General features: G+C 36.3%; 2 protein-coding genes across 8 annotated transcripts; one reads left to right on the top strand and one right to left on the bottom strand.

Moving 5' to 3' along the window:
• Positions 1-36213: 36213 nt before the first annotated feature.
• On the top strand, positions 36214-94855 carry FXR1 (FMR1 autosomal homolog 1). 5 transcript variants are annotated; one of them, XM_037152048.2, is made up of 18 exons: positions 36214-36292; positions 52482-52534; positions 53972-54065; positions 62334-62405; positions 62838-62986; positions 63210-63303; positions 63738-63854; positions 66962-67132; positions 68579-68657; positions 72199-72308; positions 81919-82005; positions 83311-83368; positions 83456-83518; positions 86707-86910; positions 88982-89182; positions 89844-89924; positions 93611-93702; positions 94424-94855. In XM_037152048.2, the coding sequence occupies exons 1-18, from the start codon at positions 36242-36244 to the stop codon at positions 94592-94594; spliced, it is 1947 nt and encodes a 648-aa protein (XP_037007943.1). In that variant the 5' UTR covers positions 36214-36241; the 3' UTR covers positions 94595-94855. The 5 variants fall into 5 exon arrangements, with proteins under 5 accessions (XP_037007943.1, XP_037007940.1, XP_053513960.1 ...); XM_037152045.2 differs by lacking the exon at positions 89844-89924; XM_053657985.1 differs by having other exon boundaries at positions 83311-83518.
• DNAJC19 (DnaJ heat shock protein family (Hsp40) member C19) lies at positions 86645-108210 on the bottom strand. Of its 3 annotated transcripts, none has more exons than XR_005083464.2 (8): positions 107909-108210; positions 107095-107146; positions 106946-107019; positions 105864-105943; positions 105248-105318; positions 103879-103956; positions 91379-91429; positions 86645-87021 (listed from the first exon to the last, which is right to left on the bottom strand). XR_005083464.2 is itself a non-coding variant. In XM_037152049.2 (6 exons), the coding sequence occupies exons 1-6, from the start codon at positions 107909-107911 to the stop codon at positions 103886-103888; spliced, it is 351 nt and encodes a 116-aa protein (XP_037007944.1). In that variant the 5' UTR covers positions 107912-108210; the 3' UTR covers positions 102193-103885. The 3 variants fall into 3 exon arrangements, 1 of the variants encoding a protein (XP_037007944.1); XR_005083465.2 differs by lacking the exon at positions 86645-87021 and adding an exon at positions 87620-89939; XM_037152049.2 differs by lacking the exons at positions 86645-87021; positions 91379-91429 and having other exon boundaries at positions 102193-103956.
• Between the last annotated feature and the right edge of the window lie 35969 nt (positions 108211-144179).

Raw genomic sequence — 144179 nt, 5'->3', positions numbered from 1 at the left:
CTATTTTCCCCCAAGAATCAACACATAATGTTGACTGGAGTTTTGTTTAACATGTTTATCTAAACATAACATTTATAAGAAGTCCAAACATAGATACCAGCACATTTTCAAACATATTTTCTTGACCTAATTTGAGTAAACAGAGTAAATATACTTTTTCCTCTTCCATAACCATAACCAGTATTTCTTCTATGTTTACCTTTCTACCAACAAGTGAAATTTAAATGATATCTACCTTTCACAAAATGATTATCTTTGAATCTATTGGCACCCCCAAAAGATGAGCATTATTATGGTCAAGGAGAACAGGGAGGATATTTACAACCAGAGCTTGTTTGATGTGGGAAAACTTTTAGGAATAGCCTACCTATTTCCTAAAGGTCAAATATCAATGCATATATTATTTAAGTAGAAGCAACATGACCTCTAGAATCACACTCCATTAGGTGGAATGGAACTGATGAAAGACAAATGACAGATGAAAGAGCATGGTATTCCACTGTGTGCCTTGCTTCCCAAGTAGTGTCTTGCATTGAGAAACAACCAGAACCAATATTTAATGGAGGTTACGAGATAGGCATGGAACAACTTGCCAAATGCTTTCTTTATAAGGAATAACTCTGGTCATCACTGGTTTCATGAATTATAGCAGTAACAATTCAATGTGGCTATCACTGAAAAAAGATCAACAGGACATTAAATAAGTCATTTTTGTACCAAGTCATTATGTTGTCCATAATACTTTCTCCCACAACTCTCTACTAAAATCGATGTAGCCATAATATTCTGGGAAGGCTGTGAGCAAGCACTATTCAAAACACAACAGTAAGTACAAGAGCTGTAATAAAAATCTCTTCCTAGATTGTCTACTTTCATAAATGTATATCACCTAGTATTATCCGAACAATTTATCTGTATGCACAATGGGTAATCAAAGTTGAGAAGTTTCATTCTCAGTCAGAGTACAAAGGTTTTCAAACAATCATGGTGTTATTGAATTCTTTTTCATAGTGACTGACAAATCGTGACCATTTTACCTGCCTAAGATACATACCAGAGAGATTTGAGGAACATTTGATGGTCCATTGAACTAAAAATCAATCACTGACAATATAACATAATAGGTTTAGAATCAGACAAATCTAATTTGAATTCAGACTACAATACATATCAATTCTGCAACTTAGATCAGGTTATATAAGTTCTCTAATCCTCATATTTTTAATTTTTAAAATGAAAATTATAGTACTTTCAATATAGGGTTGCTATGATTAAATGTGATAACACAGTTAAAACCTTTAACACAGTGTCAGACACATAGTAATTACAGAGATAAATGGTAGCTATCAGGACCACCACCAGACTTCCTAGTTCATCTGAATTAGAAAAAGCCCTGTGGGTATCAAGTCTGAAAGCAGAGCATGAACTGTATTTTAGCCTTTTCTGGCCACCTCAGCCAGGTGCTTCTGTTCAGGGTACAGACTGTGCAACTGTACTCAGAGGCCTTGGGAGCTAGTATCAATTACAGTACCTGAAATATCCATTGATTAAATAATTCTTGTTTATAAGGTTTTTTCCCTCTCTCTAGGAAGCACTTGTTATTTTGTCATTCAATGAAAATAAGAAGGCAATGAGATCAATAATTTCATACACACTATTTCAAGTATCAATAACAGAAAGCTATCTGAAAATCCTCCAAAATTTGGAAACTGAGAAACATGCTTCTAAATAACCAATGGGTCAAAGAAATCAATAGGGAAATTAGTCTTTACACTTTCCCTATTGTAATAGGGAAACAATATACATATAATATTTCAAAATTCATGAAATACATCTTAAGCAGTATTTAGAAGCGAATTTATAGCATTAAACACCTTAAGGAAAAAAGAAAGGTCTTATATCAATGACCTTAGCTTCAATCATAAAAAACAAAACAAAACCAGAAACATGCCCTGATTGGCAAGGCTCAGTGGGTTGGGTGTGGTCCTGTGAAATGAAAGGTCAGGGGGGTTCCATTCCTGGTCAGGTCACATGCCTGGGTTGCGGGCCAGGTCCCCAGCTGGGGTGTGCGAGAGGCAACTGATCAATATTTCTCCCACACATCAATGCTTCTCTCCCTCTCATTCTCCCTCCCTTCCCCCACTCTAAAAAATAAATAAATAAAATCTTAAAAAAAAAAAACCAAACCTAGTAAAAACAAGATCAAATGAAGCCGAAAGTAAGCAGAATACAGGAAATAACACCGCAGCAGAAATCAATGAAATAGGAAACAGAAAAACAGAGGGATCAATAAAAAGAAAAGCTTTTTTTGTGAGAAGAGCAACAAAATTGACAAACCTATATAGTCAGACACACTGATCAGGAAACATGAGAGAAGACACAGGTGACCAAGATCAGAAATGAGAGAGGTGAACTACCTCAGATTCTACAGATAGTAATAATAGCTCTTGTAAATAGTTAGAGCATATTGTAAATAGTAAGAGCATATTACGAACAACTTTGTGCCATTAAAATCAGCAACTTAGGTGAATTAAAATTCTTTGAAAGATATATATTCATTAGCATTTCTTCTGAAAATGCCATTTCTGATCAGTAGGCAAAAGCTGGTTAGCATATAATGAAAAAGAACAGAAGCAACATGAACAATTATAGGACATAGTCAAAATGATAGCTTTTAATATTTTATTGATTATGCTATTACAGTGTTCCCAAATGTTCCCCCTTTGCCTCCCTCCACCCAGCACCCCTGATACCATCTGGTGATCTACCCTCATTGTTCCTGCCTGTGAGTCATGCATTTAAGTTCTTTGGCTACTCCATTTCTTATATTTGCTCTCAACATCCCCCTGCCTATTCTTTAATTTCCAATTTGTGCTTCGTAATCCTTTCATCTTTCCCCCCATTTCCTCAGAAACCCCTCCCCACTGGACACCATCCCAATGTCCTCCAACTCTGTGATTCTGTTTCTGTCCTGCTTGTTTGCTTAGTTTGCTTTTTAGACCCAATTCTCAATAGTTATGTCTTTATTGCCATTTTAATATTCATAGTTTTGATCATCTTTTTCTTAATTAAGTCTCTTAAACATTTCATATAATAATGGTTTGGTGATGATGAACTCATTTAGCTTTACCTTGTCTAGGAAACACTTTATCTGCCCTTTAAGTTTAAATAATAGCTTCGCTGGATAGAGTAATCTTGATTGTAGGTTCTTGCTTTTCACCACTTTGAATACATCTTGCCAGTCCCTTTTAGCCTGCAAAGTTTCTTTTGAGAAATCAGCTGACAGATTTATGGGTACTCTCATGTAGGTAATTATCTGCTTTTCTTTTGCTGCTTTTAAGATTCTTACTTTATCTTTAATCTTTGTCATTTTAATTATGCTGTGTCTTGGTGCGGTCCTCTTTGTGTCCATCTTTTTTGGTATTTTCTTGCTTCCTTGACTTGTATGTCTATTTCCTTAACCAAGTTAGGAAAGTTTTCTTTAATTATTTTTTTCATATAAGTTTCCAGTTTCTTGTTCTTTCCCTTCTTCTTCTGGCGCCACTGTGATGTGAATATTCATGGGCTTGATATTTTCCCAAAGGATCCTTACACTATCCTTGCTTTTGTGTGTGTGTGTGTTCTTCTTTCTTCTTGCCATTCTGAATGAATGTCTTTTGGTTCCCTATGTTCCAAATCATTGATTTGATTCTTGGCTTTCTCCACTCTGCTGTTTATTCCCTATAACTTGTTCTTTATTTTAATTAGTGTATTCTTCATTTCTGTTTGGATCATTTTTATGCTGTTGAAGTACCCACCAAGTTCCTTGAGCATCCTTATAACCAGTGTTTTGAAATCTTCATGTGAATGTTGATGTATTCTTGCATTTGGTTTGCTAATATTTTGTTGAGTATTCTAGCCATCTATGTTCATATGAGATATTGGCTCATAATTTTTGTTTTTTGTAGTGTCTTTATTTGGTTTGGGGATTAGAGCGATACTGTAAGAAAGAGTAAAAAGAGTTTGGGAATCCTCCTTCTTCTTGAATATTTTAGAATAGTTTAAGAAGGATAGGTGTTAGGTCTCCTTTTAATGTGTTCTAAAATTTGTTTGTTAAGCCATCTGGTCCAGGACTTTTGTGTGTTGGTAGTTTTTTTATTATTATTATTATATTTTGTTTTTATTTATTTTTTAAATTTTTATTTAGTTATTTTTCAAGTACAGTTTTCTGTTTATTTCTCCCATCCCAGCCCACCCCTCCTCCATGCACCCCGCCCCCCTCCCATTTTCACCCCCCTAGGTTGGACGCAACCTAGGTGCCTGTCAGTAAATGAATGGATCAAAAAATTGTGGTACATATACACAATGGAATTCTATGCAGCCAAGAGAAAGAAGGAGCTACTACCCTTTGCAACAACATGGATGGAACTGGAAAGCATTATGCTGAGTGAAATAGACCAGGTGTTGAAAGACAAATACCATATAATCTCACCTTTAACTGGAAGCTAAACAACAAAACAGACAAGCAAGCAAAATAAAAACAAATACACTGAAATAGAGAACAGGGGTAGAGAGACCAGAGGGATTTAGAGGAACAGGTAGTTTTTTTATTACTACTTCAATTTCACTCATTATTGCTTTATTCAGGTTTTCTGCATCTTCCTGATTCTGCTTTGGAAGATTGTATGTTTCTATGAAATTATCCATTTTTTTCAGGTTGTCCAATTTCTTGGCATATAGTTGTTCACGGTAATTTGTTACAATCCTTCGTATTTCTGTGGTATCAGTATATGTTACTTTTCCTCTTTCAGTATATGTTACTTCTCCTCTTTCATTTCTAATTTTATTTATTTGGGTCTTCTCTCTTTTTTCTTGATGAGTCTGGTTAATGGTTTGTCAATTTTATTTATTTTCAAAGAGTGAGCTCCTAGAATCATTGATCCTTTGAATTGTTTTTTTAGTCTCTCTGTCAGTTAATTCTGCTCTGATCTTATTTCCTTCCTTCTACTTGCTCTGGGTTTTCTGTGTTCTGGTGGTTCCACTAGTGCTTTTAGATGTAGGGTTACTTTGTTTATTTGAGATTTTTTTATCTTCATTAGGCAGGCCTATATCGCTACAAACTTCCCTCTCAGGACAGCCTTCGCTGTGTCCCATAGGTTTGGGGTTGTACTGTGTTCATTTATTTCCAGGTAGTTCTTTATTTCTTCTTTGATCTTATTGTTAACCCATTCATTACTAAATAATAGGTTATTCAGCTTCCATGTAAATGAATGTTTTTGAGTTTTTTTCTAGAGGTTGGTTTCTAGTTTCAAGCAATTGTGATCTGAGAAGATGCTTGATGTGATTTCAACTTTCTTGAATTTGTTAAGGCCTATTTATGTCCTACCATGTGATCCATCTTTGAGAATGATCCATGTGCATTTAAGAAGAATGTGTATTTTCCTTCTTTGGGTGAAATTTTCTATGAATATCAATTATGTCCATTTGATCTAGTGTTTTTCAATTTTGCAATATTTTTGTTTTTTTTGTTTGGAAGATATATCCATTATTGACAGTGGGGTTTTAAAATGCCCCACAATGACTGTATTGCTCTTTATCTCTTTCTGAAAGTCCTCCAATATTTTGTTTATATATTTAGGTGCACATATATTGGGTACATATGTGTTTATAAGAGTTATATCTTACTGGACTACTCCCTTAAGCATTATGTAGTGACCTTCTTTGTCTCTTGTTATGGCTTTTGTTTTAAAGTCTATTTTGTCTGATATAAGTATTGCTGCCCAAGCTTTTTCTTATGTCTGTTTGCATAGAATATTTTTTCATCCCTTCACTTTCAGCCTGTGTAGATCTTTTGTTCTGAGGTAGGGCTCTTGTAGACAGCATATATGTGGGTTTTGTTTTCTTATCCCTTCAGCTATCCTATGTCTTTTGATTGGAGCATTTAATTTATTTACATTTAGGGTCATTATTGCTAGGCACTTATTCATTGACATTTTTCCCTCTGTACCCGTGTATTCTCTTCTCTCTCTCTCTCTCTCTCTCTCTCTGTGTCTCTCTTTCTTCTTCTTCTTAAAGCATTTCCTTTAGCATCTCCTTTACTGCTGGCTTGGTGGAGACATGCTCTTTTAGACTTCTTTTGTCTGGGAAGCTCTTTACTTCATCTTTCATTTTAAATAAGAGCCTTGCTGGATAGAGTAGTCTTGGTTGCAGGTCCTTGCTTTTCATTACTTGGAATATTTTATGCCAATCCCTTCTGGCTTGTAGTGTTTCTGTTGAGAAATAGCCTTAGCTGGCTAATAGCCTTATCTGGCTCCTATGTGTGTTACTAGCTGTTTCTCCTTTGATGCCTTTAGGATTCTCTCTTTGTGTTTATGTCTTTTGTCTCTTTTGCCATTTTGATTATAATGTGTCTTGGACTGGTTCTCTTTGGGTTCATCTTGATTAGACCCTCTGTGGTTCCTGGACTTAGGTGACTTTTTTCCTCACCAGGTTAGAGAATTTTTCTGTCACTATTATTGTAAACAGGTTTCTTACCCCTTGTCCCTTTCTTCTCCTTCTGGTAAACATTTTTTATGATGCAAATATTGTTATGTTTTGTGTTTTTTAAAGCTTCCTTAAACATCTTTGCTTTTTTGGGGGGGTCCTTTTTATTTTTGTTGTTCTGACTAGGCGTTTTTTCTACCTGTCTTCCAGCTTATTGATTTGACCCTTTGTTTTCTCTAGCCTTCTTTTAAGGACAGGAACAGAACCAGAAAAATGGAGAACACATGGAGGGTTTTCAGTGGGGAGTGGGGAGGAGAGAAAGAAGGGGAAAGGTACAGGGAATAAAAAGTATAATTGGTAGGCATAAAATAGATGGGGAGAGGTTAAGAAAAGTATAGGAAACTGAGAAGCCAAAGAACTTATATGTACAACCCATGGACTTGAACTAAGGGGGGGAAGATAGAGGGCAGGGGGGGACAAGGGGGAGAAAAAATGGGAAAACTGTAATAGCATAATCAATAAAGTGTACTTTAAAAAAGGATTTTTTTCCTGGATTCTTGAAAAATAATCTAGGCTCTCCCTTAACTATCCTGTTTATGTGTAGGTAACACAAAGTTAAACCATCAATTTAAATCACATTTTACCATCTATACAATTATGCCAGAGCATAATTGCAGGTAGAGCACCATCTTTTGCCAAAAGCAAGATGGCAAACTTGTTCACTTCCTTTCACATTTTCAGCTGCTGTTGAAATACTATGAGGCAGGTGAGAAAAGAGATGTAGAAATTTTTTCCTGTCATTGGTGCTATTAACAGGAAACTGCTAAATATCTAAATAACAGATATTTAAAGCTGAGTCATTCTTAAAGATGGCTTTATGGGTTCTTTAAAGACTATCCTGCTAACTACAACTCCCATAACCTAAGTTACTCTTTCTGTACATATAGCTATACCTTTAGCTGCTGCTGGGTACAACAGCCCACCTCCCAGATTCTCTATTGGAGATCCCATCACTTTCCCAGGCAATCTTCTTGGAAAATATCTAGCTATGTGAAATTATACATTGTCCTTGTTGGTTAAGTCAATAGAGTCATAGTTTTAGATTATCTGCAACTTAAGCACTTGTACTGATAATAGTGAGTTAAATTTTATTCTTTTCCTTGTAGGCTGCTTATTTTATGGGAGGGGAGTTTCCAATTGTTTGATTTCTCTTTAGGAAGCTTCAGTGGTCCTGGTTTGCATGTTCTTAAGTTTAGTGCCTTCAGAGTCTCAGAGAATATCAACAATTAGTGAATTATGATCATGAATAAAAAGTATAATAAAGAACTGTTTTAAAAGTCTTCAGAACATTGCCCCAACTAGCATGGCCCAGTGGGTTGAAGATATTCCTATAAAGCCAAAGGTCACCACCGGTTCCTTGTCCTTGGTTGAGGTGTGTGAGACAGGAAACTGATCAATATTTCTCTAACACATTGATATTTCTCTTCCTCTCTTTCTCTCTATCTTCCCCTCTCTAAAAAATAAAAAGTCTTGAGTGCCTTATCCCAAAACAAAAGGCAAGATTCCCATACTTTTCTCCTTAAACCTACCTAAGTGATTTTTTTAATTGACAGATTTCCACTGTGTTTTGGAGATTAGAATGCCCATATGTTTGAAGCAGTAACTGTAATATATTTGCCTTGAATACTAACAAGAAACCAAAAGAATTAGAACAAAAAGCACAAATTTTGTACCCAGCTACATGCTAAACACACAATGAATCAATTTGAACATAAATATAACTGCTATTTTCAAATGTCTGCTTAATTTCCCAAGTAACACATAAATATATTATGAAAGATTCAAACAGTCTTGAAGTACCTTTCCTTTTTGTAAGTACTTGAATACATACATACATATAGTTAAATATTCTACATGAATGGGGACATCATAAATATACTGTTGTTCTGTGGCTTGCATTTTTAGTTAATAGTTTGTTTTGAAAAATTTTCCAAGTCAGTATACAGAGCTCATTTTTTTAAACATTTTATTTATTTATTTTTAGAAAGAGGGGAAAAGAGGGAGAAAGAGAGGGAGAGAAACATCAGTGTATGGTTGCCTTTCACATGGCCCCCACTGAGAGGCAACCCAGGCATGTGCCCTGACTGGGAATCAAACTGGTGATCCTTTGGTTCACAGCCCGTGCTCAATTCACTGAGCTGTACCAGCCAGGGCCTACAGAGCTCATTTTAATAACTGCATAATATTCATAATAGTGAAATGCATAGTATTTATTTAACCTCATCTATTAATGGACATTTAGGTTCATTCTAATTTTTACTTATCACAAACCATGCTGCAACTATAAACATTCTTTTATTCATATTTTCCTATAGAATTTTTTAAAATCTATTGATATATATATATATATGAAACAGCAAAATATTCTCTGAATTACTTCCATGTGCTTGCTGAAATTTCTTTCTTCAGTTATATATAGACAATTGTCTAACAGGTTGTAATAATATACCACTTGAACAAACACATCACTGCTTGTGTGGATATTACCTAAAATAGTATGCTTAATAAATGTCTCATGTCTCAAAATGGAACTGCAACAGGCAAGCTGACTAATCTAACTGGGAATGAAAGCTGACTTTAGTCATTGTTAATTACACCAAATTTCCTCCCTTCCTTTCTCCCTTCCTTCCTTCCTTCCTCCTTTTCTTTTTTCTTCCTGTTTTCTTTCTTCCCTCCCTCCCCCTCCCTTCATTCTTTCCTTTTCCTCACATTTCTGGGTCTTAATTATTTATGAAACATTTTATGTTATATCTCTCAAGTCTTGGTACTTCCATTACCCGTGAGGTATATCTGTGTAATAATGATTATGTATGGAAAACTATTAAGAAGTGTTTCTGACTGGTGGGGCTCAATTGGTTGGGTGTTGTCCCACAAAGTGAAAAGTCACCAGTTAGATTCTGGGTCAGGGCACATGCCTGGGTTGCAGGTTCAGTCCCGGTCAGGGCACATAGGAGAAGAAACCGATCGATGTTTCTTTCTCACGTCGATGTTTCTCCCCTGATTCCCTTCTCTAAAAATAAATAAATGAATAAAAATATTTTTAAGAGTGTTTCTGATTTTCACATTAGAAGACTGAAAGATCAATTCTGAAAAGTAGTCCTCTTTGAAGCAGCCACAGAATTATACTTGTCGAGCTGTTTGTGTTTCATTATGAGGGAAGATTTGCATTACACTTCTATGGCCTGAAAGAAAACCCTGCCGTGCTTTTCACGTTGCCATGTAGTCTATATATAGATTTGCTCGTTCAGCAGACAGAAACCAGAAATTTGATAAGTTTTACATAAGGTGTGAAATATTCCCGTGTTCGTGGGTCAACAAACCAAACAATGACACCAAATCTTCCTCACATATTACTGTCTGCATTAGCAGTAATTCTTAGTCTAGCAACCTAAGAATATTGTAACAGAATCAAGGTCTGAAGGCATCATAGGGTATTTTTAGACTTCTGTGGGGTCATGATCTGCTCTTGTTTAGGTGTAGATTTCATGTATTAAAATTCAAGAACTAGTTTTCCCAGCTTTAGAAAGCCTTTAAGTCAAATACATAATGAAAAATTCTATGGGGTCTCAAACAGTAACAAAAGATACATTTTAATTTTAATTCCAATGTTGTTTTCAGTAGTTATTCAACTTGTTTACTGTTGTGCCCTAGGTCTTCCCAGGCAGCTAGTGGTAAAGGCTTCTGTGATTTGGCAGTAGAGGAGCCCATAAAGTAATGGGCACTAACTTATTCCAACTAGCACACATGCCAAGTCAGATATCAGTCAAGCACAGCAATAGATAACATTCCTTTTATGTGTAAGGGATTTTGTTAAACAAAACATCCTGCCAAGTTAAATTCAATTTAACTGTACTAAATAAAGAAGACTTTCAGACTCTTTGAAAACAGAGTTCTTAGAAGGCAATAAATTTGACTTAAGTATAATTAAAAATCTTATACTCTCTCAGCATTTTTATACTAACATCCAGACCATTCTCCCTTTACTTTGACCAAAGATTGTTTTCTTAAGGTAATGAGTGAGAATTGACTTTGCATTGGTATCTCCAAAGGCACTTATAAAATTAGAGAAAAACATTAAATGCATTAGTAAATAAATCACAGGACATCTTCATTCTAATTGCGATTCACTCTAAATAATCCTAGGTAACCGCATAAGTATTTCATACAATTTGTGATTTATAAATCATAAATGCTTTCTCAAATTTTGATCGTATGATAATATAGTGATTATTTTTCAAATTTTTAAGTCCGTACTTTAAATGATTTTATTAATTACATAGAAAAATAAGTGCCTATTATACTCTCTTAATTTGCAACATATGCTATTTGTTGATTCCTGCTCAGTGGTGGCATGGGGTTAGGTCATGAGAAGTGGAAATTCCACTCACTGTTCATTTTGATGACCAAGGCTTGCTAAATATTCACCACTAACCCCTTAGCTGTTTTCATTTTATAGACAAGAAATTTGAGGCATGGAGACACTGAACAAATTTCCAAAGCTCACATAATATTTTAGTAACAAATCAGAATTAGCTTTCTGGAAATTTCAGGATGTGACAATTTACCAAAAGATCTTAAAATAAAGCATCAGTGCAGTGACTGAAGAGAGGAGTGAATTGTAACTGATCACATAGAGCAGTAGTGCAGAAGCTTGTTACATTTCACATGCCCTAACAAGAAAAAAAAAGGGCAAAGTGTACAAACAGTAAAAGCAATATAAATGCTCAAATAACATATAAAACTATGTACTCTCACGAAGAACTAAAGAAAAGTAGATATACATAGAAAAGTCTACAAGGACACACATGACCCTAAGAATAGTTACTTTGGGGAATCAGGGTTGTAGAAAGAAAGGAAAGACTTTCATTTTCAAATAAAAATGTTTTGTATTGTTTATATTTGTCACAACCATAAAGTATGATAGTCAACAAATATTTCCTAAACTTCCACAGTGTATGGGCACTGTATTTGGAATGTATCAGTGAATACAACAAAAATTCCTATTGCTGTGGAGTTAACATTCAACTTCTGTTACACTGGAGTTCAAAAAATAGCTGAGGCACCTTCGATTTAAGTTTAATTCAAAGAACTATAGTAGAAAAATTCAACAGAGAAAACTGCTGTGATTTCAAGCAATACAAGTTACATTCAGATGGATTTATTTGTTGTTGTTGTTTATTTTTTTAAATATTTTATTTATTTTTAGAGAGAGGAAGGGAGAGAAACATTAATATATGGTTGCCTCTCAAGTGCCCCCTACTGGGGACCTGGCCTGCAACCCAGGCATGTGCCCAGACCGAGAATTGAACCATAGACCATTTGGTTCACAGGCTGGCACTCAATCCAGAGCCACGCCAGCCAAGGCTTTTTGTTTTTAATGGCTAGGAGAGAAAAGGTGGCAACAAGACAAAACAAACAAGAACAGAATTTAGTGATAGATAATATTGCAATATGCAAACTATTTTTATCTCTAATACTAACCATGTTTTATGGTTGAATCATTAAACTTAAAGTAAACCAAGATTAACAGTTAGAATTTACATTTGTAATAGGATATGATTTCTGTAGTGCATTTGAGAAACTGTTTAACTTTTTGTAAATTGGGTTTCAGATGACAAGAGGAAGAAATCTATTGGAGAAATAAGAGTACATCAAAATACAATCTGAATTGGGGCTTTGATTCTTAGCCCAATTGGTTCAGCTAATTTGCTGAACAAGATATTGTTAATATTCCAGAGCAGAGGCATTTACTGCTTTGCAGCTGAATAAAGAAAGGGCAAAGTGATTGCTTCAAAATCTCCCTTTAATTAAAAACTGATTCTCTTCTTACAAGAGTGACTCATATTTCTGACTTAGTATTTTCCATTATCAAAAAGGTGACTTATGGTGTTCCACAATAGAAGGCACTAATTTTTATTTATAAGTCCATACATATTTTCAAATGTCTTTCAGACATGTACATGAATACTGTATCATTCAGAATGCAGTTTTCATCAGCTTTAATTTTTAAAACAATTTATTTATTTATTTACTTTTAGAGAGGGGAAGGAAGGGAGAAAGAGAGGAAGGGAAACCTCAGTGTGTGGTTGCCTCTTGCATGTCCCCAACTTGTGGACATGGCCTGCAACCCAGGCACGTGCCCTCGACTGGGAATCAAACCAGCGACTCTCGGTTCACAGGCCAGCACTCAATCTACTGAGCCACACCAGCCAGGGAAGCTTTAATTTTTAAATGTCCTTAAATTTATACTTAAAGGTTTTTTTTTCTGCTACAGGATATATTTCATCTGAATTTGATTTTGGATGCTACAACAAAGTTTTCAAAATGCTGTGTATCCCTGTACTTTATCAGTTATACTGAAGAAAACACAAATTTCCACATACTCACCCATAACAATCATAGCTATCTTCCTACTGGATACAATAAATTATGATATAGAGAGATGTTGTACATATGAAGATAAATTCTATCATATTTTCATCCAGCATTCATTTTGTTAATCTTGAATTCTGAAATATATTTTATATTATATTTATCTATTTATATAATATATACTAAAATTATATGATGTGTGTCCAAAAAGTATCCAGACACATGATACGGAAAAATAGGGACATTTATTGAAGAAGATACAAGAAGCATTGTACATAGGATAATGATGCCTCAGTCCCCTTCAAAGTAGGCACCTTGAGTCCTCATGTAAGTCCTCTGATCTTTGTTGATTTTAGCCAAATGTACATTTTTAGAATATACATTTTACAATGTGTATTCGAAAAAACAAATTCTTTGTTTTTTAGAATTTTCTATGATATTTATTGTTGACTTTTATTTTTACTTTCTCAAACCAAATGTTCTCTTTCATGAATTATGAATTAAATTGATATGGAAAATCTTGAATTTATTTCTAAAACTGAGTTTATGAATTTGGTGCAATAGGGTAGGTTAAAATAATTAATTTTGCTGTGGCGTTAGAAATCAGAACAAGGAGGTTTTGATCCTCTTTCAAGTTCTAAATGAATCCAATACCAGTGGAAATACACAAAATAGTTACGAATTGTTTAAGTAGTTTTTAATAAAAGCTCAGCGACCTTGCTGGTATGGCTCAATGGATTGAATACCAGCCTGCCAATGAAGGGGACACCAGTTTGATTTCCAGTCAGGTCACATGCCTGGGTTGAGGGCCAGGTCCCCAGTTGCCTCTGGCACACCAGAGGCAATGACACATTGATGCTTCTCTCCCTCTCTTTCTCTCTCCCTTCCCTTCTCTCTAAAAAAATAAATAAATGTAATCTTCTTTAAAAAGAGATTCAAAAGAAATCATTTTTTTAAAGCTAGGAGAAAGGAAATAAGTAACAATTATTGAGAACGTAAATTTGCCAGGAGTTGAGACAAATGCTATTAGCTTAATCCTTATAACAGTATTGTGATGTAGGAAACTCTATTTACAATGATTTAGTGATGAGGGAAAGCAACCTTCTCAGTGTCACATAATTAGGAAGTGTGGTTCAGCCCCGAATTGATGACATCAGAGTCTGTCTTGAACAACTATACTCTACTGCCCATTTTTTTTACATGTATAAACTACTTTTATTTATTTTTTAATTGATTATGCTGTTACAGTTGTTCTATTCCCCCCTTCATTCCCCTCCACCCTACCCCCCCATTCCCACCATTACCCCCCTTTAGTTTATGACCATGTGTCTCAAGTCCTTTAGATTCTATATTTCCCATGCTATTCTTGCCCCCCCATCTATTTTCTATCTACTGTCTATGCTACTTATTTTCTGTACCTTCTCCCCCCATCTCCTCCTCCCACTCCCCTGTTGCTAACCCTCCTTGAGATCTTCATTTCTATGTTTCCACTCCTGATCTAGCTGTCCGTTTAGTTTGCTTTCGTTTTAGGTGTGGTTGTTAATAACTGTGAGTTTGTTGTCCTTTCACTGTTCATGGTTCTTTAACTTCTTTTTCTTAGATAAGTCCCTTTAACATTTCATATAATAAGGGCTTGGTGATGATGAACTCCTTGAATTTGATCTTATCTGAGAAGCACCTTATCTGTCCTTCCATTCTAAATGAAAGTTTTGCTGGATAGAGCAATCTTGGTTGTAGGTCTTTGGATTTCATGACTTGGAATACCTCTTTCCAGCCCCTTCTTGCCTGTAAGGTCTCTTTTGAGAAATCTGCTGACAGTCTGATGGGGACTCCTTTGTAGGTGATTGTCCCCTTAGCTCTTGCTGCTTCTAGGATTCTCTCCTTCATTTTAATTTTGGCTAATGTAATGATGATGTGCCTTGGTGTGTTCCTTCTTGGGTCCAACTTCTTTGGTACTCTCTGAGCTTCCTGGATTTCCTGGAAGTCTATTTCCTTTGCCAGATTGGGGAAATTTTCCTTTATTATTTGTGCAAATAAGTTTTCCACTGGTGGCTGTGCCTTTCCCCCTTCTGGTACCCCTATAATTCGGATGTTGGAGCGTTTAAAGATGTCCTGGAGGTTCCTAAGCTTCTCCTCATTTCTTTGAATTCTTGCTTCCTGACTCTTTTCTGTTTGGCCATTATTTGCTTTCTTCTGGTCCACTCCATTGATTTGAGTCCCAGTTTCCTTTTCATCGCTATTGGTTCCCTGTGCAATTCCATTCATTTCAATTAGTTTCAACTTCATATGTTTCTCTAATTTGTGGCTATAATCAACCAGTTCTGTGAGGATCCTGATGACCAGTGTTTTAAACTGTGCGTCTGAGAGTTTTGCTATTTCTTCATCGCTTAGATCTATGGGCTCTGAGACTTTGAGAACTTGCAACATTTTGGTCTGTTCTGGCCCTTTAAGTGTGAGAAGCGGTACCTTGGACTCCCAGGTCGCTGGGTTGTGATGCTGCATGTGGGGGCGTGGTCAGAGCGGGGAAATGGCGGCGCCCTCTACTGCCGTTGTCGCGGGGACGCAGGGCCCGGTCCAACCGCCCACTCCCTCGCCTGTCCGCTCACTCGACCTCAGTCAACACGCAGCACCGCCTCCCTGCTGTCTCCTCTGCTGTCGCTCACCTGGTGGCTTGCTCGGTCGCTCACTAGGTCCAACCCTGCGCCTGGATTCGCGTGTCTGGATTCTGCGCCTGAGTCCATCTGACTGAGTCCTCCTGTGCAACCCCTCACCAGCCGCTGGTTTCGCCCCTTACCGGTCAGGCTGAAGAATTTGTTGTTAACGGACTTCTGAAAAGTTCAATTTTCCGTGTTCTGGCTATGTTTTCTGTTGCTAATATTTAGTTGTCCCTAAACTTGGCTGTGTGAGAAGGCACGGCACATCCACCTATACCTCCATCTTGGCGGAAGTCTATCTCTACTGCCCATTTGATTGGTCTTATTTTTCTTTGTTTCCTGGTTTACTGCTAATTTCCTGTTTTCACCCTCTTCTTCTCCTCCTTCCCCAACCTTTCTTTTTGTCCTTTTCCAATACAAATGGAGAAATGCAAGAAAACAGCAAATATTGTTTCATTGTATTGGGAAAACTACATTATGCTTATCTATAAAATATATATTTTACTTTATTTCTTCTTTTTCTTTTTTTTTTTAGGGTCAGAAATAGCAAACAGCAGAGACCTAAAGGGTTTTTTTACTTAGGGACTAGCATCCTTAAATCATATAATTTGAAGAGAGTTTTCAAAAGATACTGTTAATAAAAGTGCAATCAGAACACAAGGAAAATGCAAGAGATAGCTCAGTAGCAGTTGGACTCCCTCCCACGGCTAGCCAAGCCTGCAACAAGGGGAATTTGTGTCTTCCTGAACTTGGAGACTCAGAAAGGTCTGTGAAGAGGGTCAGCTGACAGGTAACTCTGATCTTCAGTGAATGCATGCAAACAGATATGATGGTGGAACCGGCTCCCATGGCTCTATGGCCTTCTACCATCTCCTGCTAGGGGCTCCCTATTAGCAGTGTCCACCCTAGGCTACAAGGTGAAAAAGCTTGCTGAGGTGGTCTGCACAGTCAGTGTCCCAGGGCATGGAGAAGGCTGAAGGATGGGGAGAGGGCACAGAGGGCCAAATGGAAAGTATCCTCCACGAGTTGAAGACTGGAGTGAAAAGAGCAGTGCAGCTACTTTAGCTACAGGTATTTCCTTGTCTTCCAACAGCTTTCATTTTTGCTAATATCAAAAACAGCTTTTCCTGATTAATCCCATTGGAATTCATGTAATTTCTTTGTACAAATTGCAATAACAGGAAATATTTTATCTGTGCCTGATTATCATTTCTTCCATACATCTTACTGTTCCTAAGTTTTTGCAACATGCTATGTATGCTACTACCGAATCACAGAATCGGTCAGGCCTGGGGCCTCTGGGGTCAGATGGGCAGGCCGTGATACTAGGAAACACAAAGTTCAGAGTTGCTGTTGAGTTTTCATTTTTTTGCAATCATATTCTTAATTTGCAGAAGCCCTTTCTAATTTTCCAAAATAAATAAATATATAATTGTCTTAGTACATTTGGACTGCTCTAACAAAATGCAGACCAGGTGGTTTATAAAAAAACAAAAATTTATTGCTCATAGTTCTAAAGGCTAAGAATATGGTCCTGGCAAACTTGGTATTGGGTGAAAGTCCACTTCCTCATAAAGGTGATAAGGTTTGAAGAGAGTTTTCACCTTATGTTATCTATTACCTTAAGGTGATAAGGTCGTCTTCTCACCTTAACTTCAGGTTAGAAGAAGCCAGGTATCTCTCTGGGGTTTCTTTTATAAAAGCAATAATCCCATTCAGGAGGGCTCCACCTGCAGTGCATAATCACTTCCCAGTACCATCTTGAGGGTTAGAATTTCAACATATGAATTTAAGGGACATTAACAGTCAGTCCATTGCATGTATGCAGTGTATGCAATAAAGTGTACATATTTTTATACTTCAGAGACATACGTATTTTCCTATTATACTTTGTCAATATTAATGATATTATTGAGTAATGATCTTTCTAAGTTTGTCTTCCTTGCATTGTCTCTGTCTTCTCTAAGTTGGGCCACCTTACTGGCCTGATTGCTATTCTGCCTATTCACTTATGGCCCTGCTCACTAGCTTCTTTAAAAAGGGCTCATTCAAACTCTCAGGGAAGCTGAAACAATAACATACAAATTTTGTTCACCTTCTATTCTCCTTAGAAGGTATATACAGGGTCCGGCAGAAGTAAGGCCTGCTTGAGTGTGGTCGGTAAGGTAATAATATGGGTGTAATAGTTTATAGTTTTAATTTGAACGTCTCACCTAAGATGCCATACAGTGTGCTTGAGTGTGGTAGTGTTGTGTTACAGAATTCCATGCTTATGATTTTTTAATAAAGGATTTTGTAATTTAAAAAAAGTTTGTTTGTAATTTTAAAAAAGGTTGTTTGTGCCGGCCCCCTGTATATGTAACATTGGCAATGTAGCCCTTTCTGCATACAGCTAGGTTTGAATTTGTCATTTAGGTTTTTAAAACTAAACAGTGAGCATGAAACTGCCTAGAGACAGTAAAAATTATAAAGAAAAGCAAGGAAATAATTAACAGAGAAGTCAGGAAAGCAGTTACTTCTTAGAATGGGAAAGACAGAGATCTTTCAGCTTGGAGCATCCTTAAAACAGTTTCTAAAACACTGATAATGTTTTATATGTTAGGCTCATAAATAATCAGTACTTTTAATTTTAGTACAAAATTCTTTATATTTTGGACTTACCTGTTTTCCTGATTTTGGCTAATTATTTCTAGGAGGCATTTTGAAAGATAACTGCAGATAATGTATACTTTTAGTACATTTAAAGTATACTTGGAGTAAGTAAAACTACTTTAAAACACAGGGAAATTTTAATAATGTTTTCTCCAATTTCCAATATGAAGGAAATTACAAAGCCAAAAAGATGGAAATAAATAACTTTCACAAATTTTATTGTCCAATACTTTTCAAGGTTCTTAAACAGGAGAGAGAATTGGCTTTATAAAACATACTCTTAAGCAGGCCATATAATTTCATAATGATATGAAATATGCATCAAAAAAATTATTCTAAAACTTTATAAGGCATGGCAGTACCACAGTTCTGGTCAATTGTGATAAGAGGAAGTGGCTGGGGGACTCTATAATCTGCATGTGAATTTGATTTAAATTGTTTTGCTTTGAATCTATACTTGGTAATGTTGAGGAAAAGATAATTCTATATAAAGAACATCAAATCAGGTAGGTGCAGTTGGGCAAAAATGGGAAAGAAGACAGCTGCTCTAACTGAGGGCAGATAGATTTTATTTCTTAGATTTGATGAACCATTTGGCCAGTTTAACTGTTTGTCCTGTTTGTTTTTCTTTTGTGGGTTTTTCATGAGGAAGCTAATGATTTTTAGAAAGGAATTTTAGTAATACTAATAACACACTACTATTAAGAACCCATAAGAACAGGGGATGACAAGGGTGCGTTGGATTCAATGCACTGGAAACAGCCAGGATCCTATGGTGTTTTTCCTCTGCTAGGTGTTATTAAGTATATTGGTTAACATCATCAATGTTACCAAACACACATTTGTAAGGAGATTAAGGTAGGATATTTTAAAATTTGAGTGTGATTTTAAGAATAACTGATACTTATAAAAACAGTTTTTTATTCATTCATCAATTAAACATTTATGGAATATACAGAATATGTTAAGTATTTGCTAAATGCAAAGTACATAAAGAGCACAAAAAGTCATGGTCAAGTTTTCTAACCCTCATATTCCTTTGATAGTTATATGCTGAGTAAAATTTTTATGATTATATGAATTCCCCATCTTCTCCCAGGGAGTAAAGCATAGGAGAAAGGGGGAGAAAAGGAGATAATACTTGGATCCTCAATTTCCTTTGAATTCTCCAATTTATTAATTAAATTGTGCACAAGCTTTAGTATCAAGATAGTAGTCATAAAACTTACTAATATATTATAGTGATTGTTTAAATGAAAATTGGCTTGGCATCAATCATGAAAAAGACAAAATAATGTGACTTCACCTAGGAAAGCTTAAGAACTTAAAACTGTTAATGCCCCCAAGCATTCTTCATATTGTACTACAATTTTGGTTATAAATTTATTTTACTCAGTTCTCAGATCTGCTTTGTAAATTCTTTTTCTACCATGACCAGAAAGTAGTAACATTTTTTTCTTCTTCACTAAAAATTATTTTCTTAGGGAAAAGGGTGTCTTTGGTAAGATGCCATTTTTTGGAGAATAGTACGTAGTCATCTCACAACAACTCAGCATGTGCAGTATAACTCCGTAGTTTACCTTCTTTGATATTCCTCATTAAAAGACGCCAGTTTTCTAGGAAAATATATTGTGAAGGCATTTTAATGATATTCTTTTGTTATCATTATTATTGCATTTTTCTATGCAAAATGCTCATATTAATGGGTTAGCCAAACAGCAGAGTGACCGGAACTTTAAGGGATTACATTACTAATAAGACTATTTTTTAAGTACTACATTCAATACTGAAAGTAAACTTTAGTCAAATGGAGAAAAAGCTTTAGCTTTGATTTTTCATTCATTCTACAAGGATTCGTTAGACTTCTACTATGTCATATATTTTCCTAGGCATATGTGGGCTATAATGGTAAGAAAGAGTCCTTTCCCTAAGAGCTTTCATTCTATCAGGGTATGAAGATGCTGAACAAGCAAGTACGACAAAATGGGACAAGTTCTAGATGGGGTAAAGGACTGGGTTCTATTAGAGCCCAGAGCAGGGTATCGTAGCATAGTCCTGTGGGAAGGCAATGCGCCATTTCCTGGAAGGAAGTGAGGTTTGTGCTGATTACAATACGCATCTATAGTAGGAATATATGGGCATCATAATGATAATACTTTAAAGGCACAGCCATATTCCTTCATAAACTTGACATTTGACAGGTAATGTCAAATGATGACAGGTAATTACAAACAGATAATCATTAGGCAGGCAACTCCATCCGCACTTTAAAAGAGGAAAGATGTTTAAGAGGTTAAGGTATAATTGGGATATTAATTATATCATAATCAATGTATGTGGAGTTTAGGCATGCTCAAAAAGGGGGTACATATGTATTAGTTGACATAAAAAGTTTAAGCCTTTCTTGCACATCAATTGAAAGTCAAGAGAATGAAGAATGTAAAATGTTCAGTTATTCAGGAAATCTCAAAGCATACTGAATAATACAATGAAAAAGTATAGATTCATTTCACCACAACCAAGCAACTATATTACTATTTTTAATATTAAAAAATAAGTGATTTTGACATTACCAAAGAATCCTGTATTTCCAAATATTTTCATGACTTCAACATTATTATTTTTTTAATTTTTTAAGATTTTATTTACTTATCTTTAGAGGGGAAGGGAAGGAGAGAGGGAGAGAAATATCAATGTGTGGTTGCCTCTCATGCATCCCCTGCCGGGAACTGGCCTGCAACCTAGGCATGTGTCCTGACTGGGAATCGAACCGCGATGGTCTGGTTTGCAGGCCTGAGCTCAGTCCGCTGAGCTACACCAGCCAGGTCAACATTATTTTAAAAATATATTTGTAAAGACACTTGTTTGAGTACCCCTGAAGGAAAACCAATTAAAAAGACAGGTTGAAACTTACAATTCTGGCAATGTTGCCTAAAACCTCTGCTGGCACCCACCACATAGGACTGTTGGTGAGAAAATGAAATGCAACAATGTGCTTTGTAAACTCCTAAAGACTGTTTAAGTTTACTCTCCTCCAACTTTATTATTGAATAAATAATTCTTTTATTATTGAAAAGTTGAACACGAAGTTGAAGATATCTTCCAGAAACTAGAGCAAGATTAAAAATGGACACTAAGAAAAGATAAGAACATAAGAATATTGGTTTAGTAGACACTACATCCAAATAGAAGCCATTCTGAAAATCAAGAATAGAGAAAAAGGTGGGGGAGAAATTATCAATGAAATAATTCAGGAACATGGCCCAAAAAGAGAGGCATGGCGCCAGACTGAAAGACCCTACCTTGTGCCCAACACACAGATATAAATAGACCCACACTAAAGCAGATCATTAAAATATTCAGTAATATTTGAGACAAAAATAAGATATTAAAAGCTTCCCTGAATTTAAAAGAATGATCCCATAGAAAAGACTGGGGATAAGGATTGCTTTAGACGTTTCAGTAATGACATTGCAAACAAGAAGATACGTGAACAATGCATTTTTAAATGCCTGAAGAAATTGATTTCCAACTTAGAATTCTATAGCCAGCCAAACTATTATAAGCTATGAAGTAGAATAAAAATACTTTAAGAAATAGAAAAGTGTAGGAAGCAACTGAAGATTGTAAGCCTTCAAAGAGAAAAATGGCAGTAAACAAAGAGCTCTAACACAGGAGAGAGGGGAGGTGGATATCCGGGATGCTGGTGAAGGGAGATCTTAGGATGATAGTCGTGTATCTGGTGAAGAGTACAACCAGTTCAGAGGAGGTAAAAACTCTCAGGTGGTGAGGGGACATTTAAGATGAACCTGTTGGAATGCTTGTCGTAAATGAACTTCTTGAAAGAGCGTTAGACAACTAATGGGAAGTTGGGGATTGAATTGTTAATAAGTAGTTAGAACATTGAGAAAATTAAAAAAATTAAAACTCTAGGAAAAGGATAAAGTAATTCCACAAAAATAATCCTCATTTATCCTATGGCTCAGCTCTGAATATATATGAATCCTGAGCCATAGGATTGAAATTTGATCCAACCTAAATTTTGGTAAGACTAAATTGGAAGAAGAGAAATAGAAAGTATGTATGTTATAATGGAAGCATTAAAAAGAGCTAAAGCCTCTTTCATCATGGGAAGTAAACAGTTAATGCCAACATATTATTTGGAGATACAGAAGTTAGCAAAATAGCAAGCTAAAAAATTACAAGTGGTTATCTCTGGGAAAGGAGGACGTGATTATAGGTGGATGTGGTGCATGGCAGTTTCTGAAATTTCTTGAAAACTAATTGATTTTTTCTCTCTCTCTTGCCTCACCAGAGGACACTTTTTCTTTGCTTTCGGAGAGAAAGGAAGGGCGACAGGAGAGAGAAATGTCGGTATGAGTGAGAGAAGCATTGATTGGGTGCCTCTAGACCATGCCCGGACCAGGGATCTTTCGTGCCCAAACTAGGATGGAACCCACAACCCAGGTAAGCATCCTGATTGGAATTAAACCCACAACATTTCAGACACAGGATGATGCCCAACAAACTGAGCCACACTGGCCGGGGCTCAAGGGCATAAATTTTAAAATCATAAAGACTGAGTTTAAATTCTGACTTTATGCTTTGTTATATGGTGTTTGGTAAGTTAATAAACATCTCTGAGCTTTAGTTTTCTTTTCTGAAATGAAGAATAATAATATCTGCCTCTAAAGGCTAATAAAAGGATTAAGTGAACAATATATGTAAACATAGTGACTATACCATCTGGCATGAGATAAGTGCTCAGTTATTATTATTAAACTTTAGAAGCATATTACTGTTAGAAACAGTATTTTCTTTTTAAAAAGATTTTATTTATTTATATTTAGGCAGAGGGGAAGGGAAGGAGAAAGAGAGGAAGAGAAACATCAATGTGTGGTTCCTCTCATGTGGGCCCTACTGGGGACCTGGCCCGCAACATCCTGCAACCCAGGCATGTACCCTGACTGGGAATCAAACCAGTGACCCTTTGTTTCACAGGCCTGCACCCAATCCACTGAGCTACACTAGCCAGGGCAGAAACAGTATTTTCATTTCAGTGATAAGACTTTATTTCAAATCATTATGGGTATTTGGTGCTTTTTTAAACTACTAGTCATGATTCATTGTTGCATCATGAAATTAATTCAGTGGGCCATTATCGATATTTTAAAAACTAAAACAAGTTAGTAATATCTAGACTAGTAATGACTAGTACTTCACACTAATAATTTATTTAAAGGTTTGAGAAACAATGACCTAACTGTTGATGGGATGGAGAAAGCTATTGGAAGGTGGTGATGGTTCTCTCCTTTTAAATAAAACCACAACCACAGTTATAAAAAAATTGTCCATGTTCACAATAAGATAACTCTTGGTTCTCAGGACAATAACAAGGCAAAAAAGTACTTTTGTGAGCCCAATGCATCCTAGCTCGTCTTTCATGTTTGACAATAAAACTCTGAAATATTTTAAGTTTAGTTTATAAAAATGTCTTTGATAAACTCTCATATTTTATTTTTTAATTTGAATTATTTTATTATTGTTTGATTATAGTTGTCTGTATTTTCTCCCCATCCCTTCCCCCATAAACTCATATTTTAAAAGAAGCAGATACACATTTATCACCCAGACCTTGCTTTCTCAATATAACTCCTCAATAAAAGAAACCAGGTCTCCTTGGAAAAACGGCTGATTCCACAATAGGGTAGGAAAAATATAAGATGAACCTGAAATATGTTACTGTGCATAAAAGTTTATATTGTTGAGATATTAATGAGCCATGTTAAAAGAAGTAACAATCCAGCATGAAGAGGTTCCCATTGGTTAAATCTGGGACAAATTCTGAATCAAAAGAAATATTTGGGGAAATAAGTTATTCTTGGGCTGGGGAAGGGAAAATACAAAATGAAGCTAGAGCATCTTACAGAAATAGAAAGGAAGTAAGTGCTCAAAAAATAAAGGGATGGACCTGTAGAAGGAGCCAACCTGAAAGAGCTTCTAATGGACAAAGCGGAAATGATTTAAACAACAATATAAAGCAGTATTGGATTAGACTCAAAACATAAAATAAAAAACATAAGTCTATGTTTATATAAGTAAACCATTAAGCAAACAAGAATGAAAGGACACTTTAGTTTTATTACTAAAGAATTTCAAATAAAATATGAAGATATTCTTTCTTCCTGGAAGTGGAGCTTAATCCTGCCCCCCTCAACTCTCCACTCTCACTCCATCCTGCCCTTGAATGTGAACTGGGTTTATTAATTTCCAAAGCACACAGTATGGATAAAGAGTAAGTGCAGTGGAGAAATCCAAAAACAACATTACCTTAACCAAGTGATTAAGGCTAATATCACTACTAGTAAGTCGTGTTGGTGGCATTTTACCTCTGTGATGTGATGTGATGAGGACACCTCACCTTTTGTGGTATTCTTCCCCCATGTCCTTAACTCCAGTCTGATCATGAGAAAAACCATCAAACTGAGGGACATTCTAAAACAAATCTGACAAGAACTTCTCAACTGTCAAGGTCTTGAAAAACAAAGACTGAGAAACTGTCATTGAGGAGACAGTAGAGACATGACAGCTATATGCAATTTGGCACACTTGATTGGGTCACAGAAGAGTACAAGAGTATTAGTGGAAAAATAGTGAAATTTGAGTAAAGTCTGGAGTTTGGTTAATAGCAATATACCAATGTCAGTTTTTTGGTTTTAACGAATGTACAATGGTAATGTAAGATGTTAACTTTAGGGGAAACTAAGTGAAGAATATATGGGAACTCTCTGTATTAACTTTGTAACTTTTCTATGAATTTAAAATTATTCCAAAATAAAGCTTATTAAAAAGAGTAAATATAACTTAATAACAAATCATTAATAATGAAGTATAAGCAATGAGCTCTAGAATAAGGATGCCCATACTTTTCTATGCAAATTCTGAAAAATTTTCTGAGCAGTGTGGAGATGAGCAAGTTTCTAGGAAAGTTGATTACAGCTCCCAGATCATAAGAATTCAAGATGCTCTATTTTCAGTCCTTTATACCTAGAGAGGTCGAGAATTTTTCTAAATTTACTTGGCTGGGCAAATCATGAGAACAGCTATCTTTTGATAGTCTAAACTCCAAAGTCCAGGTTTTGATAAAACCTGGGTAGAATTTGAACTCCGGCATGAGTTTCTGGTCCTGTGAGAGCCACATCTTTGCTTTATTTCACTCTTAATGGGTTCCCATTGTCCTTGGTATAAAAATTTTAAACCCTTAATTTGCCAGGGTTCTCAAGCTCCCGGCAGTCTACTCTTTGGGGGCCATCACACAATCTTTTTTTCTCCAGCTAGAATACTGTCCCTTTTAACTACTGTCGCCATTCCACCTGGTCAAATCTGGAATCATTTTTTCAGGTTTCAGAATAATGGCACTTCCTCAATACGTCAAGTTATCACAATAGAATCTGCCAGCCACAGACAGCAGCTCTCTTGCCTTCTGCTCAAATATACTTGAACAATTTTCTTTATTATTAAATTATATTACTAATGGAACTCCAGATAAATGTGAGGAGGAAAAAACAGCATTTTAATTCCCTAATTTTGTTTAAACTCTTTCTTTGCATATATACATTTCACATAGTTATAATTGTTATGCAGATCAACTTTTATATTGTGCTCTATTTTTAATTCACACAATGTTAAGCACTGCTCATGTTGTTACACAGATTAGGCATTTATTTTTATTATTCCTATCATAAATATTTCATTCATATTTAGAACCTAAAATATATTAAGTGCTAGGCAAGATAGTGTTGTGCAAAAGCAGAAATAAACCTTTACTCTAGGGGAATTTATGTCTCGTTTACATTAGTCAGACACTTTGCTTTTATTAAATTTATTAATATTATGGCATTAAATACTATAGTCTATATTAATATGTTACTTTTGTATCTTTTATGAATATCATTATTAAATACTATAGTCTACATTAATATATTATTTTGTATTCTGTGAAAGCATAGTGCTTTGTAGCCTCTTTCCCCAAATAGTCCCATCTATAAATTGCATTTACTCTTATTCTACTTTCTCCTCTTGTGCAGTTTCCCCAGGAAATGTCATTGGCTATCCTGATCTTAAATGCAAATACTTACCATAGACTCTCAAAATTTAATCTTTACCCTACACCTGTACTAAAATCTTCACTGAATGTTTTATAGACAGTTGAAATGTAGTATTTCCCAAAAGAGCTCATCTTTCTCCACAAATCTTCCCCCATATTCTACATCAGTAGTATCTTATGTACCCAATTGTCCAAGTAAAACCTTAAATTTATCCTCGAGTCTCCTAATTTCCCATCATATCTCTAGCCACTATGTACCATTGCTTCAACATTTTAAATATATCATTTTTTTCTTTTTCTCCACTCTCATTGTTTTCATTCAGGCTTCTTTACACTTGCAATAGCCTTTTAACTGGCTTCTACCTTCTCTATTTTGATTTTTAAGTCATTCTTTCTCTTTTTAAGCCCAAATGTGCTAAAGCAATTTTCCTGCTTCTAAACTTGTGATGGCTTGTTCATTGTCTGGCACAATTACTATCATTTACTGAACACCTAAAATATACCAGTCATTCTAAAGTACTTTATATATATTACTTAATTCTCACAGCAGCCCTTTTGGAGTAACCACTATTTTCAACACAGTTTTACACATGAGCAAACCAGGACACAGCGAGGTTAAATAATTTACCCAAGGTTACAGCTAATAAGTGGCAGAGCCAGCAGTTGGACTCTGGAGTTGCTGTCCTTAACATTATATTAAAACTGCCTTTCAGAAATACACTAATTCCAACCTCTTAACATGGTTTGTAGTATTCTTCCCAGTTGGATCCACAATTCATCCATACGTTCATTAAATATTTGTTAAATACCAAGTATAGATAGGTTTTTAAAAAACAACTTCCTTCATAGAGCTTATGGGTTGGTGAAAAATGAGAAAAATGCTAAATAAGTTTTTGTATTAACATGAAAATAATGAGTGCAAAATGTTATTGTACAACTAAGTGGACAATACAATAAAATAAAAATGTTTTTAATTCTATATGAATAGAGTGAAAAGCTTCAAATGGGCCAAACTTTCCTTTTTCATACTTTGGGTCATTTCTCATGTTGTTCTTGGGTTTGGAGTGTCTCCTTCGTTGGCTACTTGACAAATTGCAGTTTCTTCTAGATGCCATGAAATTGTCTTCTGCCTTGTGGAAGCACACTGCCTTTTCAGCACAGAACTGACATTACTCTTTTGAATGCCCATCTTACATGGGACAGAGTTGCAATACTACGTGGTCTGTTGAATTATCATTGCTTATTTCCCCAGATTATAAACAGAAAAATGTTTATTTTAAAATGTTTATTATAAAAATCAGTCTGATTTTTCTTTGTATTTCCTTAAACCATACCTAATACTGGGCATATATTATCAATGATTGTTTAAAACCAAAAATTAAAATGATGACAGCCAACACTGTACTGTTTATTATATGCCTGATTTTCTTCTAAGTGTTTTACATAAGTCAGATGAATAAGTGGGTAGGTGAATGTCTAACTGTGTCTAACTGTGGCTTGTATGGCTTGGTGGATTGAGTAGACATCCTGTGAAGCAAAAAGTCACTGGTTTGATTTCCAGTCATGGCACATGCCTGGTTTGCAAGCCAGGTCCACAGTTGGGTATCTGTGAGAGGCAACCGATTCATGTGTTTCTCCCACATCGATGTTCTCTCCCTCTCTTTCTCCCTCCCTTTCCCCTCTCTCTTAAATAAAACCTTAAAAATAAAAAAAGAAACCCACAGAGTCTCAAAGTCACCATTAGCTTCTACTCTGTTTACATTGCAGTAGGCAGAATTCTAAGATGGCCCGTGTGATTCTTGCTCCATGGTTATACATGTTTTTGTGTGGGCAGAACTTATAACTTGCTTCTGACCAATAGAATAGAGTAGTCCCTTCTTATCTGTGGTTTTTGCTTTCCTTAGTTTGCCAGAGATCAAAATACTAAATAGAAAATTCCAGAAACAAATCAATTTTAAATCATGCACCTAAGTAGTGTGATGAGCTCTTGTGCTGTCCAGCATCATCGCACCAAAAACTTCAATCATTCCTTAATTTTGTCCAGCGTATTCACACTGTATATACTACCTGTCCACTAGTTTACCTTGGTTATCAGATCCACTGTCGTGGTATTACAGTGTTTGTGTTCTCATAACACTCATTTTACATAATAATTACCATGAAGTGCCAAGAGTGGTGATGCATGCAATTTGGATATGCCAAAGGGAAACTGTACAGCGCTTCCTTTAAGTGAAAAGATATGTACGTATAGGGAAAAAAAAATATATATATATATATATGGATTCAGGCATCCACTGGGGTCTTGGAACATATTCCCTGTGAATAAGATGAGACTACTATATTTCAAAGGTGGAGTTTTTCAGATTCAATTAAGGTTCCTAATAAATTGACTTCAGGTTAATCAAAAATGAAATTATTCTGGGTGGAGCTAAGCTAATGAGGTAAGCCTTTTAAAAGAAAGTCTACAGGTCAGAGACTGTGAAGGTTAATTTTGTCAACTTGGCTAGGCTATGGTACTCAGTTGTTTAGTCAAAGCCCAGTCTAAATGTTGATATGAAGGTTATTTAACACATGATTAATATTTAAATCAGTAGATTTTGAGTAAAGCAGGTTATCCTTGCTCATGTGTTTTTTCCAACACCACCAAACAATTCTTCAATTCTTGGTACAGACAAGTGGGTGTCCTCAATTATGACATTATCTACCTGGAGATAGCATTAGATCCCACGGGCTAAGAGCTCAGTCTCACAAGACTGCCCACACTTCAGAGACAGTCTCCAAGTCCAGGTTGTCACCTGTGCTTCTGGTAGACCTATAAATTGGAGGATCCCATGACCCTCTTCTCAGGCTCCATTAATTTGCTAGAGTGCCTATCAAAAACATTTACTATGTTTACCAGTCATTATGAAGAATATTATAAAGGGTACAAATGAGGGGGCATGTGAACAGGTTCAAAGGTGGAGGTCCAGAAAGGTCTGGAGTGCAGGAGAGTCTGTCCTATGGAACTAGGGTGCCCCACCCTCCCAGCATGTGGATGTGTTAATCAAACTGAAAGCTCATCAGATCGTATTGTCCAAGAGTGTTTATAGAGATTTAATCTCCTGCCTCCTCCTATCCCCTTTTTCCTTCCCAGAGATTGGGGGGTATGGCTGAAAGTTCCAACCCTGTAATCCCTTAGCTTTTCTGGAAACTAGGCCACCTTGAGTGTACCTAGGGGCTCCATCCTAAGTCACCTCATGAACATGGACTTGGGTGTGCTTTAAAGCTCCTATGACTAACAAAAGATACTCTTATTACTGACAAAATTCCACTTTAGGGGTTATGAGGAAGAGACTGATTGATTAATTGATTTTAAGAAATTTTCTCACACAATCCTTAGGGCTGGCCAGTCTGAAATCTACAGAATAGGCCAGCAGTCTGTAAATTCTGGCAATATTTGATGTTACATTCTTGAGACTGAAGGCAGTCTGGAGGTAAAATTCCTCTGTGGAAGACCTCAGTCTTTTTTCTTAAGGCCTGATTGGATGAGATCCACCTGCATTAAGGAGGATGTGGTATAATACATACTTGAATAGATAATATATGTTGTTTAAAGCCTCTAAATGTGTTAATTGTTTTTTATGAAACAATAGAAAAATAATAGAAATTTTCAATAATTTACCATAGCCAAGTGAAAATCTTGGGAATTGATGTTGTTGGTTTTTTTTTTTTGATTATTGCTTTTTGGGGAGATATGTCATTTCATTTAAAAATTTGCACTTTTGAAAAAATTATAAAAGGTAATAAATGCACTTAAAAGAATAAAATAACAAAATATATGTGAAAGAAATAAATCCTCCAACCCCCATAAATACATAAACTGTTTTGCAGCTTATTTTTCCTAATAATATATGTGGAAGAGCTTTATATTATTTTTTCAAGTATATTTTATTGATTATGCTGTTACGATTGTCCCAATTTTTCCCCCTTTGTCCCCCTTCACCCGGTGCCCCCTCCCCTTCAACAATTTCTCCTCTCTTAGTTCAGTTCATGTCCATGGATCATGCCTATAGTTCTTTGGCTTCTCCCTTTCCTATACTGTTCTTAATATTCTCCTGTCTATTTTGTTCCTACCAATTATGCTTCTTGATACGTACATGATTTCCACCCATTCTCTCCCTTCCCCTCCCAGCTGATAACCCTCCAAATGATTCCCATAGTGTACTTCTGTTCCTGTGCTGGTTGTTTGCTTAGTTTTTGTTTTTATTTCTTTAGATTCAGTTGTTGGTAGTTGTGAGTTTGTTGTCATTTTAATGTTAATAGTTTTTATCTTTTTCTTTTTTTTTAATATTTTATTTATTTATCTTTAGAAGGGAAGGGAAGGAGAGGGGGAGAGAAACATCAATGTATGGTTGCCTTTCATGTGTCCCCTGCTGGGAACTGGCCTGCAGGGAACTGGTCTGCAACCCAGGCATGTGCCCCGACTGGGAATCGAACCACGATTTGTCTGGTTCACAGGCCCGCGCTCAATCCACTGAGCCACACCAGCCAGGGCTATCTTTTTCTTAAATAAGTCCATTTAACATTTCATATAACAAGGGCTCAATGACAATGAATTCCCTTAGCTTTACCTTGTCTGGGAAGTATTTTATCCACCCTTCTATTCTAAATGATAGCTTTGCTGGATAGAGTACTCTTGGTTGTACATCCTTGATTTTCATCATTTTGAATACTTCTGGCCAGCCAATTCTTGCCTATAGTTTTTTTTGTTTTGTTTTGTTTTATGAGAAATTAGCTGACAGTCTATGGCCACTCCTTTGTGGGTAACTCTCTGCTTTTCTCTTGCTGCTTGTAAGGTTCTTTCTTTATCTTTAATAACTTTTAGCATTTTAATTATGATATGTCTTGGTGTGGTCCTCTTTGGGTCCAATTTGATTGGGACTCTCTGTGCTTTCAATCAAAGACTTGCATGTCTATTTCCTTTGCCAAATTAGGGCTCTTTTCTTTATTTTTTTAAAATAGATTTCCAATCTCTTGCTCTTTCTCTTCTCCTTCTGGCACCCCTACAATACAAATGTTGGACCTCTTGATGTTGTCCCACAGGTTGCTTATACTCCTCTTATTTTTTTGGTTCTTTTTTCTTCTTGTTCTGATTGTTTGTTTGCTTCCTTATGTTCCAAATTATTTATTTGATTCTCAACTTCATCCGCTCTACTGTTGCTTCCCTGTAAATTGTTCTTTATTTCAATTAGTGAATCCTTTGTTTCTCACTGGATCTTTTTTATGCTGCTGAGGTCTGAGGTCCTTAGTAAGTTCCTTGAGCATCCTCACAGTGTTTTGAACTCTGCGTCTGATAGATTGCTTATTTCCATTTTGTTTAGCTCTTTTTCTGGAGTTGATCTGTTCTTCCCTTTAGGCCGTGCTTCTTTGTCTCATTTTGGCAGCCTGTCTGTGTATATTTCTACATATTAGGTAGAGCTGCTTTGACTCCATGTCTTTACAGTATGCTCTAATGTAGTATGTGTCCTGTAGGGCCCAGTGGCACAACCTCCCCATCACCTAAGCTAGGTATTTGAGGTGCACCCTTCATGTGGGTTAAGTACACCCTCCTCTCGTATTTGACTCTTGGTTGCTATTGGCAGGTCAATGGGAGGGATTTACCAAGGCCAGTCAGCTGCAAAGATTGGCTATGACCACCTACCACCAACCTCCACCCTCCTTGGAGCATCAGCTGTGCAGGGGGGTAAAGTGGTGGTGCTCCAAAGTGGTCTGTAGTTGTCCACTGGGCAGGCTGGCCCTGGGGTTTCCTGGGTGATACAGGACAAGGTCAGCCCCCACCTGTGTTTTGTCCGGGGCTGCCCTTCTTGAGCTATAAAGCAATCTGAGAAGGCTGCTACTTGCACTGGGCTTGGAGATTCCCTGGCAAAGCCAAGCTGAAACTAATCTGGCTGCTGCTAGTGCCCAGCCTGGAGCTCACTGAGGCCAGCTGTTGTGTTGCCTGTTTGATAGGATTCAGGAAGCTGTGAACCATGGGCCAAGACCAGTTATTCATATTGGAAAAGCAGCTTGGGTGGGCCTGTGAGTTGGGTAGGTCAGAGTCTCTGGGGATCACTAAGGTGGGTCAAACAGTTTTCCAGGTTGATGGAGTCTCAAATATGGCACCAGTCTGACAGCTCTGTGGCTTTGCAGGGGGAGAGCTCAGAAAAGGGACAATGGCCTCTGCTTGCCCTGATGCCATACACTTCAGCCTCTCCCAATATGCCACTTGTGCCCTTCAAGCTGCCACTTGGTGTTGGAGTTATGTGTGAGTCCGAGTGAGTGAGTCCGTGTGTGTGGTTTTTTTAATTTGGTTTTTTTTATTGATTATGGCATTACAGTTGTTCTATTCCCCCCTTCATTCCCCTCCACCCAACTCCCCCGTCCCCACCATTACCCCCCCTTTAGTTTATGACCATGTGTCTCAAGTTCTTTAGATTTTATATTTCCTATACTATTCTTGCCCCCCCATCTATTTTCTATCTACTGTCTATGCTACTTATTTTCTATACCTTCTCCCCCTTCTCCTCCTCCCACTCCCCTGTTGGTAACCCTCCACGTGATCTTCATTTCTATGGTTCACTCCTGATCTAGCTGTCTTCTTAATTTGCTTTTGTTTTAGGTGTGGTTGTTGATAACTGTGAGTTTGCTGTCCTTTCACTGTTCATGTTTTTTTATCTTTTTCTTAGATAAGTCCCTTTAACATTTCATATAATAAGGGCTTGGTGATGATGAACTCCTTGAATTTGATCTTATCTGAGAAGCACTTTATCTGTCCTTCCATTCTAAATGAAAGTTTTGTTGGATAGAGCAATCTTGGTTGTAGGTCTTTGGATTTCATGACTTGGAATACCTCTTTCCAGCCCCTTCTTGCCTGTAAGGTCTATTTTGAGAAATCAGCTGACAGTCTGATGGGAACTCCTTTGTAGGTGACTGTCCCCTTATCTCTTCCTGCTTCTAGGATTCCCTCCTTCATTTTAATCTTGGCTAATGTAATGATGATGTGCCTTGGTGTGTTTCTTCTTGGGTCCAACTTCTTTGGGACTCTGTGAGCATGTGTGTGTTTTTTAAGAGGAACTGCTTGGAGCTCCAGAAGTTTCTTCCACTGACTCAATTCCTCCTGGTGGCAGCCAGAAGCTGTGGGGACTTATCTTCCTGGCATTGGAAACCTGGTCTGGGGGGCCTGGTGTGGGGCTGGGTGTTCTTGCTCCTGAGATACCCCTCCTGAATATTTATTCACTACATGTGGGTGAGAGACCACCCTGTTCCGTATCTGCACCCCTCCTACCGTCTTAATAGATGTGGTTTAATTCCATAGTTGTCAGACTTTCATTCAACTTGATTTTTGAATTTCTGAGTGATGGTTGTTCTATATTTTAGCTATAATTTTGATGTGGTTGTGCGAAGAGGTGAGCCATGTCTGCCTATGCTGCCATTTTCTGTATTTTTACATATAGATCTACTTCTACTCCAGAGGTTTCCAAACTTTCTTGATTTATAGCATCCTTAGTATCTCAATACTCAGTACATTGCCCAAACAAATACCTAATGATTCCATTTATTAAGTTAGGACATTTATGTCCTAACATTTTAATAGACATGTGAAAAATTAATAAATGTAAATTATCAGAAAAATATTTTAATTTCATTCTTAAGTAATCCAATTCCTTACTAATGGGATGTGCATACTCATTGGTCACTACATAACTCTCCTGGAATCACACATTGATTTTTGCTTTTATTACATCAATTGCTGAAAATCAATGCTTGCAAAGATATGGAATCATCAGATATAATGTAGCATAATCTAATATTAAAACTATGAACTAACTTGAGACAGCAGTGTGCAAAATGTGTGACAGATATCAACTATCACTGTGTTAATCTCAAAAATGTAAAATATCCTGAGGCATTTCTGTGAATTCATTGCCATGTCCATAACTTGTACAGGATTCTTCATAGCAGCATTATTCCTAACAGCCAAAAAAGTGGAAATGACCCAACTGTCTATCAAACAAAATGATGTGGCATATTCATACAATGGTATATTTAACAATGAAAAAAGAATGAGTAGAAAGAAGTGAAGGGATTAGCCAAAGAAATAAATACATAACTCACAGAAATAGACGACAGTGTGGTGATGGCCAGAGGGAAGGGGGAGTGGGAGCTGAGGGGTGGTGGGCAAAGGGGGCAGGAAATGGGCACATTTGTAATAATGTTAACAATAAAAATCAAGCAAAAAAGAATTAGTGACAATACAGGCTGAACCTTGTCAGCAAATGAATGAACCTTGAAAACATTATGTTAACTGAAAGAAGCTAGTCATAAAAGACGACATATTGTATCATTCCATTTGTATGAAAGGTCTGGATTAGGCAAATCTACAGTCAGAACATAAATTAGTGGTTGTTTAGGGCCTGGATTTGGAGTGAAAAGGGGGGTGACTGCCAACAGGTACAGGGTTTTTTTTGGGAGTGATGAAAATGTTCTAAAGTTGTTTGAGGTGATGATCGCACCACTCTGTAAATGTACTAAAAAACCAATGAACTGTACAGCTTAAACAGATCAATTGTATGGTAATAAGGCTGTTGAGGAAAAAAAGCAAAGTAGGACATTAAAATTCTGAAAGTTCATAAGAGGATTGTACATAATGTGTTGCATATATGAAGCCCTTACTAAATACTGGCTTGCAATAGATCATCGAAGGGTGTTTAGTCTATGTTTTCTAAACATGATGAACATTTAAAAACATTCTGTACATGGCTATACAATACTGAGCACCTTTGCAGCCGCCATTTTCTGTCCGAGCCTTTGGCGATGTGGAAGCGCGGAGCAAATGCTATATACATTTTTTGAGGAACCCCCGAAAAGACTGGGCCTGTGGGCGTTTCCTTGAGAGAATACAGTGCCAGCAAAGCATCCTTCTTTAAAGTTTTTTTTCAAAATGATAATACAGCCCATACGGAAAAGAGCCCCAGCATTATTTCTAAAGGTCTTGTTTTGGGAAAGTTTTAGTATTGTTAAAATATTCAAAGTATCTTCTTCATAGTGTTTACAGTTTTTAAGTAGATTCTGATAGTCAAGCCAAACAAGTTGATTCAGTTTTGATTCTACTTGTGGAAATCCTCAAGCATTGCATCAGGCAGAAAACGTGGTCCCTCCTCTATTAAAAGTTTCCCTACTTGCAACAATGGGTATTAACTTAAATTCAGCTACAGGCTGTGAACGCATCTAAGTTGAACCGAAAATAAGTTTAAAACAGCTAAAACTCTTAACAGGTGGGGAGAAGGCTCAGTCTAACTGTATGAGGTGTGGAACTGTGGCATTTGACTCGAGAAGGCCACGTATTTTTTTTTTTTAAAGATCCAGGCTAAAGAATTGGAAACACACAGTATGCACATTTTTAGGCTCCTTTTTTCCCTCAAAAGTTTGTGTCAATGCACACTTGGAGACCCCAGATACTCTTCCCTAGGTGAGGAAGCTACTTCAGGACTACCAGCACTTCCAAAAGTTTTAAGGCAAGTTGCGGAAGAGCAGTGGAATAAAGATGAAAAGGGTAGGGGCCGTCTGGGTAGTTCACTCCCGGGCGGCTGGAGTAATTTACCAGCTACAGCGGGCACCCTGCGGGAGTAGGGGGGCGGGGACGTAGGAGCGAGTCAACAAAGGTTGGGCGATTGTTTCGAGGAGAGAACCGGCGAGCGGCGGCGGGCGGAACTCAGGGTACGTGAGGTAAGGAGCCGAGGGAGCCTACCAAGTGACACCGTGCAGCGCGGTGAGACCCCCGGGGTGTGGGGCGGGGCGTTCCAGTCCCCGCCCTGCTTCCCTGCCCCTCCCCCGCCTCCTTCACGCCCCTCCCCCCTCCTCCCCGCTGGTTGGAAAGTTTCTAGAATCTCTTCCCAGCGGCCTTTGCGGTTCCAACATGGCGGAGCTGACGGTGGAGGTTCGCGGCTCCAACGGGGCTTTCTACAAGGTACCTTTTTGCCGCTTTGTCGGGTCTTCTGGCGCACGGGGCAGGTTGGGGGGAGGGTTTCTGGCCCCGGAGAGTGAAGTTTGGAGTCGAAAAGGGAAGCCAGACCAAAGCTCAAGGCCGCTGGGTTCCTTGCTTCTCCCCCCTCCACCCGCGGTTTAACGGTCCCGGGGGCCCGGGCCCCGTTATGTTTTGAAACAACACGTCGGACACCTCTTGTATTTTCATACTTATGAACATTTTTCTTCGGTGGTAGTGCGGTCCTTGGTCGGCCGGTGAGGAGAAGCCGAGTCGCTGCTGGGCGGCGGAGAGCTAGTTCCCTGGGAGCAGGCCTGAGCGCCGCGAGGTGGGGTAGTCTTTCAGGAGGTGGTGGGATTGTGTGGTCACAGCTCTCCCGCCCCTTAGACGGGCCGAGCGGGAGCGCCGCGGCCGGCTGCTCCGACCCCTCCCCACTCCCTTGGGGGGCGCGTCGCGGAATCTTAGGAATTCACCCTCGTACTAGAGTTTTTGGCAAATAAACTTCAGTGTCTGAAGGGTACCTATTTGAGGGTTAGGCTCGAAGAGAGAAAACTAGAAAATCTTGAAATGTGGCGGGTTGATAATCTTTTTGCGGCCTGGGAAATTGGGCGGCGCCTGACCTCCTCTATTAAGGAAGAAAATGCGCGAGTTCCAGTCTTTAAGTACGATTTAAAATGCGAAATGGATTAGGGAGACAGGTAGGGAGGTGACCAGTTTTTTTTATATCAGTTGCCCAGTGTTTTTTGGAAGGTGTCGAGTTTTATACATCCCCCGTCCCCACGAGGTTTTTTGTTTCCATCGGGAGAAAGGAGATTCATTACGGTGGGATCTGTAACACAGAAGAGGAATTCGACAGTAAAGGAATTAAGCAGGGGCTTCCAGTATAGGGGTCACATAACTGAAAAAGAAATCCTTATAGTTATGCCATTGTAACGGCTCTTCTCCCGATTCTCTCTCCCAAAGTATGTCAAGATGTTAACAAGATCAATACAGAATCTCCCCAGCTGTTGTCTGTCAGTCAATCTTACTAAGCCAGCATCTCAAATGTTTGAGAGTCCTGGCTATTTTTATGAAGGGGCCTTCTCCTGATGCAGGAGTATTGTGCATACGCTGAGTGTATTCTCACTACGTTCATTTCAGCGTACCTTTTGTCCCACGATTTTATTTTAGTTGGTGGTCGAAATTTACTATTTTCAGCTTTTTTTTTCTTTCCTAGTGTACTGCTTAGCTATATGTGGATTTGGTTAGCTGTCGCATGGTAATAGCATAGTGGGAAATCACCGTTGGCATCTAAAGAGTCTCCTGAAGTTTTTTACAACTAAATATCCTTAGGTAGTCAGCATAAGGTAAAAATACCTGACTGATGGGAAGAAGTCTTCATGCGTGAGGTGGTTATATTAGCAGTCTAGGTTTAAAACGTGGTGTCAAAAGACCTAAGTAAAATTTGAGTGTATAGTTCTTTGACTAATATTGAACTTAGTGGGTGCCCTTTCTGAATGACTGCAGACAGAGTTGAGGCACAGTGCCCAAAGAATGGGCTTACCATATCTTTCCTATCAAGGGTAAATGAGGTTCATTATTTTTTGCATCAGTGCTCTCTGACCCATGGAAAAAACTCAGTATTTGGCCATACATTTCTTGTGTAATGGCATGTAGGGTTTTTGTTTGTTTGTTTTGGGGGGGTGGGGTTTATTTTCGTTATATTGAGAAATAGAAAAGGATTATTTTGTCTGGAATTATTTTGCAGCATGTGGGTGGTAGAACACCATTTCTTTTTAGCTTAGTTACATTGGTTACTACACAAGATAGTCTTAGTAAGGGGGGAGATAGAAACATGGATTTGTAGTAATCCACTACAAATGGATTGTAGTTCCACTTATTTATGCATTCATTGGTTGCTTCTTGAATATGCCCTGACTGGGGATCGAACCCATAATCTTGATGTATCTGTACCTTACTCCAACCAACTGAACTACCAAACCAGGGTTTCATTTCTTTTTTTTAAAAAACTTGCTTAAGATCATCATTGGAAGTTTTAGTGAAGACTTTACGGTCTTCATTGGTTTCCTAGCACTTTTTAAATCAAGTCACAATAAGTCAAATGTCTCTATTTTGGAATTTTAAAGTACTATTGTTGATTCCTAGCCGTACTCTACAAATCTGCCTGACTGTACTGCGTCTTTGACTCAGTGTTGCCGGACAAAATAAGGTGGTTCTTTGGCAAAGGTTGGGAAGGACCTCTAGCCACTTTTTATGTATTAAAATAATTACACTTGAACATTGGGAATTTATGACTGACCATAATCGACTTGCACATGTACTTTATAGAAACTGTGGTCTTCAGAACTCTGGAAGAATGGGAATGGTGAAGTGGAAGAAGCCCTGGATTTGAAGTTAAAGAACTGGGAATTTTAGGCCTGTACTAAAGTTTACCATTATTAAGCAGTGGACCTTGAACAAACCTGTCTGGGTCTGTTTTGTTTAAAATCAGGGGTTCGAAAGAGCTCAGGGTCACTGATTTTTTTTCTTTTTAATCCCATGAAGTTGCCCACTTGGAAAAAATTGTTTACCACACAAATGATTTTTTTAAGTATCTGAATTGAGATTAATTTGCATATAGTAAAATTTCACTTTTTTTGATACACAATTATATAAGCTTTGGTAAATGCTTGCAATTGTGTAATTGCTACCAACAAGATGCAGAGATACAGAATAGTTCCACCATCCCCCAAATTTCCCTTATGTTCCTTTGAAGTCATCAACCTCTCTCCTTACCCCCAATCAAACCCTAGGGTATTTTTTGTTCCCAAAGTTCTGCATTTTTCAGAATGTCCTTTGTGTAGAATCATGTGCATGGTAGCATTTTGAGTCTTCCTTCTTTTATTTAGTGTTAAGTAATTTTTTCTAATTTAAATAATATATGATCAGTGAGGGAATTTTGGAAACTGTCAGAAATTGCTTTGAGGTGTTAACATTTTGGTGTATTTTTTAATTTCACTTGTGTTTTTCAATGCACAGGTGATTGATTTTTTCCTTCTCATTTTCTCCCTTTTCCTCCATATGCACAGATGCATACTTGACTCTAAATGTGAATTTCCAGTGAAAAATTTCAGTCATGATTTTAGTAGCCAATATCATATCTTGAGGCATTGCTCTGTAGACATGCCTGATTACAGGTTTTCTTTTGGAACTGAAACTTCATTTCACAAAGTAATTGGAACCACTGAAATGCTGAAGATTTGACCAAAAATTAGGGTAGTCTTTTTAAAAAAATACTTACACAAATAGATAACATGCTCTGTATCTTGCTTCTTATAACTTAACAGTGGATCTATAGCTTGATAATGTTCATGTTTGCAGCCATGTACAAATATGGGGATTGGAGGGAATGGGAGATATGTTAATTAAGCACATGGTAAGGGATGCCATTTTGTATAAAAATATGCTTTTATAACCTTTTCTACCTGGAGTGTGTCATTTTAGGGTTTATTCATTGGTTGCTAATAGCCATTTAAGGTGCCTTTTTAAAAAAAAGCTGTGAGATAGATTTTACCGTCTATGATTGTTAGTGTTTTACAGAGTTGTGTAACCATTACCACAATCTTATTTTAGAACATTTCCATTACCACCCCCAGAAAGTTCCCATTTGGGGTCAGTAAAATGCTTTTTAACTGATGTATCTGATATTAAACTTACTAATAGCGTGGCAACTTGCATAGCCATAGACGAGATACAGTTTTAAATATAAGTTGAAAGTCACTCAATTTCTAGCTCATGTATAGGAAAGTTTCCCTTGTGTTCCAAGGGAATATGTAATTTCTAAGAAGGTTGAATGAAATATTAGGAAGATAGAACTAATTATTTTTAGAGCTGTGATTTCTTTGACTATGTAATTGACTACAAAACCAAATTTAAAGTACAATATTTCCAAAATTTTCTTATTAAGCTTAGGTTAATACAACATTAAAATGCAGTTTGATAATAAGTAAATTGGTTTATTATCACCAGTGATGATGACTAATGGAGTTGCAGTAAAGAAGTTGTTCTCTGAGAGAGTACTGACTTTTTTAAGTTAATATATTTATTGTTGATTTCTTTGTGAAGATAGTAATTGCGGAAAGGTGGTGGTTCTCTTAATAATAGGAACAGTTAAAAACATACCATTCTAGATATTTTAAAGATAATTTTTAGTTTTACATGTTTTAAAGTGTGATTATTATGAAAATGTAAACTTTAAATGTACATATAAAAATGATTTAACTAAGTGAAAATAATTAACTAACAAATTTTAAAAGTAGTGTACTTTTCCTGTAGTTTTGTTTTTGTATTACAAGAACAACACAATTATGAAACAATCTGAAAACCAATAAAACAATCTACCTACCTAGAGATAGTATTGTCAAGGCCTTGGTTTTATATACTTATAGAAAGTATACCTGTTTCCATTATTTTTACTTTTTTGCACCAGTATATTTCCATCATCAACCTATTTGTGTGCCACCTTCTTTTCTGAGTGCCTGATATTTATTTACTAGATATTCTATGTCACACCTGTATTTCCTGATTTTCTCTAAAGGACTCCATGAAGTATGTGGTATTATCCCCATTTTTTACATTTTAGGAAACATGATTAACTTATCCAAGATTGTAGTGTAGCTGAAGTGAGATTTAACTCTTAGGGCTTCTCATTTCCAATTACCTAGTTGAGCAAGTATTAGTTGTTCTTCAAAGGAAATTTTCTCGTAATTTAGGAACACAGGGCAGACACCTGAATGGATAGTAACTCAAAAAGTGAGGTCTCTTCCACAGTGTTAAGGATATAACGAACTAGTGTGTTGGTGATTTTTTGTTTTTGTGTCTGTTTTTTTTTTTTGAGGGGGGTGGGAAGAGCAATATGCCTTTCATGTCTGACCCCTCATTCTTATACTGGCTGGTTGTAAGACCTTGATTTTTTTGCATTATCAAGTATTAGCCAGTTGGATATCTTATCATACAGTTTTCAAGTGGTGAATCTGCTAGGTTCTGTTCACATCTAACTCTAACAACAGCTATTCAGATGGCCGAGGTACTTTACAAGAATTTATCTTTTAGTCACAATGAGGGGGGGATAGTGTTACCATCAATTGAGGAAATGGAGGCTAATCTAGGTCCATTAAATTAATAAGAGGCTGATTCAAGACCCTGTGGCTTATCAAACTATTACTACAAATTTCTATTAATTAATACGGTGGAAGTCAAGAGAACTGAATTGGGAGGATTCTTGGAGAAATGATTTGAGCTATGTCTTCACTTTACAAAAATCTACTCTTTTTTGGTAGCCACTAGCCATGGGGCTGAAATGTGCTAGTCTGAGTTGAGATGTGCTTTAGTTGTATAATGTATACTGGATTTCAGAGACTTAATATGAAAAAAAGCATATATCTTGGAATTTTAAAATACTGATTGCATGTTGAAACATTTGGATATACTGGTATAAATAAAACTACAAAGTGTGTACCTGTTTTTACTTATTTTTATATGGCTACTAGAAAATGTAAAACTAGATATGTAGCTCAAATTTTTAATTTGTGTTGGATATAACCATATATTTCTGTCATCCTCAGTTGCTAGCTTTATACTGATTATGTAAAGTATTTGGGAAATGCTTGAAATAGTTTACGCATTTATAGTATGAAGTTTTTTTCCTTATAATGTGACACTTCATGGTGGTAATCATGCCAGTAGCATATTCTTTTGAGGGTGTCAGAAGTTTAAAAAAATTTTTTATTTACAGTTGATGTACAAATACTAGTTTCAGGTGTACAACAGTGAGTAGATATTTATATACCTTATGAAGTACCGTATTTTGCTGTGTATAATGCATACTTCTTTGCCCAGGTTTTTGAGGGAAAAAATAAGGATGTTCATTATACATGGGTAGCACTAATTCCCGTTGTTTAATGTGTGTCATGCACAGGAATTAATACTAAAATGGGTGCACGTTTTGCACAGGAGTGTATTGTACACGGCAAAATACGGTGATACCCCTGGTAAGTCAGTCTAGTGCTCATAAGACACCATACATAGTTACAGCAATAATATTGAATGTGTTCTCTATGCCACATAATATTTTTGAGTATCAAAAGCTTTAGAAGATTCTTTGGGAGATGTTTAGCAAATAGTAAGAAAATTGTTTTGATGGTGGTTAAATTTTCTGGGCCAAATCCTCATTTACAAGGTGTTCATTAATCTGAGCATACGTATTTATGTATATGATAATTCCTTTATTTGTCCTTGCATTAAAGAGACGAAAAGCCATGACAAAATTGAACCAAGATTAAATCTGAGTTAAATGTCAAGTGTTTTAACTTGTCTCTCATACTTTAGCCCCAGCTCTTTTTGCTTAGCCTTTTTGGGAGGATGAGTAGAGGTCTCTCCCAGTAAAAACTGATGGGGTTTATAAGTGTTGTTGGCAAAGGAACATTCATACCCTTGGCAAGATTTTTTGAGGATAATTAGTCATATTAAGATTTTTGTTCATTCCCATGTTAAAACTTTTTGGCTATACAGCGTTTCAAAGATTTTTTACCTGGTGAGAGGGAAATTTGTTTTTCCCCCCAAAAAGGTTTAAAAGGTTTAATACTTCCTTTTTCATTCATTGATGAATGTCAGCTCTTTTCTTTATAGGGTGGCTAGAAATGAGTTTTATAATCTTTAATTTTGTCTGTCTGTTGGATGTAAAGGGTTATCTCAGTGGAACTTGGACCTGCAGACCCTCCCAGGTGAATTTTAATATATGTTGGCCGTTCAGATTTACTTTTCCATAAATTGCCTGTCGTTTGCCCATTTGTCTATTGGGGTATCATTTGTCACTTTAAGATTACTTAAGAGTCATTTATTGCAAGAGTCTCTCCTCCACATCTGTTATGTGTCAACTTTATGGTATCCCTGGTCAATGAGGTTTTTTTTATCTATTTAGCTATCTATCTATTTGTCTATTTATTTATGTATTTTTTACTGGACTGTTTTTTCCCATTATGACTTCAGGGTTTCCAATCCTGGTTATGACAGCCTGTGTTCAGATTATACACATACAATTTATTAGGCTTTCTTGTAGACTTTTATTATTTTATATTTACTTATTATATTTTATATTTACATCAAAGCATATTTCAATATGTAGGCAATTGTGTTAGCACCATGTGTTAAGTAACCTGTATTTTAAGACTTTATTTTCTCTTTTTGGGCATGTGGGGGAATTGGGTACTTGCTCTCTTTGGCCAGATCTTCCTCGCTTCTGAGATTGGGATGGAAGGAGAATGTCCAACTCCAAGAAAGGTGAATCTTGGGGTTGATAAGACATTGAGAATTGCTCCAGAAAGTCTCTAGGGTGCTCTGGAAAGACCATCATGTCCCTAAAGGGGGACATTGTGGGTTGCTTTTGGGCAAATGAAGTGGCTTAGGGGTCTTATTTTCCTTACTTTACTGCCCTGGATGTATGTGCGTGTGTACCTGCACCCCGTCCTTAGTGAATAGTGGATCTGAGCCCACTCTTAATGGTAACGCCCCACTCTACCATAGGGTCTTCAATGAGATTTTTTTTTCTTTCTCTGTTAATAATGAATTCTTTTTATATCTGTTAGCTGTATACATAGTTCAGAAACAAAATGTTTTATTGTAAGTTACTTAAATTGCCTGACATAAAAGCTCCAGGAAGATTTACCATGGTATTAATTGGTGAGAGAAGTAGCTTTAAGTATTTCTGGCACACCTTTGAGTGCCTGGAAATGCCTTAGTTTAAGATGCATCAACTGTTTGCAAATTGAGACTCGTGTAAAATTGCTTAGGTTATGATGATCACTTGCATCTGGGAGCCCCTAAGTTAGTTTTCTCAACCTAATAGAGTTGCTCATCCGAATTATAAAACACACACTTTTTTCAGTTTTTCAAGGATGGTGCATAGCTAGTTCCATTCTAGATGGACGGGAGGAAATTAATTTATTATAAATAATGAATGCCTTAATGTTTGAGTTGTATTCTTTTAGAACCCCATTTAAGAAAGATCTGTTTTCTGTATTCATTTTTCTCTTTTAAATCCTATAAATTGGATCATACGTGTATAGAGTGCAAAGTGGGACAACAGATGATTCTGACTGTTGGAATACTGATTTGAGGTGTAAAAGTAAGCCAAAGGTAGAAATGTCTCTAGTTGGAAGTTGGGTTTGGAGTCAGGACATAGGTTATTTTTCCATACATTGATTTGGGAAGTTAGTGGAAGATCCATATAATTTCATTATATCGAAAATGGCATCAGTTATAAGAGGCACTTAAGAGGATATGTTGCCAGTTAATGTTAGTGGTAGTTTCCTTTGTCTTTTAAAATTCTTATTGTGTACTTATTGAAAGTTCATCTTTAAACACTTGCATATGTAAAATGGAAAATACAAGCATTTATATTTAAATTGGTAAAATTTAAATTGGTTAAAACATCTTCACAGTCAGTTGATTGTGTTTCTTCTCACCTTCCTCAGTGCCATGGAGAGCATTGATGTTGCAAGCATACTTTAAAAGAGCTTTCCTCTATTATCTCCAGGATTTTCTTCCAAGAATTTTCACCCACTCTGCAAGTTTTGATGCTGGTGCTTTCTTGATTTTATCAGAAGGTGTCAGCAGAACAACCTTCTGGTAAGAAACCTCAATCTTTCCTAAAATGGTCCTTCATCGGTTTGCTGAATGAGATACCTAGGTGTTGCAGTCAGATGTCAAATAAAATTGCAGCAAACCACGATTGATCATACTTGAACAGTGACATTCATATTTATAGCATGACTGCCATATGGCTATCAGCCATTCTAAGATGCCATAAATTGTAAGAAGCATCCTGATTTCAGAGATTCTAAATTGTTAGAATTTGATGGGCTGGGAGGGTAGACTGGGGTCAGAGAATGAATCAGTAAATAAAATGATAGTTGATCATAGTAACAAGTTATAAATCCATTGTGGCAGTTTTTGATAAGCAAAAACCTGAGGCAGATTTTATATAACTATGCTTTTTCCTTTCTCATGGGTTGTGTTTTGTAATCACATTTATCTGCAGCAGTAAATTTTACCTGATGTAATTGGGGAAAATGGAGATTTAACTCAGATTATGGGATCTGGCATATAGAGAAATTTATTTTAATCAGGTTGTTTTTGGACCACAGTATTTTATCACTTTTGCTTCAGTAATTAAGCCATAACTAATGTTTTAACGTGTTTGAGGAGGCATCAGAAATGTAATTATTTCACTGTTGTGTCAAGTAAATGGAAAGTTAAAACCTGTAAATTTCACAATAGTAAAGAACAACTTCTGTCAGTTGACAGAAGTATCAGAACTGGAGTAGACCTTAATTTATATAAGAATATTTGATCAGTTGTGAGCATGAGAACTTTTTGCTTAAGAGAATAAATGTGAACTAAAGATTTGATTCCTTCCTTTTACCACTTGAGATTAAGATTAAAAACCTACTCTCCATTTAGCAAGATTATACTGTTTCTTGCTCAGTCTATTAGTCAGCACACTCTTCTAAGAATTTTGAAATTTATGAAAGAGTTACAGCTTTAGGGTATAAATCTTATGTTTTGGGATCTGGGTTTTCATTCTAAACCTTTGAGGATTCATGCTGTCTGGTTTCTGTTAGCAGTTTGCTGAGTATTGAGGTTTTTAAGTTTCTGTTTCTCCTTTAATAAGGAATGTAAATTTAAGTTTGTTGTGAATTGCCATAGTAGGAAGTCATTAGTGGATTTTTAAAAAATCCAAAGTAATAGGTGAATTTGAAATGATAACTTTGCAGTCAAAGGAATTTTTCTAAACTAGAATATGTTCTTCATGAATTTAGTGGGAATGTTTTCAAAGGAATTCATTCACCTCTAGATTTGTAAGCGACAGCTCAAGCAAAGTCTCTGATGAATTGGTCAGTATTTTAAATATTGAAATGTTTTTTTTTTTTTTCCTCCGGTCCCCAGGTCTGTCATGGGGTTAAAATGTTATTTTTAACTCGAGTTTATGTTTTGGGCAGAGTAGTTGCCTTTCCAGTTGTGAACTAGGTTTTGATGTTTTTTTCTGGAACTTTAAATAGGCTTTTTTAGGGAAGGTGCCATACTTCAAATTAGTAGTGCTATCAGACTTAACCTTTTGAAGTTTAAAACTATGAATTAGCAAAAAAGTATTTTATTTTCTGATTGGTAATGATTTAATGAAAAGACTTCCAGATGGAAGATGAGGTTTTAAATTCAGTACTTAAAAACTTTGGGACTATGTAGTTGTGTATGTTTTCAGCTTCCTTTCTCTAATAAGAGGGATCTGGAAGGTCTATAAAAATTTTTTTTGGTCTATTTTTAGAGTCATTAGCCATGGTTCATAATTCATCCCTTCTTTTTTACTTTATATCTACTCTGTGAATTCCTGAAATACACTCACGATGTTGCTTTCTGTTTAACCAGTAGGATTTTCTTTCATGACTATTGTCCTCTTGATTACTCATCAAGTTGAAAATCCTGTTTTTCGGTTGTAGTGTTCTGTAACTTCAAAAATATACACTTATATTAAAGAGATACCTTATGATCCTTGTTCTTTCCACAGGCCATTTAAGCTCCCACTTCAAAATTGCCATATACCTTATGCAAATATTTAAAAAATGAGGTTGATTTTTATATTCTGATAGGGGAGGATCTACAAGATATAAAGTGGGAGGAGAAAAGCTAGGTTCAAAACAAATTGTAGTAAATGTGTAAAAAGAATATTAAAATCACTACTTTTTTCACTACCCATTCACATAGTTCATACCCATTTTTTTCAGCTTGTTTAGCTTATTCTTAGTAACTCACCTGAGGATATCATAAATTGGGAATTTGACTTTGTAGTTTCACCCTCTTTCTTTGTATGTGATACTATTTGCTTCTCATATTTTAGCTTTTAGGTAGTATAAGTTTATCAAACCTTTTGTTTCTGGCTGTGTGTGTGTGTGTGGTTACAAAGGCCTTCCTTAGTCCAAGGTTATAAATATTTTACTTGTGCTTGATCCTATAGTTTTAAAAAAGTTTGACTCTGTTATCCATTGGCTTTTGGTGAAAAAATCCATTTTCTTTTTCCTCAATAAGTATCTAAATTTCTCAGTGCATTTTAAAACAATCCATTCATTCATCTATTTGTAATTTCCTAAATGACTTGGACTTATTTCTGGAATCTGTCTTTTTTGTCTTGATTATTGTAGCTTTAAAATACTTTAGTATTTGGATAACTGTAGTGTATTTTAGTTACTCTACCCCCATTTAAGTTTCCTTTTAAAATACTTTCTTGTTGGTTTTTAAGATAAACTTGGGTGTATTTTTATTAATAGATAACCACTTTCCCTCCAACAGAATTATATACTCCCTAAGTATTGTACCGGGATGCAATTTAGGAATATATTGAGACTTTTACACTATCAAGACCCCCCTAAGAATGTGATGTGGTTTACATTTTCCTATATATTCTACTTACATTTATTTATTAGTCAAGTTTCAAAGATTTCTGCACATAGATTCTGTACATTTTTTTGTTGTTGTGGTAATTTCTAGGGTTTTATTTTTTGCATGCTGTTGTTGAAACATTTTTTGTCTTATTTTCCAGCTGCCTGTTGTTTTTATCTAAAAAACTGATTATTGGTCAACTTGCCAACTTACTGAATCTTTAGCTTTAAATTTTTTTTTTTTTAGGCTAGATTACATTTAAAAAATATTTCTTGAAATAGAACTTCCACTGCTGAGGGATTCCTACTGTTCCCATTTACACATAATGTGACATTCCTGGTTTTTACTATATGCTGTTGTTTTTATTGTGGGAAAACGTTCTAAGATATTTTTGTGACACTTAGAGGTGTTACACTGTCTTGTTACTTGAGGATGATTATCTTAAATTATGGTTAAGAGTTTAAAATATAGACATTTTGGACTGTGAGTGAACAGATTAAGGGACCATTTTATAAAGATGCTTCAGAATCTTACATGTTTGTATATGTATGGGAAGATGAAAAAGAAATGGGAAAAGTTTTTGTTTTGAAAAAGAGGGTTCCAGAAGAGTGTGAAGGGGAAGAGAGACATAATCCCTAAAGTAACATGTAGGAAGACAAAAGTTGTAGAAAGTTAAAGTCATAAAGCCACCCCATGCCATGTGCAGACAAATAACGGGTGTTGTTTTTTGGTGACCCTCAACTCAGATTTTGGCAAAGTACCAACCCTGCCATTTTGGGTCTCTTCACTACAAAGGGACCCACCATTATTCTGGTGACTTGGGGAGTTAAAAATGTCTTGAAAAGTATGGACTTTGTTGTGCATCAAATGGACACAATTTAATAGTGTCCACTAAAAGTACCTTATCCTTAGAGTGTACGGTTTGGGGGATTGGAACATACTTCCATACTGTCCACTATAGTCCAAATGTCATTTAAGGACTGATTATCAAATGCTTAACTCATTTAATCTTATGCCTGAAGTATATTAGCAATTAACAGTAGGTGTCCAGCACTGTGTTTTTTTTCCTTAAAGTTTGTGGGAAATGTGCACCCAAACAAAGCTGATGTACTGGTAATAAATTGGGGATGGGGTGGGAAGAGGTAGAAGCATTGATTTTTAGATGGAAAACAAATGGATTTTTATCATAATGAAGAGTAGAATTTCCCAGTGACTTGGAGCTTTGATTTGATGTAATACACTGTATAATTAATACAGAGGTTACAAGGTTTGACATAATGGAATATTCCAAATTCTGAAGATTGTTTGTAAAGGACTAGAAAATGTTAAAGATGAAAGGATGACTGATCTCTGATGGCAAGATGTGTTTTACTCTAATATTCAAATGGAGAATTTCAGAATTCTCCATTTCTGAAATATTACTTAAAAATGGCAGGGGTATAATAGAGATAGATGTGCTGGTAACATAGCTATGAAAGTATTGACCAAAAATGCTTGCCAAAAGTAAATGTGTAGATGAACAACTAGAGATAGAGGAGTTGACCAGGAAATCATTATTATAGTATGGTCAGATAATCAGACTTTGCACTAGAATAGCAATTCTTAATATTTAGCTTTGGGAGGAGAGAGAGGAATTAAAAATATGTACAGAATTGCAAGACAAACTGTTATAGTACTTTTGAAGGTACAATAAGGCCTGACTTGTGACCCATAGGTTCTTGGAAACAGTGACTTTAAGCAAACTAATTTTCCCTTAGGCTAATTGATACATAAACAGCAGTTAAGTTCCTAAAGCATATTTCTGATCACAGAAGTGTCAATAAAGAAGATTGAAATCATCTAATATTAAACTTTGAAGTAAATGTGAGCTATATAGACATTTAAGAAAGATTAATAAAAACAAGATGATTTTCTAAACTGCTTCAGTTCAGGGTTTGGGGGATTTGAGGGGCTGAAGCCTATGTTGGCAACTCAGGGAGCAAGGCAGGAACCAGCCCCGGACAGGATGCCCTTTGATCATTTCAGGGCACACTCAACACCTGTACTTGCTCAGACTAAGACCATTTCGTTGGGCCAGTTCACTTCATGTGCTCATCTTCAGTATGTGGGAGGAACCTGGAGTAGAACAACTCCAGGTTGTTCTACTACCCCAATAGGGGAGAACAGGCCAACTTGATACAGGAGTGGCCCTACCCTACCTCAATACCCCTACCTACCCCAATAGGGGAGAACAGGCCAACTTGATACAGGAGTGGCCCTGGACAGGAATCAGTTTTTCCCTGTCCTCAACATTAAATGAAACATTGCTATTCAAGGAGCTGCTGTATCCTGAGTTTGGGACTCATATGAGGGTGCTTGCATTGAAATGACCCATAGCACACAAATAAATCAGGTTATAGGCATTTAGAGCTGGAGAGAGATTAGGGTCAAATTACAAAATATAATTGAGAAGCCGATGTGCTAGGAGGGCATTGATAGACAAGTTATTTAAATTCTGTGATTTCGTGATTTCCATATTAAAGAAAATAAAATGATTTTATTTTCAGTCTAATCTGTTACCCTCTTCTCTCCAACTTCCAGAGATTTTTTAGGGTGGTATTGGCCATCTTGCATTTTTGTTTTTCCACTGACAGTTTGTTTCAGTCTTTGACTTGCCAATTTGCTTAGAATAATATCTAAGACATAGAATTACATATTAGTACTTGTTGCTTTGCTTTTTTAAAGATTAGTAACTCTTACTCATCTGTTTTGTGAATTTCCCACATTTTGTTGCAATTTTTTCCCCTCTTCATTGTCTTCGTGTGTGCTAGAGGTGGGGATGGGGGGTTATGCCTAAAAATTCCTTTTGTATGGGGTTGGCCAAAAAGTCCATTAAGGGAAAAGACACTTTTTTCATTATTACTAATAACTTTATTAATTTGGATATTTTGAGCATTTCAGTTACCTTCTGCTATTGGCTGCTTCTAGTGGGTAGAGGCTAAGGGTGCTGCTAAACATCTCCCAATTCACAAGATAGTCCACAGCAAAGAATTACATGGCAAAAGGTCAATAGTACCAAGAAACTTCACAAACCACTTGTGACAAATTCGATCAGTCACACAACCTTCTCCATACACTGCACAAATCTTTTGCATTTCAGTTGCGTTTTTATCTTTTTTAAATAATAAAGCATGATATGCTGAAAATGTTACATATTTTCTTCACCGTCAATATTAAAATGGCTGCACAACAATTCACCAATTTTGATAAGGTTTTTTTAAATGCATGCTGATACAACTGCTGTCACAGTACAGTCTAATGAGATTGTTTTGAATGAAGTTAAAGACAACTAAGCATTGCTAGAGCCATGTATGGGAAAAAAACATAATAGACTTTTGGCCTAATATTTAGTGGACTTTCGTAGGGAGGTAGGTAAACAGGATGTATTCACTTCTGCCATGTTTTAACTAGGTACTGAAGGTGTGTGTGTTTATGTAGCCAGCTTTTAGTGCATCCTATGTAGTCTAGAGTGATCTTTGTTTTAGAAAAGTATTTATTAAGTACTTAGTGTGTGTAGGAATTTGCTTTGGTTGAGAACTTGGGGTTCTGCTTGACAGAAATATGAAGTGTCGTTTAATATCAATTGTGATCATACAGGTGCCAAGAAATTCTTGCCCAAGGTTACATAGTGGTAGATAGAGCAAGGATTCGAACAGCAGTTGTTCTACAACCAAGACCTTTGCTCTTTCTTACGTTATTTCTTTAAGCTATGTTCATCAAATGAAAAGAGTAGTTAATTTTAAGGCTAGAAAGTGACTACTGATTTTTATTGAGAATGTATTTTTAAGTTTTTAAAAAGATTTGTTGATTTGAGAGAGAGAGACAGAGGCAGGAAAATGGAGGAAGGGGGAGAGGGAGGCAAGGGGGGGAGGGAGGTGGGGAGAGAAACACTGATATGTTGTTCCATTTATTGATACATTCATTGATAGATTCTTATATGTGCCCTGGCTGGGTATCAAACCCACAACCTTGGCGTATGGGGACAGTGCTCTAACTACTGAACTACATGGCCAGGGTGAAGAGAATCTGTATTCATTCCAAATAGTTTCTAGGCAGTGTACTCAATATAGCCCAATTTTTTTAAGCAAAGAAATGAGAAGCTGTAGGAAAAATAAGATTACTTTAGTGGTAAGTTTAGTATTCAAAATATGGTCATGTCTTTTATTAAAAGTGGGCTTTAATATTTATAACTAATATTTATACACTTGAGTTCTTCATGTTAAATATTGTGGTAAACATTATTTTACTTAATTCCATAATTCCATGAGGTATGGTACCGCGTGATATCTCAGTCAAGAATATATAAGTGGTAGAGCCTGGGGTGTGAATCTTGGTACCGTGACCCTAGAACCTGAACTATTAGTACTAAATACTGCCTCACTTAGTTTGAGTATTAACTAATACCTGTGAAGTTTCAGGCGTTTCACTAATTCTGAGGTAGGTATGTGAAGCTGAGGTTCAGAGAGGTTAAGTAAATACCAAGGTTATGCCTTTCACAAATGATGGAGATGGAAATTAATCCAGATTTTCCTAATTCTAAGGTCTGTTGTTTTCAGTACTCCGTATTTTCTTTGTCTCTAATACTGCCTATGTTGTAGTTAACAGCATTTTAATTGAATATTGATATTCCTTTAATAATGTTTTGGGGTTTGTTTTTTTTTTTCAGGGATTTATCAAAGATGTTCATGAAGACTCCCTCACAGTTGTTTTTGAAAACAAGTAAGTTTTTTTTTTTATTGTTAGGATCTTAATTTTTTAGATGGATAGTGCCAAACGTCTTGCTTTTGTTTCTATTGCCAGTAGAAAGTGAATTTACTTTTGGATGGGCTTTCTGACGGTTTGATCAGTATCTTATGAGTTCAAATAATTTTGGTTTTGGTAACTCTTTGTTTTTCTACCGACAATTTACTCGTAACTTTTTTCAAGACCCTTTTCTTTGCCAAAAGACGCATGAACATGAATTACTAAGTAATTTTTGCAAAAGTAGATTGCACAAATGGGGTTATAATATGCTTAATTCTTAAATGCAAATGTTGAAATGCTTCAGGAGGCCTTCCAGGTGGCTATTGGTAGTCAGAATAAATATTAGGCCATTTTTAATTGCTTGTTATTAATAAGGAATATCAATTTTATAGATACTATAATGCCTAGGTTGTGTTCTAAAATGTGGAAGAGTGTATGCTGGGCCTGGTTAGGAAGCTTTATAAAGGAGCAGTGTATAACTGAAGGTCAGAAAAGAACTGTTTAACTTTCAAGCTACTTCTGGAACTGCCTGAAAAGATAATCTGCCAAACAGCTGTTCCATGTAGAAACAAGTGTGATGATTTCTGTCTTTGAGCAGCTGCCATTTAGACGGTAATGGTGAAAAGAAAGCCCTCAAAACTTAATGTGTGTGTGTGTGTTGCAAATACATGCTATAGGAACATTTTATGTGTGGGTATATTTCCCAGACATAGGAATGACCTGTTGTAAGTTAAAAGTTATTCTTCAACTCAGCTTAGAAATTACAACACAAAACATGTCAGGTAAGCAATAACTGAATTTGTAACTTTGATACATATTTGTGCAGACGTTAAAAGTAAGCTTTTAGTAGGTTTAATTATGTGTTCATTGTGGAAAAGATAAATTCTATATGGGAACGTTAAATCTTATGTAAGTCATCTATTCAAAATAATTGTAATTTCCTGTATTTCTGTGAGTGTGTACACTGAAAAGGAATTATAGCATTTTTATTGTTTGATACTCTGAAATTATGTTTATTTGACACGTTATAAAGTTGTAATGTGTTTGAAATAAGTTGATTCTACTTCTGTTAATTTGACGGTGGTATAGGCGATATTTTGAATTAAAGTTACTACTGTGAATGTAGCCTATTTTATCTCAAGAATATGTATGTACTGTTTCCTTAGGATGAGTAATTTGGAAGGTAATTTGTAATTATTTTCAATGATGTTAATTATTTATAAACTTCGAGTCATGCAAAATCTGTTGAGGCTAATTTATTTGGAATATATCATATGAAAATTGTTTTTCTTTAGGGAAAGCTAAATGATTAATTGGACAATTATACAGTAAGCATAGACTATATTGCTTCCATATTAGAGAGTATTAAAATAATGTATTTTGAAATGTTTCATTTCTTTTCTAATCCTTCAGTTGGCAACCAGAACGTCAGGTTCCATTTAACGAAGTCAGATTACCACCACCACCGGACATAAAAAAGGAAATTAGTGAAGGAGATGAAGTAGAGGTATGTATTTGTAGGTTTATTTTCTTGTGTGCTTATTATTTTGTTTTACATAAATATTCTTCTAGGGAAATGTGTTTAGGTAATGGAGAATAAATCTAATTCCTTTTTTTTTCTGTTGATAATGGCTGCATAGGTAGTAATGCTTGAGTTTTGGGATCAGAACTGAGATTTGTGTCTCAGCTCTGCTCTTAGCTTTTGTGCCTTGGTCAGATTTCTTTATCACTAAAATGGAAATAATGTGAGAATTAAGGATGATAGGGTATTTGAATTGCTTTGCACAGAATCTGGCACAGAGAACTAACTACAATGTTGATTGCTGTTTTCTGTTTTTTTTTAATTAGTTTGTGGTTTTTCCTCAGATTTTTTGTAAAATACTAATTATCATCCTTTATTATAGTGGTCATTAATGTAGTTTGTGTGTGTGTGAAATATTATAATTAGTATTGCCCTGTTGAATATTCTAGAAATACCCGGAAACTTTTTAAAGTACAGGAAAAACAAAAAGAAAAAAAAAGAAAGTCACTGCCCAGAGATAACAGCCACTGTTCGTGTGTTCCATGTTTTCCCCAACTTTCCTTTCTCCCTTTTTAAAAATAAAAATTAGATCATTTTTACTGCTTTTTTATATCTTGCTTTTTTCATATTTAGTAGATATGATCTTGGGTGTCTGACTCCAAAATGTTAATGTTGATTAATATGTCTGCCATTCTGTACAAAGAAACTTGAAAGAAAATAATTTTCAAATACAAGTGATATGAGTGTGTTAGAAATAGGAAATTTGATTTTTGATTTTCAAGAATTGGCATAATTCCTCCAAGATGGACATACTAAATATGTTTCTCAGAAGGAGTTGGGTTAACAGTAGATTTTCAAGTCTCATTTGTACCTAGTTTATGTAGGATGGGGGAGGAGAATTAGGGGCATACCATTAGTGGTAAAATAGTAATCTGATGGTGTTTATAAACATTTAGCAATATATGCTCTGTGCCAGACACTGTTCTGAGCATTTGGCAAATGAATGCATTTAGTTAATCTGTCAGTTTTGTTTCTCATTTTTTAATGGAAATATTCTTCTGAGTTTCTATAAAATTGTAGATATTATGCTAGGAAACCAAAGAATTGTAGTGATTTAACCCCTGACTACCTGAACTCATTTTCATTAAAAATTCTGCCTAAATTTTAATTACTTGCTCTAAGTTTACCATGTACTCTTGCTTTTGCTAAATCTAAGCATGTTATAACTTAATTGTGTCAGGGCACCATGAGCCCACTCCCTAATAATGTTATAGCCTTTACTTGACTTACTTTTTTCTTTTGTAGCTGACTTAACCAAATGTGGGTACTAAGACCTTTGTAGTAAGGAGACCTGTAACTGTAGTGTCTGTGGTATGTGTTTGTGTCCCTGAGTATAAAATAGGGTACTTGGTGAGTCTTGTGAATTGTAGCAGTAATGCTTCTGATTACTACTTGACTATGTTCACTGGGACTTTAGACTCCAGTGAAAATGGTTTTCTCAGTATTGTATCCTTTTCTAATCAACACCTATCTGTGAGGACTGATAAAAGAGGTGTGGGTTTTGTTTGTTTGTTTGTTTTTTTCAATTTTTAAAAATATATTTGTTTTAGAGGGTTTTTTTTCTCCCCTCAATTCTAGAATTAGAGATATGTGGTGCTCAGCTCTGGGCATAGTGCTTTTCATATTCTTTAAATTGTTGTTCAGACACTTATTGGTAGTTTAAAGGCTCAGATAAAATGAAAAACTTGGCAGAGTGCTGAGGATGTTAATAGTGTTCTTTCCCCAGTCCTTCTTGAGGAAGATCTTATCCATTTCTTGGACCATCTTTTGGCCCATTTGGAAATTGATGATTATAGTGTTTTCAGTTTGTTTTTTGTTTTAGTCTTGGTGAAATTTGCTCCTTAACAATTGTGAGAGTCATCTGAAATGGAGAAATTATTGTCATTTTTTCACTTGAAACGTTTGAAAAAATTTACGTAAGGAAGAAGCTTAAACTTAATATTGCAACTCGTGGATTTATTAGATTTTTAATTTTTATTTTTGGCCACTAATGGGAGTCTATTCACCATACCTGAAATATTTTGGAATGATAGTAAGGCTTTATATATTTAAACCAGTAACTTTTGAAAGCCTCCCACATCTTTTAAATTCAAAGTAATAAAGGTTATGAAATGATAAGAGTATTGCATAATACAAAATGTGAACCTCCCCTCTTAGTGTGGGTTGTAGGAGTTCTAGTTGCCTACCCCAGTTTACATCTCATTTACCAGAATTTAGTGTCTCTTCAGATTTTTTTTGCATTCATAAAGAATGTTTTTGTTACAAAAATTGAAACTATGTTATATATTATCTTTGTGTTTAGTTAATTAGGATATCACACACATTTTCATGTCTGAATGTACAGATGTCATTTCTGCGGATGCCACCATACTATTTCTTAGTACAAATGTATCATAATTAGAAGACATTGAAATTGAATGATTTTTTTTTTGCTGTGATTAAAAAATAGCCAGAATTAATTAATCCTCTTTTTTTTTTAACTGTTTTTTTTTTTTAAGATTTTATTTATTTATCTTTGGAGAGGAAGGGAAGGAGAGAAGGAGAGAAATATCAATGTATGGCTGCCTCTCGTGAGTCCCCTGCTGGGAACTGGCCTGCAACCCAGGCATGTGCCCTGACTGGGAATTGAACCGCGATCCTCTGGTTCCCAGGCCCGCACTCAGTCCACTGAACTACACCAGCCAGGGCTAAAAATGCTTAAATTTACTATATTAAGTTTTTATTTAAGTCATTCTGCTTTCTTTTTGTTAGTCACAAATATTATAACATAGCAGTAATACTAGCTGACACTTGTATAACATTAGCATATATACTATATAGCTGACAAGCTCTTTAAACAGATTAGTTTAACGTAATTTTCTTGAGGAGCTGTGCTAAACTCTACTATTATTATTAATTTTTTTAAGATTTTATTTATTTACTTTTAGAGAGGAGAAGGGAGGGAGAAAGAGGAGAGAAACATCGATGTGTGAGAGATAAATTGATCAGTTGCTTCCCACACACCCCGATTTGGGGACCCACCCAGCCTACAACCCAGGCATATGCCCTGGCTGGAAATTGAACCCATGACCTTTTGATTTACAAGCCAGTGCTCAGTCCACGGGGTCACACCAGCCAGGGCTGCTGTTGCTGCTGTTGTTGTTGTTAACCATTCCAAGGTCATAAAGGCTAAAAATACTGGAAAGCTGATAACCAGTTTTAGTTTTTGTCTTGTTATTTTCTAATGTTGTATTTATAGAGTGTTGTCAGTTTTGTGCCACACTCACAACTCTTCTGTTCTTCTGCAGCTCTGGGAACTCCTCTTTGAAGAAGGGAAAGGTGACTTTGATTTGGCCACTAGAAACAAATTTAGTACAAAAGTGATCCAGGAGAGAGCTTCCCATTGACCTCTTACAGGCATTTATTTAAAAGCTTGGCCATATATAATTTCCATTTTGTAGTTCAGCAATGGTTGAATATTGATAATTTCATATAGTTTACTCTGAGATTCTATTTTTAAAATGTTTGGCTACTTTGAGGTTTGTTTTTCCAGCCAATTTATGAGACTTACATGAAGCTATAGAACACAGTGTCATGATTTATAATGGCCTCAAGAAGATACTATATGTGATTTATAATAGTTTTTAGAGGTCTGAAGTTCAGATATTAATTTGAAACCTAATTAGTTGCTTTTACTTGACTTTAAGAGTGGTGGCATATTTTTAAACACAATTACATATTTTTGATAAATATTTGCCTAATGGCTGATTTTTGCTAACTGAAGATTGCTTAGAAAATAATGCTCAGCTTATAAAGTTGGAAGTAGTGGGAAAATGAAGAATTTCTTAGATTTTATTGAGCTGGTTATATAATGTTCTGGAGCATTGGAAGGGCAGTAGAAATTACCCTAGTGATTTCACATGAAGTGTGCTTTGTCTTATTATGGATATCTGTCTTGCTTAGCAAGTTAATACGCACAAAGTACATGCAAATGTTACATAGTAAGCCTTATATCTCAAGCCAGTATATAATTTGACAAGATTTTCAAGGAAATTCTCTTTGGGTTTAACATTTAAAAAGTGTTTATTTTGAAGATTTCTGGTTGAAATAAGAATTGACAAGTTTTTGTTCTTGTGACATGTATGTCTTTTCTTCCCATCTTTTATGGCAGACTGCCAGACTTGATGATTATTCATCTTTATATTTTAATTATAACATTAGAATAGGTCATTAAAAGGAGTCAGATAAAAGGAGTAAGAATAATTTGAGATAGGACACTCTTACAGTTTTTAAAATTCAATATTTTACTTATAGATGATGTAAATGTACATGTATTGTTTACATATTGTCTTTAAAAGTGTTTCAGTTGATTCTTGAGACCAATCTGAAGATTTTAGCTGTCTGTAGTTAGTCTTTCTCATAATTCCAAGTCCACTGTTAGTCTTAGTGCTTGGGAAATGCTCATACATTAAAAAAAGAGGTGAACAGTTTTTTAAAGTCATATCTTTGTCTTGAAAAGATGGGAATTTTTTTTTAAGACTTTATTTATTTTTAGAGAGAGAAGGGAAGGGAGACAGAGAGGAAGTGAAACATCAGTGTATGATTGCCTCTTGTGTGTCCCCTGCTGGGAACTGGCCTGCAACCCAGGCATGTGCCCTGACTGGGAATTGAACTGGCGACCCTTTCGTTCTCAGGCTGGGGCTCGGTCCACTGAGCCACACCAGCCGGGACTCAGTTTTTAAGACTGTGAAACCCACTTACTAGTGAATCAGCCACAAATAAGAATGAGATAATAATATTGTACAGGTAGATAAATTATATTAGTGTGTTCTATATGTTAAGCTTGCTTTTCATACATTGCAGTGAGATGAAATGGTAAATACAGAGAAATGATAAGTGCTGTATTTCATGTAGTTATGAAAAGTGTCATTATGGTTAAGTATTCAGTTTAGTGCTTAACATTATTTAGAAATTATCTACCTGGTGTTTATTTTCTCTATTGGGTTGTGACTTTGAAAGGCATAGTCAATTGTTAACTTGGATGAAAAGTTAGCAGCATTATTAGGATCCAGACTGGAATTTCATTGAAGTCACAATTTGGTGTGTATTAGAATTTGGAGACCATTTTGTGATAAGGTTTGTAATAACTTGGAGTTATTTGGTGGAAAGAATCCTTAAATAGGCCTTTGGAATTTGATTCTTCATATTCCATCTTTCACACCATAAAACTATAACCTTCAATCTGAATACTATTATGTTTTTAGGTTTTCCATGGCAATTTCTTAGTCCCCTGGTTTTTTTAGCTCTTTCTTGGACTTGAAGAAACTTAGAATGTTACAGCAATGAGGGCTATTGCTTTAGACTAGGAATAGAATCAACCTTGGAGTAGATTGGAGATTTAAGTGACATCTGAAGAAAGGGAATTTCTGTGAGGTGCTCTTATTCCAATGATTTAGTCGTGAATAAATTTCGTAATCAATACTTGGAACATAGTACACTAGGGTACAGTTTTACTTCTGGGTTATTGAAGTGATTAGTTATTGTATGAGATATAGTCCATTTTATATAGGATGTGATTTGACCCACAGCCCTCAAGTAGAGCCAGATTCATAGTCGGCTTCTTGAGAGTGGCTTTCTCTAAGGGATAAAGTTATTAATGAAGTTGACAGAGGTAAGATACAAGTATAAAATGGGACCTAGCATTTCAATGATGAATGAGAAATAAGTTTTCAGAGCAGTCCAGAATTTATTCTTTTGTAGGTAAGCTTACATAGCAAGCCAGATTCCTAGAAGGATTATGCTTTGATAAAAATAGAATTAGAACAAAGGGATTTAAGTAGCTTTAAGACCTGTTTCTCCGCTGCCAGCATTTCAGCTTGAGGCACCCATTTGCTCTACAGCACCAAGAGATACTCTAGCTGAAATGCCTTTCTGAGATAGTGCTTGGGATCATCAAGAACTTGCTGTTAACCCCCAAATCAAATATATTTTGGTGCGCAAACATAAAAGATGAAACGTGTACTTGTAGAAAAACAGAATGGTCGAGATGCTTGTTTGGGGCTTTTCTTTTTATTTTAATCCTCACACATGAGGGAAAATAATCTTCATTTAGCATTTGGGCCCAATGATGCATATTAATTGTTTTTTAAAATATTTTTCACAAGTAAAGATGAAACAATGGAGATAGCCAACATTATAAGATACCTCTTTTTAAAAAGATTTTATTTATTTATCTTTAGAGGGGAAGGGAAGGAGAGAGGGAGAGAAATATCAGTGTATGGTTTCCTCTTGTGTATCCCCTGCTTGGAACTGGCCTGCCACCCAGGCGTGTGCCCTGACTGGGAATTTAACTGCTATCCTCTGTTTTGCAGGCTTGTGCTCAATCCACTGAGCTACACCAGCCAGAGCTATAAGATATCTTAAAAACCATTTTAAACATAGCAAATCCATCTTTTTATTCCCTCTTTTCTTTGTTTGGGTAATACATATACCTAATATGAGCTAAGTTGCCTAAATATTACTGCTCATTAGCTATCATGCATAAAAAATGTAAAACATCAATACAGATAACAAATTTAAAATACATCTCTAATTAGCTTTAGTTTATCATTTCTTCTGGTTCATTTTACACTTGAATTACCAGAATATAATACTTTAAGAATATTTGGAATTATTGGTGGCTTTTTACTGAACAAAGTCATACTCATGTTTGCACTATGATTATACCATTTTAAAAATCGTGCTATTTTCATATTTAACTGATTGGATGGACTAATGCACTGAAGTTTTCTGCATTTCTTCCATCATCTGTTTTTTTCTAGTCATTTTGTATACATACCTACCTTTGGCATTTGGCCACTTACTAACTGAATCAAATATATTTTGGTGCGCAAACATAAAAGATGAAACACGTGTACTTGTAGAAAAACAGAATGGTCGAGATGCTTGTTGCAGGGTTTTGTATAATGGAGTCCCAGTTGAATGGAGCCCCTGGGTGAGAATACTAAAATTTTATTTTTCTTTTTAGAAATGTATTTGGGGGTATCGATCTAGGATTTCATAGTCTGAGATTCTGCTTAAAAGATAAAATTACACATTGATCATTAGAATTTAGAATGCTGTTGTCTCTTTTGCATCCATCTGATTCCTCTGATAATTTTGAAATCCCTCTTTAGATTTTCTTCTCTTTGTAATTCTAAAAATAAAAATCTTGAATTTTTAACTCTTAAGCAGTAGCCCAAAGCCCACAACAATAACAGTGCTTCTAGTCTTTTTTGCATTTTCTTGACTATGTAATAAACCATAGGAGGATATAGTAGTAATGATATATTTCACTGTTGTATTCTTTCAGGTAATATCATCATACTTATGTTTTCTTTCAGATTTTTTTCAAAAGCATAGTTGGAAATAATTGAATGATGATGAAATGGTGAAATAGCAGTGTTTTAAGATACAGGAAAAATGTGGTAACTAGATTCCACCTTAGACTTATAAAAGGACTTGCTGTATTTATATACTAATTGCAAGATAGAGTAATTTTTAAAAAAGATTTTACTTATTTATTTTTAGAGAGGAAGGGAAGGAGAGAAACATCAATGTATGGTTGCCTCTCGTGCGTCCCCTGCTGGGAACTGGCCTGCAACCCAGGCATGTGCCCTGACTGGGAATCCAACCGCGATCGTGTGGTTCGCAGGCCCGCACTCAAGATAAATTTTTTTAAAAAATAAGATTTCTTGGTTTTTGGGGGGAAGACCTATCAGAAAGGATAAATAGTTAGATTTGCTGATAAAAGAAATACAAAAGCTGCCCTGGCTGGTGTGGCTCAGTGGATTGAGTGCAGGCTTGAGAATGAAAGGGTTGCTGGTTCAATTCCCAGTTGGGGCACGTGCCTGGGTTGTGGGCCAGGTCTCTAGTAGGGGGCACGTGAGAGGCAACCACACATTGATGTTTTTCTCCCTCCCTTCTTGCCTCTCTAAAAATAAACTTGAATTTGATTTTCAAGGAGCCAACTTGCCCAAAAAAGGTTGTTTTATTTTTCAGTAGTAAAATTTAGGCTTCCATTACTTTTATTAAACTATGTTCAGTACACCAATTTCAGTACGGTAATATTTTTGATTCTTAAGTTAATGGGACTTAGTATTTATAAAAAGTTATTATTACAATGTTGAAATCTTTTTAGGATGAGTGGTTGAGGTCATTTTTTTTCCTTCTCAGGTATATTCAAGAGCAAATGACCAAGAACCTTGTGGATGGTGGTTGGCTAAAGTTCGAATGATGAAAGGAGAAGTAAGTGACATTAACACTTGGTTTGTGACTAGTTTCCAAGGAAATGCCTCAACTCTGGGTTTCTTTAAATGTTATTTCAGGTCTGTTTTGTTTCTAAAAACAAAACTGTACTAAAAATGTACTTTAGAAATAGTTGATCACACATTTCAAAAATTTCATCACCATTAATTTTTGTTCGGGTTCTGAATTTGCAAACACCAAAGCTACTCTCCAGAGGTACACCCTGACCATGTGAGGACTACCAGGGTTCTTGCTTGTAAAAACCTATAATCTACTTTAGGCAAATCAGATTGATGTAACTAAGCTGTGCTCAGTGTTTGTGCTACACAAGGGAAGGTCTACTGCTTAAGCTGAGCAAGGTAATCAGAACTTCATTTAAAGCTCATTGTTTTTGTTCAGATGGGATTTTTAAAGTATTTTGATGTTTTTTAGTTTTATGTCATTGAATATGCTGCTTGTGATGCCACTTACAATGAAATAGTCACATTTGAACGACTTCGGCCTGTCAATCAAAATAAAGCTGTCAAAAAAAATACCTTCTTTAAATGCACAGTGGATGTTCCTGAAGATTTGAGAGAGGCGTGAGTAATTTTGTTTACTATTGATTTGCGTGAATTAAGAGGATTTTTAAGTGCTACAAAAATCTTTTTTCCCCAAACACCCAATCAAAAACTCTGCTAGAAATTTTTTAAACAAAAGTTTTAATGGATGGTGTCAAAATGAAATACTGGGGTTTATATTATAATTGCCCTCTAAATTTTAATCTGTTACTTAGGTCTTACACATGAATTAATTTCTCTCTAGGTGTGCTAATGAAAATGCACATAAAGATTTTAAGAAAGCTGTAGGAGCATGCAGAATTTTTTACCATCCAGAAACCACACAGCTAATGATATTGGTAAGATAACTCCATTTTTTTTTGGTAGTTGATGGATATTGTGCAGATTTTATAATTGTTTTTAAAAATGAAAGCTAACTTGGTGTATATAGTAAATTTATTAATGCAGTGTGGGAGAACAGTTTTTTGGTAGTTAAAATAACTCAGTTTTGTCTCCTGAAGAAAGGAGAAAAAAATTAATAGGACATTCTCAACATAGTAAAATTCTTAATGTGTGGGGTGTTGGAGTCCTCCCACCCCCATCATAATGTGAATAGAATTAAATAATATGGGAATTCAGAAAGAGTAATATTACTTGTAGGAAGAGGGAGGTATGTTAGGGGAGGAGAGAAATGTAATTGATGAGAATCATGCAAGAATTTATTGTGAAGGTCCTGTTTGTATTATTTTGAAAAATGATTAAATTTTTGAGTGATTAACTTCTTCGTTTATAGTCTGCCAGTGAAGCAACTGTGAAGAGAGTAAATATTTTAAGTGACATGCATTTGCGAAGTATTCGTACGAAGTTGATGCTAATGTCTAGAAATGAAGAGGCCACTAAGCATTTAGAAGTAAGTAGAAGTAGCACCTATTTTGTGGCTAATAATACTTGGAGTCATTATGTTACTTAGAAGAATTGCCTTTTTCCTATTTTCTTAAACATAGCCTTATTTATTTATTTATTTATCTTTTTAAAAAATATATTTTATTGATTATACCATTACAGTTCTATTTCCCCCCTTTATTCCCCTCCACCTTGCATACCCCCTCCCCCACCGTTCCCCCCCTTTAGTTTATGTCCATATGTCTTAAGTTCTTTAGATTCTATATTTCCCATACTATTCTTGCCCTCACCCCTATTTTCTACCTACCATCTATGCTACTTATTTTCTGTACCTTCTCCCCCCTTCTCCTCCTCCCACTCCCCTGTTGCTAACCCTCCATGTGATCTTCATTTCTGTGGTTCTGCTCCTGATCTAGCTGTCCTCTTAGTTTGCTTTTGTTTTAGGTGTGGTTGCTAATAACTGTGAGTTTATTGTTACTTCACTGTTCATATTTTTATCTTCATTTTCTTAGGTAAATCCCTTTAACATTTCCTATAATAAGGGCTTGGTGATGATGAACTCCTTGAATTTGGTCTTATCTGAGAAGCACTTTATCTGTCCTTCCATTCTAAATGGAAGCTTTGCTGGATAGAGCCATCTTGGTTGTAGGTCTTTGGATTTCATGACTTGGAATACTTCTTTCTAGCCCCTTCTTGCCTGTAAGGTCTCTTTTGAGAAATCAGCTGACAGTCTGATGAGAGCTTCTTTGTAGGTGACTGTCCCCTTATCTCTTGCTGCTTCTAGGATTCCCTCCTTCATTTTAATCTTGGCTATGTAATTATGATGTGCCTTGGTGTGTTTCTTCTTGGGTCCAACTTCTTTGGGACTCTCTGAGCTTCCTGGATTTCCTGGAAGTCTCTTTCCTTTGCCAGAATGGGGAAGTTCTCTTTTATTATTTGTTCAAATGAGTTTTCCACTTGATGCTCTTCCTCTTCCCCTTCTGGTACCCCTATAATTCGGATGTTGGAGCGTTTAAAGATGTCCTGAAGGTTCCTAAGCTTCTCCTCATTTTTTTGAATTCTTGTTTCTTCATCCTTTTCTGTTTGGTCATTTTTTCCTCCCTTCTGGTCCTCTCCCTTGATTTGAGCCCCAGTTTCCTTTCCATCATTGTTGGTTTCCTGTGCATTTCCCTTCATTTCAGTTAGTTTAGCCTTCATTTGTTCCTCTAATTTGTGACTAAAATCAACCAGTTCTGTGAGCATCCTGATCACCATTGTTTTGAATGGTGCATCTGATAGGTTGGCTATTTGTTGGTTGCTTAGAGTTATGGGCTTTGGGGCTTTGAGTTCTTCTTGAGCCATAATGTTTTGGTCTGTTCGCGCCTGTTACATAAGAGGGGCTGAGCCCTAGGTGTTCACCAGGGCGGGGCAACTCAGTTGCTGGTTTGTGATGCTGTATGTGGGGGTGGGGTCAGAGAGGGAGCAATGGTAGTCCCCTCTGCTGCTTCCCATTGCTGGGTCCTGTGTGGTCTGTCTCAAAGCTTGCTCCTTTGCCTGGTTTCTCTGCCCGCAAATGTGTGACCAGGGTCAGCCTGGGGCCTTGCACTCTCACTGGGTCTGCCCCTTGCTACCCCAGATCTGGGATCTGGCAACCACCACCCACCCCTTGGTTGGTCTGGCCAAGTTTTCCTGTGCTACCCTGCTCCTCCAGTCACTGCCTCCACCCCTTTTACCATCTGGCTGAATGGTTCATTGTTGTCAACTGTCGTATAGTTCAATGTCATATAGTTCAATTTTCTGTGTTTTGGTTGCGTTTTTGTTACTAAAACTTTGCTGTCTTTAAACTTGGTTGTGCAGGGAGGCACAGTGTTTCCACCTACGCCTCCATCTTTGCCAGAAGTCTCAAAGATAGCCTTATTTATTAAATGCCTATTGAAATTTTTTTTGTGAGGGCTTAGATGACAGGTGCCAAATTGTTTAGAAACTTACTAGGAATATCCAGAGTAAACTATATTGTTAATTCTTCTTTACCCTGTTATTTTAACTTCCCTGTGCCCTGTCAGTCACAACACATTTCCATTGGTAACTTTTGTTTGTTTTTTCAGATTTGAGAGAGGGGGAGGGAGGGAGAAAGAGAGAAACATCAATGCGTGGTTGCCTCTCACTGTGGCCTGCAACCCAAGCATGTACCCGGACTAGAAATTGAACCTACAACCCTTTGCTTTGCAGCCTGCGTTCAGTCCATTGAGCTATGCCAGCCAGTCAGTAACTAGATTATTATAACAGCTGTTGTGTAAGAGAATAGTAGGACACCTAATATGTGATTTTTGAAAAGAAGCTATCATTTTTTTTCTATCCTGTCCTAAAATAACCCTGTTTTCTCCTATTTGTCACTGAGAGACTTGTTCCTCTCATCCTCCCCCAAACATAAAATGCAAATATATACTTAGAGAAATTGAGCTATGTTTATCTTTAAGACAACTTTGCGATGTCCTTATTAATTTAAAAGTTAAAAACAGTCTGTGTGAATGAGTTTTGCAAAATGAATCATCTAAATTAGAGAAGTAGTCTGTATGAGTTATTCTGGAAAATTGTTTTTACAATAACTCTTTTCTGTGACCACGACTAAATAGACTCCTTTATTACATGACCCCAGATGAGCTTTTTTTATTCCTTTAAATTGTTGTAAATTGACATAAGATTTACTATCTTAACCATTTGTAAGTGTAGTTCAGTAGTGTTAAGTATTTCAGATTGTTGATCAGTCTACAACTTTTCATCTTGCCAAACTGAAACTCTACTCATTAAACAATTTCCCTTTCTGCTCCCCCTCATCCCCAGACAATTTCCATCCTACTTTCTGTTTCTATAAATTAGAATCATAATAGTATTAGTCTTTTTGTGACTGGCTTATTTTACCAAACGTAATGTTTATCTACATTGTAGCATGTATTTTCTTTTTAAGACTGAATAATTTTTCAGTGTATGAATATATCACATTTTGTTCATCAATCTGCAACTTGAGATTGCTTCCACATCTTAACTCATGTGAATGATGTTGTCAATGTGGGTATACTAAACAACACTTTTGTTTTTGATCTTTCATAAAAAATTCTAATTTACCTCTTTTACTAGTGCACAAAACAACTTGCAGCAGCTTTTCATGAGGAATTTGTTGTGAGAGAAGATTTGATGGGCCTGGCAATAGGAACTCATGGTAGTAACATACAGCAAGCTAGGAAGGTTCCTGGAGTTACAGCTATTGAGCTAGATGAAGATACTGGAACATTTAGAATCTATGGAGAGGTAAGCTGTTTTCTGTCCCTCGCCAAAATAAGTTTGCTATAATATTAACGATTGCTTAATACTATATTTTAGAATTTCAGTGTCCCAGTGAAAACTCGTTAAAAAAATCAGTCATCCCAGTAATCATTATACGTATATATGTGGATTGAAGGTGATTATTGTATTTTATGGGGCAGTGATTTTGAGTATTTAATGTATGTTATTTTCAGAAGTTTCTTAACCAGCCACTTCTGGGTTTAACTCCGTTTTATGTGGTGATAATTTACAAATAATTTACTCATTTTTTGTGTGCTTATTGTGTATTAGGCACTGGCAGTTGTGCATAACATATAACAGAACAGCTTTGGTAGAACTTGAATTTAGATAATATTTTGTCATTGGTAATTGGAAGTTTGTTTGGACAGGAAAATAATATGCTAGGTAAATAATTCAGATTTTTCATTGGGACCAACCTTCACATTAGAATAAATGGATGAGGTGGTTTGGGGTGATAATTTCAAGTTTCGGCTTTTCACACATAGCTATTAAAAGCTTGAGTTATAAATCTGACTAGAGGCCTGATTTTTATTTCTGAAACTTTGAGAAGTGGGCAATATAACAGAAGATGAAAGTCACTGGAGTCATACTGCCTGAATTGGAATTCTATGTATCACTTTGGGTGGGCTTGGTGAAAGTTGCTTAATCTCCTTGCATAAGTTCCCTCATTATACCATGTAAGAAAGCCATTTCCTCACTGTAAGTGTAACAGTGCTTAGCTTATAATTTATGAGGATTTAAATACACTTTAAAATTTTTATTGTGCATGGTATATATGAGTATACTGTGGTTATTAAAGAATAAACAGTAAAAGTAGAAGTTAATTCTTATAGAGAACTGTGAATATCCTCTATAAGATATAGAGAGATATCAGGGAGCGCCCCCCCAAGCCTCTCCCATCTTACAGCCTTCTAAAATTATACCCATTAGAAATTAGGAACTTTAATGATCTTATTGATAGGCACTTTTTAAATGTATCTCTGTAAAATCAACTTTTTAAAATCATTTGAGAATAAAAAAATTGCACACAGTATAGACAGCATGATCAATTTGTTTTTAATATTCACCTGGAGATAATTCATCATGGGAGAATAGACTTACATATTTAGGACTGGGTTTAAATTTGCCTAATGTAAGTTAAACTCTTGCTAATTTTCTCAGAAGCCTAAGAGAGGACCTTAGAGTTATCTAACATGTTTTTGTTCTATTAGTTCTTTTTTCCTAGTCTTAATGGTTGCTTTTTTTAAAAAGTGCTTCATGAATTCCTTTACATGAAATGGTACTCTAGTGGACTGAGCTTATTAATAGAATGTAATGATTTAAATTTTTCTCATTTCTCATATTTTTGTTTTGGATTGTGGGGTTTTTTCAGGATTTATTTCATATATGTTTTTCTCCTGCCACCCTCAGAGTGCTGATGCTGTAAAAAAGGCTAGAGGTTTCTTGGAATTTGTGGAGGATTTTATTCAGGTTCCTAGGAATCTTGTTGGTAGGTATTTTTACTACATGTTAACTAAGTTAAATGTTATTTAATTACATACAGTGACTTAATTTGAAAATCAGTCTTTTTGTTCTGAGTTATGTTATTTTAATAACAATATGTGTTTTTATGTTTTCAGTAATAACGTATGTGACTTGTATCTTGTCATGTTAAGATGTCTTCTTCTGTAGAGGGTAACCCACTAATAAGACCCATGATTTTTATAACACTTTGCTATTGCAGTTTTTAAGCCAATTTATGCCTTTGGATCTTTCTTACCATTCTTGTTCACTTAAATGTCTTTTTATTATTTATAACAAAATTGTCCATACTGTTTGATAAGGTTAGGATAATTTTTGTTTGTTTAGTGCAAAAGAGTAAGTAAGAGTGAACCAACAATAGGGTAATTAATAATAAAACTTACACAGTAGAACCTGAATAGTGATTGGTTTTTGCTGGGCAGAGAGGAGGATAGTAATGATGATGATCTGATGAGAGGTTTTGCTGGTAAGTTTTTGATGCCATTAATGAAAACTATTGTACCTGTGAATTATAACTTGTGACAAAAAATTTTGAGGCTATAGTTAAACAACGATTATAGCTTGGGGTGAGTTGTCATTGATATCCTCTATATCCGTGTTGTCTGTCCTTTTAAATGGCATTTGAGACAAATGGGAACGCTTTTATCACGTTAAATATGCATGGATCATTCTAGAAGTTTAATATAAAAATACACATCACCATAAAGTAGTGAAATTTACTGAGAGGGGTGAATTTTTATCACCTGTTGTATGTCACCAGTTTTTTAACCTTATTGAAATAATTAAGCTCCATTGTTATTAGGCCTATTTTGCCTTTAGGAAATGATTTCTTTGCTTTTGATATTTTATTCGTCAAATTCTATAAAACAAACAGTAATAGAAAAAATTAACAAAAATAAAGTTTCCACTATAATAAGATGTTTTATAACAACTAGTATATTCTGATACAGTAGTCTACAACCCAAGAATTGGACAGTTTCTTTGTACTCAGCTGTTATATAAAAAGCTTTTCAATTTTGCCCAAACATTATGACATGCTGCCAGTTAAGTAAGCTCTACTTCATTTGTCATGGAATCGATGTTCACTGTAGACTAATTTTAATAAACATTATTAAATGTTTATTTAAAGTGTTATCTAATGTTTGTGTTATCTGATGTAAAAGTGTTATCTAATGTCTATTATCAAATGAAATCACTTAGAGAATAAAGCTGCTTTTGAAAGGGATCCCTTTTTTGTTTAAATTATATTCAATTATTGACATCAATACTAACATTGGTTTGCTGCTAAAATGTAATTTGAGTTTCTTCACCCATAAAAATTATTTGGAGGTAAATACTAGGGAATCAGGGTTCTTTTCAACTCAGTAATGCTATAGGAAATAGCCTCAGTCTTAGAGTCTGTGGTAGGGTTAACCTTGAGTAAGAAGTTAGGAAATCGTATATACTTGTGGTTCTCTGAGTCTTTATTCATTTATTTTATGCAGTGATATCCATGATTACCATGTCTCTTTTTTTTCCTCTTGGTTGGCTTTGATTTGGGTTATTTGTGTACTCTTTAGGAAATCTGTATTAGCAGCAACTATTATACGTTGGTGAAATTTTCAGAAGAAGTATAAAGATTTCAATTGGTTGTTGTATATAATAATACTACATTTCCTTCCGAAATGTTTTATGGGTGAAGCAGTCTTTTGAAAAGTAACACATTTTTAGTTCAAGTGAAAGAGAAAAAGAGGACTGAGGAGTAAAAGGGAATGAGGACTACTTGGTGGGTAAGTTCCAGAGAGGATTTCTTTACACATTCAGGTTCTAAGAGTTATAGAACTTAACCATTCCCAGCCCTCCCAAATCAAAAAAATACTGTGTGAACATTGATTTGAAAATGAATCAAAATTTTCACCTCCTAGCAGCTTTCCTTAATCACTTCTCTACTCTGTCCCTTCAGCATTTTTTGTTCAGTGCTCAATTTAAACTGCAGGTCTGCTTCAGTTTATCAGTATGCTTTGGAATTTAAACTATGGAAAATGATCAGTTAAAATTTTGACGGTCTCTGGTGGGACTAAATAAAACTTGCAGGTAGGTCCTTGCCATAGACCCCAGAAGGGTGATGGATGTTCACTCATCACTGATATAGTTCATAAGAAGAAAGGGGCAAAGATTGGGGTGGGAGAGTTATGACATATCAACCTGAATTTTGTTATTTCGAAGGTATTTGCTTATTTTTAGCAGGGTCAAGGATGCGAGTTGCTGCTTGAGCTTCACTGTGTTAACTATGAAGGTTGCTTTTATATGCTGCTGCTAGGGCTGCTCAGAGAAGACATGTGAATTTCCTGACTTACTCTATGTTATCTTTTTATCTGTTCATTACTGTTTTTAAATTCAGAGTTATTAATGGGGAAGGGGGTTTGAGATGAGAGAGAGAAAATCTTGTTTCTTTGCCGTACTGACCAGCATACTGTTGTCATTGTTCCCTTATTCATTCTTTAAATTGTTCTCTCAAGCATCAATATGAAAAACTTCCGTTTTAACCCCTTTCAACCAAAATTAATTTATTGTGGAAATACATTGCTGATTCAGTAAAAAAAAAATTTTTTATTTGGGATTTGTACTTAATAACAAATATGGTGTTGCTATTAACTTTATAAGGGATACATCATTTTATTTAGTGAAGTTACCTGAATATTCTGTTACCAGGTAACACTGTCCAGTATTGGTTTGTTATTTTAAAATTGTGAATGTTGTAACCAATAAGTTCCTAAGGGGAAGAGAAGTCTTCATGGACAAACTTTTAGGTTGTCCTTTAATTATTGGAAACTCAAGAACTGCTGTTTGACGGACGTAAAGGTTAGATATGGAGAAGGTTAATAATTTGGACTTTTGTCATTTTTATAGTATTTCATATTAGGAAAACAGCGTATCATATGCTGTATGTATTTGTATAGCTTTAAGGTACTTTAAAAACATTGGTGTAAATGTTCCACGTTACATGTAAACATTTAATGTCTGAAGAGATTATTTTAAGTTACATCTTCAAGTCACAGATGTCTTTTGAACGGATAGAAACTTGACAATAAAATCAAGATTGTAGTTGTTGTTCGAATTACTATACATAATAATAAACATAAACAAATTGATATTAATGCTAAAATAAAAGTTTTGTTTTTGTCTTTATGTATACAAGTTTTTTAAATCAGTTGGACTCGATCTTTTAAAATATTAAACTGATGTAGAACATCTTAAAAATGCTTAGACTTTGCAAATATTTTCCATGTGAGCAGCATTATCCATCCAGTTAATAATGTCCTTAAGTATACTGAAGAGAAAGAAATTCCAGCCAGTGATAAAATGTCTCAGTAGGGGAGACAATTAGGGGAGAGTTAATTGAGAGTATAAAGATACAACATTGCTTGGTTTTTATAATTTAATGGAAAGTCAAATTATTTGGACATCTGCTGAAAGGATAAAAGTATTGGTTTTTAATTTACTGTTATATTTGTTTTCTCTTATTAAAGGAAAAGTAATTGGAAAAAATGGCAAAGTTATTCAAGAAATAGTAGACAAATCTGGTGTGGTTCGGGTGAGAATTGAAGGAGACAATGAAAATAAACTACCTAGAGAAGATGTAAGTATTTAAAATTTAATTTAACTGGCCTGTTGTTTTCTTGGCTTGACTTAATTTTTAAAAATATATTGCTTATGCTATTACAGTTGTCCCATTCTCTCCCCTTCACTCCCCTCTGCCCTGCACACCCCCTCCCACCCACATTCCCACCCTTTAGTTCATGTCCATGTGTCATGCATATAACTTCTTTGCCTTCTACATTTCCCATACTATTTTTACCCCCCCCCCCATTTTCTACCTGCCGTCTATGCTTATTCTCTGTACCTTATCCCTTCTCTCCTCCTCCCACTCCCCTGTTGTTAACCCTCCATGTGATCTCCGTTTCTGTGGTTATATTCCTGTTCTAATTGTTTGCTTTGGTTTTGTTTTAGGTGTGGTTGTTAATAATTGTGAGTTTGCTGTCATTTTACTGTTAATATTTTTATCTTCTTTTTCTTAGACAAGTTCCTTTAACATTTCATATAATAAAGGCTTGGTGATGATGAACTCCTTTAACTTCACCTTATTTGAGAAGTGCTTTATCTGCCCTTTCATTCTAAATGATAGCTTTGCTGGATAGAGCAATCTTGGATGTAGGTCCTTGCCTTTTGTGATTTGGAATACTTCTTTCCAGCCCCTTCTTGCCTGTAAGGGAATTCTTTTGTAGGTAACTATCTTGGTGCTTCTAGGATGCTCTCCTTCATTTTAATCTTGACTAATGTAATTGTGTGCCTTGGTGTGTTCCTCCTTGGGTCCAACTTCTTTCGGACTCTGAGCTTCCTGGACTTCCTGGAGGTCTACTTCCTTTGCCAGATTGGAGAAGGTTCTCCTTTATTATTTGTTCAAATAACTTTTCCACTTGTTGTTCTTCCTCTTCTCCTTGTGGTATCCCTATGATTTAGATGTTGAAACATTTAGATGTCCTTGATGTTCCTAAGTCTCTCTCTTTTTTGAATTCTTGTTTCTTCGTTTTTTTCTGATTGGATGGTTCTCTCTCTTGTCCACACCGCTGATTTGAGTTCCATTTTTGTTCTCATTACTACTGATTCCCTGTACATTTTCCCTTTTTTTTCATTTAGCATAACCTCTTTTTTTTTTAAATCTAATTTACGACCAAATTCAACCAATTCTGTGAGCATCCTGATTACTAGTGTTTTGAGCTCTGCATCTGATAGGTTGGCTGTCTCTTCATTGCTTAGTTGTATTTTTTCTGGAGTTTTGGTCTGTCCTTTCATTTGGGCCTTTCTTTTTTTTCTTTTCTTTTCTTTTCTTTTTTTTTTTTTTTGTCTTGATGGGCCTGTTAACAAAGTGAGAGGCAGAGCCTTAGGTACAACCCCTTTAGGTGGGTTGTGACACTGTGTGGGGGAGGTGTTAAAGAGGGAACAGTGCCACTTGCTCTGCTCTCTGCCAGATTTCAGTCATTCCCCCTGCTTCCCACAAGCAAATTGGGTCCTTCTGGTGCTGGTTCCCGGGTGGGTGGGCTTGTGTATGTTCTAGGACCCTGTGGGTCTCTCCAGTGAACTCTCCTGTGAGTCTGGGAGTTTTCTCCTGTTGCCACCTCAACCCCCACAGGTGTTTTCAATCAGTTGTTTGAAACTGTATTTCCTGCCCTGGCTGGTGTAGCTCAGTGGATTGAGTGTGGGCTGTGAACCAAAGGGTCGCTGGTTTGATTCTCAGGCAGGGCACATGCCTGGGTTGCAGGCCAGGTCCCCAGGGCCACATAAGAGGCAACTACACATGGATGTTTCTCTCCATCTTTCTTCCTCCCTTCCCGTCTCTCTAAAAGTAAATAAATAAAACGTTAAAAAATATTTTTTTAAAAAAGGAAAGAAACTGTATTTTTCTGCGCTGGGGCCCCCCTGGTTTGTGTGGTCTGTCCCGCTCCCCAGTTTCACCTGGTTTATCTGCGAGTGAATGTGGGACCACCCAGTCCACCACCTGCTGCCTTCAGCCTTTCATATCACCCTGCTGGCTAACTTCAGCCTTTCATATCATGCCCAGTTCCACAATCAGCCACCTCGCTGGGTCCACTAGCCTCAGCTTTGTGAGGCCCAGTCCGCCAGCTGCTACCTTCCTTTCCTGCCCAGGTCCTCCAGCTGCAGCCTTGCTGTGAGTCCTCTCTGTCCTGGCTGTGCATCTCTGCCCCTCCTACCCATCTGGATAAATGTGTCTTCTTTAACTCCATGGTTGTCAGACTTCCATACAGTTTGATTTTTCTGTCTGTTCCCCCTTTTTTTGTTTTTAAATTGTTGTTCTCTTTTGGTCGTACACGGTCGGTGGCACAGTGTGTCTACCTATGCCTCCCTCTTGGCTGGAAGTCTTAATGTTGTTTTATGTATTGGAAATTATTTAATGAAGTTGTATGTATCTTAGCGAACTACTTAGAATGTTATATCGAGTAAGATACACTCTGGTGCAGTGGATTTAAAAAAAAGTAAATCATGTTTCTTCCCTGACCCATGTGACTCAAATGTTTGGACTGTGCTGCACATCTAAAGGTTTCAGGTTCTCTTCCTAGTCAGGACACATGCCTAGGATCTGGGTTTGATCTCTGGTCGGGGAATGTTTGAGAGGCAGCCAGTCATTGTTTCTCACATAGATGATTCTTTCCCTCTCTTCCTTTACCACCTCCTTAAAGAAAAAAAGCGAAAGTAAAACTAAAGAATAAAAATAAAATTATTTAACTTGTAATATTTCTTTGCATGCTTAGAAAACAAGTCATCTTTTAATTGTGGGTCTTGGGTTCTTTGTTGGTTTCTCAGAACTTAGTAAGCCAGTGTTTTGACTAAAGGCTTCAATTTAATAATCTTACCAGTTCTTTTTAATAGTTAGAATGTAAAGCTGTTCAATGTGATATTCAACCAACAGTCTTTTATGAAGAAATTCTTGATAAACAACATTCTCATTGACATTTTTAGAGAACCCAAAAGCACTGAGCAATTATTAATTGAGACCTTTAAACTTTTATGTTCTTATTTTGATATCAGCTTTCTAAAATCTTTCAATTGTTATTCTCACATATTAATATTTTGTCCATGATGTTGTTCTTTACTGTTCATACATCATTTTGAGGATCTCTTGCCTTTGTGGCTCCTGTAGTGAACTCTGTATAGTTTACTTAAACTTTATATGTCTGAATATAAGGCAAGGATTTTCCTCCAAATTACCTTCCAGCAATACAGTCACAACTTCTTCAGTTTTGCACAATAGACTACTATTTGGAGAGTTTTTTAGCCTATTGAATAGTCTCAGTCTCAAAAACAAAATAGAGAAACTGTAGACATCTAACCTAGATAAATGGCCTCATATCCAGAATGTTGTAGAACTGCCTATCAAAGATAGTCACTTCCTTTATTCATTTCAATTAGTTAAAATGTAGAGGTAAATATACTTTTTAAATTAATGAAGAAAAACAATTGACTTAGTGTACTGTACAAATGAGGACTCCATGGCTCAGGTTGATTTCATCTTGTACTATTTCCAAAATTGCTATAAATCTCTAGTAACTTAGTCTTTTAAAAAATATATATATATATTTCATTGATTATACCATTACAGTTCTATTTCCCCTCTTCATTCCCCTCCATCCTGCACACTCCCTCCCCCACCATTCCCCTTTAGTTTATGACCAGGTGTCTCAAGTTTTTTAGATTCTATATTTCCCATACTATTCTTGCCCTCACCCCTATTTTCTACCTACCATCTATGCTACTTATTTTCTGTACCTTCTCCCCCCTTCTCCTCCTCCCACTCCCCTGTTGCTAACCCTCCATGTGATCTTCATTTCTGTGGTTCTGCTCCTGATCTAGCTGTCCTCTTAGTTTGCTTTTGTTTTAGGTGTGGTTGCTAATAACTGTGAGTTTATTGTTACTTCACTGTTCATATTTTTATCTTCATTTTCTTAGGTAAATCCCTTTAACATTTCCTATAATAAGGGCTTGGTGATGATGAACTCCTTGAATTTGGTCTTATCTGAGAAGCACTTTATCTGTCCTTCCATTCTAAATGGAAGCTTTGCTGGATAGAGCCATCTTGGTTGTAGGTCTTTGGATTTCATGACTTGGAATACTTCTTTCTAGCCCCTTCTTGCCTGTAAGGTCTCTTTTAAGAAATCAGCTGACAGTCTGATGAGAGCTTCTTTGTAGGTGACTGTCCCCTTATCTCTTGCTGCTTCTAGGATTCCCTCCTTCATTTTAATCTTGGCTAATGTAATGATGATGTGCCTTGGTGTGTTTCTTCTTGGGTCCAACTTCTTTGGGACTCTCTGAGCTTCCTGGATTTCCTGGAAGTCTCTTTCCTTTGCCAGAATGGGGAAGTTCTCTTTTATTATTTGTTCAAATGAGTTTTCCACTTGATGCTCTTCCTCTTCCCCTTCTGGTACCTCTATAATTCGGATGTTGGAGCGTTTAAAGATGTCCTGAAGGTTCCTAAGCTTCTCCTCATTTTTTTGAATTCTTGTTTCTTCATCCTTTTCTGTTTGGTCATTTTTTCCTCCCTTCTGGTCCTCTCCCTTGATTTGAGTCCCAGTTTCCTTTCCATCATTGTTGGTTTCCTGTGCATTTCCCTTCATTTCAGTTAGTTTAGCCTTCATTTGTTCCTCTAATTTGTGACTAAAATCAACCAGTTCTGTGAGCATCCTGATCACCATTGTTTTGAATGGTGCATCTGATAGGTTGGCTATTTGTTGGTTGCTTAGAGTTATGGGCTTTGGGGCTTTGAGTTCTTCTTGAGCCATAATGTTTTGGTCTGTTCGCGCCTGTTACATAAGAGGGGCTGAGCCCTAGGTGTTCACCAGGGCAGGGCAACTCAGTTGCTGGTTTGTGATGCTGGATGTGGGGGTGGGGTCAGAGAGGGAGCAATGGTAGTCCCCTCTGCTGCTTCCCATTGCTGGGTCCTGTGTGGTCTGTCTCAAAGCTTGCTCCTTTGCCTGGTTTCTCTGCCCGCAAATGTGTGACCAGGGTCAGCCTGGGGCCTTGCACTCTCACTGGGTCTGCCCCTTGCTACCCCACACTTGGGATCTGATCACAGCTGCCTGTGTGCCTGGGTCAGGGGGATCTTTACTGCCTGACCCTGCTATGCCTCCGTCTTGGCGGAAGTCTTTAGTAACTTACTCTTAAGAATACTTTCTTCTCCTTACCACCATTTTTCATGACTTTAGGAGCCTTGACATAAGGAATAAAGTTAATGGTGTCATACTATTATAATTGGTACTTTCCCCTTTGATACTTAATATGTAAAATAATGGAAATTCATTATTATACAGCCACTATTTGAAATTGGTCTGAAGATCAAGATGTTCACTGGTAAAGGCTAAGACTCAAGTATAAATTTTTTAGCTTGATACTGACATTTGATCTTCCCTTATCTGGATTTATCCCCGTTGCTTTCCATTATTTGTCTTCTTGCTGCTAGTGAATTCCTCTAGCTTGTCCTTCATAAATAAAAATTTACAGTCTAGTGTTTATAGTTATGGTCAGTGTTACTGCTGTTTCTGTGCTAGGGTTAAATTTAAATGCTTACAGAGACCAAGCAGATGATGTAAATGATGATCAAGTTGGAATGTATAAGCCTGGGATGGGTTGGGCACTTGAATGCCTTTCTGTAAAAAAAAAAAAGCAGAAGCTGTTCAGCTTTAATCTGATTGACATGTGGGACTGCTGCCTTGTATTGCTATATCCTGATGTTTTTAAAAGAAGCTGGAAATCTATAATACTGTAATTTTTCTATACAGTAGAAACATTGAACGTTTTTGAAACATTGCTTGTTAAAACGAATCCGAAGGTAGGTATTGGCTTATTTCATACCACTGTTTCTCAGTTTAAGCTGTCTAAATCCCCTGGAGACTTTATAACTTGGTGAAGTCTTTGGTGACTCATTTCTGGCCTAAGATTACCTTTCCCACCTGTATATGTAGTAACTATTGTCTGTATAGTTGGGTATTGAATGGTTTTCTTGCAGCCTTCTATTTTTTTTGGTTAATCTTGTATCTCCAAGCCAGGTTATAAACTACTTGATGTCAGGAAATCAAATCTCAATTCTTAATTTCTTCATTTTTCCCTAGCTCAATGAATTGTACAGAGTAGGTACTTGATGTTTTAAATCACTTAATTAAGATTTTTTAAGACTAGAGTTTTTTTTTTTTAGAGGGGAGGGGGAGGAGAGAGGGAGGAAATTTGCTGGTGGGTCTGTGGGAATGGGGGGCGCTATTGAAGCAGGTTTTAATTATAAAATATATTTAGGAATTAGAATAGCACAGAAGAGGGCAGGCCCAGAAAAACTGGAATTGTCTTCTGGAGTGGGGAGCCTTTTGTAGTACAGGCTTCCCCTGCTAAGTGAGTGTTCTAGGAATCCATCTGTGTTAGTGTCCAGCTGGCATTGTTGTGAGAGGCTGCGTTCAGCCACAGTGGACGTTTTTGTAGACTCATTCAACACGTTTGCCTATTTTTGTGATGGGTGATTTTATGATCCCACTTACCCACAGCATGCAGAGTGTTTTGCAGTTTCTGACCAAGAAAAGGCATGACCCATGTGCTCCATCCTCCCTGTTCACTGGGTGTCACCCTGAATTACTTTTCTTTTGTTTCACTGGATGACAAAAGTCCTCAAACAGAAACCTTTTGCAAATGTGGAAGAGGTGAAACAAAAAAATGGCAGAAACTAGAAGGCATCAAAATCAACCAGTTCAAAAACTGTTTAGAGCAGTGGGGAAAATGTGTTGATAGGTATATTCCATCAAAAGGAGAGTATTTTGAAGGTGACTGAAGTTTAAACATGTAGAAATAAATATATAATTTTTCATAAATTAATGGTTTGGTCCCTCCCTCATATAGTGTGAAAAATAAATGTGTATTCTATATCCTTTCCATATCTCTCCTTTCTCCATCATCCTTTAGATTTTTGACTGTTGTCAGTTGACTTTTCATGTCTGTTTTGCTATTAAAAACATTGCAGCAAACCTGCCTTCTGACTGGAGAGTAAATTTCTGGAATTGGATTTGTTAAATCAAACAGTATATGGAATTTACATCTATATATTAAATTCATGGTATTTAAATATTTAGATCTTGCTAAATTTTCCCATACATTTCCTCCACGAGTATAGAAAATGTCTACTTTCCACGTATTTGACCAATACTGAGTTTTATCAAATTTCATTTGTGCCATTTCATAAGCTGTACGTGTTATCTTTCCATATGCTTAAAAGACCTTTTTTGTGTGGAGAGCTTGTTCTTTGTTCTTTGCGTATATATATTTTTTCTACTGAGTTATAAGAGTTTTTTGTGTTATAAGGAAGTTTGTCTTTTCATTTTGTTTCCTTTGATAATTTCTTGTGGAGACATAATTTTTCGTTAATTTGTTTGTACTTTATGATGTGACTTGTAAATTTTTGTTACGTTTGGCAGGGTCTTTCCTACTCGTAGATCATTCAGAATTCATATATGTTGTTTCTTTAGGCCTTTCTCCCTTCTGTCTGTCCATCCGTAAACTTTTCACTCATTAGATTAGAAAAGCTGATACAAACTGATACTTAAAAAAGTACTTCCTGAAAGTTTAGCATATTTAAATGCTGCATTCTAGCGCAAATTAGGGTTTTTTTGTTGTATCAGGACCAAGAATTCAGCTTTATTTTTTGAGTGTCAGTTTGTTGTCTTAATAACATCTAAATGTAAATACAAGTAATCAGTTTTTTAGCAAGTTTTAAAAATTAGGAATTTCACTGAAATAATTTACAAATGAATTCATATATTCAGTAATAATTGTTCTTTAATTTTTTTTATTACTGCTTTATAATAGTCATTAAATTATGTGCCTTTTTACTTCTCCTTTTCTTTGGCAGTAGACATTGGTGATGATATTTCCAGTTTAGGGTTAAGGATTTTATTACTCTTACTAGTTACAGACCATCTGTATAGAGTGACTTTCCCTTCTTTATGTACTTGGTAAAGTCTTACTTGTTTTTAACATCCACTCAGTAACGGCAATAATGTTCTTATGATTTTCCCTGAGTTTCCACATCTGAGATGGCAGAAAATTCACATTCTGTCATCACTAATGGCTATCCAGTTGGGATTATTATAAGAATGGTTAGTATCTTTTCTGAGATTGTGATGGCCTTTAGAGCAGGGACTTTATTCCTAACCGAAATTTTGGTAATTAACAAGTGAATGTTATTTGGAACTAGGTAACTGGGTATGTAATTGGCTGGCTAATTTTATGACTTTGGGCAAATTGTTTTCTCATGTATAAAACTGGAAGTTTTAAAAATATAGAGATTTAGAATAATGTAGTCCCAGAAATAGGGTTTGTGCTTAAAGTCTATTAGATCTTTTTCTCCCCCTTCTCTGACTTTTATTTACTTTTCATCCTCTCTTATCTGCCTGTGAATTCCTGAGGACTGGGTCAAGACTTCCTCACTTGTAAGCCTGTTAGGTACCCTTGTTTTCATAGTTGTAATTACCTTAAAAGTTACTACAGCTTTCTGTAAGCTCCGTGATACCTGTGCTCTGTCCTGCATCTTTAACATCTGCCCTGGTGTGTTTCTTTCTACTTTCAATTTCCCATGTCTTGAAAATGTCATAGAGTAGTTTCTTACACATCAAAAGTTCCTAAGCTACGCTTAGTTCCATAACTGTTAGGAACTGTTCTGTGAAATCAAGAACATTAAAAGAAACACTGAAGCTGTTTGAGTCCATTTATTTATTTAGGCTTTACTCATTCTTCTCAGATCTTAGTAAACTGGATATATATATATATATAAATATTTATTTTTAGAGAGAGGGCAAGGGAGGGAGAAAGAAAGGAAAAGAAGCAGCAATGTGTGGTAGCCTCTCATGTGTTCCCTAGTAGAGACCTGGCTTGCAACCCAGGCATGTGCCCTGACTGGGAATTGAACCTTCTGCCCTTCGCTTCGCAGGCCCATCCATGCTCAATGGACTGAGCCACACCAGCCAGGGCTGGAGGTATATTTTTTTAAAGGAAAAAAAAAAAACCAAAACGTAATTTGGTTAGCCTGGTTATCTTTCTCCCCATCTTTTGTTTTTTCTTTTTTAACACCAGTCCTTTTTTGAAGGTCAGCAAAGTAAACCAGGTGGATTAATCCTTTGACTTGGCTTTAAAACTTGTGACTAAGTATATGTCCTTACCAGTAACTCCTTTCTTTTGTGTAAATATTTATGTTCTATATGTGATACTTACGTTAATGGTTGATAAGCATTCCCTCCAAAACAGAAATTTGTTTTGTTATCTGAGCATATGTTACGAGGATACCTTGTCACTGCAAATTGCTACAATACATGTAGTGTAAATACATGCCAACTAGAAGAAAAAAATTTTCAGGAGTTGGTTTATATATGTAGAAAAGTAGATTGAATTAGAAATTTAAAAGCCTGATATAAACTGATATTTAAAAAGTAATTTCTTAAATACTAAGCTGTAGTGCAAATATAACAAGTTACTGAAAATTTCAGTATTGCTAATTATTTTTTAGCAGTATATTTTAAAGTTGAAGTTAAATAGGTGGTAAATTGTTGTGTGTTTCAGAATAGCTTTCCAAATTATATATTGGTATGTCAAATTTAGGCTAGAACTTTGTTCAAATATTAAGTGCTGAAGGATGTTGTATTTTCTTACAGGGGATGGTTCCATTTGTATTTGTTGGCACTAAAGAAAGCATCGGAAATGTGCAAGTTCTCTTAGAGTACCATATTGCTTATCTAAAGGTTGGTATGCTGTTCACATTTATAACATTGTTGCTCCCTACATTAACCTTAAGTTTAAGTTTATTTAATATTTGTAGTAAATTTCAAATCTTTACATATTTTTAATTTAGGTTTAGATATGCCCTGTTTTTCTGTGAGAATTTAGAAATAAATGGTCTTTGGCATAGTAAAGTGACTTGCCTCAAGCATATTGTTTTCTTTCCCTCTGAAGTTTTACATTTCTTTCCTTACTATTTAAGAAAAGGTTACTCTTGTGTTCCTGTGATTTGACTGTTGTCACCTATGTACCTTACCTACATGTTCTATACTAGAACTGTTTTGCTTTTACCTTGATGTTTTACATGCAAACAAAGCACAGACCAAGAGTGAAGATAGGCTTTCTTTGTAACTCTTGTTACCTGAAACAAATGCACGATCTTCTAGTTTTTATAATTTTTTACTGTGTCTGATGTAGCTTGAGTTGATAAAGACCAAGGGTTTTAGAAAAGAAATGCCCTGTAAATTACTAAAAGTTGGATTTGTCATTTTCCACTGTTCTTTTTTACTCCTGCTGTGTTTTTCTTAGAGTATAGTAACTTTCTCAACTACTGTGTAGTACATTTTCCTTTTAGTCACTCATCATTGCTGCTCAATCAGTATTTTGAAAGCACCTCTGATAATCTCATTCCATCACATTCCTTTCTTTTAATGCTTTTTATTATTCTCAGTTCAGTCTGGCATTGTAAGTCCATGTTTTATCTTTCAGTATTCTACTAAGTATTCTGCTAACTTTTGTAAAGCCAAGAGCTTTGTTTAGACACCTTACCTTCACATCCTGTGATGACCTCAGTTACTGAATGCCCAAGCCTACTAGTTTACGTAGATCACAACTCAGGTGTCATTATTTTGATAGGAAAGTAGATTATTAATGGTACCTCTCCTAGATGGTAACTGAACCTCATTGAATGGTGGTAACTCCTTCAAAGCTAAATTTGGTAACATTGTGTACTTATTAGCTATTTAACAAATGGGTTTTTTTAAACACTTGTCTGTTGAGCATCCTCTTGAAGGAGGAGAGGCCTTGTCTTTTTTTTTTTTCACATTGCATGCCTGTAGCACAAACGCGCAAATGGGCCAGTAAATGATTGGTTAATTGAGTTACCAAGTGATGTCGCAGGTTTTGTTTACTAAGAGCACAGTTAGGTGTACTTGATTGGATGCTGGAGATCATAGCTTCTTCATTGGTAGGGAGTATAGCTCTAGCTTTTGTTTTTAAGAAAACAAAAGGTTACAAATAAGATTTACCCTTTCTTATTTTGATCACAGGAAGTAGAACAACTAAGAATGGAACGCCTACAGATTGATGAACAACTTCGACAGATTGGTATGGGTTTCAGACCTTCTTCCACCAGAGGGCCTGAAAAAGAGAAAGGATATGCCACTGATGAAAGTACCGTCTCTTCTGTACAAGGTTCTAGGTCTTATAGTGGAAGAGGCAGAGGTCGTCGGGGCCCTAATTACACCTCCGGTTATGGTAAAAAATCAATTTTTTTTGTTACTAGTTTTTGTTTAGGTGCTCCCATACATTTTGCTTAATATTATTTAGTTCCTCACATTATCTTCACTTTGAGGGTAGTGGATAGTTCTGAAGTATATGTTTCATTAGCCTTGATGGCATATTTTAACATTAATTACTAAAAGGTATGGAATGTTCAAGCAACTACGTAATGAAATGAAACATGTTTTTGTTAAGTTGGTAGTTCATGATCATATTTAGTATAAATATTTAGAATTTAGTATAATTTAGAATAAACCATGTAAAACTTGTTTTCCAACTGTTTCCCTTGTAAAATTATATATTTTCCAATAAAAAATCTAGTGATTTTTTTATTGCTAGATATTGGTAGGAATCATCTTTTTCTTATGCTTTAGGAAAAGTAAAAAGGAAAAATATGCTAACCACTGTGCCAAGATTACATATAAGAAAAATGTACTAGCTCTTAAAATATACTTCATGGTTCATTCAGCAGTTCTAAGTATTACTATCCCTGGAATTACTTTGTGGAATACAGCATTTCAGTAAAGTGAGGGCTTTGAAAATCAGAACCTAATTAACATTTTCCTAGCATATGTTTAGTTTACTCTGAGGATGGGGCCTAACCCATACAGCAGGGGGCCAATGGCTGGGAATGGTCAGTAATTCTCTAATCCTAAATTCTCACTTATTCTTCTTCAGCTTTGGAGTTTTCCATTTCTCTACATTTGGACTTGGGACTTAGCAGTGACCTGGTTTTTTTCCTCCCTCATTCTCTTTCCTTTCCTTTCCCTTCTCTTTTCTGTACTCCCCTCTGCTCATTTTACCTGCTTTGGAAAAAAAATATTTCATATCCAAATTTCGTATCATGTTTGACTGAATTATATTATTTAATGTTGCCAGTTATGTTAATTTAGTAGTGTTTTTATTTGTTTTAGAGTTTGAAGGTTAATTTTCCCTTGCCTTTCATATCCTGATTTCTTGGTGTTTTTTATTTTTAAAGTTAACTCTGTATTAAAACCCAAAAAGCAAATTCCAGTAAAGTACAGTTGTTTATTAGCATGTGAAGGGCTGAGAATTGTGAATTACTATATTTCTGAAAATGCATTTAGTACACGAAATCTGGTAAATTAAGTATATAGTGAATGATTTTAGAGGTACAAATAAGACTGTGGAAAGTAAAATTAGATTATTGATAAAGAGATCACTTTTGGCAAAATGCTTTTGTTGACAGTAGATGATATATTTATATGAGAGTGGTAGAGGAATATCATCAAGACTAAAGAAAGGTATTCAGATTTTTCAGTAGATGGCACTCTTACCTTTGAATCTTTCCAGGCTAGTAACATATTTCTTGAAATAGCAATGGAACTTTAAATGGGCTGGAGAGAAATAAAATCATTTGAATTTGATTCTAGATTTTCTTCTCCACTTAATATCAGAAGGATTTTTAAAGAGATTAAAACATACAAGCTTTTAAGAAACATTTTTTCACTTATAACATCTGAAGTTGGTGTATGTCTTATAGTGGATGATGTCTTACAACTTCAATTACCAACATTTCTTTTTAATGGTACAAAAAATATTACATCTTTGAATGGATGGATGACATGTGGATTTGATAAATGTGGTACTTTAGCTATTAAGTTCAGCATGTGGGATCATTGAAAAGGATCTGAACCATTCTCAGGTGATTTTAGAAAGGGGAAAATCTGATTTAAAATTTCGTTAAAAGCAGGTCCTCTTTTGTTGAAGTCATTAAAATTGAATCAGGTTTATGAGTTATTTTAAAGCTTTTAAAATAAATTTGTAAATAAATTCTGAAGTTCTTGTACATCCCAAAGATTTTCTTCACTACTAATAAATGGTAAATTGCACTTATTCCAAACAACTATTAGTTAATAAAGGTCTTTTTTGTATTACTGGAGAAATAAGTGCTTGGGAGACTTTTGGTTTATTGTGAGTCTTATTCCTAAGAAAGACTTGAATATGTATAACAGAAACTTGTTATGTTCTTTGTACAATATACTTCAAACTAATTATTTAATCCATTCTTATATAGTTGATAATTATCACCCATATTTAATGGCTTGTGGGGGAAAATAGTGCATTGAAGAGTTATTTTAAAGGAGAAAGGAAGTTGGTAGGCTCCTTCATTTGTTAAACTTGACATTTTATTTCTTGCACCTCAGTACTTCTAACTTTTACATCTGAAGAGCTCTTGTGTTTTGCTTCTGTCATCAAATGACAGTTGTATTTAAATGTAGGGAATTTACAGTTTATCATGGAATCACTGTTATTTAGCAAAGGAACTTTAAAATCACGCAGCACATTTACTCAAGAAAAAGTGGTTGTGTTCATTGGTACATGTCTGGGGGTGTTTTAGAGGTATGAGAAAGAGCTCCAACCTCTAAATTTATCATAGACCAAGTCAGAAGTAGATCCAAAGGGATAAAAGTAACGTGGCAACACTGCATGATATTTATACATTACTTCTAAGGGAATGAGAGAAGTGGGTTTGATTCTCATCAGTTTGAAATGGTCTATTCTGAGAATAACCTTTTAGAATTTGTTCAGTAATTTCAAATACTGTACTCTGATTTAAGATTACTGGCTCACAAAACATAGTTATTTTATGTATAGCCACTAAAAATACACTTGCAGTTTACAAGAGATCATCAGTTATCAGAAACATCATGATTTCAGAGATGTTAAAATGAAAAAGAATGTGCTTCCTAGAATCAGTGAGATGATAAAATACACTATATAATTTATTCTAAATATGATTAAATTTGCTTTTAAATGTTGGGTAGTGGTTATGTTTGTTACAGTAATTTGATACTAAACCTAAAAATGAGCAAAATATTTTCTTCTAGTATTTTCCCATTAAGTATATTTTTATATTGTACATGTAACATTTTGTATGTTTTCTATAACATTCTGTTCTATTCACTGTGTTTCTTCATGTACACAATTCAGGTTTTAACTATCTGAATTAGATTTTACATTACTAGCGTAAAACTACCATTTCATTACTTATTAAATTCCAAAAGCAGTGTTTTTATTTTACTTTTTTTTTTGTAGCAGCCAATTAGTAGGGTTATTTAAACAGTGATTTACAGGAAATAATTTTGAAATTTTTCACTTTATTTCTATAAAAATTGGGTTATGTTCTGTTTTTTCCCAAGGTACAAACTCTGAGCTGTCTAACCCTTCTGAAACAGAATCTGAGCGGAAAGATGAGCTGAGTGATTGGTCATTGGCAGGAGAAGATGATCGAGAGAGCCGGCATCAGCGTGACAGTAGGAGACGCCCAGGAGGAAGAGGCAGAAGTGTTTCGGGGGGTCGAGGTCGTGGTGGACCGCGTGGTGGCAAATCCTCCATCAGTTCTGGTAGTCTTTTATATACTATGTCAGCATCGCTTCTTTGTAAACGTTGTAACTTTATACAAGTTAATTCATTTCTCAGGGCCACCGGGTTTTGGAAGTTTCTCTTGCCACTCACTGAGGAAAATAGTAGAACAAATAGCAATATGAGGAAAAAGCAGTGTTTTTTCAGTGAAGAGTGTTTTATCAGTGAAGGTTTAGCTAGAATATTTGGGTCAGAGAAACTTTAGTGGCTTGTTCTGTTTCTAGTGGTTAGATGTTTATCCCTTCGATTCTGGGGGAGGGGGACTTATGAAATTAGAATTCTTTTTTTCCCCTCTAGAGTTTTTGAGTGGTATGTATTTGTTGGCCAGACAGACACAGAGAATTCTCATACTCAGCAAGACCTAAATGTTACCTTTTATGCTTAATATCGAAAAGTAACTGAAAAAAACATTCTTTGCTACCATATGTACTGTACTATTTTGGAAATCTGGAAAAATTGTCAAATCAATTTAAATTTTTAAAAATTGAGGAATTGAGTTGTAAAGAGAAGTGTTTAGAAGACTGAGATTTGAGGTGTGCAAGCACTTTTTACTAATGTTTTCTCTGAAAAATTTAAATGCTATAACTTAAGTGGAGCTGTAAAGTTGCCAGAATGTTCTTGCTTAGTATAATGGGCTGGGGAAAAATTACCAGGGATATAACCATAACATATTATTTTTAAAACTTGAAGAAAACTTGAAGAAAACACTCTTAGTGTTATACTATGAGTTATGAAAGTTTATATAGTATTTTAAATGCTATAGATCATATGTACATGTAATTAAATATATACCAAACATGCTTACAAATGAGAAAAAACTGAAACAAATCCCAAAATTTAAGGGCTTTTAGAAGGCACTCTCTAGTTCTAGTGAAATCTTTGCTCCCTAAAATTTAGTTTATAGGTGTTCAGGTACCATATTTTTCAGAACATAAGATGCACCTAGGTTTTAGAGGAAAAAAATAAGAAAAAAATTTTGAAGCAAAAAATGTGGTAAAATATTTAATAACATAATATTTCACCAATGTAAATATAAACAACAGCAGCATTAACAATTATTTTGGGGGGGTCTTATAGTCCGAAAAATACGGTAGTTTTTATGTTTTTTAGTACATGGTTCACTATTACCAAGGCTTATAAAATTTTAGAATGCTGACTTACAGAATAAATGTACTTTACTTAGTATTTATGATTAATGGATAAACTTAGTGTCTTTTACAAAGATGCTAGCTTGCTAGCTGTTACCAAAGGAAACTTAGAAAGGAAAAGTCGTGATTAGGTGATTTCTTCTATAATTTGATTGGTGGAGGCAATAAATGCACATAGGTAAGATGGGTATTTTTTTCTTACAAATTATATCTTAAAACTTTTCCTTTCCTACCCTCACCCCCTGCCTTACCCCACCTTTCACTCTTTGTTTCTGGAGATGGGAGTACTAGTCCACATTCATTTCCACATTTTGCTATCACCAGTTAAAATGTCAACTTTTTTAGTTTGCTTTGTGTGTGTGTGTGTGTGTGACTTGTTTGGGTTGCTTCAGTATGTAGTAACATTGCTGGTAAGTTGTGGAGTGCAGGTGTTGAGTATAATTTGGGAGTAGTCCATTAATATTAGCAGAAAGAAGCAGCAGTCACCTTCAACTCAGTAAAGGGGACAGAAATCTCTTTCTTAGAATTCATAGTAGCTTAATGTTTATTTCTTTTTCTTTTTCTTTTTGTATACTAAGCAGGATTAGCTAGGATGTGAATGTCAGAAATAGCATGTAAAACACTGTTTTGTAACATTTTCAAAACAAGTCAAAGGGAAATGGTAGGAAGTTGAGGTGTCTGCTCATCATCTGCTTTAATTTTTCATTGCCATTTAAAGTTTTTTCATATTTGTTATTTTCCAGGTAAAATAGTGATACAGAAAACATATGAAGACAATGTATTTTTATTGGGGGAAAATTGAAGTTTCTTTATCATTAATTAATATAGCTCAGTATAGATCAAAACATTCCTAATAACTGCAGCTCTCTTAAATGAATATTTCTTGCCTCTGACATGCATATAGTGCTCAAAGATCCAGACAGCAATCCATACAGCTTACTTGATAATACAGAATCAGATCAGACTGCAGACACTGATGCCAGCGAATCTCATCACAGTACTAACCGTCGTAGGCGGTCTCGTAGACGAAGGACTGATGAAGATGCTGTTCTGATGGATGGAATGACTGAATCTGATACAGCTTCAGTTAATGAAAATGGGCTAGGTATGTAAGCATTTGGGGAAAAATACATATTGTATGATACTGTTAATGTATGATGCTTTTTAAAACAAACGTGCAAGTTGAAAATTGAATTTTTTAAGCAGCTTTGTGTCTATCTTAAATGTCTAGTTCTCAGATTTGTACAGCCAGATTATTTGAAACTGAGAGGGTTTATTAAAGTGCCCTTAGATGCTATTAAATAATACAAATATACAGACTGTGAGGCACTTTTAATACTTTTATTGTTCCTAAACCAAAATTGGGCTTTCAGCTTACCTCCTAAAAGTTTATTATAAATGACACTAGTGAAAGTATGTATATTGAGTAGGCATTAATTTCCAAAGGGCTTCACTGTCATTTACTTTGGTACAAACTAGACTGTATTGGAGAGGAAAACTTTATTCCTGAATGATGGTAATTAAGTCTGAGGTTTGTAAGACTTAAAACCCTCTTAATTTTCAGATGATAATTCCATTTTGTAAATCTTTTTGGAATGCTTAAAACTACAGAAATACTTGTCCTGTCAGTAACTTAATGTTGTTTTGTCTTCCCTATTTACCTGAAAGGTTTTCTTTCTCTTTCCTTAAGTCTTTGAAGGAACAAAGTTTTTTTTGTTTTGTTTCATTTTTGTCAGAATAGTTCATGGTAAATTTTGCAATTACAGATGATAGTGAAAAAAAACCCCAGCGACGCAATCGTAGCCGCAGGCGTCGTTTCAGGGGTCAGGCAGAAGATAGACAGCCAGGTAACTTGAGTGGACCTGTTGACAACACCAGGTCATAAGCATGAAAAAACATGTCATGTGTCTGCTTTCTAAATATATACTTGTACACATGTGTGCATATACATTCAAAATGTGCATTGCATAAATTGTTTACTCAACTAATAAGACTACTACTCTAAAGAAAATGCATTCTTCCTTGACACCATAAATGTTTAGTAACCTGTCTAATTGAACTAATGTTATGTGTCAATTTTTACATGGAAATACTGTTGAGAAGACTATTATTTTGTCCATTTGGCAGCTTCTTCACACTTGAGAGGGGCCTGCCATCCCAGGGATTGTATTGTAGATTGTGATTGAGGTTGATTGGCAAAACTGGGCAGCTTTTGCATGGTGCCTGCTTACTCTGTCTGCATTCAGCACCTCATTTTTGTGGGAATTGTAGTAATAGCCCACAGTTCTTATTTAAAAAATACAAATAAATACTTGAGAGTGTCTTTTTCCTAATAAGAGGAATGCATGTTATGTTTCTGTTTATTGTAGTGTGATGCTTTTCCCCTACACCTACTAACTATTCAAATTAATAGTACTTACTTGGCTTTAGAATGTTAATTTTTAAGTAGTCATATTTTTAGTAACTTTAAAGAAACCTGTTTACTGTGTCTATATTATTTTGAACAAATTCCATTTCTTGTGTACAGAGAATCACATGTATATTCACAGTGAAGAAATTGTGTGCACCAGAAATAAACCCCTTTAAAACTAATCAATTTTTGCATTCTTTCCAGAGCAAGTTCTTTTACGTGTTTTTCCCAAATAAAGAATGTAAATTCCAGTATCTTTAGTATTTTAAGTTTAGTGGTTCTAGAAACATAGGAAAACCAGTTAAGGGGATTAGTTCCCATTCTTGAAAAAAAAGTTCATCTTTTAAAGATATAAATTTAAAAGGAAATAAATGTTGTCAAGAATAGAAAGTTTCCATAAAATATTTATTGTTTTCCCCCCTGTTCTTTTTCCCCTCTCTCTTTAGTGCTAGAAATACATATTTTGATCAATAGATTATGTTTTGTTTTTTTGAAGCTGGCATTGCAGTGAATACCTGGCCATATTTTATAAATAAAAAAGTTCAAGCTATCAGTATGTGCATAAATAGGACAAATTACAGCGTAATTTATTAACTAGATGTGTGTTGGTTATTACTAAGTCAGTGAACATAAGAATAACATTGTTCAGGAAGAGGCAGAAATTTCTGCATGGTATTAATGGAAACTTGAGTGACTTGGACTTTTCAATAACTTGTGTTCCATATTGAATTTATTCCTATTTTACTCTCTTTGGAAAAACTACTTTCCATGTTTAGAACTCCTTGCCTTCCCTGGCCTGCTCTCTCTTCCTCACCCTCCCCCCCCAAAAAAAAAAAAAAAAAAAGAACCAAACCCAAACCCCAAGATAAGATAGGTGGAACAAGGACACACCATTTTCTCATTGCCCCTGGCAGTGTACTCTTCTAGGAAGGCAGGCTCCATCTGAAAAAGATCAACATTCTTTTAAGTACACAGTTATTTAGTTTGTTTTCATTTGCTTAAAATTTCTTGTTGTCCTTAATGAAATTAAATAGTGAGTATTCTTTACTTAGAATGTGACTATATACTTGTCCAACTGATTAACTTGGACCCTTTAGAGCAGGGTGTCAAACTCATTTTCACCAGGGGTCACATCAGCTTCCTGGTTGCCTTCAAAGGCCCGAAACAATTTTAGGACTGTATAAATGTAACTACTCCTTAACTGTTAAGGAGTTGAAATTACATTTGGCCCTTTGAAGGCAACCAGGAAGCTGATGTGACTCCCTGGTGAAAATGAGTTTGACATCCTTGCCTTAGAGGAAATTCTAGTTGCACAAGTTGCCTGTATTTTTCTAGATACTGTATTTATTAATTTGTATAGAACTTTTAAGTAACTTATAAAGACTGGCTATAAGTTACAAAACAAAATAGGTTTTTTTTTTTACCAGCCGATTTTGTTTTTGCTTTTACGTCCCCTTGGGGGAAGGTGAGAAACACTAGTAAATTTTTACTTTTTCAGCTAAGTGCCTCTTAACTTAATTGATAAACTTATTAAAGCATATTATTCTATATCTGTACATAGTGGATGAAGGATTATAAGAATTGTCAGGGTTTCCAAGTAGAAGAATTCTTCCAGGTATCACCAAGGGCTGAATTATGGAAACCAAATGGATTTGTTAAGGTGCTCCCCAAACTAGAGTCATTCCTAGAATGGTTTTGCCACCATGTATATAGACATAAGAGTGAAGTGGATTTGATGGTTTCCTCTTCCCCCATTTTGGAAACCATTAGTAAATAGATTTATAATTCATTAACAGTGAATTTAAATGATTTTAAAAAGCTCCAGAATGAGCACACTGAGTTCAATTATTTGAAAGAAAAGAGGCAGTTGTAGGACAGGAACATCTTTAATGGTGTTTCTAATAAATGATAGATATTAGTTGTTTACTCAAGATTTTAAAAATTCCTTTAATAGTTACAGACAGTTCCTTGGGGCTTATAACATTTATAACAGAAAGCTTTATTTTCATATAATTTGAACTTGATGGACCAGTTCTCCCTGTATCTAGTGACTTTAATTTGAAATTTACTTGAATTTTCATTCTTTAATATAATTAACCTGCTCCTGTAATTTAAAATATACTGTATTTCACATAGAGATTTTTCTTCACCAGTTTCTCATAGTTAATTCTTTCAAAGAAAGAGGATGATTATTTTGATTTCTTCAAATAAGTGAATGCTAGGTTGCAAGTCCTCGGGAGAGAAAGGATTGAGGTGTAAAGTGGGGCCAGCCCAGAGTACCTGTAGACAAGAGGTCAGTTGTGGCACTGGGTTGGCAGTAGGATGTTAGTTTGGGTTAATCTATTTGCTATTATCAGTATTGCTATGTACCCACTTACTTGCAAACACACATACACCTCAGTCAGTCCCTTAAAAGATTAGAAGATTGGTAAAGTGGGGGAGAAGTGGTTAGTAAATTCATGGTGTCCGTTTCTTTTGTGATGATCATCCACATTTTTAGGCTGGTTTTCTATCATCTTTAGTTTGCTTGTAGTTTTTTTATTGATGATCACTCCAGACTGGTTGCTAGTGTGGATTGTTTAAAAGGAACCATAAAATACCACACTTTGATTTCTTACTAGTGTAATTTTTTAAAAATAATAAAATAACAACTACTAATATTTGAGTTATCTTTTTATATCTTTGATAAATTTTCAAATTGAAGTAGATCACACCATGATTTACACCAGATTTACCCCATTTCACCTCCACCCCTCCTCCCACCGCCACATCACTGATAATTGCATGGGCTTAAAATGCTGCATTTTCTGTGCTTGGTTGTGGGTGTCTATATCAAACTTACACCACAGCCGCAGACTCACCCAGAAGGAAATAGCTGGATTCCTTTGAAAGAGGACTTCATTCTAGTCTTCCTCAATCTCCAGCTTAAAATTTTCTATTATCACTTAATCACAGGCACACTTTTCAAGCTTTGTTTTTGGTCGGAGGTGGTACCCAGCTTAAGACAATTTTGAAATTGGGTAATCCACCATGAGTTTATTTTAAAAGTAAAATTACTCTATCCATAAATAAACTTTAGAAATAGTTTTTCAACACCTGTAATTTTTTTCTCATCTTCAACAGTCACAGTTGCAGATTATATTTCTAGAGCTGAGTCTCAGAGCAGACAAAGAAACCTCCCAAGGGAAACTTTGGCTAAAAACAAGAAAGAAATGGTAAGGAGAATTTAACCTGTAGGTTTTTTGTTTTTTTTTTTGGTATGGTTTAGCTTTATTTTACTTAACTTTCTGTATGATCACTTGTTTCCCCAAATAGATGAAAAATATTTTAAAGACTGCTCTTGAGTTTGTTGTTGGCCCCACAAAACTGAAGATAGATAGCATGCATGCTTGAGCCTGAAATACTTTCTCTGTTAGAACTCCAAATAGCATCTGTAAAGTTCAGCCTGCCCAAAGATACTGGGCGTAGAGACTGTTGCTTAATTTGGGGAGCAATAGGCTGTATACCTCTTTTCAGTGACAGTTATAGCCCTTTGATTCTGTTAAATGTTTTAAAGGATTTGCTATGTAAATGTTTTTTAAAAAGGTGAGTAAAGTAGGTGATAATTTGCTTTACTTAGGGTATTATTTTATATCTTTACATGGTAAGCTTTCCACTACTTTAAATAAAAGTAGGTACAAGTTTTCAGTAAACAAGTGCATATTCTTCCTGTTGTTTAGGCACTGCTAGGTACTAGAAACAAAGAGCTGAACCACCCAGAGAGGTGGAGTACATTGGTATTTGTTTTGACCTTTGAGAACATTTGAATTATTTGACCCTTTGTGGTATGTAAAACTAAAATTATGTATTAGGTAATTAATGATTATGTAGCTGTTTTCCTCCTCAGCTATAGATTTCATTTATAAAGAAGTTGAAAAAGTTGTCTCCCTTTGGCAGGCAAAAGATGTGATTGAAGAGCATGGTCCTTCAGAAAAGGCAATAAATGGCCCAACTAGTGCTTCTGGCGATGAAATTTCTAAGCTACAGCGTACTCCAGGAGAAGAAAAGATTAATACCTTAAAAGAAGAAAACACTCAAGAAGCAGCAGTCCTGAATGGTGTTTCATAAACTGAAGAAGTTCCTAGTTTACAGTTCTTTTACATTACATTTTACAATAGTGCTTGTACAAGCTTGCCAAAGATAGAATACGGATCGCCAGTCTTTACATCGCACTTTCAGTTCCTCCATTTGGAATTCAGAAAGGGGAGGGATCCTGAAGAAATCATATGTTAAACATACTTTGACACCTACTGTGTTATAAAATATATCATCAGATGTGCCTTGAGAATAGTATATGTAACATTAAAAAAAGTTGCTGGCTATAGGAAATGTTATTTTGTTTTCAAAATATGGCAGAGATTGGGGGGAGGTGGGCGGGGTGGGATCCCTAACGTAATATTCTTTATGAAAGCATTAGCTGCTTTTGTTACATTTTTAATAATATGCAACCACTTCTCCACCTGAGGAAAACTAGAGTGAAATGCAGTCTAAAATATTTTGCACTGAATTGTAATTTCTTCATTAGTTTAGTCTGGAAACTGGTCTGTTTTAATGTTTTTAAAATGCTGTATGTAGAGGAAAATCTGCAGACCACTGGAATACATTCGTTAAACTTTCATCTGCAGGGACACTGGGTGATATTGGCAGTGACTGTTCTATATTGAGGCTTTGTTTGGTTTATTTATTAAAGTGTACAGTATTTAAAAATCAAACATAGCTTTAGTTAAAACACTAAGCTGAATTAGTCGTGTCCATTCAGACATAACCTGAACTACTGAAAAAGATCAATTTCCAGAAGGTTTATTCTGTATAAACTACATGTTAGTCTTCAGTAGAGTATCTTTTCCTTTTCTTACTTTTTTTTTCTTCTTTTTTTTCCTTTTCTTTTTTTTTTCTTTTTTTTTGATTTTGGTTGTTTGATGTGCAATATGTTTTTGTATGCAGGTAGTAAATAAACTTTGATCTTCCATTTGCTGATTTTTAACTTTCTACTTTTTATACCCACTGTTGCAAAGTAGTTGGAGCTACTTATAGGTCTAGAATAGTATCCCAATTGCTTTTTTAAAAGCATTTATATTTGCCGATAAATAATATCAAACTATTAGTTGGTCAGTTAATTATTTTGTAATGAACCCTCTGAAATCTTAGCTTTTAAAGTTTAGTCTGTTAGAGTAGCTAGGGCATTAATCATACACTTGCTATTAAGAAGTCTTTATAGGAAAAATCCACTTAAGGTCAACTTTGGAAGGCAGTAGGGTAAAATCTAGAATTTTACTTTTGCCTTTGATTCTTTATTAAAAACTATTTTTATAAAGTTTGAGCAATTTTGAAATATGGAAATTGATTCTCAAAATAATTTTGAAGGTTCTTATACTAATGATTATATTTTTTATCTATATATTTTAGCCAGATGGCTTAATTTTAGGAAGGTAAAGACTTTCACACAAAGTGTGTTATAAAAAGTGCAATACAATAATTTATGCAGTTAAGAGTGAGGTCATATAAAATTGTGGATTTATGGGTAAGTTTAGCTCCACAGTATCATACAGAGAGCACTGATCAAGAAAACCCTTTTTGTCATTTGGTGTCTTAATGTGTTTTTATGTGCATAATTTGTGTTAATTTTTTATGTGCATAAAAATGGTAAGTGGTTTTAGTTAATTGGTAATGATTGAAAGAGAAAACAGGCTAGAAATGTAATACTTGCTAGGTCAGGGTACATAATCTTAGCCCTCAGATTTGTTGAGGTTAAGATGTGATGTTATTAAGTGCTTTTTTTATAAAAACCTTGTTAACAGAATTTTTAAGGAAGGTATGTTGTAAATAGTTTTCGCACATTGAATAGAACATGTGAAGTTATCTCATATCTCGATTTTTAAAAGTTAGTACCAAAATTATTTTTATCCATCAAAGTTAGAAAGTAAAATTGGACGTCGTCTTAGTTCTTTCTGTTCAATAACAGGTTTGCAGTTAACTGAGTTATGAGATGACTGTTCACTGATCCCCAATTTGGTGAATATGATATAAGGGAAAAAAGATTTTTCATTTTCTTCCTTGTAGATCACTAAAATCTTTCTCCCATAAAAATTGTTATCAGTGGGAAAGAAAAACAAGGTTACCTTAAAGAGTAGGTATAGTCCAAGCATTTCTTCAGGCTAGGATAGTAAACGTATTTTAGGAAATAAGTATTAGATTTCATTATTTACAAATGACTAAACCCACTGGTTTTTTCTTCAGAAATGTGTATTGAAGAATTGTGATAGGCTTTTTTGTGGCTAAATAGTACATGCTCAGATTCAGAAGTAAAAAGCACTTCCCAAAGATAACCGTTGTTGGTTCAGTTAGCTTTCCAAACTTATTTTGAGAGGGGTGCATCTTTTTTTGGTTACTACACTAATTAGATGTTGGTTGCTATAGGGGAATATGCCTGTGCACATTAAACAGACATACTCAGGTGAAAAGGTCTATTCTAAAGGTCTTACGCAGCTCAAACTATTAACGTTAGCACACATGAAATCTGAACTAAATCATGAAGTGGAGCTGAGATTATGTGGGGGCAAAATGAGCTTTTCCTAAAACCTTGGAAAGCCTAGGATTATTGGGTTTGGCATCACTTTTATAAGCCTTCAGTGGGAGTAAAACTGCAAAATGGTGTGAGCTCTCTTGTCAGGTCAGTCACCATTGGTAAACTTAATAGTTCAGATACACAGAAATCTTAAGTTAGGTATTTGAAGTTGAGAAGTAGCACATCAAACTGGTGACTATGAAAACTTACCTGAGGTATTGCTAAGGATGAGGCTGTGGGAGGTTGCTTAAATGTAATATTTTAAAAAGTACAGATATATGTAGGCAAGCCAAAACAGTAAGCCAATGAGGAGGTGGCAAAAGTAGCTGGTGTTTTACTACTGTATTATGGATTTCTATTCAACTCAGTCATTCTTTTTTGTCTGGGATCCATCACCTTTATGTCAGTAGTATTTTTGTAGCTACGAGTCTAGTGTTTAACCTAAGAAGGGTCTCTTGCAAAGTTGTTATGCTAACTGAATGTTGCAGTTAGATTGGGAAATGATAGCATTTGTGTCCTCTGCAAATAGATTTACTTTTTTTTTTTTTTTTGAGGTTGAAACCAACTAGATAACTATTCTCATAGACTGTGCCTACAATAAACTGAGCTTAAGTCTAAGGACAGATGGTTGGAAAATTGGCTGTAATGCAGAGTTAAGTCCTATGTCAGATGCTGGGTGGTTATTGGAAATGAGATTAAAGGGAAGTTGGATTTGAACTGGATTTATGAGTTTGGCAAAATCACTAAAGGCCAAAAAAGGGATGTGGTAAAGTTCCATTCAAACCTCCTATCTTTGCTATTATGGTTTGGACCTATTCTGTTCTATAAGGTTAACTGGTATAACATACATTTGCTGATACTTAAAAGATTTTAGTTCGTTCTTAGGGTGCTTTCTTGAATGCATAGTAGTCACTTACAATCCATGATTAACTTAAGACAGCCTTTGGGTATTCAGGAACTGTTGCAATAAATCAATCATTTCAGTTTGGTATAAACCTGGCACGTGGTGGTAATTTGAAGCTGAATTCAACTGCAGGTTAAAAATAAGTCAGTTAGGTTGACCCATAGGAAATCGCTACTAGTTGACCATTTCTAACCCACAAAAGAGCAGTTTCCTATGGCCCGCCTAACACATTTTTATTTTACTCTAGAAATCCAAGTGTCTAATCAAGAAAACTCCAAATTGGTGGATGAGTAAGGTATATATATAAGGAAAAATATATTTATCTGTATTACTATTTCAAGTACTAAATACAGTGCATAATAATGCTACTGGATAAACTATAATGCAGCTTTTTCTAAGAGGAATTCCATCAGTCCATTTGCTTACCTATTTGAGAAGATGTATGTGTAAGTACAGGACAGGAGTTACTACTATCTTTTTCTATATTTCATTTAACTAGAGAGGGCTGCACTAGCTAGCCCTTTTCAATATTAACATAACTTGAGTCTTTTCTTATGTGGGACCCTGGGTTCCACTTAACAATATTCCCAAATACTTTCAAGAAGGAGTATGCTGAATTAAAATGGTGTTTTATGTGTGTCCACCCTAGATATTTTCATTTATGTTATACGCAATCTAAAGGGTATCAAAAGCAAGGGCTAAATTATTTTTCACTGACATCAGTCTTGATGCCCCAATAATGTGTTTTAGGGATTCAATGTGTGTCTTTTGGGGGGGGGCAGGGATGAAATTACAGGCCTATTTTTGGAATGTGTATATCCTTTTTACTCTTGTCAAATCTACTAATTTTCTAGTTTAGAGATTTAATTACAGAAATTTTCCTATAGTTTTTCTGGTTAGATCATTTTAAACTCAATTGTTGCCTAAAGCTTATATATACACATTAGCCTTGTTGAGCTCTATTTGTCAACTTGTGTTTAGGTTAAGAAAAATGTCACAGATTATATTTGAAATTCCATTAATTGACACCACTAACAAGTGTACATGTTCCAGATTATACCTTAACACTGGACTATGTTTTCATGCGGTCAGGACTAATAGGAAACACAGGATAAAAGCTCTATTCATATGTCCCATTACTAAGGCAACAGTTGGCTCCAAGCAGAATCACAGCACTCTGAACAAGTGTCATCAACACAAAGCAGACTGTAGGTTATTTGAGTTTAGTGGTACTCAAAAGGTTACCCTCAATTCAGCATTTTTTATGTAACAAAAAAAGTATTTTAAACAATTTTTTTTACTTCAGATTTACAAATGTTTTTGTTTTGTTCTTTGAAATTTTTGAGCCAATTTCTAAATGTTCATTGGCATTAATGTGTTTTGGATGAAGGGTTATTTATACTTAATAAAACATGACCCCCTCCCTCCCCCCCCTGCACACTTTTAAATTGCAAAACAACTTTTATAGGTCATTAGCAGCAAGATGCCTTATAAAAAACTTAGTGTTCTAGCCTAAAGTGTTAAGACTAGACTCTTTAAATGAGGCATTCTGCTTAATTTCTTAAACATTTCTGATGCAAGATTTTAAGTAGGGCATAAGTTTTCAGTGTGCTAAACAAAGAATCACTTTTTAGTGTAGCATCTTCACATTTAGGGTTTTTGCCCTTGTATTAAGATGCCAGTTACCTCATTTTTTCCAGTTCTCAGTGGTTTTGCTTTTTGCTGCCTTTAACCCTTGATTCTGTTATAATTTAGAGCAGAGCAAAGTAAGGATAGCAGGAGAAACCATAATTTTTTGGGATGGCTAAAAAGTCCATTACTCTCCCCCCCCCCCAAATAAATGACGGATTTTTCACTTTCACCACTAATTTTATTGATTGGAGTATTTTGAGTATGTCGCCTGTCTCCTGCTATTGGCTTCTAGTGGGTAGAGGCCAGAGGTGCTGCTAAACATCTTCTAATGGGTAACACAGTGTGCAGTAAAGAATTATTTGGCCAAAAGGTCAGTAGTGCAAGAAATTTTAACAAACCACTTTGACATGTTTGTCAGTCACAGCACTTTCTCCATAATCTTTTTTTCCAGTTCAGTTGCATTTTACCTTTTTTGAAGTAATAGCATTATTTTACCTTTTTTGAAGTAATAAAGTATTACACAACAAAAGTGTTATGTATCTTCTTCCATCTTCAGTATTAAAATGGCTGCACAAAAATTCAGTTTTGCTAAGTCCTTTTAAATGCACACTGATAAACAGCTGTCATAACCTAACAAAATTGTTTCAAATCAAAAAGACAACTCAGCACTAGAGCCACTGTACAGAAATAGCTCTTTGTACTGAAATGGCTCCTTTCTGTACAGAAAAGCCATAACGGCCTCGCAGGCCAACCCAATACAACCAAGCTTCTAGAGTCAGAATATATAGGTATGGGCTACATATACTTTCATGTAAGTTCTTAACTATTTGTTGAGTAGTTTGAGTCTTCTGAAATAATGACTTTTTTTTTCTGTCTAAATATTCCAAAGGTATACCCATCGTTTGGAAAATATTTGAAGGCAAGAGACTTAAAATTCTAAAAGTGGAAAAAGATTTAAATTTGAGGTCCACTCAGAGCCCACTTTCATCACCAATTTTTATAAAGTGCAGTGTAGGGCTTATCTAATGTTACCACAGGCCCAGTGGCAAAAAGGAAGGAGCTAGACAAAATTCTGACATGCCAGATCTACTTAAGACTACGAGTGGGAACTCCCTCAAAATAGGACTAACACGTATGTTACCTCAAATACTTGCTCTGGCTTTTTGTTTCTCTCCTGTAAAATGTGGAGGGATTCTCAATTTTCAAGATGGCCATTAATTTTCCTCTTAAGTGAAGAAGAACCCTAAGCATATAGATAGCCTGCTTAATGCTGCCTGATTACTGCGGAAGTTTGACTTGAAACCTCCATCTTCCTATTCCCTTCATGTGTTCAACCTTACCTTTCTCCCCTTAAAAAAAGTCTCCATCTGTAAGCAGCGTATGACAAAGAAAAAGGTCCCAAGCTAGATGTGTAATGAAAAGTACCAGACTGCACCCTGTACCACGAACATCTCGGTTATCAGGTTTGTGAAAGGTACTACACACTGCAGTAGTTAACAGTCTGGTATTGGGTTTGAGAAAGATCAGTGCTCTCACCTAGCATGTTACTTGGGGCAAGTTACTTTAACTTCATTAAACTTCATTTACATTAGGTCTCCTAGATTGTTTCAGTATTACAGTGTTGATGAAATGCCACAGGAATTAATTTGTTTATATCAGTAGCCCATGGTAGAACTGGTTTTGCTGTGCATCATTTCATTTAAAGTCATGGAACCTATAGATATGAGTGTACTGTTACTGTACAGAGAAAATGGGTAGAATAATGCTGGTACGTTCGTTGTAAGTAGTTAACATTTCACATCAGGTATTTTGTAAGAAAATACCATTAACAAGATACAGATGGTATTTCCATCATTCATCCACTATGATCTAGAACTGTCATATAGATGACTTTTTTCCCCCAAGAGAAATGGTAGGTTTGCTTAATAGCCTTCATTATTAAAATAGGGATTCTTCTCCTTGATAAAGGTACAGAGAGGAAACAAAGCTGATTACTGGAAAGGAAAATTGGGCACTGTTGTGCTCCTTAGTATTAAAGTGGTCTCCATAATGGTTTTCATGTCTCTACATAGGTTTGCTATTTACATTAACTCAAAAGATACACCTACTACACTATTGGCATATTACCTCACTTTGTCTTTGAAAAAGTTCTGATACCATTTTTCTTCCTTTAAAGCTCTTGGTCAAAGAAACATTTTTTTTACTAGTCCAAAGGATGGAAATAAAAGGTTAGCAAGCCGATAAAGCTGCTCTTCATTATCAGCAGGTCCCCTATTGGCAAATTCACCTCGCTAAAATTTATATGTAACCCCAAAATCACCACTTGAGGTGCTTTCCCAGTCTTGTGGACATGTAGAGTGGTGAAAAATTTGAATTGCCTGATGTTCAAAAAGTGATGCTCTGCCTTATTTCAGTTGTTACACTGGAAACAAATACCCTTTCCATGATCCATTTAGTGCCAAGTGTTTTCAGTTTTTGTGCTTATTGATTTCCCTGTTTAAAATGACCCCCAGGCTCAGAGAAGTGCCTAATATTCAAACACAAGAAGGCTGCGAAGTGCGGCCATGAGCTGGTAGTGGCTGTGAATTTAATGTTAAAGAAGCAGTAATACATCAAGTAACGTGTCTTAAAACCTCACATAAAACAAGGTTATACATTGACAGTTGACAAAAATGTGACCAGAGGCTCACAGGAACCTGTAATTCCCCTAGGAAAAGTGGCACACTAGTTGCTAAATCAAGTGTTCTCAGTAACTTTATAAAACTTCTGAACTACTTGGAATAATAAAAATGAACTGGGCTTTTATACCCCTTTCCCCTGGAAATAACTAGAAAGATGTCTCCTACACAAAAGCCATGGCTGCCTAATCATAACAAATAGACTTGATCACATTTTAAACAAGGAAACAAGCTGGAAAATAAAAGAGGTATACTCCAACTCTGAAATGCCCCTACACACATTCAAACACTAAATATGGTTAGAAATGTTACCCTGACCATATGTGTTCTCCATAAATAACTTTTAAGATGATTTAACAAAGTTTAGATGGTAGGAAGCAGATCTTTTTAAAGATTTTTTTTTAGAGAGGGGAGGAGAAATACTGTGTGGTTGCTTCATGCGCCCCCTGCTGGGAACCTGGCCCACACCCTAGGCATACTAGGAATCAAACCTGTGACCCTTTGATTTGAAGTCCAGTGCTCAAACCACTGAGCCGACCATGTTATCTTAAAGCTAAACATAGTTAAGTACGCTGGAGAAGACCACAAACTAGCCTGGGTGTTTTATACAAGTCTTTTAGTTCAGATCTTTATGTTAGATCAAAGGTAAGCTATTTGTTCTCATGTCATTAACGTATTTTGCTATGAATAATGCTGTTTTTCTTCCCAAATTTTTGAGGAGAAAAAAGGGTATGCATTATATATGATTACCTACCACAAGTATAATGGTCATAAATAATTCCATGTATAATGTGCACAAGAATGTGGGTACATGCTATACACAGCAAATTCGGTACATTCATCATTGTATAAATTGAGTCTAAGCTGAATATTTTGATAACTGAGGGCATGTTTCAGTTTAGCTAATTGTGTTTAACCCTGGTCATAACAAATGCAAAACTTTTGATTTATGTAAAAAAATTTATAAATGTTTTTTGAAGGGGCTAGCTGAATACAATGTAAATATTTTTCTCAATTAAAAAGACATACTCTCATCTTTTTTAATCAGGTTTTTAATGTATGAAATCTGAATTCTGTCAGTGACATATATACCTACATGAATTTTTTTAGGTCAAATTGTGGCTACGTTAATTTTTTAATTCACAGCTCCAAGCCCCTGAGCCAGCTCTCTGTACCTTGACAACCTTTCTTCCCAACGAGATGAGTCCCCTATAACCTCTGCTAATTCCATCATGCTATTTATCGTGTGTTTTAATTACCAGTTTATCAGTCTCCCATTAGATTGGGGTTCCTTGAGAGCAGGGACCTTCATGTTCACTTTGCCTTGAGTAGTAAATCATTTGCTAAATGAGTAATGAAAAACATTTCTATTCAAATGGTATGTATTTACCCATAATTACTGAGCAGTAATCTATAACTGTTCTATAATCTCACAAAATTCTCAAATTTAAACAAATTGATACAAGGGTTTGACTTTGTGCTAAATCATTTCTAAAATTTTTGGCTTTGGGACATTTTATAAAAAGCTGGTACTTGTACACATAACTGATAAGAACTTTAAAATTCATCATACATTTACTTCACTTTTTGGCTTGACCTTCCAGTAAATCTTTAGCTTCATTGATTTTGGCTGCTATATAAGGAGATCCTCCTACAGGAAGAAAGAAAACGGGAATGTTATTAATTGGATTGTCAATTTCTGCTTGGTGAACAGCTGTTTTTGTTTCAAGCACCTCTATATTTATCTAAGAGGTGGAATTAGCAGAAATGGTATTCCAATTTTTAAAAATAATTATGACACTACTGTATAACCACATATATGATCATGTATTTGACCAATGGGAAATGAGATTTCCACAAAAATGGCAGCTTTTAAAAAGCTTAAACTAATGATGATAGGGACAGGATTTCATAAATCCATAGACTTACATAACTTTGAAATAATGCAAGTTACCTACTCATGATGATTATGAGTCATAAATGAATATATTTGTGTTATTTTTAAAACCTTGATATTCTCAGAGGCTTCTGAGCTTTGTTGGAAAGGCCACAATTGGCTTTTGATCCTTTTTCTGCCCTTCATAGTTTTTCTTTTCCCGTTACTGTGCCTTTACACAATCATGTACAGCTGGTTTCCCACTAATCTGCTGGCACATTGACTCTCAAAACGTGGTCTGTAGCCCAGCAAGCATCAGTACCAGGAAGAAAACTGGTAGAAACACAAATGTATGCACACCCCCTAGACTTGAGTCAGAAGCCCTCCAGTTAATACAAGCTAGATTTCATAAAAGAGGCTATGTAGTCACATACCCCCAAATTAAAGCCTTGTTAAAACAATTGATGAAGGTGCTCTCCCATAAAAAGATCTGAGCACTGGAACATGGATTTTGTGGTTTGTATTTTGGTATTCCAAGGAATTATTTGCTTTCAACATAGCTAAGGCTGCTTACAGATGTATCAGAAGCTAATAAGTGAATTCTGTAAGTGTTTAACTTTGTAACCTCAAGTTTAAAAGTCAAAATGAACAAAAATTACTTTTTTTTTGTTTCGTTAACTAAAATTGAACATTCTTTTGAGAACAGAGTCCAAACCCAAGTCTCCCAAAACAGTAGGATCGGCAGTATGACTGTTAGAAATCAATTTTTTAAAGGTCAAATGTTATGACATTTGCATATCTTGTTATGACAATTACTGTTAGTGCTTATCACTGCTTCCAACTTACAGTAGTTACTAGATAATGTGCTCATTACTTTATAAGTACATTTTAAACTCAAAATTTATTAAGACACCAAAAACAAACACATCCAACCTGGGACATGGTGCTCACACAAAGATTTAGTCATTTCCCTTCTTGTAAGTCAAGAGTTGGATATAAAATTATCCCATTAATAACAATTACACAATCACTTCAACAAACGTATAAGAGTTTAATAACTACTTACCCTTGTCTGGGTGATTTAAAAGCATAATTCGTCGATGAGCATCTCTTATCTTTCCTTTATTGGCAGTAGGGCTAATTCAGAAAGGAAAACATTGTTTACTGCAGACTACTTGTGGATCGCATAAAAAAGACTGTATGTAAAGGCCAATTAAAGATGCAAAACTGGAACGAGTCAACACAATAGTATGAAAAACTGTTTAGGGACCTTGTCCCTAACATATGAGGAAAATGAACAGGCTGAATTAGTGGGACAAAATATAGAACTCCTTAGAAAAATAAGGAATTCTCAAAAATTTAAGTTGTAATTTCATTACAACAGTGCTTTTATTGGAAAGGAAAGCATGTTTAAATACTTACGAATGAAGGCAGAATTTTCCCCACAAAAACTTAAGTTATGGAGAATAACACTGAGTACATCACAGCATTTTGGTTAGGTGTTGCAAGCCTGCCTACCTTTCAATGAATTCAAGAGTTTATATGCCAGTGTGCCTTCTTATTGGAATTTTGTATTGGAGTGTTTATATGTTAAAGATGTACATGATACAAATAACTCATTCTTACATTTGCTAATAGGTTTAGAGTTGTAGAAAATGTTAAAATATTGGAAATTATTTTACCTTACACCCAGTATTAATGCTGCTTCCCGTTTTGTCATTTTGGGTTCAAACCCACCTCTGTAATAGCCACCACTAAAGGCCTGAAAGAGGAAATACATTAATAAGAGATTTCGAGAATAAACTGACAGCTGCTAAAAAAATGTCTGCATATGTTCATAGAACTAGCAAACAAAAACATTTCAGATAACTTTAATTCCCATGATATTTGGCTTTAAGGTACCAACAAACATTTTAGTGGTCATTAAACATTCATTTTTTCCCCCTAGAACACCTACACTGTCTTGAAAATACAAAAACAAAAGAACAGTGCCTCAAAGCCAGTTCTTCTGGAAGTACAGGGAAGATTCCAAGTAAGCCATGTTCTACAGGAAACTTGATCTCACAGTGTGACTGTTGTAGAGCAAGAAGTGCCTCAAGAACAGGATTTAGAGATCTTTGAGACAAGTAATTCAATGGTATTTTGAGGTTTAAGGCAACTACTGAAACAAGACTTCAAGATACTTATGGAGAAAATCAGGCTATTAGGTCTTATGACCTTGTTATGTTAAATATTGGTAAAGCCTACCATCATCTTCTATCACATTCAAACACAACAGTAAAAATACTCAGCAAGCTGTCACAGCCATATTCATTCTGAACTGCACACAGAGGTGTGACCATCACATTCAGTCCTGTTCTGCAGTCTAACTGCAGTGTCACCTAAGTATCATGTTAGGGAGCGCCAGGGCCACACAGTAAGAATAGATTACTTCAGATCCTCAGATCCCTCTGTGATGCAGAACACACTGTGGTGTGTGGTGTGGTGTGGAGAGATAATGTCGAAGGTGATGACAACAAAGCGGTATTAACTTCAAGACACGACTTGTCAACACCTCTGGACATAATTCTGTTGCACATAAAGTTTTGACTTTTTAGGGTGGCACTACTACAAAGTTCAGAACTTCTAAACTCTTGTAGAAAGCAAAAGGGGCCCCAAAAGTAAACAAATTCATGGATGTCTGGAAATTTACCCTCTGCAAGTGTAGTTCTAGGCTTCCCATATAGGCAGCAAAGAATTAATGAAAATGTTTAAGAAGCCTTACAGATTTTGGTAGACTTTGAAAAACTTGTTTGACTTGAGGCTCCATATGCTTCAAGGCTTGCAAAACATAACGACCTAAAAACAAAAGGAACAGAATAATTAAAAAGTCCCCAGCCTCCCTTCACTTCCACCCCCAAACCACAAACAAACCTGCAAATCCTGCAGCAGCAATGGTCAGTCCAACTGCTACCACTGTACTGGCCTGGTAAGGGGAAGCAGAATAAATAATTTACTTCTCTAATTCCCACCCTTCCCTATCGCACCATTCTCCCATCCCCCATCCCAACTCACAAGTTTTATTTCAAGGGGGGGAAATACCTTTTAGGGTGAAAATATTCTGCCTAATACTTTAAAACTACAACTTATATCCAATGCATTGTAAAGGTATCAGAGTTACACTACAGAAGAAAAAGGATGATTTCCCTCCTTTTGAGAACATCTTTTTCACCTCAGGGAAAACGAAGTTACATTCAAGTTCAATAAAAGCAAAAGGGGCGGTTGCTGTCAATTTTGACAACGCATTTCAACGTTAAACATCGGCTTCACTAGACTAGCTTTTCCTAGCACCTTCCGCAGTGTCCCGCCTCACGACTACACGACACGAGAAAAGCAGGAAAATGTTTCAGGAACCGAGAAGAGTTGTGTCAGCAAGAGCCAAGGGTATGGACAGAGCAAGGTGGAGCACGTCCTGGGAGGATGTGTCAGGGGCAAGGGAAGTGTAAGCGAACACGCGCCCACTCATCTCCGAACGCCGGGGGCGGCGCAGCAGGGGCTGAAGCCCCCCGCAGAAGGGCTGTGGAAGAACACAAAGTCTCAAGAAAGGTAAGCCAACAGCTCTGTGTCCCGGCCAGCTCCCAACACACAGCCACACCAGGGAGACGACAGCGGCTCCGCCCCTCGGGGGCAAGGCACTGAGGCCGCGGTCAGGTCCTGGCTCACCCAGGACACCGGAGGCCGCACTCACCATGTCTCCGGATCTGTTCCACTGCCTCCGCCGAGAGCGCGGTTCATCCCACTCCAGAGGACGAGGCCGAGGCCACCCACTCCACGCCTCTACCAGAAAGCAAGGCAGCCACCGCCTGCAAGGACGAAAAGTCCAGGCACTGGTGCCCAGGGAAACTAGGCCGGCGCGGCCGCGAACCAGGCCGGAAAACTGTCGTAAAAGGTGAAAGCCGCCGGGGAGAGCAAAGTCGCTCGTGCTCCGGGCAGAAGGGGAACAGGACTTCCGATTGGCTGATGGGCGGGAGGCTCGCCTCCTCCCAGGGCTCAAAGGTGGGGCTGCTCGGTGTTCTGCTGTTTGCCCTCGGGCCAAGAGTATTTGGAAAGTCCGGGAAGGATCTTGGTATAGACAAGCCTGAAGAGTTGCTGTTTCAGCCTTCCTCAAGAACAGTTTTTCTGTCCCTCTCGCCCAGTCCCTGCATTTGCCATTTATTTTGTTTATCGTCGTCAATGATAAAGGATATCAATGATATCCTTAAACACGCCGCAATAGTTTTATCATGAAGCCAAATAAATAGGTAGCAACTCAGTACAGCGAGCAGGATACTGTTCCAGAAAACTAAACGAAGAAATCGCATTGTTTTTCAGAGGGTGCTCTGTAACATTACTATATTTCAAAAATTGGTTTTTTTAATATGTGACTTGACAGAACCTTGTGTCAGTGGTTGGGGTTTTGCTTTGTGGAATGGAATTACCCCGACAAAGTTAATATTCTGATCATGAGATCTCATTCCCACAACTGAAAAATGCGGTTTACAATTTCTGTTTACAATTCTTCCCCTCTCCTGAGATAAAAAGTAGGATTTGGTTTTGCCCTGACAGGGCATCAACTTCATATATCCCTCCATAAATGCTTGAGAAGAGAGAAATAATGGAGACAATAATGAAAGTTTTACAATGCAATGTTTGGATGAGCAAAATAAGTTTGGAGTTACTTCCCAAAGTATTAGAAATATGATTATATTGCAATGAAATTCTGCTTTGATGAGTTAGTTGGTTATTTGACAAACAGACAAATTTGTTGACTTCATTTCCCTCATCTATAAAAAGATTCTGCATTTGTATCCCCAAGAGCTTTTTAACCCTGAGATTTTTGTAATGTAATTTATTGTCAAAAAAAGATCTAGTACTAAGACACAAGTGATAAGCATACATCTCTTTTTGCCTCTTTTTTTATCTAGCTTTACCCAAGGACTACAAGAGAAATAATCAAGTGATGCCAAAAACAAGCTACACTGCCTTCTGAAAAAAAATTGTTATTATTATTTTCTTTTTGGTATTTACAAACTACAGCATACAGCTTGCTTGAGGAACAGGTTAACATACAGAAGCTCAGCCCCAGGAAGCCAGGGATGGGCAACACAGAGAGACACATGAAGTGGAGATAGCTCTCTTTTTGGAGGCAAATCAAACTAGATGTACAACCTGACTCTGTCACTTACTAGTTGTGTGACTCACACAAGTGATTTTTAGCTCTGAGTTCTCTCATTCGTAAAAACAAGGGTAACAGTGATGACCACCTTGCTGAATTTTTGTGAGGATAGAAGTTAAACATATAGTGTGTTCTCGTACACAATTATACCTCAGTGTGTGTCTATTATTATTAGACGCAGGGCAGTCAGAGCACAAATGGGTGTGCAGAGGCCTTCCCTCGTCTCATGACACCTTGACTCACAGATGTAAATCTGGTATTCCGTTCCCTACCCACTAAGGGCCTGGAAAGAACCTTTAAAAATAATTTTATTTGATGTCTGCCAGTTGATGAATGCTTAAATAATCATTGCTTGCTTCTTCCAGCTTCTGGTGACTGTCAGCATTCTATGACTTGTGACTGCATCATTTCAGCCCTCATGGAAGGTCAGTATCTTAAAATCTCTATGTGTTTCCCCTCCATCTGTAAAATCTCCTCTGCTTCCCTCTTAAAGGGATACACATAATTGCATTTAGGGCCCAAACCTATAATCCAGGATAACTATAGCATTTCAAGACTTAAACCTGAGGATCTGTGGATCCTTGATGTAATCATGATTGCAAAGGCTTTGCCATATAAGATAATATTCACAGGTTCTGGGTTTTCAGACTTGATGTCTTTGGGGACCAATATTTAGTCTACTACAGAGACTAAAAGAAGAGAAAACAGGGAACTAAGCAGGCATGAGAGGAAGGAATCCAGCACACCTGCTGAATTTTTCCTCTCAGATTTATCAATCAAGTAAGTCATTCACTTCTTGGGGAGGAATAAGTGAGAGGTGAGAGAGCATAGTCAGCAGTGTTCTTGCATTGTGGCTTTTAAATAGTTTTTGATTAAGACTCTTGGTATGAAATATATTTTACGTAATGAGCTGGGGAACAAATATATACTTGAACATACACATAAACACATATACGTGTACGTACGTATAAGTACACAATGAATTTAATATATATTTAAATTGTAATGTTTTTGAGACAATATTTTTCCTTCAGGAGATGCATGCTGGTCTTCTCTATATCTCAAAAAAAAAATGCCGGGAAACCCACTCACTGGTCCTGATTTGACGTTTGGACAGCATACCTCCATAAAAGCCCACACTTGGAAATACGATGCTAGGCAAATAACAGCTGTTTTCCTCCACTGAAAATCATGTGGCAGGCATTGTGCTAAATGCCTTATGTGGATTATTTCATGTCACTCAATGACAGTAATATTTATTTCTGGTTTGCATATGAGGATATTTTGTCAGGTACGCTTGTTTTCCCTTCCAGGGAAAGGTCTCTTCTCTACCGTTTCCATTCTGCTCTTGTCCCAGACGAGCACATGAAGTTATGAGGCTGACCTCAATGGACTGCATCAACAGGCTGTCTTGTCTTCTGGCTTGGGGTTCAGTTGTGTCTACGATCGGAAGGCAGAAGGAGAGTGAGTTCATAGTCTTTATTTCTCCATCTGCCTCCCCAGTGGTGGTCCCTGAAGAACATAGTTCTTGGGGTGTGTGTGTGGGGGGGGTTCGGGTTACTGCTCCCAAGCCTTGTTCTCCCCGGATTGAGGGTAGTAATGACCCCACTGACCCTCTCTGCTTTGCTAGACACAAGATACTTGACCTTGCTAGTTTTCTTCAGTTGTGTCCACACTCTTGTAAACAGTTTCTTTATTAAATTCTTCTCAACTATTCCATTTAAGTATACCATGTTTCCAACATAGATTTTCACTGTTACTAGCGGGTACGGAAATAATTCGAGTGGGAGATGATGATAGCAATGGAAGTGGAAAGCAGTGTTTGGGCTCCGAAGAGCTGAGTACACTTGCTGATGGTTGAGATATAGTATGTGAGAGAAAGAAAGGATTCAAGAGTTACTCTAAAGCTATAGCTTGAGCAGCTGAAACAATGAATTGCCATTTAATTGGCTGAAAAGTCTTCAGAAAGAGAAAGTGAATGGTGGGAACTTTTGTCAAGTTAAATTTGAAATACCAACATGATAGCTAAGCAATGTTTTCAAGTAGGCGTTTGGATATACAAGCCTGGCATCAAGAGAGAAGTCTTGAGTCAGAAGTCTGTAGATGGTCTTGGAGCCCATGTAACAGATGAAATCATCCGCTGCATGAGTGGAGAGAGAACGAAACAAAAATGCTGCTAATAGTTAAAAGAACAACTGACGGTTGACTACAAGAGATCATTGGTGGCATTTATGAAAAGAGTTTCTGTGCTGCAATAGAATGTGGAAAGAGAAAGAGTGGAGATGGCGTCAGGAGCCACCTCTTCCCAGGAATGTTGCTGAAAAGGGATTAGAGAAATAAAGATGTGCCCAGAGGGAGAAATAGTAGCAGATTTTTTCTAAGATTGGAGAGATAAAGCATGTTTATCTCCTATAGGAGTGATCTTATAGAGGGGAAAGTTGGACACAATTCATTGAAGTATATAACTTAAGAATGAGAAGAAAATGTACAGGCCAGTCCTTCCCCCACCCCTGCCCTAACAGCTTTGTTTTATAAGTGAGGATACTGGGCCTTAGAATGGTTGACTGTTTTTTTTTTTTAAAGCACTGACACAGTCTAGTTATCACTCACCCTTATTGTCCACTTCCCAGATGTATGTAACGTAAGGATCATGAGATGAGAGGTTCATAGAACTGCCTTTCCCAGTACTTCCCAGCCCCTCTTTTTTAGGAATCAGCTCAGATCTGGCTAAACTCCTAACCAACAGCCATTTGGCCCATCTCTGGTAACGCTGTATGTAAAACTAAATGGTACTCAATAAATATTTTCTTCCCTTCCCCATCCTTCCAACCTTTTTTTATATACTCTTCCTCTCCTCCTTCCCTCCAATGATCCTGCCTGATAATCTACCATTGGGAATTCATCCTGTTGTCCCCTGTTTGGATATGAATATTCTTCCTAAGTCATCATAATGAGGTTTGATCAACAGACTCCTCTATGAAGTGTTTTAAGAGATCCTTTTGCTGTTATAACTAGTAAAAGGAATATTTTAATTGGAGTGTAGAAAGGAAAGAAGAAAAAAGAGATGTAGAGCAAGAGGGACTGAGCACAGGCCTGGGTAGGAATCAAATGAGGACCTGGGGTAGTTGGGGAGGTAGATGGGATGCTGAGAAGCCAGAAGGGAAGGTCGGAGGCCCAGCTATTCTGTCTTCCAGTCAGCCTCATCTGCATCCAAGTCATATGACCTCACTAATCATGTGGTAGATTTTGTGGCTGTTACACATGAATTTATAATTATTTCTCGTGTGATGTTTTCCTCAACTTGTTTCATTTTTTCTCACAATGTGTTTTCTCCTGACTTCCTACTTTCTTTTCTAATTAGAACTGTTGTCCTTATTTAATCTGGAGCATGTGAGTAAACAGCCAGTCAGAGAATCGCAGTGTGTTTGACAAGTGACAGCACCCGGGAGGCATGTGTTTCTGGATAAAGGCTTTGTCCTCCTGGAGGCTGAGAGGAAGGAGAACTGAGGCACTTCTCCTCAATGGAGGTTCCCCAGCAACTCCCCATTTCATTCTGTCTTTGCTTGTCTTTTTCTGTTGCCTTTCTCAGTCTGTCTTCTGCCTTCCCCAGCCAGGGTTCCACTTGGAGGCAGCAGTTTATGAGTTGAATAAATCAAGCCCGCCCCGCTGAGCTGTCAGCAAATGGAACTGACCAACAGAACAGTCTAAGTGCATCTTGTGCCTGGGCCAGATAGACAAGCACAATTATTTGATTGCTGGAGATTGCCACTAAATGAGGGTGAAATAGTGGGTCTGAGACTTGTTGGTGAATATTATTAATAATATAGTGTCATGCATTAATAACATAGTGTCATGTGAAACAAAGCACACTGAAGGGTCTATCTGAAGTCCCATTTTAAATCACATTTTCAGGGAGCTCGATGGTGGAGGAGATGAGAAGTGATGAAGCAAGGTGTCTTTAAGAAGTGTTTGGGAGTTTCAGTTTGACCTAGGAAGTTAAAGAATACATACTACTGTCATGAGTTATTTGGTAGGCAGGACGAAACATGGGATTCATTTCTGGATAATTGTCATAAAAATCACATTGCTATAGTGCTGCACTGTGAAAAATCATCTTCCCAGTCATTGTTATTGTCCGTGGAGAGAGGCCATTGCAGAAACTTCACGAGATTCTTTCTGGCAGCTGTGATGTCCTCAGTTACTGCATAGTCAGCTTCCGTAGCCCACCCACCACAGACAACCCTTCCAGACTCCTCTTCTTCTCCCTTCATCACCCTCATAGTCCTGCCATATGTGGTGTGTCACCACTGTTATGTAGACGTGCCCTGAAGTCCCCTGCCCCTGGGCTTCTCTTTAAATCATTCCCTGCATTCCAAGGGCCCTTTCCTCCTCCCATCTCCATCCATCAGTTAAAGACGTAGATCAAATGTACGTTCTGTAAAGCCTTTTTTGTTCATTTGTTTGAAGCAGGTGTGCACAAACATTTATGTAAAGGAAGAAATAGTAAAATTTTAGTCTTTGCAGGCTGCATATAGCTTCCATGTCCTTCTTTGTTTTTATCAAAATGTAAAAACAACCCTTAGCTCTTGGACCATTCAAAAACAGACCACAGGATGAATTTGGCTCTTGGGCCACAGTTAACTAATCCATGGTCTAAAGTGATCTCTCCTCTGTATGAATTCCTGTACAATTTCGTGTTATACATGCCACTTATTACATCGAGCCTTGAATAGAAACTTTTGGTGTAAAGGTATTTTCTGTATTTGACTGGAAATCCTTGAGAGTAGAAATCATGTCTCATGTACTTTATAAAGTTCCCTGCATCATCCATTATAGTATCTGAACATAGAAAGTGCTCAAAGGATATTTGAAAAATGAACAAATAAATTACTTATAATATTCTAGCGGGAACATAATTTATTTACCAATTTTCTGAAGCCTGTAATTTTGTAATAGATAGGTCTTCCACCTCTACCCCAATTCTGGAAACCCTTAATAAGGCCAGGCGCACTTACAGTGCAACTAGTAATTAGACACGGACTATTGTTTTCATTTATTAAATATTGTATTCATTGAACACCTACTATGTGAAAACGCTCTGAGAAAACATCAATGGACAGTATAGACAGAAACCTCAGCCCCTGTGGTGCTTCGCAATCTAGGCTGGGAAGCATGACCTTGATGTGAACTCTCCTTCTGAAATGTCTCAACTTCACTTTTCTATTTTTCAGATCATTGACTTAATATTTGCCACTTGGTTTGCCAGGGTACAAGAAATAACAAAAACTCTTAATAGTCAAAGCCAACATTTATTTTATGCCTTAGACAATTACAGATACCCCTTTTAATATGTCCAACCACAGGCAGCATTTAATGAAGCAATTAACTGCATTTAGTTATTTTGTTGTCAATCTGGATAAACTGGTGATCATAGCTGTCACTTAACTAGATTATAGGAGATAAACCAGTCGACTAGAGGCAATATCTTTATCACAAGCTAAATTAAGCAACATCATTTAGAATAGGCATATGGTACTTAATAATTGGTGGTGATTTAAAAAGAAAAAAACCCTTAGCTCATAAGTGAAGGCGTAGATATTTGATTTAAAGGCTGTTTAAGTCCTAAGCCTGTTCCTTCCAGTGTAATCAAAATAGTGTTAGATCATACTGAGTTTCATTCTGAGCACAGATTTGCACTGAAATAAGCAACAGTGAAGCAAATATAAAAATAAGAAACAAAAACAACTACACATACAATTAGGTGAAAGAAATTTTTGGCAGTCTCTAAAGAAAATACCAAAACAGGGAGCAAGTCTTTAATCGGGAGAAGAATTTTCTTAAGGTCTTCTTTTCTTATTGTGTCTTTCTTACTGTCTGCCCCACACAAAATCCATTAACAGACAAAACTCTTAACTCTCCCAGTTCTCCCCCAGTGCTGTATGTTCAGCGATTTTTCCTCTTGCCACCACTCCTCAATCTATTTTTGCCTTTCCAGTTACTCTCTGCCCATCTAAGATTTTCGCATTCCTTTTTTCTCCCTCTCCCTGTACTACGCTGTGGTAGGGTCGATTCTCAGATGGCCTCCATGAATCCCAGCCACTGGTGTGCACTCCCTGTATGAGTCTGTCCCCTAGGATGTGGCCTGGACCTGTGAATATGGGGGTTAGGGAGTCATCATTCCCTTGATTAGATAACATATGTGGCAAAGGTGGCGATAAAGTCACTCCTGTGGTTACATTACTTTATGTGAGGCACCATCATAGCAGACTGGAATGAGATTCTCCTGCTTGCTTTGAAGAAGTAAGGCTGTCATATTTTATAAGACCTTGTGGCTAGGACATGAGGATGGCCTCTAGGAGCTGAGAACAACCTCTAGGAACTGACAGCCAGTAAGAGTGTGGGAATTCAGTGCTACAACGGTAAGAACTGAATTCTGCCAACCACTTCAATGAGCTTGGAAGAGGCCTCCAGTCTCAGATGAGATTGTAGCTTTGGCCGACACCTTGATTTCAGACTTCAGAGACCCTGAACAGAGCACTCAGTTATAATGTGCCTAGACTTCTGAGCTAGCAGGGTAATAAATAAATGTTTTTTTATATGCCAATACAGTTGTGTTAATTTATTACACTGCAATAGAAAATGAATACATGAAATATTAATTTGGTTTGGGTGATAAGGTCTAGAAATATCTGGAGAAAGGAGTGTATTTTTTTATATTTTTCCAAGCATCTTTAGTTTTGTATTTGTTACACCAGTATTCTAATCTTTCTTTCCCACTACAATACACTAACAATACACCTGATGAATGTGACATCCTTCTATCATAATAGTGTCTGTCTCCTTATACAAATCTCTAAGGGTCAGGCTGAGGCTTTTGTAGTTTGTCAAAGTCCCCAGATGGCTAGAATATGCTTTGGTTAAGGACTACTGCACTAGGGACTGCTAAGACAGTCTGCCACTTGTTTCTTGTCTAGATCATAGAGTGACATTGATTTAAGTGAGCTCAAAATTTAAAGTCACCTAAAGTCAGAGATGAGTAGTCTCTCCTTCCGGATAAAATTCGGTGCTAGACAATACCTAGATGTAACCTTCCCTGCTCCTGTCACCTACCTGAAAATAGGATTCTTCAACCATCAAATCAGTTCTGGGCTTTCAGGAAAGTTGTAATGGCTTCTCAGTAACTGCAGGTAGCTGGTGGGGAAGGAGGGTACTCCTAAACCTCCATAGACCCAATAGTCTGTTGTTTGAGAGGGGTCCTGGGAGAGGTGGTGAAGGCATCATGGCTTCTTTAATTAAATTTTCTTAGGGAAAAAAATGTAGACTAAGATGATATCTAACACAACTCCTCTATGTCACTGAAGACATAAAAAGGCGTCTCCTAATTTTTTCTCCTTTTCTGTCAATGTTTATGTAGAAAATTACATTGATTTCTTAATGTTAACAAAATTTTGCATTCCTCAACTGGATCATAATATACTTATTTTTATCTGTTGTTGGATGTGACTTGCCGCTAATATTTTGTATAGGGTTCTGTACCTATGTTCACTCATGACATAGGCCTGTAATTTGCTTTTCTCATAATGTCATTTTCAGGTATTGATGTCAAAGTTATCTTGGCCTCAAAAATGAACTACAGAGGATGGTAGGCTAGAAAACGGCTCCCCGAGAGACATTCATGCCCTAATCTCTGGATTCTACTAATGTTACCTTATTTGGAGAAAAGCTCTTTGCGGACATGATTAAATTTAGGATCTTGTGGTGATAGTATCCAGGTGGGCCCTAGACGCCATCACATATGTTTTTAAGAGGGAGGCAGAGAGTTATTCCACACAGGAAAGGAGAAGGCGGTGTAGGATGGAGACAGAGATTGGCGTGGTGTGGCACAAGCCGAGGAATGGCAGCAGCCCCCAGGAGCTGGAGTCAGCACAGAACAGATTCTGTCCAAACGCTCCAGAGGGAGCATGGCCGTGCTGACACCGACCTTAGCCTAGTGACACTGATGTTAAGCTGGCCTCCAGAACTGTGAGAGAATACATTTCTGTAGTTTTAGGCCAGTTTGTGTGAAAATGTTCTGGGAGCCATAGGAAACGAATACCTCCAGTTTTCCCTAATTAAAAATTTTTTTCTGAAAAAATGTGAAATGTTGATATTATTTCTTCTTGAAGTATTTGGTAGAATTTGTTAGCGAATACCTCTGACCTGGGGTTCTCTTTTTAAGGAAAGTTTTAATTGTAGATTTAATTTCTTTAATAGTTATAGGATTATTAATTTTTGTTTGTTCCTTCTTGGTGAGGGGTTTTTTTTTTTGGCGTTTTCCCTTTAATCTAAATTTCCCAGTATAATGTCATAAAGTTATTTAAATGTCCCCTTAATATCTTAGAAGTATCTGATTTATCTATAATGATTTTTCTCTGCTTCAATCCTGATGTGGGATAACTATGCCTTCTTTCTTATTTATTGATCAGTCTCATTAGACCCTTATGAATTTAAATAGTTTTGTAGAGGCTTCTGGTAAAGATAAAGGTAAACCTGGTATTTGCATTCTCCCACAACCACATCAAATTACAGGTAACCTATAGAACAACCATCATCGAGAACTGCCTAAAGCCTAGGTGAACAGAAGTCCTATAACTAAGGATATACACAAGAAGCCCCATCGAGACAGGTAGGAGTGGCAGAGATACAGAACTGGCTGGTCCCACACCCACATGAGATGGATAAAAATTGGCAGGGATATCTCAGATGCAGGGATCCCCCTGAGGAACAAGGAGTCCCAGCTCCATACCAGGCTTCCCAGCCCAGGGTTCCAGTTCCTGGAAGAAAATCCCCATAGCTTCTGGTTGTGAAAACCACTAGAGATCGTGGCTGAGTGAGATGGAGAGCTTCAGGAGTCCCAGGCATTCTTCCTAAGGGGCCCATGCCCAGATCGAAAGGTGCCAGGGACATACCAGACCAAATAGACTTTAGGTACTTGTAATACAAATTAATTGAGATACTTAATAGACATTCATTTTTGTTTGCATTTTTTTAATTCTTAGATGTATCTCTGAGCTGAGATGGCTTGGATCATCCAAAGTTGAAGTGGTTTGTATTTGAAACATAAAGAAGCAGTGACCCCACTGAAAGGTGTCTGTCAGACAGCAGAGGAAGATTAGCTTGCAGGTGGTGGGTTTAGTGAGGGTTAAGGAGATGAATGAGAAGAAAAGTCAATTAAGAACTGAATCATTCATTCTCTATAGAGTAGAATGTAGTTTAAAATAAATTAACTGCAATAGTCAGAAAAACATATAAGCTCAGTCTCAAACACCAAAGGGCATTCAGCAAACAGAATCAGGGGTAAATATGAAGTTGAATGGTTTCTGCAAACTTTTCTTTCTTACTCTCCTCAGGTCACCTTTCAGATAGTCAGGAATTCACTTCCTGGGGCACTAGGAATTCTGCTTCCTTGTTGTTCTCTCTTCCTCTCATTCCTGCATCCCCCCTACCAAGCTCTTGGCTTGCCATGGACCTTTACATTCTAAAAATGGAGACCTATCAGACAAACAAACTTCTCTTGGTGCACAGTGAATTATCTCCTTTTCACTTGGTATGAGCATGGGGCAGGATGAAGGAGATAAAGAGGAAAGGGAACTCTGTCCGACTCTTCTGATGAGGATGCGGTAGGACAAAGGCAGGAAGAGGACAGTCCTGTTTCATTTGTACATGATAAAAATATACACTCTTTACATGGAATTAAAGTAGTCAAGAAATGGCCATGTATTAGCTTTTAAATGGTTCAGATGCTATTTTAAGATTATCAGAGCTAGACTTAGTTGCTGAAAGGGAGAGTATTGAGATATGCAAAGCAAACTAGACAGTTGGACACTGAAAGAAAAGTGTCAACTCAGCACTTTAGGTGAAAAGTGAAAAATATAATATCATTAAGAATATAATAAAAATGAGAAAATAGTTCTATTTAGATTGCTGGCAAATATAAGAATTAGAGCAAAGACAAAACTTCAGAAGTTTGCAGTACTTTGACCTTTCAATCCTTTTAATGGCAACCATGCATTGCATATATACTGGTCTTTAAGAATGAGATACACCTTGCTCAGGAATGATTTCTGATACTGGCATTCAAGGTTCTGCTTTAAGACCCCTGCTTTTGAGGGCTCCATTTTGGCCCTTCTCTGGCTGTGCCTCTCCTGATGGGTGATGTGTTTGTGGAACCAAGGAGGTGTGCTTACTCAGAGACTGTTCTCTTTTCTAGACCTTTTAGAAACCCGAAAACAGAGACCTTTCATTGAGCAGCAAAAAGGAAAGTGATAAGAAGAGAAGGCAGAAGTGGGTAGGTGCATTGTGTAAAGCTAGAAGCTGTCATTTGTACTGTTGCCCAGGGTCCCACAGAAATTAGGGTTGGGCCTGTATTTGCTTGTGTTCCAGCCCAGTTTCTTTACCTTCTTCATTCTCAGCTTCTGTCTCAGATCTATATTCTCTCAGGCAGCTTTCTGGTTTTTTTCTTTTTTAAATTGATTTTTACGGTGAGAGAGAGAGGAAGGAAGAGTGATGGGCAGTGGGGGAAGGTGTGGCAGGGAGAAAGGAAGAGTAGGGGGGGAGAGAGATTTGTTATACTTATTTATGCATGTATTGGTTGGTTCTTGTACATGACCTGACTGGCGATGGAACCTGCAACCTTGATGTATCTGGATGGCACTCTAACCACCTGAGCTATCTGGCCAGTGCTTAACTTTATCCTTAATCACGAGTTCCCTGCATACAAAGGGTCTGAAAATTTGAATGGGAAAAATTTACATTTTTATTTTCACTAACTTCTAATTTATCATTCCCTTCTATTGTGAATGTAGGCAACAAAACACAATAGTATTAGTAGTACCTATAACTTTGTCACCAGTGAAAAACACAAATATGTTTATAGCACATTAAAGTTATAATAAATCAGCCCTGGCTGGTGTAGCTCAGTGAATTGAGCATGGGTCTCCAAACCAAAGGGTCGAGGTTTGATTCCCAGTCAGGGCACATGCCTGGGTTGCAGGCCAGTTCCCAGCAGGGGACCCATGGTAGGCAACCATACATTGATATTTCTCTCCCTGTCTCCTTTGCTTCCCCTCTAAAGATAAATAAATAAAATCTTTTAAAAAATTTATAATCTTAGAAGGTCATTTATACTTATACTTCAATACATATTTTGAAATAATTCTTCTTATTTGATATGTTAATAAATATGCACATTTATATATCACAAGTTAAAAACAAATTTCTATAGTTTTATTGTGATATAATCTGTTTTCTTTGTAATCCAATATCTTTAGTTTGACACATTTAAAAACTATTTTGAGAATGAGTCCATAGGCTTCAGCAGAGAGGCAAAAAGTTCTATGTACAAACATGGTTGAGAACTTAGACATTGAAGTTCAGATCTCCTTGTCTTTTTTATTCCCCCACTGTTCCTGCTCACCTTTATAGGAACATCTCCACTAGCCACAGGCTCATAGCATCTAAGTGTTCCCTGGCCCTTGCCCAGGTTGGCCGGGACACCTCTGTAAATTTCCCTAGAGCCTCATTGTGTAGCATTGGGGTTTGTTTCATGTAGCTTTTACTTTGAGTTGGGTTCATTTCCTTACTGTGTCTCTTAGACATGTCTGTCACTGGCAGACTGTTCCTTAGGAGCCATTGTGGCCTGGTTAATTCCACACTCTCTTTGTTTATCTAGGTTAATTGTCTTCTTTTTTCTAAGAGCTCTTACTGTACAGCTCTGCTAGATGGACACGTTGGTGACTAGATAGTTTAATGAGAATTATGCCCCCTCTTATCTACCTACCACAAGTTTTGAACTTTGTGTTCTCATTTGAACACATGGCACTTTGATCTTATCCCTATTTTGACTTTATGGCCATAATCTCTTGAAACCCAGTCTTTCTGGTCTAAACAGAGTCTCAGTGATACTCAGCTCCTTGTCTGTCTGCTCTGTCTTATTTTTTTCCCCAATTCCCACATTTAATTGATCACTACATTTTGCCAATTGTAGGTTTGATTTCTCTTCCCTTTTCTTTATGCTTGCTGATACACACTTAGTTTAGACTCTCCTTAACTTCTGGCTGGATTATTAGAGTAATGTCCTAACTGGTCACCTTGGTCAGTTTGTATGTTTGTGTGTCTTGACAAAATCAGAATTCTGACTTCCAGCCAAGATGGAGGTGTAAGTAGACACACTGTGCCTCCTTGCACAACCAAAAGAAGGACAACAAATTTAAAAACAAAAACCAACCAGAACTGACAGAATTGAACTCTATGGAAGTCCGACAACCAAGGAGTTAAAGAAGAAACATTCATCCAGATGGGTAAGAAAGGTGGAGATGGGCAGCCAAGCAGAGAAGACTCTCAGCAAGGTGGCAGTTTGAGGACCCAGTGGGGCAGTGGCTGGAGGAGCTGGTGGTCCCACATTCGCTAGCAGATAAACTGGGAGGAACAACAGGGGAGTGAGACAACTGCACAACCCAGGGTTCCAATGTGGGGAAATAAAGCCTCAAACCTCTGATTGAAAACACCTGTGGGGGTTAGGTGGCAGCAGGAGAAACTCCCAGCCTCACAGGAGAGTTTGTTGGAGACCCACAGTGTCTAGAATCTACACAAACCCACCCATTCCTATTCTGGGAATCAGCACCAGAGGGGCCCAACTTGATTGTGGGAAGTAGGGGAAGTGACTGAAAGCCAGCAGAGAGCGGAGCAAGCAGCACTGCTCCCTCTTGGACTCCTCTCCCATATACAGTGTCACAACCCAGCGACATTGGTTGGCCCACCCTGGTGAACACCTAAGGCTCCATCTCTTACTACGTACCAGGTGCGCCAAGACAAAAAAAAATGGCCCAAATGAAAGAACAGGTCAAAGCTCTGGAAAAAATACAGGTAAGTGACAGAGATAACCAACCTATCAGATGCACAGTTCAAAGCACTGGTAATCAGGATGCTCACAGAATTGGTTGAATATAGTCACAAATTAGATGAAAAAACGAAGGCTGTGCTAAGTGAAATAAAGAAAAATTTACAGGGAACCAACAGTTAAAGGAAGGAAACTGGGACTCAGATTAACGGTGTGGACCAGAAGGAAGAAACAAACATTCATCCAGAACAGAATGAAGAAACAAGAAACCAGAAAAGTGAGGAGAGGCTTAGGAACCTACAGGAAATTTTTAAACATTTCAACATCCAAATCGTTGGGGTACCAGAGGAAAATCAAGAAATTGAAAACTTATTTGAAAAAATAATGAAGGAGAACTTCCCCAATCTGGCAAAGGAAATAGACTTGCAGGAAATCCAGGAAGCCCAGAGATTCCCAAAGAAGTTGGACCCAAGGAGGAACATACCAAGGCACATCATAATTACACTAGCCAAGATTAAAATGAAGGAGAGCATTCTAGAAGAAGGAAGAGATAAGGGGACAGTCTCCTGCAAAGGAGTTCCCATCAGACTGTCAGCTGATTTCTCAGAAGAGACCTTAGAGGAAAGAAGGGGCTGGAAAGAAGTATTCCAAGTCATGAAAGTCAAGGACCTACATCCGAGATCCAATGCTCTATCCAGCAAAGCTTTAATTTAGAATGGAAGGGCAGATAAAATGCTTCTCAGATAAGGTCAAGTTAAAGAAGGTCATCATCACCAAGCCCTTATTATATGAAATGTTAAAGGGACTATCTAAGAAAAAGAAGATAAAAATATGAACAGTAAAATGACAGCAAACTCACAGTTATTAACAACCACACCTAAAATAAAAGCAAAAGCAAACTAAGCAAACAACTAGAACAGGAACAGAACCACAGAAATGGAGATCACGTGAAGGGTTAGCAACAGAGATATGGGAGGAGGGGAGAGGGGGAACAGATACAGAGAATAAGTAGCATAGATGGTAGGTAGGAAATAGACAGGGGGAGGGAAAGAATAGTATAGGAAACATGGAAGCCAAATAACTTATATGTATGACCCATGGACATGAACTAAAGGGAGGGAATATGGGTGGGAGGGGGTGTGCAGGGTAGAGGGGAATAAAGGGGGAAAATGGGACAACTCTAATAGCATAATCAATAAAATATATATTTAAAAAATCAGAATTCTCTGGGCCAGTGTTCGAATGACACACAACACAGCTGTGCAAAGAGCATTGGAATGGCAGTTAGGAGATCTGGGTACTAGCTAAAAAAGTAAGTGACTCATGGAAATGGTGTGGTGGACTAAGGTGGGATTTTCCTGAAGCAAATAGTCCTATTTCTAAGATTAAAGGGTATTGAACACAAATCCAGAGATATGGGGTTACATGGAGATTCCACTGGTGTGAATGGAGTGGCTCTTGCTTCACAGAGCCCTGGCAGGAGCCAGGCATGGATTCACAGTAGATGGTACCCTGTGATCTCAAAGAACTATTCTAGTGTAAACCACATTCTGTGTTATACTTCCTTATCCTCGGGTCTTTCTTAGTCTTTTAAAATTAAGTCTTAGTCTTTTTGGAATTAAGGCGAAGCATCATTTCCTCTCCAAGGCTAGGTTATGGACATGAGCAGGATCTCCAGTGAAATGACCCTCAGCAGAGCAGCTGTCTCCAAAGGAGCAGTCCCGGAAGAGACTGGGACGAGGTGACAGCGTGAGCACAAGATACAGAGGAAATTATTCTGGGCTATGCGTGTTGCAATGCACTAGGCAACTCCCAGAAATTATGCTGGGGGTTGTGCAGAAGCAAGAGAAACACTTCTAACTTCCAGAAAGTAGGCCAGTGGGGTTCATATTGTAATAACTTGAGTAATAGCAGGGGTAGTCACTAATAATATGTGCATGCTAGTGACTTATGGGTTATGTTTTAGTGTACAATTTTGAATTATTTGGATCTCTTAAAAATCGCTATAGATTCGTTATGGCTCATAACCAGAGATATGCTTATTTACAAATAAGCTACCTATTGTTAACTGATATCTTAGTAAGGGAAAAAGCCAATTCAAATTTTTCTCTGCCCCCTTTTTAGCAGATATTGTAGGATATAAAAATAAATTTAATAAAAAATAAATTACAACAAAGTATAGAGAACATATATTTGCAAATTGGCTACAAAGCCGTCAGGTTTGAACAATTTCTTATTTTCTCCATGTCAGGAAATCTACTGAGTCAGTAGATTTCTTTTAAGAAAAGAAAGTCAGGAGGCTTTCTTTTCTTTATTTTTTATTTTGTTTTATTCTTATCTTTATTACACTTTGTCCATTACCATGTATCCCCCTTACATTCCCCTTCCCCCAGCAGTCACCACACTGGTGTCCATGTCCACGAGTCCTTTTTCCTTTTAGTCAATCTCCCCACCCCTACACCTCCCCTACCCCCTCACCTCTCCCACCCCACACTAGCTGTCATCTGCTTTCCATCTATGAGTCTGTGTCCATTTTGCTTGGTAGTGAAATCATTTGGTATTTGTCTTTCCCTGGCCTTTTTCACTTAGCATAATGTTCTCGAAATATTAAAAATGGATACACCTTTTGACCCAGTGATCCCACTTCTGGGAATATATCCAATGGAACCCAAAACAATTAATTGAAAGAACATCAGCACTCCAATATTCATTGCAGCTTTATTTACAATTGCCAAGATGTGGAAGCAGCTCAAGTATCCAGCATTAGATGAGTGGATTAAACAATGATAGGCTTTCTTTTATAACCCTATTTCAAAAAGTACCATTATTTCTTTAAAGTCATTTCTGATGATATTATAAATATATATTTTAAATCTTTTCTTTTAAATATAATTCATATGCCACGACATTTCTTTTAAATTTTTTTGTATTTTTAAATCTTTTCTTTTAAATATAATTCATATGCCACAACATTTACTATTTTAAATTTTACAAATGGGTTGTTTTTAGTATATTCACAAAGTTCTACAAACATTGCCATCAGTTCCAAGACATACTGATCACCTCAGAATGAAATCGAGTGTCCATTAGCAATCACTTCCTATTCTCTCCTTCCCAAACCCCCATAGATTTGCCTATTCTGTACATTTCATACAAGTAGAATTATACATTATTTGGCCCTGTTTCTCTGGCTTCTTTCACTATGTATAATATTTTTAAGGTTCACTGATGTAAAATTTATTGGTTCTTCATTTTTTTTATGGCTGGTTAAAAATGTATTATATAGCCATATCATATTTTGTCTATCTGTTCAGGAGTTGGTGAGATTTGAGTTGTTTCCACTTTTTGGCTATTATGAATAATGCTGCTATGAACATCAATATGTAATTTTTGTATTATCATATATTTTCAATTCTTTTGGGTATTTACTGAATAGGGAAATTGCTGGATGCCATGATAACTCTATGATTACCTTTTGAGGAATTCTCAAACTGTTTTCCGCAATAGCTATAGCATTTGGCATTCCCACTAGCAGTGTATGAGGGTTTCAGTTTCTCTGTATCCTCGCCGGTACTTGTTATTTTCTGTTTTGTTTTTCTGTCATTACATCTATCTTATGGGGTGTGAAGTGGTATCACCTCCTGGTTTTGATTGGTATTTCCCATTGTGATGTTTTGTTTGTTTTGATTTAATGTATTTTTCCAGTACCATTTAGTCCCCTTATATCCCCATCCCTGCAGCAATCGCCTCATTATTGTCCGTGTCCATGAGTCCTTTTTCCGTTTTGCTCAATCCTTCCACCCCCTAACCACTGCCCCTGCAGTAGCTGCCGTCTGCTCTCCATTTATGACTCGCTCCATTTTGCTTTAGTTTGGTTTGTTCATTATATTCCACATATGAGTGAAATCATATGGTATTTGTCTTTCTCTGACCGGCTTATTTCACTTAGTATAATGTTCTGCAGATTCATCCATACTGTTGCAAAAGATAAAAAACATTTTTTTTTGTTTTTATGGTTGAGTAAAATTCCATTGTGTAAATGTCTCATAGTTGTTTTATGCACTCATTGATTAATGGACACATGGACTGCTTCCACATGTTGGCCATTGTAAGTAATGCCGCAATGAACATAGGTATGTATATGTTCTTTTGAATTAGTGTTTTGGGTTCCATCAGATATATTCCTAGAAGTGGGACCACTGGGTCAAGAGGCAGATCCATTTTTTTGAGGTATCTCCTACTGCTTTCCACAGTGGTTCCACCAGTCTGCATTCCCACCAACAGTGCCAGAGTATTCTCCTTTCTCTGCACCCTCACCAGCACTTGTTGCTTGTTGATTTATCAATGATAGCCATTCTGGCAAGTGTGAGATGGTATCTCATGATGGTTTTAATTTGCATTTCTTTGATGATTAGTGACATTTAGCATTTTTTCATATGTCTACTGGCCATCTGTATGTCCTCTTTGGAAGAGTATTTATTCCAGTCTTTTGCCCATTTTTTCATTGGGTTGTTTGATATTTTTGGTGTTGAGTTTTGTAAGTACTTTATAAATTTTGGTTATCAGCCCCTTATCAGATGTATTGATGAATATATTCTGTTCTGTGGGCTGTCTTTTTATTTTGTTGATGGTTTCCTTTGTGGTGCAAAACCTTTTTAGTTTGATATAGTCTTACTCATTGATTTTTTTTCTTTTGTTTCCCTTCCTGGGAGATATATCTGATAAAAAATTTCTATGGGCAATTTCAGATATTTTGTTGCCTATGTTTTCTTCTATGATTTTTGTGGTTTTGGGTCTAACACTTAAGTCTTTGATCCATTTTGAATTTGTTCTTGTGTGTGGTGTAAGAGGTGGTCTAGTTTCATTTTTCTGCATGTGTCTGTCCAATTTTCCAAACACCATTTATTGAATAAACTATCTTTAGCCCATTGTAGGTGCTTGCTTTCTCTGTCAAATATTAATTGATTATAAAGCTGTGGGTTTATTTCTAGGCTCTCTATTCTGTCCCATTGATCCAAGTGTTTGTTTTTATGTCAGTAACAGGCTGTTTTGATTACTATGGCCTTGTAGTATAGGTTGATATTAGGTAGTGTGATTCTTTCAACTTTGTTCTTCTTTCTCAGGATTGTTGTGACCATGTGGGGCCTTTTATGGTTCCATATAAATTTTTGAAATATTTGTTCTAGTTCTCTGAAATACATCATTGGAACCTTGACAGGAATTTCATTGAATCTATAGATTGCTTTGGGTAGTATGGACATTTTGATGATGTTAATTCTTCCTATCCATGAACACGATATGTGCTTCTACTTACTTGTGTCTTCAATTTCTTTCTTCAGTATCTTGTAATTTTCTGAGTACAAGTCTTTTACATACTTGGTTTGGTTTACATCCTTGGTTTGGTTTATTCTTAGGCATTTTATTCTTTTTAAAACAACTGTGAATAGGATTTTTTCCCCTAATTCCTCTTTCTGTTAGTTCATTATTGGCATATAAAAATGCAAGTAATTTTTAAACATTAATTTTGTATGCTGCTACTTTGCTGAATTCATTTATAAGTTTTAGTAGTTTGTTGATTGAATCTTTGGGGCTCTCTATACACATTATCATGTCTGTATCATATCTGCAAATAAAGATAGTTTTACTTCTTCCTTTCCAATTTGTATTCCTTTTATTTCTTCTTCTTGTCTGATGGCTTTAGATAGGATTTCTAGTACAATGTTGAATAAGAGAGGTGAAAGCAGACATCCCTGTCTCATTTGGGACTTTAAGCAGAACACTTCTAGTTTTTGCCTATTGAGTTACATGCTGGCAGTGGGTTTGTCATATATGGCCTTTATTATGTTTAGGTATGTTCCCTCTATTTCCACTTTGCTGAGAGTATTTATCAGAAATCGTAGCTAAATTTTATCAAAAGCTTTTTCTGCATCTATTGATATGATCAGGTGGTTTTTATCTTTCATTTTCTTTATGTGGTGAATCACACTTATTGATTTGTGAATATTGTACCAATCTTGCATTCCTGGAATGAATCCCACCAATCATGGTGTATGATTTTTTGGATGCATTGCTATATTCAATTTGCTAATATTTTGTTGAGGATTTTTAGCATCTATGTTCATCAGTGATATTGGCCTATAATTTTCTTTCTTTGTAGTGTCTTTATTTTGTTTTGAAGTTAGGATGATGCTGGCCTCATAAAATGAGTTTGGGAGCCCTCCTTCCTTTTGACATAGTTAATGAAATAGCTTGACAAGGAAAGATATTAATTCTTCTTGGAATGTTTGGTTAAATTCATCTTTGAAGCCATTTAATACAGGGATTTTGTTCGTTGGGAGTTTTTTTTATTACTGCTTCAATTTCATTAGGTGTAATCTGTCTATTCAGATTCTCTGATTGTTCTTGATTTATTTTTGGAAGATGTTATGTATTTAGGAATTAATCCATTTCATCCAGTTTGTTGGCATATAACTGTTTATGACATTTTCTTAGAATCCTTTTTATGTCTTTTGTGTCAGTTGTTATTTTTCCTCTTTCATTTCTGATTTTATTTATTTAGGTCCTTTTTCTTTTTTTCTTGATGAGTCTGGTTAAAGGTTTGTCAATTTTGCTTATCTTTTTTAAGAACCATCTCTTGGATTCATTGATCTTTTGTAAGTTTATTTAGATTATATTTTTGTTTATTTCTGCTCTAATCTTTATTATTTCCTTCCTTCTATTCATTTGGACTTCGTTTGTTCTTTTTCATGTTCCTTTAAGTGTGAAATTATGTCATTTATTTGAGTTTTCTTGTTGTTGTTGTTGTTGTTTTTGGAGATAGTCCTGCATTGCTGTGAATTTCATCCTTAGGTTGCTTTCCTAGTGTCCCACTAGTTTTGGATTGTTGTGTCCTCATTTCCATTTGTTTCAAGGTATCTTTTGATTTCTTCCTTGATCTCATTGTTGACCCATTCATTGTTTAATAACATGTTATTTAGCTTTCATGTCTTTGTGTTTTTTTCAGGGTTGTTCTTGTAACTGATTTCTAGTTTCATAGCATTGAGGTCATAGAAGATGTGTGGTATGATTTCAGTCTTCTTAAATTTATTGAAACTTGCTTTGTGTCCTAAAATGTAGTCTATCCTGGCAAACATTCCATGTGCAGTTCAAAAGTATATATATTCTGCTTCTTTGGAGTGAAATGTTCTGAAGATATCAATTAAATTCATTTGATCTAGTGTGTCATTTAAGGCTGCTGTCTCCTTGTTGATTTTCTGCCTGGAAGATCTATTCATTGAAGTCAATGGGGTGTTAAAATCCCCAACTATGACTGTATTTCTGTCAATCTCTCCCTTTATGTCCATCAATATTTTCTTTGCTTATTTAGGTGCCCTTATGTTGGGTATGTAAATGTTTACTAGGGTAACATCTTGTTGGATTGTTTCTTTTATCATTATGTAGTGTCCTTGTTTGTCTCTTACTATAGCCTTAGTTTTAAAGTCTATTTTGTCAGATATAAGTACTGCTACCTCAACCTTTTTTCCCCTGTTTGCATGAAATATCCTCTTCCAATCTTTTACTTTTAGTCTCTGTGTGTCTTTCATTCTGAGATGGGTCTCTTATAGGCAGCATATATATGGGTTTTGTTTTCTTATCCATTCAGTTACCCTCTGTCTTTTGGTTGGAGCATTTAAGCCATTTATATTTAAAGTGACGATTGATAGATACATATGTAGTGCCATTTTATTGTTAGACCATTTTCCTTTGTTGTTTTTTTCTCTTTCTCTTTTTCTTTTCTTAAAGGAAGCTCTTTAACATTTGCAGTAGTACTGGTTTGTTGTTAACAAACTCCTTTAGCATTTTCTTATTTGGAAAGCTCCTTATTTTTCCTTTGATTATAAATAATAGTCTTGCTAGGTAAAGTAGCCTTGATTATAGGTCTTTGCTTTTCATCACCTTGAATATTTTACACTACTCCCTTCTGGCCTGGAATGTTTCTGTTGAATAATCAGATGCCAGACTCATTGGTGCTCCCTTGTAGGTAACTACCTGCTTTTCTCTTGTGGCTTTTAGGATTCTCCCTTTATCTTTAAGCCTTGTCATTATAATTACGATGGGTCTCGGTGCAGGCCACTTTGGGTCCAACTTGTTTGGGACTCTCTGAGCTTCTTGGACTTGTGTGACTTTTTCCTTCACCAGATTAGGGAGGTTTTCAGTCATTATTTTTTCAAATAGATTCTCCATCTCTTTCTCTCTCTCTTCTCCTTCTTGTATTCCCATGAGGTGAATGTTGTTACACTTCACGTTGTCCAAAATATTTCTTTAGCACTCCTCATTTTGTAAATTCTTTTTTCCTTTTGGTGTTCTGCCTGGGTGTTTTTTCTGCCCTGTCTTTCAAAAGACTGATTTGATCCTCTGCCTTATCTAACCTACTGTTTATTCCTTCCAGTGTGTTATTTTTTTCAGATATTTCATTCTTTATTTCTGACTGGGTTTTTTTTTTTTTTTTGTGGTTTCTATGTCTTTTTTTCATGCTGTTCAGTATATCCTTAAAATCATTGCTCTAAACTCTCTGTCTGATAAATTGCTTGCCTCCATTTCATCTAGTTCTTCTGGAAAATTCACTTGTTCTTTCATTTGGGGCCTATTACTTTGTCTTCCCATTTTGGCTGCTTTTTTGTATTTATTTGTTGTTAAAGTAATCAGTTGTCAAACTGATAAGTTGTCAGTCTAATCAAGCTGTGATCTGAAGCTGAGTTTAGGCATCACACAGTGGGGCAGAGTATTTCCTGGGGTTAGAGGTATTGCTTCCCGTCAAGCTGATGTCACTCAGGGAGGAATGCTCTGCCTGAAGGAGTGGTGCTTGCAGTATGGGAATGACTCAGCATTGGGATCCTGCCAGCTCTCTCCCTAGAGACATCAATCCCAGACTCTTCTTAAGCGTCTCTGGTCCTCCCTTTGCTGGAGCCCAGGATAAGTGGCTGTAAATGAAATTTTGTGCATTGGCCCTGGCTCTCTGAGTCTTCAGCCATTTCTCCCAGGCAGACAGAAACCCTGCTGCTTTTCACAGTTGGGTGTTATCTGGGTTCCTTTCCAGCTCTGGTACTATAGGCTGAGGAGCCCAGCTTGGGGTTTAGACCCCACACTTCTCCAGGGGAACCCCCCAGCCACTGAAGTTTTGCTCTGGCATTTCAGCTGCTGCCCTTGGGAGCCCAGCCAGCCCTCTCATGACTCCTTTCCACTCCCTACCAGTCTTGTTGTGGTCAAGGGGTTTCTTCCATCTGTCTGTGGTTAGAAGGCACAAGCACCAATGGTGCACAAGTATTCTTTTTTCTCTACATCCTCACCAGCACTTCTCATTTCTTGTGTTTTTGATAATTACCATTCTAACAGGTGTGAGATATTTTATTGTGGTTTCGATTTGCATTTCCCTTATGATGAGTGATGTTGAGCATATTTTCATGTGTTTTTGGCCCTTGTATGTCTTTGGAAAAATATCTATTCAGATTTCTGCCCATTTAAAAAATCTAATAATAATAATTATTATTTTTATTGCATTGTATTTATTGAGTAAAATATATTTTGGTTATTAACCCCTATGAGACATGTGATTTACAAACATTTTTTTTTCTCATTCAGTAGGTTGCCTTTTTATTTTGTTGGTGGTTTCCTATATTGTATAGAAATTTATTGGTTTGATATATTCCCACTTGTTTATTTTTTCTTTTGTTGCTTTTACTTTTGGTGTCAGATTCAAAAAATAATCAAGACCTATGTCAAGTTGCTATCTTTTTTTCTTGGAGTTTTATGGTTTCAGGTATTATGTTCAAGTCTTCAATTTTTTTTTGAGTTGATTTTTGTGTCTGGTGTAAGATAGTGGTCCAATTTTGTTCTTTTGCATGAGGCTGTTTATTTTTCCCAACACCATTTAGTGAAGAGGCTATTCTTTCCCCATTATATATTCTTGGCTCCTTTGTCATTAATTAATTGACCATACATGCATGGTTTATTCTTGGGCTCTCTATTCAGTTCTATTGTCTATGTGTCTGTTTTTATGCCAAATACCATACTGTTTTAATTATTATAGCTTTATAATAGAGTTATAAATTAGAGAGCATGATTTTGTTCCAGCTTCATTGTTTTTTCTCAAGATTACTTTGGTTATTCATGTTTTTTTGCATTTCAATGCAAATTTTATGAGAAATCCACTGGACTTTTGATAGGGATTTCATTGAATCTGTAGATTGCTTTAGGTAATATGGACATTTTAACAATATTAATTTTTCTAATTCATGAGCACATAATATCTGCATTTATTTCTGTCTTCTTCAGCTTCTTTTCTTAATGTCATATAATTTTCAATATACAGGCCTCTCCTTGGTTAAATTTATTCCTAAATATTTTATTCTTTATGGTGTAATTGTAAATGGGATTGTTTTTTAAAATTTCTTTTTCTTAATAGTTTGTTGTTAGTGTATTGAAAGACAGCAGAATTTTTTGTATATTGATTTTGTATTTTGCAACATTACTGAGTTTCTTTGTTAGTTTACAACTAATAAACAATTGTGGTAAAATTTATAAAACAAAAGTTACCATTTTAAATCTTTTAAAGTATATAATTTAGTGGTACTTAGTACATTTTCAATATTATGTAACTTATAGGAGACCATTCTGCATGGTGTGGGCCCAGCTCCCACTTGGAAATGCACAGGACCCACACCCATAAATAGGTTCTCCCATGGGGAATCTGGCCTGCATTGTACCCAGACTGCTATGAGACTTGCTTTTGCTGAAACTCCCTCACCTTGAATTGAGGCAGAAAACATTTACTGCATATCTTTAAAGTAACTTCCTAAAATCTATGCTAAACGTTCCAAGGACTAGTGTAACCAGTTCAACCACTTTTCCCTTTGAAATTCAATACACCCTACGACCTAACCAGAAGAAAGCATTTCATGTTGCCGGCCCTTACCTGGGCTGATGAGAGCACTCCCACCAAGTTGGTGTGTTTTCCACAATGACAGCTCATAGCCCTGTGTCCCTGTTCCTTGCACCAGCTGTCATGGATCCCAGCTTCTGGGATCCTCAGCATTATTGATGAATTGAGACAAATTCACATGGACTGCCAAGACCTGTGGAAGAAAAGGGATGGCACGGCTTCTCTCTCAAGAGGAGAAAAGGCCTTGGAGCACTTTGGCCACTCTCTCAAGAGGAGAGTACCCCAACCCTTACCTTGACAAATTTTTATGGCTTTTCTGGGCACATTACATGATGGTCCTCATTTACACACACAGGTTCGCTTTAGGTGGTTAACCTTTTACAGAAAACAAAGGAGAGGATGCTATTAATCACATCATAGAAGATATTTGCAAATGCAAAGGGAAAAGTGGTTGAACTGGTTACACTGGTCCTTGGAAGGTTTAACATAGATTTTAGGAAGTTACTTTAAAGATATGCAGTAAATGTTTTCTGTCTCAATTCAGGGTGAGGGGGTTTTAGTGAAAGGAAGACTCATAGCAGTCTAGGTACAATGCAGGCCTGATTCCTCATGAGAGAACCTACCCATGGGCGTGGGTCCTGTGCATCTCCAAATGGGAGCTAGGCCCATGCCACACAGAATGGTCTCATCTAGTAACTGTTTATATCCAGAACATTTTCTTCACCTTAAAAGAAAACTTGTACCAGTTGTTCACTGACTTCTCAGTCTCCCCTGCCCCTATTCCCTGAAAACCATGAATCTGCATTTTTTTCTTCATGGACCTGCATACTCTGTATATTCATATAAATAAAATCATACAACATGTTGCCTTTGTGTCTAGTTTCTTTCACTTAGCATTATGTTCTTAAAGTTAATCTATGTTGTAGCATGCATGAGTGCTTCATTCTTTTTATGGTTGAATAATATTCCATCATGCGTATATACCACATTTTATTTATCCATTCATCAGTTCATTGATCAGTTCTTGGGTTTTTTCCTACTTTTTGCTATTATGAGTAGTGCTGGTGGAAACATTCATGTACAGGTTTTATTTGAACACTTGTTTTCTTTCATTCTTTTTTTGATATACAGGGTCCATCACAAAGAACACCTTTTTTATTACAAAATCATAAGCATGTAATTCTGTAACATAACAATATCACACTCAAGCACACCATAGAAGATATTAGGTGAAATATTCACATTAAAAATATAAATTAATACATACGTATTATTCCCTACCAACCATACTCGGGCAGGCATTACTTCTGCCAGACCCTGTATATTTAGGAGTGTACTTGTTGGGTTATATTTTAATTCTCTATTTAAATATTTGAGGAATTGCCAGATGTTTTCTAAAGGAGCTGCATGATATTGTATCTGCCACTCTTAAGCCCTGAGAAACCTCCACGATGTATGGGGGCAGGAAGGGAGTAGACAAGACCCTAAACTGATCCCTCAGGGAGGCATCAGGTGGGTCAAATGACACCACCGCAGTTCTTTGAGAACAAGGTCCATGTTGCTCCTCTCTCTGGAGGCACTAGCAACCTGCACCAGGAATCTGGGCCACTGTCTTTATGGTTGCCACTTGAGCTGGGGGTAGGCATGGGGAGCTTTAGGCAAGTAAGACACTGCCACACAACCCTCTCACCAAAATTCAATAATTTGGGGAGGCACAATTCAGTACAGAAGGGCATCTTCTTGGTCTTATGACATAACTGAGGTCAAGGAGGGCTGTGCTTGTTCCATTTAGGCATGTAAAATTTAAAAATAAAAATACAATATACATTCAAAATCAGTTTCCTAAAGAAAATACCTGAACTGTGAGTGTCACTGGTCACTTGTAGCTGTCTGAGTGACAATTATAAACCAGAGCTCTCCTTGGATTTGCTTTCCTGGTAATGAAAAGAAAAGGCGTATCATTTGGAAAGTATCAACTATTTCCAACTAATTAGTAGTTCCTTCTAAGCAAAGTGATAACAAAAATTCAAGTTTGCAGATTTTTCCCTCTCTCCATGAGTAGAACAAATATAGGTGATAACTAGCAATGGAGAATCAAGAATGCTTACAAGTTACTGTATAGAGAGAAATTAAATTGTTCTATAAATATCATAGTTTTGGGTGGTGTTTGTGGGTGCACATAGTGCCTCAGTGAGAGATGTTCTTTGAACACAAATATTTCAGACAGCTGTGTAAGGATTATCATTCTGTAGATGTATGCAGTTATGGTAAAGCTAGTTAAGTATAATGTCTTTAGAAATGGGAGTGTACTCGACTCCATGGTCACTAAGTTCATAGCAACATGCTACCTCATTGTCCCTTTGTCCTTTTTCTGAGAAACTGGCTTCCACATGATGTTAGCCAGAAACTCATCTTAAACGCCAAATTCCAGCCTGTTTTAAGGATTTGGGAGCACTCTGAGGGGCCTTGTTGGTTCATTTTTGTGCCATGTCATGGAGATAATATTTCCCTCTCCAAAACATTGGGACTCACGATTCTGATAATGGGAAAGAAAATTGAGATCAAAACTATTCTAGGGTATATGCTATAGTATATGGTAGCTATAAGCATACACTTAAGAATCCAGGCAAAGAAAGCCAGTGTATTAAGTATTGTCTACTGGCTGCACTGTTCCTAGAGAGGAAACCCTATTGGAAAGGATGGATAGTGGGTGTTCTCCAAGTCTTCAGAACAGTTTCAGCGAGAAACCAGAGGATTCTGGTTCAGCTAGGACCTTGATTGAACTGAATTGTTTAGAATGTCCACAGGAAGTCCACAACTCTCAGTGGACTTTTTGAAACTCATGACCAGTATAAACTTTGTTTTCACTCTGTTTGCTAAAACCTTTTAAACAATCTAAATGAATCTTTCTTTTGATTGTGTTTCTAACCAAATTACCATCTGCTATTTGGAAATCATAATTAGTTTTGAAATTTACATTTAAATAAATTGTGCACTATCACACTGATTGGTCTGAGTCTAGGATAAGGAGATGAGAATTATTTTTATAGTTTGGTCTTATTATTCATTCCAATGCTTCATTTATTACATGGAATCCCAAATGTATCTTTAAAACCCTGATTGGGGTACAGAGGCTTCAACTGCTTATTATTCTTTCCTCGGCTCCTCATATTTGCAGCATGTCTCATTCATTTAGGACACAGTTTTCATTTCCAAGGCCATGGTGGCTTTTCTGTGCTCTCTTAAAGTAAAACTGCCAAGGTTGATAGGTTCAAAATTGACTTTTCTTCCTAAGTGCATTTATGCATTGCCAAGATCTCCCCACTTCCTTAAATGCTTCTAATTTTAATGGTTGATGCACTGCCAATTGACTCAAGGACCAAGTAATTACAATAATGTCGGCCCTCAAATCTGATTGTATAAATCCAGAACAGTATGCTGCTTTTCTTTGTACTTAAAGAATGTAACAAGAACAGTGCCCAAGAATCAATTTAAAAACAATAGGCTGTTGAGTTAAAGCATCATTATCATTAAGAGGTATTTTTACAATGTTTGGCATTTTTCAGTGGGTGCAATAATTAGATCTAGATTCTCAACCTATTCCTACCATGCCTTATTAGGTGACCTTGGGCAAGTCACCCTAATCCCTCTGAGTTCCCTCATTTACGAAATGGGGAGTTGAATGGGATGTTTTTCGAGATTCTTAAATTTATAATTGATAAACTTATCACTGAATACTTTCCAAGTTAATTCTACTTTTACAAATGAAAATGGAAACACAATGATTCCATAAAACTCATAATTATACAGTAAGTCTTTCACCAAACTCATTTGAATTCCTAATTTTTAATCTACAGTTACATTATTTTATTGGTTTTAAAACTTCAATAAAGTAAAGACAATTTTAGAAGAAAAATATTTTAGACTCCTGATGTTGACTTAAATTATTTATTGTAAATTATGTAAATATTTCAGAACATAAGACTAAAAATACATTTCTAGTGCTTGCAACTTCTACAAAATTGAAGGAAATCAATAAGTATAAAGAAAACAAAAAAATTAATTTAATAAGCTGGATAAGGTTGTTCTGCTGAAACCAAATCATCTATTGAAAGTCTCATTTGATGGTGTCTGTTATGGGCTGGGTTTCTTTGAATTTGGCATACCTAGTTAACAGTGCCATGTCATGGCTCAACTGTTTAGCCAATTTTCTCTATTCATTTGTACAACAAACTGGAATGTTATGTGGCCTCAACTAAGTACAAGTATATAATTTATTTATGTAATCTACCTTCCCCTTTTCTCCTTAGCTTTAACAATTAAATTGGTAAAACTTAGTGCCCATGTGAGTGTAAGACAAACATAGACAAACATGGGCATTAAAGTCATGTTGCAGAAATTACTTATTTATTTGTTCCTTGATAATTCAGATGCCAGATACTCCAGGCCTGTTCTACGCAGTGGGGGTATAACAGTGAATAAAGAAGAGAAAGGCTCATCCCTCGCAGAACTTATATTCTACTAGGAATCATCAGGATGATATAGAATATTAATTTTAGTTATAAAATAACATGAAAATGGAAACAAATGCATTTGTATGAAGAACTTGTTGACCCTTGGGAATATGGCACATTTCTAATAGGTTCACGGATCCGACTTAGAGAAAAGTTGCTCTCTAGATTTTTTCTTTTGCATTATCAACTTCCTAAATTTTGTAATTCATTGAACATAGAATTGTTTATCCAATTCTCAATTTTTAGAATTTTAATTTGCAAGGAGTTGGAACTTGGGCCATATTGCTGAGTGAGCTAGGTTATGGCAGCATGGCAAAATGGAAAGAGCATCTGTCCAGGGGTTACAAGACTGGGATTCTTGCCTTGTTCTGTCATTAGCAGACTCCTGTGACCTTGAGGAGGGCACTTAACCTCCCTGAACCTTGGCTTGTCTTCTTGAAAATCGCAAGGGGGACCTGGTGATTTATTTTTATGTTTTTTTTTTGTGTGGGAGGTGACAATAACCCTTTGAAAACCAGATGATTGCTATGAAGCCTATTAATACTAAATGGCTTTATGCACAAAATTTTGCTTATAAGTTCAGAGGATTTATGAACACCTGCCAATCAGAGGTAACCACTATTACTATTTTTTAAAATATTTTTTGTTCTTTTAGTTACTGCTTTTAGTCTATTTTAACAAAATAATGTGGAAATCTTTTCATGTAAAAATATTCTTCAATATAATTTTAATGGATGGATCATAATACAAGGTCTGGCAGAAGTAAGGCCTGCTTCAATGTGGTTGATAGGGTAATAATATGGCTGTAATAATTTATAGTTTTAATTTGAACATTTTACCTAAAATGTCATATGGTGTGCTTAAGTGTAGTATTGTTATGTTATAGAAGTACATGCTTATGATTTTGTAATAAAATATTTTGTAATAAAAAAGAGGCATTATTTGTTCTGGGCCCTGTATATTTAAGCAATGGCTTGTTACTGAACATCATAGTAACAAGTCTAGTATCAGTTCTCCCTCTTAGTGAGAATTAGTGGTAATAATTAGTGGTAATAATCCCACATTTCTTTGGTAAACTCCCATTACCCAATTTTCAGCCATGTATTTTCGGTGAGATTGCTCTAGCAAAGCCATATGATCAGGCTCAGGGTGGATATGTAACTGAGTTCGAAATACTATGATGCAAGAGGCATTTGTCAGAACTTCTGAGAAAATAATATTTTCATGCTCTGGATTTGTGGTGTTCAAATGAGAACCGTAAGGTGGGCCAGTTAGAAGATCAGCCATCCTTCAGAATTAGCCAACTCAAAAGATAGATTTTGGTGACAGTTTTGAAACCTAAAGACAGCCCTAAAGTTTGCTTTTCTTGGGGATTTTTCAGTTATAAGAGCAATATATTTTCTTCTTGTTAAAGCCCTTTAAATTGAGTTCCTGGTCACTTGCAACTTAAAGAATCCTAAATAAGAGGCATTTAGATTATTTTCAAAATTATGACTAATAAATAATGCTACAATTAGCATTCTCACACTACTCTTTTGAAGTATCTTTTCATAATTTTTAAAAGTTATTTTTAAATTGTAGTTTACATATATTTTATATTAGTGTCAGGTGTACAACATAGTGATTAAATATTTATGCACCTCACAAGGGGATTGCACTGATGTCTAGTACCCATCTGACTCCACATAAAGTTATTACAATATCACTCACTATATCCCTATGCTGTACTTCACACCCACCCGCTATGACTAGTTTTATAATGGGCAATTGGTACTTATCCCTTTCACTTTTTTCACCCATTCCTCCAATCCCCTCCCATATGGTGACCACCAATTTGATTCTCTATTTATAAGTTTGTTTCTATTTTGTTTATTTATTTATTTGGTTTTTAGATTCCACATACAAATGAAATTGCATGGTATTTGTTTTCCTTTGTCTGACTTATTTCATTCAGCATAATGCCCTCTATATCCATCCATGTTGTTGTAAATGGCAAGATTTCATTTTTTATGGCTAAGTAATATTCCATTGTATGTATGTACCACATCTTCTTTATCCATTCATCTATCAATAGACACTTAAGTTGCTTCTACATCTTCGCTATTGTAAAAAAATGCTGCAGTGAACATAGGGGTGCATATATGTTTTCAAATTAGTGTTTTGGATTTCTTCAGATAAATACCCAAATGTGGAATTGCTGGATCATATGGTAGCTCTATTTTTAATTTTTTGAGGAAACTCTATACTGTCTTACATAGTGGTTGCACCAATTTACAATCTCATCGACAGTGCATGAGGGTTCCCTTTTCTCCACATCCTCACCAACACTTACTGTTTGTTGATTTATTGATGATAGCCATTCTGACAGGTGTGAGGTGATATGTCGCTGTGGTTTTAATTTGCATCTCTCTGATGACTAGTGATGTTGAGCCTCTTTTCATATGTCTATTGGCCATCTGTATGTCCTACAGATGGATAAGTGTTCACTTTGGATAAGTGTTCACTCAGGTCCTTCGCCCATTTTTTAAATTGGATTGGAATTTTTTTTTTTTGGTGTTGAGTTTTATAAGTTTTTAAAATAATTTTTAGATATTAACCTCTTATCAGATGTATCATGGTAAATATTTTTCCATTTAGTAGGTTGTCTTTTCACTTAGTGAAAATACTAAATGTCTTTTCATTTAGTTGACGGTTTACTTTGCTGTGTGAAAACTTCTTAGTTTAATATAATTCCATATAGGCCAGTGAACCATAGTTGTAACAAGTTATAACATGTAGTTGACCACTCTGCCTAGTTTTAGGAATTGTATCTCTACCCCTTGTAGCTAAGGGCGAGAGACGACCTTTGGAGTGCCAGCCGCAGGAGACAAAGCCTGTCTCTGGTAGCAAATGCTGCCTGAGTTTCCTCTCCCTGCCCCCAAAGCTTGGTCGGAAGTCAATGACGGGTAAGACCCTTCACAGCGGGGGGGCAACCTAAGCCAGACTCGATCATTTGGGAGGCCTTCATGGAAGGACTGGGGGTGGGGCGGGGGGCTGCAACAAAGAGCAATGGACTCTTGCCCCCACCCCGACTCTGACAAAGCCTGAGTCCCCATGGTCTCTGGGAGAAGCACTTCGTGGCTCTAATCCTCTTAAGCCTGAATACCTGATGGGGAAGGGTGCAGCTCCTTGCCTTGCTAGAGCGTGCCCTGGGGGAAAATCTGGCATCACAAAGACTTGCTGATAAACCTGTGAAATCTGCTCTGCTAAGAGTGCTTTCATTCATATGATAAGGGTCCGAGAGGAAATGAGTATGTCTCCCAAAGTTTCTACAAGTCTCTTCCTGACAGACACTGACTCAGACTCTGAAACCCTCAGATCTCTTTGTAATGTTATCTACTGTTTGATCCTTGTCGCCCCGTATTATTCCTGTGTATTACAACCCAATAAAAGGCTATGGAAGAGGGCGCTCGGGGCCTTTTTCTCCTCGGAGGAACTGGCCACTGCTGGCCTTTGTCTCCCCTGAGAAACTGGCCACAGCCCACTGTTCCTCCCCAAACAGATCCAGCATGTCTCGGCCATATTTACTCATTCATGTGTGTCCGTGGCACCGGGAGGACTTGAGAGAGAAGTTGCCCCCACAATAACAAACTTGGATTCTACAGTAAAATTACTTACAATTTTTTTTTTAGTTACTTAGGTGGTTTTCTTTTTTGGGGGTGGTTGTTATTTATTTGAAATGAAGGTAAATTCTTATTTTTCTTTAACCTCAATTTTGGGGCTTATTTCTTTAATTCTTACTGGTTTCATTTTGTTTATGATTAGTATACTTTTTGATACTCCTTCTTTAGAATTTCATTTTATCCCCTGGGCTTTGGGTTTTTTAATTTAAGAAAATGTATGCAAATATAGTCAGGTAAGTAAAAAAATTGCCCGACCCTGTCCTAGTGCTTCACATGCATTATCTTATTCAGTGCTCATTGTAGTTCTACCACATTTCTCTGAACCCAAGAGTCTGTAGATTATAAGGCATGCTTTTTCTCATTTCAGAGATGTTAAAAAGTTAGAACTGATGAAACACAGTGCTGTGTAGGTACCATTATTTATTGTTTTAAAGATGAATGAAGTGAATCGGAAAGGTTATCTGCCCAAGAGTAGATAACTAGTAGATGGCAGATTCAGTTAACAAACTCAGATCTTTTCCCTTTATACGTTTTCTATTTTTATTCCCTCCCTTTCCCCCCTCTCCATTCCTATCTTTTTTCCTTTCTTTTTAAGGATTTTTAATTTTTATTACCTGGGCATATAATCTTCGTACAAATTGGCTCATCTGATCACCTGATTACTTACTAAGCTGCCTGCTTTCCATCACCTTATTTTTTTTGCAACCCAGCTCCTCAGAAATCCTTACCTTAAATACTGGAAATGAGTTGGGGATTTACCATCATCATTACCTATTTGAAATGTGTGACATATGTTATCACTAATATTCTATAATATTAAAGTTAATTTTCGGTAATTATTATAGGTCATTGGTATCATTAAGCATTTGTTGAGTGTTTTTACAGTTTTGTTTAACCAGAAAGGCTCTTCTATGTATTGTCCACGTCAACATAAATATAACTTATAAATTTTTAGAAGACAAAGTTGGCATGGATATATATGCATTGGGACTGTATTATATATATGCTTCGGTATGATAAAAGGATGATATGCCTAAGGGATACATGTAGGAAGAATAATTGTTTTTAATTAAATTATATCATGAATGGACATGTATACTGTTATGTATTCAAATATTAATACTAGTAGTATTACTATTACTAAAAATAATATAAAAATAACAAATAACGAACATTTATTGAATGTTTCCTACTTATTAATATGCATTCATACTTGTATCAAGTGTTTTATGTATATATATTAATACATTTTGGTTTATTTTATCCTGAAATTTCATAAATAAGTACAATTATTATCCCTGTCTTATAATTGAGGTACAGAGAAGATAAATACATTACCCAAGATTACACATTTAGTAAGAGTAGGCTAAAAACTTAGGTACTGATTTACATATTTGAAATTATTTCAGATCAGTGAGGATATATAGTACCCTACAGAAACATATAGCTTCATATAAAGAAATAAGGTCACAATATAAATTTATTTCCAAGATATTATTTATTTTAAAACTCTCCTCCTGGATAACGGAGGGCTATAATTACTTCCCGAGTTCGGGGTCACACTATGGCAGTTGAGTTTGAGAACATGGAGCCAAGGAAGCTCTGAAAAGCAAAATTCATGGTTGTTTCCTCGAACAACCATTCCCTCATCTCTTGGCCACTATTTGATTTTCATTTGGGTATCTATTCCTCTTTGACTCAGCCTGTGTGTTTCAGAAGTCTGAGTTCAAGCTTGTCTTTAGGGAAGGGTCTGCATATGTAGGAACATAATCTTATCACCTGGCCAAGATTTTGGTTCAGAGGTGATGTTTTGTCTGATTTGGCCCAAAGATACTGAAAAAGATTTTTTTCTGGCAACATCTAAGGAAGAATCTCTGTCTTTCTCATCTTTGGGTTGTTTTGTTAAGACAAGAAGCCTGCAAGTGCTGCAGCCATGATGCTACTATGAGTGAAGTTGGCTTTGGGATAAAGCTGATAACCTAAAAGAGAAAACACAGGAGAGTAGGTCTTCAGTGCTCTCACCATTCCAAATGCAAAACCAAAATCAAAAGGTAACTTGTGGGGTCATGTGTTGATTAGCTTAATGGCAGTAATCATTTCACAATGCATACATATAGCAATACATCACACTGTGTACCTTAAATGTATACAATTATTATTTACCAATTATATGTCAATAAAGCTGGGGAAAAAAGTGAGAACATCTTTTAGCCACTGACTCAAGTACCTCAAAATCCTGACTGAACACCACACTTGCAGTCAATAAACAGAGTCAATAAATTCTCTGTTTTAGGAAAGCCAATTTGAGTTAGATTTTATGTCACTTGTAATTTAATGCATGCCTTCTGCTACAAGGGGTAAGAAAGAGCTTAAGCTAGGAAGATAGGTCAAATGGTAAGTACATCATCAGATTGAAAGAAATGACCTGAGAAGTGGAGACTAGGAATGTGGCATAGGACAGAGACTAGAGACACTTAGAGTCATCAGAGTCTAGGATTTTGAACAGGAGGGAGTAGAACTATGAGAAATTATCCAAATTGAGGAGCTGTTTTTGCAGGTGGGAAGAAAAAACTAAACACACCAAGCTGGTTCTGAGCTTCTGGATGCTTACAGTACACATAGACTTGGCTCTGAAGAAGGGATCAAGAAAAGTACCTTAGTGTCATCGCCTGTGGCTTTGAAAACCAGTTTTCTCTCCAATTGAATGCAGACTATAACATGTGAAAGCTGACTTATTATTAAAATATGTTAAGACTTTCACTTTCTCCCAAAAGAATGAAGTGCTACAGGAATTGCCTTCCCCTTACAAATAACTAGAAAATCAAACAAAATA

This window comes from Artibeus jamaicensis, unplaced genomic scaffold, assembly GCF_021234435.1.
Source record: "Artibeus jamaicensis isolate MK-2021 breed Jamaican fruit bat unplaced genomic scaffold, CSHL_Jam_final scaffold_474, whole genome shotgun sequence".
Classification (NCBI taxonomy): domain Eukaryota; kingdom Metazoa; phylum Chordata; class Mammalia; order Chiroptera; family Phyllostomidae; genus Artibeus; species Artibeus jamaicensis.
The sequence above is the reverse complement of the archived record's forward strand: the minus strand, read 5'-3'. Positions and strand labels throughout refer to the sequence as shown.

What these genes read in the sequence shown, in the direction of transcription:
- FXR1 (XM_053657985.1), top strand. Translation starts at nt 36,242, where the DNA reads ATGGCGGAGCTGACGGTGGAGGTTCGCGGCTCCAACGGGGCTTTCTAC. An exon ending in CATTTAGAATCTATGGAGAG is followed by an intron (nt 67,133 to 68,578) that starts GTAAGCTGTTTT and finishes TGCCACCCTCAG; the next exon opens with AGTGCTGATGCTGTAAAAAA. An exon ending in AGTTAATGAAAATGGGCTAG is followed by an intron (nt 89,183 to 89,843) that starts GTATGTAAGCAT and finishes TTGCAATTACAG; the next exon opens with ATGATAGTGAAAAAAAACCC.
- DNAJC19 (XM_037152049.2), bottom strand. An exon ending in TGCTGCTGCAGGATTTGCAG is followed by an intron (nt 107,020 to 107,094) that starts GTTTGTTTGTGG and finishes TTTTGTTTTTAG; the next exon opens with GTCGTTATGTTTTGCAAGCC. An exon ending in TTTAAATCACCCAGACAAGG is followed by an intron (nt 103,957 to 105,247) that starts GTAAGTAGTTAT and finishes TTCTTCCTGTAG; the next exon opens with GAGGATCTCCTTATATAGCA.